Source organism: Haliotis rubra, unplaced genomic scaffold (assembly GCF_003918875.1).
Source record: "Haliotis rubra isolate DU_JTF1 unplaced genomic scaffold, ASM391887v1 Scf621, whole genome shotgun sequence".
Lineage (NCBI taxonomy): Eukaryota > Metazoa > Mollusca > Gastropoda > Lepetellida > Haliotidae > Haliotis > Haliotis rubra.
In genome coordinates this window covers 420,560-564,738 of record NW_025767326.1, presented here as the reverse complement: position 1 = coordinate 564,738, position 144,179 = coordinate 420,560, and the positions used below count along the sequence as shown (strand labels likewise).

Below are 144,179 nucleotides of genomic sequence, written 5' to 3'. Positions count from 1 at the left end.
GTACATCGACAACTATCACACGCGGTGTTGTCTGTGTTTGCCGAACAGGTCTGAACGACAAGTTCTGCGTAGGATATTCGTAAGGAGCGTTCCAAGGGACATAACTCTATGGGGTTCGCTTGAAATAATGATTGGTCGGTAGAGGGAGCGAGAGTCGTTTAATGCAACGTTGCAGTATGTCATTGAAACTTTTAAAATTAATATTGGAATCTAAATACGTAATTAGTTTTGGCACTGAGGGCTGATAGTTAGTATTATTGAGAGAAATGCATTATATATGTTTATAGAAGTGTGGTGTGATTTAGTGCCTTAAAACCAGTCAACAATATTGTATAAGTATCCTGGCAGCAACAGAATCGAGTATGGCCGGGGAAAATCAGTGGTTTCTATCATGAGAAAGTTTTCACGTAAGTTTTCACGTTTGATCAACACCAGCTCGTCAACATGATACAATTGATTTAATCTGACGCAATATGCCATTCTTAATATTCCTTCGTATGGTGTAAGTTCCGGTCAATTTCTTTTTCTGTTAACATTGGAATATCGCAAAATGATGACCCAAAAGTGACCCATTACACACACTAGGGCGGTGTGGTAGCCTAGTGGTTAAAGCGTTCGCTCGTCACGCTCAAGACCCGCTTTCAATTCCCCACATGGGTATAATGAGTGAAGCCCATTTCTAGTGTCCCCCCCGCAGTGATGTTGCTGGAATATTGCTAAAAGCGGCGTAAAACCAAACCCACTCACTCACTCATCACACACACTGGCAGTAGCAGCGAATGAGCGTTAATAAGGTGCCGACCACATTGTCCTGGCGGGTGAATAATCATATTGTTCTGTTCCAGTTCGAGCCTTAACTAATCTTGCCTTGAGGAAACCGACGGCAGAAAGCAGCTTCTACGGTGTCAACTCAAGTGGAGCAGTAGACGGCAATAACAATCCGGGCTGGGGCTCCATGTCCTGCTTTCAAGCCAAGGCTATTGATTCAGGCCCTTGGTGGCAAGTTGATCTACTTGGCTACTATGCCATAACAACAATAGTGGCCACAGCACGTACTGGGACTTGTTGCGGTGAGTCGAAAGATGGGTTTAACTTCCGTTCTGGTATTAAGGACCCACCATTAATATCGGGCTGTGATATGGGTTGTTGGATGGTATTTTGTGAGTGAGTGAGTGAGTGAGTGGAATGCTGAAATACTCAGAAATATAATTGGGACGAACTTGAATTGGAATCCAATTATGGTCATTGTTGTTCAATTTATTTTTATTTGGTGTTTGCAAAATTCTCGCACGTTGTATTTGATAAATGAAAAGTGAAATATGTACTATTAAGAAAACTAGAGGATACTTATTTTGGGGTGGATGCTTAGTAATGGATTTGGGTGGGATCACTGTGAATGGCAGAACACACTCACATGCTATTCATGGACAAATCACTCATAAGTACTACCGTGACAACATCCTGGGGGGAACACGTGGTGCCGTTTGCGCGCCGACATGGACGTCGGTTTGTGTTTTAGGATGGCAAAAGCACAAGCATACAAGACCTGTGTTACTACTGAGTACCAAGCAGGAGATTATAACTGTGTTATGATGGCTAGCGCTCACTTCAGAGTTGTCACATGGCTGGGATATTCTTTGACAGTCTAAGTAAACTTAGGCTCAGTATTATTCGTTACACTGCTATACTGAATCTAACAAAACCTAGTAGAAGGTCCCGTCAACTAACCTTTGAACGACCTATTACCGTCCAATAAAACGGCCGAACGGATTTAACCAATCAGACAACGACTGCTTGTTAGGGTTCGGCGGGACTTACAAAACGTTTTTTTTATTTTCTCTTCCCTGGTCGCTGACACAGATCTATCAATAAACGAAAATCAGCATAAAAACACAGATATGTGACCTGCAGTATATACGCTTATGGGTTTCTAATGACATGGTTACTATTTGCTTATAATTTCGCAAGATGACATCCTTGAATATTGACAAAAACGCTATTTTCAGCGACTGTTTACTCATTGCGTGTATCACCCGGAAGCGATCGTGCGGAAAATAGCATTCGGAATCGTTCGAGTTTTTGAGGTAAAGATTCAAACGGTATGTGCGAATGTTAACTTTCGCGATTTGGTAACCTGTGTTCTGATCGGTCAGTCCAAAAGATTAGCTGACGCGACCTTCTACTAGGTTTTGTTAGACTCAGTATAGCAGTGTAACGAATAATGCTGAGCCTAAGTTTACTTAGACTGATTGTTTGACGGCTCATATGTCACCATCAACAACCTCTCTCAGTTAATTGGGCAGATTAACGCGACATCAGTGAGTTGATAAATGACATGATGGACAGTAGGACGATTTGGGCAACTATCTGACAAAATCATTTGACATTCAACGACTAAAGCAAAACTCAGAACTCACATTTCCTGTTACACTGTTAAACTATGTATGTCATTGCAGATAAAATTAAACATCCATAATCTGACACTGTTATTGAATATCCTTTCCTTTGTTAATAATATTGAATGTATAACAGTGTCTATCTGATCTCGGGGAAATGTCAGTTCTAGCATCGCCATCAGATGAGATAAACCTCTGACCCCGCCGCAAATAATGTTTATGAATCATGGAAAAAAATAATGTTCATCTTTTGAAAGCAATCGTTACAGGTTTGTAGCTTCACACTCAGGAGTTTTTGGACTAGGTTTTTAATATTAGGTTTAAGACAATAATTTTAGGTGTATGCTGTGCACAGAATATCTTGACATCAAAGGAAAACAAAGAAAACAAGTCCCGTCGAAACTCTTTTAACAATGATAGCGTTCATGATATCAAGCTACCCTCAAAATGACGTTCACAACGTGGACAACAATTTGATTGAGGTCTTCAGTAAGGATCGTGGCCTCTTCTAGCGCCTCTTACAGACGCTCAAAGGTCTCCTCATGGATCTTAGATCCAAGTAAACACACAATTGCTCAAAAAGCAAGGTCTGTGATGGACTGACTTGCTGACGAACACGTCGACCCAGCTCCTATCAGATGTATTTGATAGGACTGAGGTCGGGGCTACGCGACGGCCAACCCAGAACTTGAATACCGGCATTTCGTAGAAAGGTCTGTGTAAGAATTGCTGTGTCTAGCGTTGTCTTGTTGCAGCGTCAGTCCAGGGCCATGTCCCTGTATAAATGGAAGCAGGACAAGTGGCAAAATCTTATCCCTGTACTGGACAGCATTTGCGTTCCTTCGAACGACAACAAGGGGAGAACTTCCGTGTGCGCAAAACTAACCCCATACCAGTACGCTTACGACACCAAATCTGTCCACGTTATGGACGCAGACTTGAGCGTGACGTTCACCTCGCCTGCGGTACACTCGGCCCACAGGCCTTCGTGTCTCTGCGCAGATTAAAGATTAAGAAAAATAATTTTTTGAGATGACCCCCGACTCGAGATGCTTCACAGTACAATACAGTATGATTGTACAGTTCCTCATCGGGGGTCAATTTTTTTATATTTTTTCAAACTCTTTAATCCTCGCAAAGACACGAGGGCCTGTGCTCGGGCCCTGCCTCAACAAATCTCAATGTTAAACGAGATTCGTCGCTAGAGACAACCAAATTCCAGTCTTTGATTGAACCTTATGTGTCTGGTGGTCCACACCAGTCGGTTGTGGAAATGAAGAGGCGTTAGAATTTGTACATTACAGGCTCTTCCGGCGTGAAGTCCAGCGGCACACAAGCGATTTCTGACAGTTTGTGCAGTTATCCTTCCACCAAACATCTCCCTACTTGTGGAAGTTGCAGTAACAAATCTGTTCCGAAGATGACGTAATCGTATTGGTTGGTCTTCCCGGAGTGACCTCACATATGACGCTCTTGGCCTCGGCCGGTCGGCAACAGTTCCGGTTTGATGCACTCTCATCCAACGATTACAAATTGTTAGTCGTGAGCAATCAAAGGCTCTTGCAACAGCGACCACAGACTGACCAGCATCAAATCTCCATATAGCACGTTGACGTTCTTAATTTGAAAGGCGTGGCATTTGCAAACAAAGATTAAACAGAAAAGTTTAATTTGTTTTTCCAGCTCACATTCAATGTGCGTGTTCAGTTGAAGCAAACATGCACCGAATGACCTCATGAATTTGCTTTTCACCGGTGCATTTCGTATTCTTTTATCGTTATAGGCTGCAAAGTCAAGGTCTGCACTTACAATGTCAAGGTTCACGAAATTAAAGCATCCACACTGTTTACTACTGTTTAATATACTTGTAAATTTATTTAATTAAAGTTCTTTAAACGGAAAAAAAGAAAAATGTCGAAATGCATCAGTGGCAAATTTTCAATTTTGCTGAGTATATTTTACGAACGTTTCTACATTTAAAACGAAACCATATGAGTCTGTCTTCATTTTATTTGTTTAACTCAGTGATGATTAGCTGGTTTGTTGTTAAACGCCGCACTCAAAAATATATATGATGATCTGTAAATAATCGAGTCTGGGTCAGATAATCAAGTGATCAACAGCATGAGCATCGATCTTCGCACATGGGATACGATGACATGTGTCAACCAAGTTAGCGAGGCTGACCACCCGATCCCGTTAGTCGCATTTTAAGGTGCGTGAATGAGTGAGTGAGTTTAGTTTTAGGCCGCACTCAGCAATATTCCAGCTATATGGCGGCAGTCTGTAAATAATCGAGCCTGGACTAGACAATCCAGTGATCAACAGCATGAGCATCGATCTGCGCAATTGGGTACCGATGACATGTGTCAACCAAGTCAGCGAGCCTGACCACCCGATCCCGTTAGTCGCCTCTTACGACAAGCATGGGTTACTGAAGATCAATATTCTAACCCGGACCATCACGGGTTCGCATTTTAAGGACATATTGATGAATATTATATAATTACTGATCGTTTATCGTATATATCACTAGACAACGTACGTTTGTGTTGATTCAGATCAGGGTGTCTCATGTGTCGAGCGAATGCACAGACCTTAACCTTGAAGTGGTGTCGAGTTAAACAAAAAAGTCATTCCCAAAGAACACATTTTCGAATAAATTGAATGTGCAATGTCCAAGGGAATAATTAAAATGTACGTCTTTCTCACAGTTTTGTCAGAGCAATGTCCAGGGGGAATAGTTATAATTTATATTGGAATAGTTAAAATTTACAACTATATTCTCCCATTTTTATTCCAGAAACACGCCTCCACGACTTCTATGTGGAAGTGTATGAACTTGATCCCATCACGCACCCTTCACAGCAGGCTCGGCTATGCTTAGATTACGAGGGCGTGGTCCTTGCAGGCGCACCAGTGACTCTGCCTTGTACCACGGTGTTCACGGGACGTTATGTCAAACTAAGACGTAAATTCAAGAACCCAGGTGACGACAGATTTACAATTTGCGAACTCGAAGTGTACGGGCCGGATTCATGCATAAGTATGTATGTTGCTATATTCGTGTATACAGTTCGTTGTTGTCACGTCCAGGCATCAAAAGCTATGTTCGTTGAAAGTTTCATTGGCATAAAAAATGATTTTTTAAATTAAATAATGTTTGGTGTTTAAAACTAAAACAACTGTTAGAAACAGGTGGTTATTCATTAAATATACATTAAGAATTCAGAATGAAATATCACTGTTATTTTTAAATATTGAACCAAAATACAGAACACAAAACTTGTACAAGTTGCCATGTAATTTGTGACTTAACTAGCAGCGTCCAAGTAAACTAACTTTTATCCGCATAACCCAACTTTTTAATCATTATCTTAAAAGTGATGTTATTGTATATAATGAGTCCCAAGAGAACCCTAATTACCTAACCCGTGAAGATCCGGGTTAGAATTGGTCTTCAGTAAACCATGCTTGTCGTAAGAGGCGACTAACGGGATCGGGTGTTCAGGCTCGCTGACTTGGTTGACACATGTCATCGTATCCCAGTTGCGTAGAACGATGCTCATGCTGTTTATCACTGGATTGTCTGGTCCACACTCGATTCTTTACAGACCGCCGCCATATTGCTTGAATATTGCTGAGTGCAGCGTTAAACAAACAACCAACCAACGTAATTATACCTTGAGCTAATCAACTAAAACATTGTGTGTGCCAAAGGGTACACATCTTCCAGTTAGCTCAAAAACCTCTTATAACATCAGTGTTACCCTGACAAATCGCGTTACCGTTATTGTAGCTAAAATGGATAAGATTTTAATAAAATAAAAACTAACAACGGTTTCGGTTTTAAAGCATGTACTGCTAACAAAAAACGACGGAGGTCACTGACCCACTTTTTACAAACATGGAACGTCATAGAACAAGACAGATGACGTCACTGTTGAGCGTGACGACCATGGAGTTTTCATTGCTGCATGTTGGTATTTATGTGAGTGATAATGGCCCGTCGTCAAGCAATTTGGGGGCATTATCAAGTGACAGTGGCCCGCTCATTTCTGATAACATACGAGCGGTTTCATGATAATTCCATCCATTTTAGCTATAAGATTGGTCAACCAACCCAAAATAGTTCACTAGACACTATGGTGACACTAAGGGAGTTAAAGTAGTGTAAAAATATTGTCCTTCTTCCAGTGAACCATAAGTCCATTGTTGATCAAAGTACATAATATTGTCTAGTGTTAAATAATTTTGATTGGCTTGAGTGTTTTAAATATTGGCTAGTATAACCCACAACCACTGACGACCAAAGGGATGGCGTAAATCCTGCTGGCAAATCATGTAGGAAGGCAAAAGCACTGAAAGTCCCCTTGATCCCCAGTACGGTGGTCAAACGTTGGTGGTTAGTGGTTTATAGCCTGGTTTTAATTGGTAAGAATGAATGTATTGAATTTGCTGTCTTCTTATCTTAATTATCATCAGGTTGATTTTATTTTAAAATTGTAATATACCTACTTATTTTACTGTCCTTTGTCGACAGATATTTTAAAATGATTTCTTTGTTTTCATTCGCTATAAGGCTGTAATATTGCCGACGCTATGTAAAATTTTAACTCACTCACTCGCTAGACACTAACACACGCCAACACTACCAACACTCCTACTAAATAACACCCAGACCTTCAAACTGACCTTCTTGGACAGATACAGTCACATACAGGACCGTATACAAAAAAAAACATATAACGTGAAAAAAACAAAATACAAAATATTACCAACGCAACCATCACGTACTTCCGATATTTTTAGCGAATTGTGTTGAACAAAAGTTCACAAACCATGTTATGTAAGTATAACATTTCTATATATTTCTGTGCCCGACTGTAATTTGGCGGAAAACCCGAAAATGAACAAAAGGTCCATTCAAAGTGCTTGGTATGACGGTATGTTAGGGCTAGTGACTACAAACCAAAAAACCCGGTAAACGTCTAAGACGTGATGTTGACTATTGACAATAGGTGTCCACATTTTTCTTCAGATAGCGGTTACCGCAGAACACCTCACAAACGGGCGGACTCAAACAATACTGTCACCCCTTTACTCGGAGCGACTGTTGAACGATGTGCTCTGTTATGTTCAGAGGACGACGACTGTTACAACTTTAATTTCAACCGTCAAAGTACAGACAACCCTTGCGAGATAATTCAGGAAGAGTCTACAGTCTACGAGGACAATGCAGACTGGGATCACTATTCTCTTTAGGCGTAGCCCCAGAATGATTTGGCCAAGCGGTCAGAGACGTAAGAATTTGAAATAGTTTCCTGCCTTAAGAAGCAAGGACCCGCTAGTCGTGTTTTAGACATTTCAGTTTCGTCTGACTGGGATCCGTTGTCTGTTAATTCCATACCCCCCACGTTTGTTTCATGTCCTCACACACAGCGCTGAACTGTTGGTGAAGAAATCTATTACATGCCTATGGGCAGCGGGAAAACCGTAGAAGCCATTCTGTAATTCTTAGTGATCAATGGGCAGTGGGGTAGCCCAGTGGTTATAGCGTTCGCTCGTCACGCTGAATACTTCCGGAAGGTCGTCAGTGTACCCAAGACACGAGGATATCATCAAACTACATTGTAAATCTATCACATTTCCATCCAGCTCCTGTGACATTGGTGGATTGGTCTACCTGTCCACTTTACGTTTCAGCATCACATGTATGAACTGCGTGCAATTCGTGCCATGTTTAGTTACTGTAAAAAATGGTAATAACAATAAATGGTAATAACAGTAGGTTATTTTGTTTCATGTATTGTCAAGGGGTTTGTATAGCAAGACATGGCACACATGCACTGTCATTTCTAGATAACCATGTTCACCTGCGCTATTGCTTTAAAACAAAAGGACGTCAATAAAATACATCCTGTCAGTTAATCTTTTTTCCATCTCCCGTTGGTCTTAAATAGTTGTTTTATCACTGTCAAATCACCGTTGGTTATTTCAGTGTTGGTATGGGACAAATGGAATATTACATACAGTTATGGGTGCTAGTGGGCGAGCTGGCTTGTGATCCAGCGTGGTTGAGTTGTCGGGATCGAGCCCACCTGTGACCGTGTGTAAAAACCTTGGAGTCAACTTTGTGTGCAGACTCTTTCAGTGTTGTCATAACCCCTAGTGTACAGTACACAACCCTGTGCACTTAAGAAGAACCCTTGAATCCGTTGGTATATGACCAGATGGTGGCCACATGGATACGCGCAAACACCTAGTTGCGGGTACAGCAACGTGCAGTGAACTTGGACAAACTACTGTGACAATGTGTCCCAGTCCACCCAGCTGTGAATTGGTACCTCGTAAGGATGGGAAGCCCATTAACTCGGTGCGCCTAGTGGCTGCAAGAGTTGCATCTTCCCCAGGGAGTTGGGATTGAAAATACGATGTGCCATTGAGAGTGACATCCAATGATCGAGGGAAAAATACCAGCGCCTCGAGCATACTAGTAGCGTGGATATGTGAACTATATACATATCCTATATATATCCAATAATAGTTGAAGAAGCTACTCGTACAACCAACATGTAGTAGTAATAATCTTCAGAAGAATAGGAGAGACAAAAGATAGGAGATAACAGAAAATGGGCGGGATGGTTTCAAACGGAATTTGTTCCTGAGGACAGTCAAGGCTAGGTATCCTTATGGTATCATTTTGAACGGACGTTCTTTATCTATACGCAAAATATATTAATGCTGTCTCGATCCTGATCTTGGCGTGCCCAAGATGGTTCACGTTTAACACCTGCATCAGTTGTCAGTTGAATGAAACTGCCTGGAAGTGATATGTGTGGATATGGCGGTAGATATTCCATGAGTTGTATCTCCATGAAATTAGAACCATGTCGAGAGAGTGGCGATAATTCCTTACCGTCAACACAGTACTTGACATTTGAGACTACCCTACCAGCTTCTGTGTATAAAAGAATATGTATGTACAAAACGCCAGTTTAAAAGAACATCCAGTTTTGAAAAGGGAAAATAGCTGTGAAATGTTATCAAGAAAAGGGAGAGCATGTTCCGATATACCTGGTAGCAGCTGCCAGTCACACCATCTGCCCTGAAAAACACACACACACACACACACGCACGCACGCACGCACGCGCGCGCGAATTCGAATAAATAACATAAACAATATTTCTTTATTACTTTTGTTATTTTACTAATAAAATGGTTTCCTTTATGTTTTCGCAGGAAACAACACCTTACGTTAACCATTAAACGAACTGATATATACTGAACTGCAAAAGAAACGCAAGTTACTATGTTCAAAACATACGTTCCAAATGAAATCCTTTTAGGACAACAAAGTATACCATTATAGAACCAAGCATTCGAAGATGGTTTTGCCGTTGTTGCCGCTTATTCTTGACCATATCGCCCAAACGCAATCATTTTCATGTTTTTCGTGTTTTTTTGCATGAAGTTTTTGTGTTTCACACAAAAATGCGTGCATTTCACTCCAATTTGAAGCTTTATAAGGCAGGTCATTCAAAAAACACCATAGAACACAAAATTGACTGTGACAACGCGGAGAAAACATGCCACGTCTAACTGAACAGCAACGAGGAATCGCCGTTGGAATGTTGCAGACCGGATCCACACCAACTGCAGTGGCCAGGCACTTCAGATGTCACGTGACAACAATCACAAGACTATCCGCAAGGTATCGTCAAACCGGTAATGTTCGAGACCGACCACGTTCAGGACGTCCCAGGGTAACAACGCCAGCGCAAGATCGTCACATCCGGGTTACTCATCTGCGTAATCGACAGCAACGAACAACACAGACGGCTGCAACCATTCAAGGGCCACAACGTCACATCTCTGCAGACACTGTTCGTCGTCGTCTGAGGGCAGCAGGGATCAGATGTCGCCGTCCTTACGTCGGACCGATTCTGACGCAACGTCACCGCCAAAATCGTTTACAGTGGGCGCGACAACACCAGCGTTGGCGACGTCAACAATGGCAACAAGTGTTGTTTTCTGATGAGTCCAGATTCAACTTGTCCCACGCCGATGGCCGATTACGTGTATGGAGACGACGTAATGAACGTTACGCTAACTGTTGTGTTGTGGAAGCTGACCGCTGGGGAGGTGGAAATCTCATGGTATGGGGTGGCTTCAGCTACCACCACAGAACACGTTTACACGTGTTTCGTCAACGTGTGACTGCTGTAGTCTGCAGAGACCAGGTCCTTCAACACCACGTTGTACCGCTATTCCAGGCCCAACCTCAGCTCCAGACGTTCCAGCAGGACAATGCTCGTCCTCACACTGCACGGGTCTCTATGGACTTCCTCAGAGGGAACAACATTGCTGTACTTGCCCTGGCCCTCTCTGTCCCCGGATATGGCACCAATCGAGCATGTGTGGGATGAAATTGGTAGACGGACACAGACAGCTGCTCAACCTCAAAACCTTAGAGATTTGGAAGCCAGATTGGTCAGGGGAATGTAATCAAATTCCCAAGCCTTCATTCAGACACTTGTTGACTCGATGAGACGTCGTTGTGCTGCCTGCATTGCAGCCAATGGTGGTCACACGCGCTACTGATTGACACACTGTTTCGTGACATATTTGGTGTGTGAGGGTGGAGTGATAACATATGCTTTTACAGTAAACTTGAGTGTTGTTTTCGCCAGAGATCACGACTCATTTCTTCAACAACCACTTGTCTGTCGTTTTTCGTAGTGTTAAGATTGTTTGTTCCATAGATTCAGAAATATTGACATTTCTAAATCAACTTGCGTTTCTTTTGCGGTTCAGTATATATTGTCTTTTAGTGAGTCATTTCGATTTAACTCTGAATTGAACAATATTCCAGTTGTCTCATTGTACGTCAACTGACGTCAGAGGTTTTGCTGTTGCTGGTAAACAGACGCTACAATAACAAAAACGGTATGATTCACGAATAATTCAAATCGGGTTATTAATTCTTTGAATGTTAGGGCTTACATGTGGGTACGTTTGTGTAGCAAATATATCCAGGTTTGGTACTTTGAAATGAAAGTGGTTAATTCAGATTGATTGATCCATTCAATGAGCGCAAGAGAATTTTACCCGGTGGAAAAGAGGCTTGGTCAACAAGACCACTTTAATTTGAATTGTTACGCATACTGAGCACATGTGCATGTTGTATCTGCAATTTGTTGTATCTGTAAATATGGGACTGACATGCATGCTAAATTTGTGTTGTTATTTCGTTATTGTTTCCATTTCTGTACGTTAGGTTACACTTTAGCAAATGTAGCTGGTTTTTGTGAGCAATTGCTATATGTGGGGTTCATCAGTGAGAATGTTAAATATATTTTTACAGACACGTATGGATGTGCTGTGTTTCTGAAGGGAACCCAGTGGCCAGAATGAATCAATTTTATCAGTTTTTATCATTTAAGTAAACGTAACATTAGGATCTCTTGTTTTCCAATTTGGAACGTAAAAGTTCTTCCAGAAATCGTTATGTACAGAAGTAAATTTTGAAATCAGTAAATGACCATGCAAGGTCGATCAGATTATTAAACAGACACAATGTTAACTTTGCAATCAAACCTAGCAATCAAATAAGACCGTAAATTGGTAGACACACGTATATCCAGAATTACTGTAGAATTTCTCTCCGTTATTAAAGTTCTTGATAATTTAGGTTGAGAGGATTTTGGAATTTTCAGATAGGTATTCGATACACACTTAGCAAATGAACACAATTCAAGTCGAAAAACGCATTTAATCGCTGCTTGTTGATAGGGAGGGCCAGAAACAAACCGTTTCTTTACGAAACGTCTCCAACGATTAAACCTGTCATATTAACAAGTGCGATAACTCTTTGCCTTTACTTGACCTTTACCAGCTGTTCAGTTGTGGGCCCGGTTGTTCAAAAGCCTGTTAAATTTTAACGGACCGTTAACTAGTCCTTAACGGTCCGTTAACGTTAACAGAGCAAAAGCCTGTTGCTCAAAGTGCCGTTAACCTTTAACGACCCGTTAAGCCCACGTTAACTTAACGGAAGGGGAGGGGGTACATTAGCTCACTAACATTACCATTAGCATCAGTTCTAGGTCTAGCTCCATGGTGACAACATGGCGTTTATTGTCCAGCCGAATGCAGCATTCATGAACATTAGACCACAAAGAAAACTTAAGGAATTCAGGAATTTTTCTGTTGAGTTTAATGAAATGGAATTACACCAAAGATACCGATTTCGAAGAGATTCCATTGACTACATAATATCTTTGGTTCGTGATGATGTGGAGAGAGACACAAAAAGGAACCATGCTCTCACTGTAGAGATGCAGGTGCTAGTCACCTTGAGGTTCTTGGCCAGCGGTAGTTTCCTACAGGTTGTGGGAGACACGGTTGGCCTTGATAAGAGTACAGTTTCGAGGACTGTTGATAGAGTGTGCGATGCTCTTGTTCGAAAGCGGCATCAGTTTATCAAGTGGCCAAGCGTACAAGAGAAAGACAAGATAAAGAAGGGCTTTTTTGAGATTGGAGGTTTCCCTAATGTCATCGGTTGCATTGATGGTACCCATGTCCGGATTCAGGCACCCACCCAAGATGAGCCTGCTTATGTCAACCGTAAGGGCTGGCACAGCATAAACGTGCAGGCTGTTTGTGACGATAAAGGTATGTAAACAACACCTTCACAGTTAAACTTACTTGCAATGTTTACTTGTTTCAAAGTGTGTCAAGTAAAGCCGATATATCACTTCAGTGTACATGATTGAAAACTGTCATCTGTTTAAAATGAAAACAGAATGTGAGAGTGAGCTCCCTTGGTATAGTCTGTATGATAAAAGTAGAGGTAATGCTTATACTCATTTATAGCATGACAAATATTTTTATAAGAATTGAGATTGGTTTTTCCAGAAATTCAGTAGGAATGAATTTACATTTTGCATGATTATTACTTCAAATCTATAAATTGAATTTAAGAAAAAAAAATTATATATATATATGGGGTTTTTTTAACAGGAAATATAACCAACTTGTGTGCCAGCTGGCCAGGCTCCACCCATGACAGCCATATATTTAGGACATCAAATCTGAGACAACACTTAGAAGCCAACCACACCAGAATTTCAGATGGGTTTGTCCTTGGAGATAGTGGATATGCATGCCGGTAAATTTTCATATCTTACATGAAAAAACTTACAGTTTAAATCTAATTTGCTTGAAAGCCTAAATTCAAGTTTTTGGCTAATAATTATTGCTCAACGAGTCAAATGTAGCTTTCCATACATGTAAATTATGATATGGTATTTTTCTAGTGAAGTGAAATATTTTTTTTATTTCAAATTAGTCAGCATTTCCAATGAATGCCTCCTTCATACTGATGTTGTGTTTGCAGACCCTACTTACTCACTCCCTACCTTCACCCACAAGGGAACCCTCAACAGCGGTATAACGACAGACTGTGTAGGACCAGAGTCACCATAGAGAGGACCTTTGGCCGATTAAAACGAAGGTTTCATGTTCTGCATTCTGAGGTATTAAGATATAATAATAATGCACTTGTATAGCACCTAATTTCCAATCGGTGGCTGCTTAGTGGTGCTTCACAAGGTTAAAAATAAGAATAAAATAACAGAGTTATTGGTTGAAGAGAAATTGCATTTCCTCACAATTGATTTAAAGTAAGGGCAGATAGCAGTTTAAAGGAAATGTAATATTTTCAGTAAGATATGTAAAATATCATATTTCTATGATAAAGTTTTCAATACATAAATAATGTCTGATTGCTTATTTGATTTTTAAATAGCAAATAATGTGATATGCTTTTTAACTTTGTTTTAGATCCGTATGAACCCAGGAAAGGTGTGCAAAATTATATTGACCTGCGCAATATTGCACAACATAGCTATCTTTCGGAGTGAGGTTCTTGATGTCGATGATGCCCATGTGAGACAGGACCAGCCACCCATTGACCACTACAGAGGACGGAATGACGGCAAGGCTATCAGGGATCATATAGCAAGTACTTTCTTTGCTAACTAGGTAAGTAGAAGGTTTTTTATAAATATAATCTGTATTAAACACCATGTTTAGGTCAGTTCAAGATTACCTGTGTATTAATTTACAGGGATATGTTAAAAATTTTGTAATAAACAAGCACAACTGAAACATTACATATGTATGAAACAAATATATTATTTTTTATAATATCTATATTTACTGAATCTAATTCAAAATAGCTTTGTCTTTAAGAAACAAAATCACAATGACATAAGACATGGTCAAAGTGAGATAATGGCAAAGGTGTGATGTAGGTGGATTGTCTCCCTTTGATTAAAACCAATAAAGAGACTCAGGAATTTTAACTTTTGATACTTGTTATAAAATTACACTGGCTAAGTTGATTCATAAATGAAAAAGAGTTCATTTTGAGCAAATGAATATTTTATTAAATGATATTGAGCACTATTATAATTTGATATGAGTGTTAATAGTTAATAGTAGTTTGTATATACAGATAGAGTAATATGGAAGAAAACAATTTAAGTAGATTTACCAGCTAATTCACTTAATCATTATCAACAAACTATTACATTAACAATGACATCATTAATTGTGACATTATTAATGCAGCATAGACATCAGAAGCTGTGTTGGATTAAGGTTAATGTCCAAATCATTCTGAGCCAACAGGCGATGAAGTAGTTCAATCTGTAGTTTCAACCTCTGCTTCTCTAATATCAGTTTTTCTTTTTTCAGACTCTGGTTCTCTCTCTCTCCTGCTAAGACCTGGTACTGCATATGGAGTACATCATCATTACTGTGCTTAGTCTTCCTGGATTTTCTCAGTCTGCCCTGGATCTTCTCTGTCTGCACTTCATCTTGCCTGCTTGATGGTGGAATTTTAGAACATTCAATTGGTGTATCCATGGGTGATGCTGGTAGTTTGACGCCAGATTCAGGATCAGTTGAAATAGTTTGCTGATTATTTGTAGAAAAAGATACTAATTCCATTGCTTCCATATCTTCAAGATTGACTGTTTCTGTAATTGACAAGTGTTACATTGCATCAGATTTAAATATACTAATATAGTGTAATGTGTCATACAACTCATTGTTTACAAATTAATACTTATAACGTTCAATTTAGTAACTGATTTTTTTAATCTGCAACATGATGTCTTGTTATTTTCATCATTAGTTTCTATATTTAGAATCAAGAATTTAAAAAGTAATTAAAAATTGTTAATCAGTTTCATATCATTATTATATTTTCTTTCATAAGAAATGAAGTTGTACAGAATAAATACATTATCTGTTATAGATTTGTATATTTAATGCTAATATAATGTCTTCATTCACAACTTTCATACATTTAATAAAATCTTTTATTCAGTTCAAGTGAATACATTCTTGTTTTGTGTGTTATCATGACTTAGTAGTCATTAGATATATTGCTACCTTTGAAGCTGTGAAATTACTGATTTTTTCATTTATGGTCATTCACAATCATAATGGATTTGTTATCCTAGTTGAAATTATAATGTAACATATGTATTTTCATTCTCCATGCATTAAAACATAACCTTGATGAAATACAAGACATATATTTATTTCTATTTTTCAAATAAATCTGTGCTATTAAATTGCACAGGAGCAGTGTCATGGATTGAGTGGATGCCCAATCTCTGTCTTGAGAAATTTTATTCACAACGGAAAGCCGGAATGTTAGTTTATATTTTTTGAAAAAAATCAGTATCTTAATTTAGATCATTCACATCACTATTGACGCAAAACAACTGCCAAAATTAAATAATAGCAATCGTAATGTTTAGTAAAATCAGTAACATCAGTCTACTAGTGACAGGCAATCTATAAATAGGATCACAACACTCCCTACGGAGCGATAAATAAGGCTCTTCCAAACACCACCGTCGACAACCCATACTAAATCACCGGATGTGGGGAGCGGCAACAGTTACGCCTATGGGATCTTACGATGACATCAACGTTATGTTTGGAGAAAACACTTGATAATTTTGTGTTTGATAGATGAAAACATCATTTATCACTCAAGGTTAGTAAAATAAAAACTTTAAATGACATTTCAGTCTACGAAATCACAGTCTCCCACATTAATGATGAAAATTACGTTTTTGTCTTACATCGTTGAAAACCGGGATATTTCATCATGCCTAACATTTTTTTATCATCTGCATACTATGAAATATTAATTCATTCAATTACATGTAGTACAAATGTGGTGGGATAGAAAATTATAGGTAATTAGTAGTATGTAAACTTTTCTGAAACAGGCTAGTAATTATAGTCTGAATGGATAACTGAGCTTCAAGGGTGGCGCTGATTGTCACTTCCTCTTCCTCTCAAAACATGTTAGCATGGACGCTACTGTTAAAATATTGGGAACAAGCTGTTAGTTTACCACAATATAGCATGAATTGGTAAGTTTAATACTTAGGAGTTGTTTGCGAGTTGTTTCTTATTAGTTTTATGACAGTTTTAAGCATATATCTTACACAATTTAGATCGATGGTAAGCGATGGTTAGATTAAATTTGACCACATAGTGGTACTAAACATCGAATTTGCACATTTTATGCCAGGAAAATCAAACTTTATTTCGCTAAAAATATTGTCAATTGAATGAATTCATCATTACATCAACATGTTCTTATGTTTAGGCCTCTTATTTCTTACCACATGGGCTTATTTCAGTCTCCATCCCTCCAGGAACGCCGCTGAAAGAGGCTGTATCCTTCATGGACTCTATGATGGTTGCCGTTGCCTGGCTCATCTCTAGGGGTGGCGGCCCTCCCCCCGTCTTCCTTTGCTGCATCTTGTAATTACTGAATGTCTTTTTTGCTTTTTGGGCCATGTTTCCCCATTTTTCCTTGACTTGATCGACAGTACGGAAGCAAACGCCTTTGTTGTTTACACAATCTGTTATTTTCTGCCAGATTGCAGCCTTGCCCTTGTTAGTGACCTCATTGCTGAATTTTTTATTAAGGATCTCAGCATTTTCTTGAAACATTGCCTGAATTGCATTCTCTTCTTCAGCACTGAAATTTTTTCTTCTTTTTCTTTTTTTACAGTCAGAGGTTACTGGGGTCATTTCAGGTGCTTCTTGTTGCGATGCCATTTTGACAGGGAATCATGGGACAGTATGCAAGGAATTGTGGGTAATGGTTAGGTCCTTAACAGGCTGTTAACCTCTAATCATACCATTAGTTAACGGCCTGTTAAAAACACCTTCCAGCAACCAAATTTTAACGTACTGTTAACTAACTTTTCGTTAGCTATTTAACGGGTCGTTAGTGTTTAACGGTACGTTAAAATAACGGTGCTTTGAACAACCGGGCCCACCTGATGAAGGACCTGGAATGGTCTCGAAACGTCGTGAGAGAAATTAAAAAAGAAGTTTAATCCATAAAAATATCTTGGACATCAATGTACAACTTCTAAATGCCACTGAAAGAAAACAATAAATTACCAAAAGGTGCAAAGTACATTTTATACCGACAAACAGAGACTAAGATCCGGGTTAGAACTGGTCTTCAGTAACCCATGCTTGTCGTAAGAGGCGGCTAACGGGATCGGGAGGTCAGGCTCGCTGACTTGGTTGACACATGTCATCGTATCCTAGTTGCGCAGATCGATGCTCATGCTGTTGATCATTGGTGTGTCTGGTCCAGACTCGATTATTTACAGACCGCCGCCATATAGCTGGTATATTGCTGAGTGTGGCTTTAAACAGCAAACAAACCTTAATTTCCGCTTATCCTCACATTGTAGGTACCTCACACCACCTTCTCAACAAGTTTTCGATTAGTAATGGGAGTCATTTGAAACAACCTGTTTCCAACTTAAAATGGTTAGAATTGGTCTTCAGCAACCCTTGCTTGTGAGAGGCGACTAACGGGATCGGGTGGTCAGGCTTCCTGACTAGGTTAATGCACGTCGATTTATTACCCAATTGTGTCAATCGATGTTTATGACCTCTGTCAGTGGTCAAGGTACGGTTATTTACAGACCGCTGTAATACATAGAATACTAAGAATACTAGAATACTAATACTGGAATAATACGAAGTACGGCGCTAATTACACACAAACAGGGAATCACACATCAACAGGGATCTGTCAATATTGTTCTAATGCGGGCATTCAAGTGTCAAGATTGCTTTGCAAAATAACATTAACTGTGTAAACACTGAAAGAAACGTCTCCTCAAGATTCCCATGGGCATTGATCTCAAACGTGAGGAGTTCTTTTCTCAAAACCAATAGCACCGGCAAAGATAGGCCGTTGACTATGAAACTCGACAGAAACAATGGACCAATGTGTAGATATGGTGATTGTCTTTATTTATTTTTAATAGTAACCGCAGGGACCATGATTGATTTTTGTCAAAATAAACCCAGACTAATAATCGCAAATTACACATTGAAAAATACAATCAATTGTATTGACGCAGGCTTGATAAATAACACAACAATGCTATATCATCACAGGTGAGCACGAAACTGATTCGATCCCTCATATTAGTACGATGTGTGCAGACCAATACAAATGATATTAACAATAATTATAAGCGCGTTTCTATTGCGCTAAACTCTATTCACTAGATGAGTGCTCATAGCGCTAACATTCAAAGCATAGCACATTATTACCCCGGATAAACCAAGCTGCCTGTTACGGGCTAGAAGGTTATAGTCACATGACTTATATCATCTGGGGCGGTGTAGCCTAGTGGTTGAAGGCGTTCGGTCGTTACGCTGAAAACCCGGATTCGACTCTCCACAAGGGTACAATGTGTGACGCCCATGTTTAGTGTCCCCTGTCGTAATATTGCTAAAAGCGGCGTAAAACCATACTTATTCAGTCACTCACCGCTTATCCCACCGGGTACCCATTTTCTGCTGGGTGAACAGAGGCAATTTTGAACAAACTCATTTGCCTAAGGTGAGACCACGCGTATCACATGTGCTTCGCTGTGGGGCAGAATTGAAGTCCAATAAACTCTAAGGAGTCAAGCTGTCAAACACGGTCACCCATAGAAGGACTCCCCGTGCTCAACGTTGTTTAACTTCAACGGATGTGTGACCTGTGCTCTATGCACAGGACCACACACCGCCACCACCATCATACGGCTGAAAATATTCTAATATTGCTACCTGTATTTAGATGATAAAGCTACTCTGTTTTCAATTTTGCGGTCCTTTATCGTTGATTTAAGACCGCTAAATTAAACATTTAGCGGTCTTAAATCAACGATAAAGGACCGCAAAATTGAAAACAGTGTTTTATTTCTGGAACTAGTATGCTTGTATTTGTAACAAGTAGCATACATAAATAAATAAAAACACAGTTTATACTGTGAGCAAGTACAATTATTTGATTTTTCTCAAGCGAATTATTAATCTCTCCTACTGTATGGCAATCGACTCGTCCAATTCAAGCCGTGAAGTCGCTAAGTTTACTCGCCGTTAACTTTATTCACGGAAATTTTTAATAACTGTTGATAACCACCCTACTATTCCCAATTTGGAAAAGACCTGACATGCCACGTTTTATGTGGGATACATGGACAGTGGAAGTGGAAGGACTGGGCATTACGGCCGGTTCGAAAGCGGTCAGGTTAGGACGTGTGGGCCGACGTGTGTTGTCGACGTCAACACACGTAGATCTGGACCCGGTTTGTATATATACTGCCGCTTTTGCGCTGCTGACGGATTTTCCAGCTTCGTAGTTTCTTCACTGGGATTAGGTTCAAGAAATTCTCCATCAAACCATTCGCTTTTTACTTAAAAAAACCCCACAGATGCTGCCGAGATAGAAATTGCCGATGTCCGACATGTTTGTTTACAAACGATAAGGTCAACGAGTTCGTTGTATTCATACGCGGTGAATCGGTCCCTTTAATTAGCGGTCTTAAACTGCCATTTAAGTACGGTTTTGATGAACTCTCAGCCAATCAGAATCGAGTATCACACAATGTCGTGCTAGAATCATACTTCCAGAATGCTAGTAGATATGTGTTGTAAACATGTTAGAACGTATATCTTTACCTAGTGAGTGATATCAGGTGCGACCACCAATTAGAGACAATATGCCCTTGGTACAAGGATTACAGAAATGATAATAACCAATTATGCTGATGTATGCTTGAAACTTTCACATTACCTGATCACAAATACGAAGAATACTATAAACGTCAGTATTGATCAAAGGGACAGAGGTCCAGGTTTGATTTCCCTCAAAATTTTGCCTCCCTTACCAATGCCGAGATCCGCTTCTGGTATAAATTGATCCCATGTCAACGCGACGTAGATCGCAGGAGAGTAACCTTTAGTGAAATGAACCAACGTCGATTACGGCACTGTCGAATATCAATTATCACATCGAGCCGAAAGTGGGATTAAAATACGAGCGGATCTTTGCGTTGTTAAGGGAGGTAACTATTACAAATTCGTACGGCTCAGACCGTTTGGCCAATCATGCTTCTATTACAGCTGAAGAGAATAATGATTCCAGTCTGCATTGTCCTCGTAGACTGTAGACTCCTCGTGGATGATCTCGCAAGAATTGACTGTACTTTGGTGGTTGAAGTTAAAGTTGTAACAGTCGTAGTCCTCAGAACATAACAGAGCACATCGTTCAAGAGTCGTTCCTAGTAAGGGAGAGTCAGCGTTGTTGGCGTTCATCCGTTTGTTAGGTGTCCGGCGGTACTCTGAATCTGAAAAACGATTTGGATCATGAGTGAGTGAATATTGATTTACAATGCACTGAAGAGTATTAAGGTGGTAAGCTGGTGCACAATAACACTGGCCACACAGTATAGTCCCCGATAGCAAACTGGTGTAACTAGAAACAAGTATTGGCCTCCAGGAATCCCCATGGGTGGGCAAAGGAAAAGTCTCATCATAAACACTCTTGATTTGTAGATCGTTATTTCGTCCATTGGTGATGTGCTTTGCAGCATTCAAGGTTCAGTGGGACTCTCGGAGGATGTCATGATAAACATGAGGTGGTCGTTTTCGGATTTGAAATATCGGTATTTCTATCGGGTGGACAGGTGACTTTCCTTTGCGTGTGTTTATGACAAGTGTCATCGTTTGGACAGGATACTGTGACCTTTTTGCAAATAATTGGATCAGTTTGCTACATCAATCAACTTATCATTGACTGACTTCGGCTTCTGTATACAAGATTGCTGTTGTTTGAATCTCATGGGACCAAATTTTCTTCTCGAGTCATCGTGTGTATTTATGAGACGAATTCGTGTAACCGGTATTCAAATGATGATAACTGTAACAGGGAATGGTCGGGGCTGACAGGTACTTCGAGTTATGCATAATGTTCGAGACACCGGCATTCGACTCATCGGGAATTGACTGTACCTGGTATCATCACTATTTGACAGATGTTGCTAAGCAACAGCCTTATTGTTACACGGAAAAGATAAAATTATTAGGCAGGAATATCGCAACAATCACAAGTTTTATCGTTTAATATGGCAATAGTCATGCTTGTAAGGTATGGATATAGAAAAAAGATGTACTTGTTCAGCATGATTTCTACATACCTCTTGATGCCTGGATATGGAAACGATTAATATGTAAATCATATTAATACATGAATATAGCAACACACATACCTGTTATGCATGAGTCCGGTCCGTACACTTCGAGTTCGCAAATTGTAAATCTGTCGTCCCCGGGATTCTTGAATTTACGTCTTAGTTTGACATAACGTCCCGTGAACACCGTGGTACAAGGCAGAGTCACTGGTGCGCCTGCAAGGACCACGCCCTCGTGATCTAAGCATAGCCGAGGCGGTTGTGAGGGGTACTTGATGGGGTCATGCTCATACACTTCCACAAAGAAGTCATGAAGACGTGTTTCTGGAAAAAAGGGGAGAAAGAACTAAATTTACACCAATGAAATCGGACATTTATCTGCAATAAATTGTGTCAACACGTTTTTGTGACCCAAACCTTTAAATAGCATACATAAGGCGCAGCTATACTACATACATAATTGAACAAGTGCCTCTTACGCCGAGTTCGGAGCAAACTTAAACATGACGCATTGAATGTCTGTTCAGTTTCTTTGATAACAGAAAGTAATGGCGTGTTTTGAACCTGTTTGTCAAAATAACTCTAAGACAACCCGTGAAGATCCGGGTCAGAATTGATCCTCAGGAACCCATACTTGCCGTAAGAGGCGACTAACTGGATCGGATGGTCAGGCTCGCTGACTTGGTTGATGTCACATGTCACATGTCACGGTGTATCAGTTGTGTAGATCGATGCTCATGATGGTGATCACTGGATAGTCTGGTCCAGACTCGATTATGTCCAGACCGCCGCCATATAGCTGGACTATTGGTGAGTGCGGCGTTAAGCAACAAACAAACAAAGGCAATCGACCAGAACACCAAATCCATGGATCAAAACCCAAACCTATCTCTTTACTCACCGCAACAAGTCCCAGTACGTGCTGTGGCCACTATTGTTGTGATGGCATAGTAGCCAAGTAGATCAACTTGCCACCAAGGGCCTGGATCATTTGCTGCGGCTTGAAAGCAGGACATGGAGCCCCAGCCCGGATTGTTGTTACCGTCTACTGCTCCACTTGAATTGACACCGTAGAAGCTGCTTTCTGTGGTCGGCTTCCTCAAAGCTAGATTAGTTGTAGCTTGAACTGAAAAATATTTTATATTTGGGTCAGTGTAGATTGGAAGCTTCTTGGTGACTTTCCTTGCTGAAACTTTGATGACGTAACGCTAGTGTTCTGAGCAAGAATTCATTGGCCATTCTGAATGTGTAAACTCGACGAAACTGCTGATCAGTTTGCAATACCACGGATAGATTACGTGTGTAACATAACAAGCGTTGACTCACAGGAGCTCGTTGATCCAGCTACCCGTGGAGGTCCGGGTTAGAATATTGATCTTCAGTTACCCATGCTCGTCGTAAGAGGCGACTAACAGGATCAGGTGGTCAGGCTAGCTGACTTGGTTGACACATGTCATCGGTTCCCAGTTGCGCAGATCGATGCTCCTGTTGTTGATCACTGGATTCTGGTCCAGATTCGATTATCTACAGACCGCGGCCATAAAGCTGGAATATTGCTGAGTGCGGTGTATGACTAAACTCACACACTCACTCACTGGTTGATCCAGCCTCCGTAATCAACACGTATAGATTCTCATGATTTCGTCCATGAATCGTTAATAATCTAGCCGGTAATCTACTGATGATACCGTCCGATGTTCAGTAGTAACTTGATATCTGTCACATATTTCACGGTTAAAGCTTCACTTGGTTTTCAGTCAATATGTTGCAGCCTACAAAGAAACATTACCGCTGCCTGTTATTAGTATTGTCATGGAATAATAGAACACATATGATCGGTATACGTAAGTCTTGTATGCATAATCTGCACTATAAAGCTACACTCTGCATTCGTAACATTAATCACTAGATTTTTGCTTTAATGGCCTACTCAAGCGTGACGTTGGGGTCAGGGATGTAAAACAACTGTGTCCATAGCTGAGGAAAACAAGGAGAACAACACATGAAAATCCCGACAGAGCATCTGCAATTAGTTTCTAGGGGTGTTTGCAGATGTTGTACGTTCCAGCTTTACACAAATATCAGAATCTTAATTTTGACTGAAACACGTTTTTACATATATTCTTCAATTACAGTTAAGAACTATACGGTTTTTGTCTATCTGATGCGTAAATACAGATTACTTTGAGAGCACTTTCTAAAACCCTACTAAAAGGACATTTCAAAAACATATTTACTTATTACCTATCGTATGTTCCTAATTTCGACATGGTATGATCAAACAATGTCATTAATTAATTGTTACCGCTTAAAGGACTATTTATTTTGGCTTGTGTATTTCTTATAGTATACTGTATTCGTGTCACAAATTACTTTTGAATACACATTGACAACGCCAGAGAAAAAACAATCTCGGGTATCATCCGAAACAGATTCCATCGCCATGACAATCGTTTACCGGACTGAGATATTTCGCACATTGTTTTATGCCGTAAACTGGAAGTAAGATCCATTTCGTAAAGTCAACTAAATATTTCAGGTCAACTGACATAAATCATAAGGCAAAATACAAGCAATAACAGAATGAAAATGATCGCACCATCATCTAACATATAGCATATGGTGCCAATAACATAAAATATTGTCTTCAACAAAATAAGCTGTTCTCGGAGCAGAGGTTTGATAGTACACTTACAATCTTAATGTTCAAACATGTCATAAGACGTCTCTATGAATAACTGACTGACTGAGTTTTGGTTTTACGCCGCTTTTAGCAATATTCCAGCAACATCGAGGCGGGGGACACCAGAAATGGGCTTCACACCTTGTACCCATGTGGGGATTCGAACCCGGGTCTTCGGCGTGACGAGCCAACGCTTAACCACTAGGCTACCCCACCGCCCCTTTCTATGAATAACACAAATTAAATGTGGTAAATAAACTAACAAGAACATGAACAATAAAATCCACCTACCACCACACACTATTGCTGCCAATACCAGAACTACCATTTTGGCACCAGATGCCTGGAAATGCTATCGCATTATGAGCTTTGTGTTGCTACCACAGTGCAATATTCATCTGAAGTGTCATTGATCGCTTTCTTCCACCCAGGATCAATACGCTTCATGTTTGGATACATATGTTGTTAATGCAGATATTATATCACGCAGAGGGTTTGACAGTCTAATAATTCAGGTCTGTTTTCTAAGTAAACAACAAGAGGATTCACATGCGGGACACTCATGTGTATTGATCCTCCAGAGATGGACTGTCATTACTTTTCAACATTAAAGACACCGGTCACTATGTAAATGCGAGACTCTCACCATGAATCAGTCACAATAACAGTTTTGTTGGGGGTTTTCGCCAAAAAGTGAGCGTACTCAAACGCAGGCAAAGAAAGGCATTTGTTCCCTTGGTGCAAGTCAGTTCACAAAATGTATTTGGAAGTCATTCTGATGACTGATGCGTCAAATTTTGAAATGGCTGCGTGGAACGTTTGAAATACGTACAATTTAACTTGTTAGATGTATATGGTAGATATGTTGTAAGTTGAGGGCGATTTGCTATTTTGATTGCACCACATGTTGTAAGTCGGGTTATTTGTTTGCTTGTATTTTTGGGGAAGGTTGTTTTGTCTTTTTGTTTGTTTTAATTGTTTTTTATTGTTTGTATGTTTGTTGTTGTTGTTTTTTTTTTTGGTTTGTTTTGTTGTTGTTGTTTTTTGTTTTGTTTTGTTTTGTGTGTTTGTTTTTGTTTTATTCTTTGTTTGTGTTTGTTATGTTTTGGGGTTTTTTTTGTGGGGGGTGGGGTTTTGGTGAAAATCGACGTAGAAATGAACGTAAATTGTAAGTGAGAGTTAATAATTTCTAGTTTTAGTAGTAGGACTATGACAAAATGTGAGCAGATTACAACCGGTCGTGACGTGTGACTCTAGATATTATAACTGACGATGTTCTGAGTGGGTGAGTGAGTATGGGTTTTGCGCTGCTTTTCGCAATATGCCAGTAATATCACGGCGGGGGAAACCAGAAATGGGCTTCACACATTGTAACCATGTTTGGAATCGAACCAGGGTCTTCAGCCATTAAGCTACCCCACCTCCCTTCCTCCCTTAGTCAAACACCAACTCACTGGATGAGGCATACTGCGTATGAGTCTGTCCCACTCCTCTTGCAGAGATAGGCCAAGTTCAGACAACGAGGTCAACATCCTTCTTATCATAGTCCAAACCTCGTTCGATTCTGGAGAGGTCTGGGCTCGTTGTTTTTGGCATTCTCTGGTGTTGTGCTGCGTAATGAATTTATATCTCCCAACAAGCTGTCACTTCAATGTTTAAACACTTAAAACCACAACCATATTATCCAGCATTTGAAGATAAAGTAGACCAAATGTGACAAGCCGCAAACAATTGTTAAAAGAAAAGGAAATGTATAGATTTTCTAGGAACACTAAATTAAAAAAGACATCTTGCTGTCGGAAGTTTAAATTTTACAAGAGGAATTTTACTGTAAAACTTACAGCGGCAAAGACGACGTTATTTAGAGTGTTACATCAGCACAGACACACGCAGAAGAAAATTGTTTCCGATGGCTGAAGTCAGCTGTTACAGGTGAGATGCAGTCTAGGCAGCACTCGTCACGTACACACATGGAGTGAGTGAGTAAGGGAGTGAGTTTAGTTTTACGCCGCACTCAGCAATATTCCAGCTATATGGCGGCGGTTTGTAAATTATCGAGTCTGGACCAGACAATCCAGTGATCAACAACATGAGCATCGATCTGCGCAATTGGGAACCGATGACATGTGTCAGCCAAGTCAGCGAGCCTGACCACCCGATCCCCATAGCCGCCTCTTACGACAAGCATAGTCGGCTTTTGCGGCAAGCATGGGTTGCTGAAGACCTATTCTACCCCGGATCTTCACGGGTAACACACATGGAATTTAACGTGCCCTTTCCGACACAATGCATATTACTCAGCCGTGTTTGATCGAAAGAGTGTTGGTTAAATTTGTATGAATTTTTAATTTGGAAAAATCTGCCCCAATTCACTGACTCTCTATATATACGTTTCCCTGGTGTAAGTACCCCTTATGCGGCTAACGCTCTTGCTGAGTCCACTTACACCGTTTGAACCTCGCGGAATAAGCGAGGCTGACTATTCTCCCGTTCACTACTCTGACAAATTTGCCAACACATTTAATGAATTTGGGGGTTCGTTAAAAGGAAGCAGAACAACTAACTACATACTAGTCATATTCATAACACATACACAAAAACTGATTGTCACAGAAGGTTGTAGACAGGATTTAAAACACAAATATACATGGATTGCCAGCACAAATACTCATAATCACCAATGTGCCTAGAGTCTTTATAAACAACTATTGCAAATACGCTACCTCTTGGCCGCCGTGGAATATTATTCCTTTATTCGTAAATACAGGAGAAATTATGAAATCTTATTGGTACCTTTAACTGGCATATAGAAGCTGTGAAATCAACGGACAACTGAGAAATGGATTTTATTTCAACTTACTACAATTGTGTACATATTCTCACACAAGTAAATATTCTAGTACATTCCTCCACACAAGTACTGTGAGCACGGTGGTGTAGTGGTTAGCTTGCTGGCCTCTCACGCCAAAGGCCCGGGTTCGAATCCCGGTGGAGACAGTAACATTTGTGACCTGGGTCTCATACTGTGTTGTGTCCCTCGGCAAGGCACTTCATCCACATTGCACTCAGGCCACCCAGCTGTTCAAATGGGTACCTGAAAAGGGGATGTACGGACCTATACGGTCGCGCTTAGCGCTTAGTAGCAGCTTTGAAAGTACAATTCCGTCAGGGTAATAATGTAACGCCAGAGAGCAACATCGTCTTGGATTCTAGGTGCAAAATAATTAGCATTATTATTATTATTATTATTATTTACTTTTGTTAGGTTGAGTCCCTCCTGACTACGAACCAATACTCGCAGAGACAGGCGCCTAATCGCCAGCACACAGTCAGTGATCTACACAACAAAATTTAGAAAGTACTGGAATCTGCGTTTTTCTGAACCTAACGGAGTACCAGTATCAATACTGTAAAAGTGTAATGCCAAATGTAACGTATGATACAGAATCTGACCACTTATAAGGCATTGTGTATCCCCATAGAAATAGATGATCATTGATCAAACATACATAAAAAAACATTTAATGTTTGTAGACGATAATTGCCGGTATTGGTTTCATCAAACACCACTCAAGTCTTCCTGTTCCCAGGATAAAAACCCATCAAGTATCAGTTTTAGACGTACGGTAATGATGTTGACACTCATTCTGTTTATTATTTACATCGATCATCAGATTACCGATGCCGTTGTTGTTGATGTAAGAAAAACACGAATTGAAACATTACAATCAAAGCACAGCATGAGATCCCATGTGGATTTTGAGAGAACTCTTCATGGATTGATCAGAAGGAAAATAGTCCTCCTTTGTTTACCTGTCAAACACTATGGATACTGGAGTGCCTGGATAAGCAGCATTGATATCTAATAGGGACTTAGTGCCCAATAGGGATCGATCCCTTGTAATTCATTATCTTCTATTGTTAACCACCGTCTTTCAGCATCTGGTTGTCCCACGGTGATAGGTCTTACAGTTGCTTGTTGTGGCAGGTATTGGCCATTGTGGTCACTACGTACTGATGAGAAAATCATTCCCCGTGCACGCATTCAGAACGCATGTACCACGCATTAATCAGAAGGCTATCATACTGACGAATGTGTTCTATTGTGTATTTACTGTCATAAATTCCATAAATATGTTTATTGATTGCAATGATGATATATGATTAATAAGTGAGATGTGGTAATCACAAGTGTTTCTCGGCAATAGGTACTTAATTCCAAATGATTCATAAGTCATATTTCCAAACCTCCAGACCTGAAGCCTTCCCGTCTAGAAAATGAGACTAAATGCTTTTCAGTGTCGAATGTCCAATGTTAAGTTACAACAATATTCTCCCATTTTCCCAGAAACACGATACCTGTGAATATCAAGGTAAGAATTGGTCTTCAGTAAACCATGCTTGTCGTAAAAGGTGACTAACGGGATCGGGTGGTCAGGTTGGGTGACTTGGTTGACCAAATATCCTAATTGCGTAGATCGATGCTCATGCTGCTGGTCACTGGATTGTCTGGTCCAGACTCAATTTGTTACAGGAATATTGCTGAGTGCGGCGTTAAACAACAAACCAACCAAGCAACCAAACCAGAAACACTTCTTCATGACTTTTGTGTGGAAGTGTTTGAAAATGACCGTTTCCAGCATCCATTATAGCCTGCTGAAGTAACCTTATATATGGAGGGTTGTGGTCCTAGCAGTCGCACCAGTGACCCTGCCTTCACCGCGGCATATCGAAAGAGAAACATGATTAATATTTCAGTTTGAAAACAGTCAAGGATCGTTTTGATCATGTCGATTGTTGTTTAATCACTGACGTTTTAAAAGAAATTGAATTGTTTGAAAGGTTTCGATAAAAATGTGTTGTAAATATATAAATAGCACAATCTCCAACAGCTGAAGATATGGTGTAAAACCAGCTAGGGTCAATGCAGGCAGCACAACCCCCGTAAGTCCCGTTGTCCTTAGTATGGTGCTGAACATCAGTAGCCTGTTATGTATTGTAATGTCAAAAGTTTTCTATTACTTTTGTATCGGTAATTTTCCGGTTATCTTCAATGTAGCTCTTCAACAGATTCCTATATTCTCGGTTTACAGTGAGTGAGTGAGTGAGTGAGTTTGGTTTTACGCCGCTGTTAGCAATATTCCAGCCATATCACGGCGGGGGACACCAGCAATGGGCTTAACACATTGTACCCATGTGTCGGTTTACAGCTGTATGTGTGATGAATGTATAACTTGTTTAGTCACTATATTGCTGAAATAGATGACACGAAATCTTAACTCTCTCACACTAGAAAGATAATACTTGTCATGCACCTTAATTCACTGCATCCCCTCAGCTATTGAGGATGTAAGGATGAGGTTGATTCATTGACTCATCGGGCATTTATCTAACGGGGTGGAGACAATGTGTCAATCGTTCACCTCAATCAAACATATGGCGCAAGTCAAAGGTTTACTCCCATAAGAACTACATCCCATTTGAACTCCATCCCAAAATAACTACAGGGACTAATTAGGGGTTAATTATCTGAGTAGAGGCACCCCCATGGCATGTAATGAGCACAGCCCATCAGCTCTCCCAGAAGAACTACAGACCAGTAACTATGTTGTTGTAAAGGAGAAGAGAGAAGGGTATGCTGTAGTTAGTGAATGTTCTTGTATTCATATGACAGAAAAAAAAAAAGCCAAACTTAGTATATTAGAGTAAAGGTAAAGGTATATTGGTGAAAAGGTGAAATACAAACGAAATAGTTTTTAAGTTAAAATAGTATTGGTTTAAACATATTTTTATTCTTGAAAGAATCTGGTTTGGTAAACAAGCAAAGGTTTGCATTTGTGAATACCTCACCAGTACAAATATAACACAATAAAGCAGTAATAGTCCCAAGAGTCCCATGAAAACAAAAGAAACAAATACAGAGATGGACATTCTTCCATTTGTTTGTACCTACAATCCTAATAACTGTACACTTATGCCCATTATAAAATCTTCCAGTTTTGTATAAAAGTGATGTTATGAAAAGAGTCAGTGTAACAAAATGTCAAACACCTTAATGTGGAACTTGTTCAATCATAACTGAAGACTGCAAATTTACATTTTGTGAAGGCAAACTATTTACTGTCAAAACCACCATGAACTGCCGCAGCAAAAATGTTATATATGTTTTATTTGTTTTCTGTTGGGCAAATCCATTAAGCAGACGCAGGTGACAGCATGTAGTTAATCTGTGGACTTGACCATAACATGTGTTGTTTTAAGCTGTAGTTCTTATGGGAAGTAGTTCTTATGGGAGGACACCGTTCCAAAAAGGAATTAGAATAGTTTTATACCTTCGCAATTAATAGTAATAAGGGCACCTAGGTAGTGCTGAACTCCACGCCGTACGGGCATGCTCTTAGCGCATAAAACAAAATTTCCTCTATTATCCCAGATACCCTGCCTGTGTGGCGCTAGGTCATTATAAGACTTATACCATTGAGTACCCATTCTCTGCTGGATGAACAGAGGCAATATTGAACAAATTAACTTGCATGAAGTGATTCAATCGACACAAAGACGTGTATAATAAAATATGTATATTTGTGTACAGATGACAAAGTATAACACCTGAATCACAGTACAGTTTCTCATGACAACCTGTCACCCCAAGCTGGATCCTACTGTTCCTATGTGAAATGAAGCCATGTCACCAAGGTGAAGGCCATGACGCCACAATAAATTTGTAATAATTTGTCTGAAATGACACTGGTCAACTGTATTTATTACACTAAATTCATTGGTTATTTCAGCCTACAAACTGAAGAAAACTGAACAATGATTTGGATAATGATAGATTTTCACCCGGAGTGAAAACATGAGTAACACGGCTTCGGTGTTTTAAATATTTATCGATTTGTATGAAAATCAGAAATCAATGTCTTTTCATTAAAGGTTTTTGTACATAATAAATTCATATGAAATCCGGAGAAGCAGATTATATTTCTGACACAACACTCGAGTAGGAATGTGTTATGAGAATAGATAATGACGTTACATTAAAGGTTATAAACATAACTGAATTGATGTGAAATCTTTGGAATAAGATCATTGTTTCAAACACCAAATTCTTTCTCTGTATATCTATTCTACACTGTATAACATACAAACAAACTGTATAAAGTCTGGTCACATACAAAGCTTGTTTAACATTACATTTGTAATATACTGACCAGCAATAAAAACTCAGAATTCATGAAAATTATACTTTTTTAGCATAAGTTTGGACATGATACTGGACACAATTGTTTTGATTTCTTGAATTCCGTTTCTTTTGCTGGTCAGTATATAAAGATCACGATAACAGGATAACAATGGTTCATACTTTCCTCTTTACAGTTTGTTTCAGGGAGCATCAATTGGACCTCGAAGAGGTTGGTGGATTTTATAAAATGAATACAGCTGTATGTGTGATGAATGTATAACTTGTTTAGTCACTATATTGCTGAAATAGATGACACGAAATCTTAACTCTCTCACACTAGAAAGATAATACTTGTCATGCACCTTAATTCACTGCATCCCCTCAGCTATTGAGGATGTAAGGATGAGGTTGATTCATTGACTCATCGGGCATTTATCTAACGGGTGGAGACAATGTGTCAATCGTTCACCTCAATCAAACATATCGCGCAAGTCAAAGGTTTACTCCCATAAGAACTACATCCCATTTGAACTCCATCCCAAAATAACTACAGGGACTAATTAGGGGTTAATTATCTGAGTAGAGGCACCCCCATGGCATGTAATGAGCACAGCCCATCAGCTCTCCCAGAACTACAGACCAGTAACTATGTTGTTGTAAAGGAGAAGAGAGAAGGGTATGCTGTAGTTAGTGAATGTTCTTGTATTCATATGACAGAAAAAAACAAGCCAAACTTAGTATATTAGAGTAAAGGTAAAGGTATATTGGTGAAAAGGTGAAATACAAACGAAATAGTTTTTAAGTTAAAATAGTATTGGTTTAAACATATTTTTATTCTTGAAAGAATCTGGTTTGGTAAACAAGCAAAGGTTTGCATTTGTGAATACCTCACCAGTACAAATATAACACAATAAAGCAGTAATAGTCCCAAGAGTCCCATGAAAACAAAAAGAGAAACAAATACAGAGATGGACATTCTTCCATTTGTTTGTACCTCACAATCCTAATAACTGTACACTTATGCCCATTATAAAATCTTCCAGTTTTGTATAAAAGTGATGTTATGAAAAGAGTCAGTGTAACAAAATGTCAAACACCTTAATGTGGAACTTGTTCAATCATAACTGAAGACTGCAAATTTACATTTTGTGAAGGCAAACTATTTACTGTCAAAACCACCATGAACTGCCGCAGCAAAAATGTTATGTATGTTTTATTTGTTTTCTGTTGGGCAAATCCATTAGGCAGATGCAGGTGACAGCATGTAGTTAATCTGAGCACTGAACCATAACATGTGTTGTTTTAAGCTGTAGTTCTTATGGGATGTAGTTCTTATGGGAGGACACCGTTCCAATAAGGAATTAGAATGGACAGAAGTTTTATACCTTCGCAATTAATAGTAATAAGGGCACCTAGGTAGTGTTGAACTCCACGCCGGCGCATAAAACAAAATCTCCTCTATTATCCCAGATACCCTGCCTGTGTGGCGTTAGGTCATTATATGACTTAAACCATTGAGTACCCATTCTCTGCTGGATGAACAGAGGCAATATTGAACAAACTAACTTGCATGAAGTGATTCAATCGACACAAAGACGTGTATAATAAAATATGTATATTTGTGTACAGATGACAAAGTATAACACCTGAATCACAGTACAGTTTCTCATGACAACCTGTCACCCCAAGCTGGATCCTACTGTTCCTATGTGAAATGAAGCCATATCACCAAGGTGAAGGCCATGACGCCACAATAAATTTGTAATAATTTGTCTGAAATGACACTGGTCAGCTGTATTTATTACACTAAATTCATTGGTTATTTCAGCCTACAAACTGAAGAAAACTGAACAATGATTTGGATAATGATAGATTTTCACCCCGAGTGAAAACATGAGTAACACGGCTTCGGTGTTTTAAATATTTATCGATTTGTATGAAAATCAGAAATCAATGTCTTTTCATTAAAGGTTTTGTACATAATAAATTCATATGAAATCCGGAGAAGCAGATTATATTTCTGACACAACACTAGAGTAGGAATGTGTTATGAGAATAGATAATGACGTTACATTAAAGGTTATAAACATAACTGATGATGTGGAATCTTTGGAATAAGATCATTGTTTCAAACACCAAATTCTTTCTCTGTATATCTATTCACACTGTATAACATACAAACAAACTGTATAAAGTCTGGTCACATACAAAGCTTATTTAACATTACATTTGTAATATACTGACCAGCAATAAAAACTCAGAATTCATGAAAATTATACTTTTTTAGCATAAGTTTGGACATGATACTGGACACAATTGTTTTGATTTCTTGAATTCCGTTTCTTTTGCTGGTCAGTATATAAAGATCACGATAACAGGATAACAATGGTTCATACTTTCCTCTTTACAGTTTGTTTCAGGGAGCATCAATTGGACCTCGAAGAGGTTGGTGGATTTTATAAAATGAATACTTTGTTCAATAATATGCCCCAAATGAATAGATTATTCGTCCTTATGTAAAATGGTGACAGTGAAAACATTGGTGGTGCTTAGGAAATATCTTTTGTTGGTTACGACTCCGACAAAAATACCTTCTCGCATACACGTACAGACACCGCCTTCAATACACATTAAATGAATGCTCCCTCAAACATGTACAATGTATATGAACGATGTTGAACGAAAGTTATTTATCTTTTGACTAATTGATTATTAATAAACTTTCAATCAATTGCTAAATACATCACCGACCGAAACATTTGGTTGTGTCTCAACACGAAGTAACATTAAGAAATGACCTAAATACTACTGTTTGTTCTATCCAACTGGCATTCCGCAATATTCCAGCAATGACCTAAATACTGTCTGTTCTTTTCACCACTGCATCCTGCAATATTCCAGCAATGACCTAAATACTACCGTTTGTTTCATTAACGATGCATCCCGCAATATTCCAGCAATGACCTAAATACTACTGTTTGTTTCATTAACGATGCATCCCGCAATATTCCAGCAATGACCTAAATACTACTGTTTGTTTCATTAACGATGCATCCCGCAATATTCCAGCAATGACCTAAATACTACTGGTTTTTTTCATTAACGATGCATCCCGCAATATTCCAGCAATGGCCTAAATACTACTGTTTATTCTATCAACGATGCATCCCGCAATATTCCAGCAATGACCTAAATACTACTGTTTGTTTCATTAACGATGCATCCCGCATTATTCCAGCAATGGCCTAAATACTACTGTTTGTTTCATTAACGATGCATCCGGCATTATTCCAGCAATGGCCTAAATACTACTGTTTGTTTCATTAACGATGCATCCCGCAATATTCCAGCAATGACCTAAATACTACTGTTTGTTTCATTAACGATGCATCCCGCAATATTCCAGCAATGGCCTAAATACTACTGTTTATTCTATCAACGATGCATCCCACAATATTCCAGCAATGACCTAAATACTACTGTTTGTTTCATTAACGATGCATCCCGCAATATTCAAGCAATGGCCTACATACTACTGTTTGTTCTATATTACAGCTATATGACTGCGGCCTATGAACAATCTTTCACACCGCATTTCACCAGACAAAAACTGGTTCAGTTGTAGGAATTATTTATTCATGAATAATATGGCCACGATGGTGACCAGAATGCCTACACTTGAAGTCATCATATTGGCTGCTGATGTTGGTTTTGGACATTCCTTCTCGCCTTCGGCCTTAGGCTTTTCAGTTGGAGTGTTGATCATTGGCGTCGTTGGTTTGAAGAATCCGTTGTCTTGGATCAGACTACGGTAGTACACTGACGAAGATTTAGGATGACGTGCACGGCTAGGGTCGCTGAAGTTGACGTAGTAGAGGCCGTAGGCAGCTGTGTAGCCGAAGTTCCACTCGAAGCTGTCGATGAGGGAGTAGACCATGTAGCCACGGACGTCAACGTCATCGAGCTGTATTGCTGGAACACGCAACAATTCACAAAACGTATTTAAATTTTCAATGAATTTACATTATGTGGAAGTTGGGTTTAGATGGTGTTTAGGATGTGCGAAGATGGCTAATGTCATGCTTTGCTTGTTTGTTGTCAACGCTGCACTCAGCAATTTGCCAGTTCCCTTGCGGCGGTCTGTACATAATCGAGTCTGGAAAGACAGTCCAGTGATCAACAACATGAGCATTGATCTACCCAATTGGATACGATGACATGTGTCAACCAAGTCAACGAGTCTGAACACCCGAACAGCTAATAGCATTTGTTCAGACCCAAAACATGCTGAGATCGAAACATGTTTCGTGTGTGTTTTTTGTCAACAGTGAATCGTGGCATGGTCGTATCGTGTACCATCTTTATTGTAATAACACAACAAAATTATATGAATTATGCAATGCATTAATATCAAGATCGACCTACGGGTTAAGCTGAGACCAGATGTAATTTCTACCAAGCAATCATTTCGTTCAGTATTTCATGAGTGGGTGAGTGAGTTTATTTTTACGCCGCCTTTAGCAATATTCTAGCAATATTGTGGCGGGGTACACCAGAAATGGGTTTCACATATTGTGCCAATGTGGGGACTGGAACCCGGATCTTCGAGGTGACGAGCGGGCGCCTTAACCACTTGGCTACTCCACCGTCCCCAAAGTGTTTTATAAGTGAGTACTATGATTACAACATGTGCTAAGCAGACATATGTCGAGAACATATTGGGCATCATTTTTTTTCATATGTTTCACGTAGCCACGAGGTTATGAACATGGGTCAGTCGGTCGGGGAAAAAAATTAAAAAGAAAACATTATTTGAAGAATGTCCTTAATTCTCATTTATTGCAATACTTATTACAATTTCTCGCGTTCCTTGGACTTGTGGCAGCGACTGATAAACTTATTATATGACAAAGCGATACGTTTAGGTTCGAGTCGGCGGTGTTGGAATGAAAAGAAAGGTGTTTTTTTTTTTTTTTTTTTTTTTGTTTTTGTTTTGTTGTTTGTTTTTGTTTTGTTTTTGTTTTTGTTTTTGGGGGGGGCAATCATCACAAGTCATGTGAATCTGTTCACCCAGCATGGACGAGTTGCGTGGATATATGCGCTATATAAATATTCTATAATATTATCTACATTGTCATATATTAAAAGCTAAAGTGCTTGAAAGTGAGTGATACTTTTTGTACTTGCTAGTCCTATCTTCTCACAAACTAAGCCCCCAAAATATGTGTTACGTTTCTGATATCAGCAATCTCAAAATGAGTTTTATATAAATATATTTAGGGATTCTTTCTTTTCAATATGCTGCGCATACAAAGTATCTCACGGTAAGGGCCGGTGGTGAAGTGGAGTGGTTAAAGCCTTCGCTCGTCACGCTGAAGACCCGGGTTCGATTCCCCACATGGGTACAATGTGTGAAGCCCATTTCTGGTGTCCCCGCTGTGATATTGCTGGAATATTGCTAAATGCGGCGAAAAACTAAACTCACTCATCTTATTTCGCAGGCCAAGTCGTACTACTTTTCAATCTCGTGGTCCCGAATCTTACCGAAAGGAACGTCAGAAGTCGAAGTTACCTTTCAATACTTCATTAGTGTGGGACTTGATGTACTGCACTCTGTCCGTATCTTGAATTGTCCCTGGCTTGTCCCCCACGCCGTTACTGGTAACGTAGACAGGGATGTTGCCATACCGCTGTCTGAACCGTCTCAGTATCATCCTCAGTCCCTTGGGGTTCACATCAGTCGAAGGGGAACCAGTTCTGTATACAATATGAATTCGTGTGAGTAGCTGAACGTTATGGATGCACGATGTCAACGTTTTGGCAGAGATGCAAGTGACTGTGGTCAATAGCTGCTGTTGAATTTAAAGAAAGACATACGTCCTGACAAGACAACACCTGGACTGAGAGGTATGCTTTTCAGTCAACATGGATTAATGCATACTGGGGATGGGGGTGGGGGATGGGTCATTATGAACAGATATTTTGTCCAGACTGGGAAAGGAACATTTTTTTTTCATTTATTTATTAATCTATTTATTTATTAATTTTATTCATTTATTTATATATTTTTATTATTATTATTATATTTTTATATATTTTTCTTTTTTTTTTGGGGGGAGGGATGGGCGTGGGGCTCGAGTTATTCCCCAAAAGATGATTAATATTAAGTTGAGATTTAAATTAAAATTAAACTTGAAATTAAAATTATTCGGTTCAACTTTGCACAGATGAAATGTGCAAAAATACATATCGGGTAGCTGCCTTTTCCTTCCAAAAATATATCTATCTATCCCTACAACTAATATAAGTTCACTTACTCGGTGACAGCCCTGTCATCAAGGATAGATGGCGAGGCGGAGACGTTGTGACGTCGCTCCTGGACAAAGCTGGATGAGAGGTAGCTGATGCCAAAGAAGTCCGCCGAACCTGAAAAATGATGTACACAGATTGTATCATGTAATATTAACTCGAAAGAGGACTTCAGATCGAATTTTTTTTATTTAACAAGATGGCTGTCAAGAAGTCACGGCGCCTCAGCAGCCATACTGACGTGGCGAACGGTTGAATATAAAATGAAGCACAGATGAGGGAATGCGAATTCAGAACATATACTAAGCAGCAAAAGAAACGTCAGTTTGGAATTTTCCTTCGCAGAAACGGATAACTATAAACTCATTTAATGTTTTGTTTGTATATTTTTTAACAACATCTTCAACTTTACCTGAGCAAAGACATTCCTTCCCGAGGGAAAACATCCTTACTTCTTAATAATGCCCGAGGGTCATGCTTTATCCAACTTATAAACCGACCGAAGATATACTTTAGATATGATTTCAATATTTGGTATTTACTGTTGAAATCAACTGGGATGAGACTGGCAGCCGACACCTTGCCTTGCACGCGCAATGCACGTGCTCTGCACGCGCGCTGCCCGCACAACCCGTCTTGGGAGGATCACACGGTTCATGCTGACAAACAATCTCATTCTTCACAGCGATCCTTCGTAGCCTAGTGGATAAAACCACCAAGCTAGTAAGCGAAGGGTTGCGGGTTCGAAACCAGATATCGGCACTATATGTTGGAAGTTTTCAATAATGTCATATTTTACGATCGCATTCAGTGATAGCAGGACAAAGTTATATCAATTTTCAAAACAAGTAATAATTCAAAGTCAAGGGTTATTCCTCAGAAAATCCCTGGGATGCGGGCAATTCTGTAGAACATCCATGGCGAATGTGCCTGTAGAGGTTTACTCTGTAAAAGAGTGACGTCACCGTCGGTTTATAACTCGGGTTTATGCCCTCTGTGGCACTCGGCAAATTAATGGATCTGGGTCAAGATAACCTGTGTGGTACGCAGTGTGTTTCTTATGTCCATGTGTGCAGCCGTAACGTAAGTTTAAAGATTAAAGGGGTTTTTTTTAAAATCAAAAACAAAAAAGAGCGTTGTTAAAACGACCGTAGTTAGACTTACGCCGATAAATCAGTATTTCGATCTTGTTTCAACTTCATTATATTAGTGATGGCAGTCACATGGATTTGTCACATTACATCCCATTTTAAGTGATTTTCCCAATATCATTATATATTAATTAAAAATAATTGCTTATTAATGTAGCGCCTTTTCTCGTCATTGAAAGTCTGCTCAAAGTAAGTGAGTGAGTGAGTATGGCTTAACGCCGCTTTTAGCAATATTCCAGCAATATCTCGGAGGCGGACACCAGTTTAATGACTTCACACATTGTACCTATGTGGGGAATTGAACCCGGGTCTCCAGCGTGACGAGCGAACGCTTTAACCACTAGGCTAACCCACCGCCTCTCTGCTCAAAGGCGCTTTTGAGGAAAGACAGCTTGGTCACACAAGTCCTGTTTTAACGTAAACATCTAAAAAGGTGTAGAGTGCATTATTATATTAAGAGATTAATATTGAATCAGCAGATTTTGTATTCTCCCTGTATGCCTATTGTAATGTGTGTCCCTTCACCTCTGATCATGTTCTTCTCCGGCTCTGTAAATACCGGGAGACGGGATTGGTTCAGATTCTGTTCCCTGCTTCTGAGGGACACCGCTCTCTTCATGACGTCAGGGTATTCCCCGTCCAACAGCACTGGGTCAACGAACCAATCACAGTCGAAGGCAAACTTCCGGTCTTGAGCGGCCCAATCACCAGGATCCCTTTCCGTCTTTGGTATTGCCCAAGGATAGAACACTGCAAGTCCTACTTTTCCTAGAAAGTAGCAACACCTACATGTATACAGTGCTAAATTTTGACAGGAGGACGTTAGTGAGTCAAAGGTGCACCTTGGCATCGCGTCAATTGCATAAGAGTGGGTAAGTTTAGTTTTACGCCGCACTCAGCAATATTCAAGCTATATGGCGGCGGTCTGTAAGTAATCGAGTCTGGACTAGACAATCCATTGATCAACAGCATTAGCATCGATCTACACAATTGGGAATCGATGACATGTGTCAACAAAGTCAGCGAGCCTGACCACCCGATCCCGTTAGTCGCCTCTTACGACAAGCATGGGTTACTGAAGATCAATATTCTAACCCGGATCTCCACGGGTCCAATTGTAGAAGAAGAAGGAAGAAAAAGGTAATTACAGTGACGGAGACTGACTGAGTGTTGGTTTTACGCCGCTTTTAGCAATATTCCAGCAACATCACGGCGGGGGACACCAGAAATGGGCTTCACACATTGTACCCATGTGGGGATTCGAACCCGGGTCCTCGGCGTGACGAGCCAACGCTTTAACCACTAGGCTACCCCACCGCCCCTACAGTGACGGAGAAGATATACATGTGTATCATGTAATTCTAATGTATGCTTGTAAGAGAAGACAACAGGATCGGGTGGTCAGGCTCGCTGACATGGTTGACACATGTCATCCCAATTGAGTAAATCGGTGGTTATGCTGTTGATCACTGGATTGTCTGGTCCAGACTCGATTATTTACAGATCGCCGTCATAAAGCGGGATAATTGCGGAGTGCGGCGCAAAACAACAAACAAACATGTTACTGACACAATGCTTCGCTGGATCATTAAACTTCTAGATTGACGCAAACGAGTATTGTCGAGTTGTTTTACCATTTTGAATGTCCTTAAATTCATTCTGGTAGATTCTGTATGATGTAGCATGCGCCTTGATCATGTTGTGAGCGGCCTTGTAACCTTGATCTTTGACCCCGGGAGCATGCAGACCCAGCTCGTATCCCATCAGAGCTAAGACATTAGGTTCATTTTGGGTAACCCATGTTTTCACCTAAAACAGAACCTCAATTGTCATTACGAACAGGGGAGTAAATAACCACGCACAAATTGAACTGATTAACTGATACAAACACATGAACTACCACGGACGATATATACATGTATGTATTAATGACATTCAGTTGCAAATATTGAGATCATAAAAAAAAGACATTTAATTCAAGGTTTCAACATTACACACATAAACTCAAATAATGAGTGATCTTGCGGCGCCGTTAGAAATACACCTACAGTATCACGGCGCGGAACTTAACAAATGGGTTTTACAAACTGTTCTTGTATCAGATTCGAACCTGAACTATAACATGACTAGTGAACACTTTAACCGCTAAGCTACGCATAGCACCTACTTGTGGGTATTACATACTTCAGCATATTTTCTTATGAAACATGTCAACATATACTGAGGGAAAAAAATAAGGGATCACATGACAGCACTAGTGTTCCTATAGTTTTTGCCAGGTTTCTCTACAAGCTGTGCGATACAAAGCTTGTGAAGAAACCTTGGAACAAACTTAGGGATAACTTGTGCTTTCATGTCATCTCTTATTTTCCCCCTCAGTATATATATAATTATTGTAGAATGTGTAATATGTAAGAGAATGTATCACGCTGTGATGGAATATAGGTCATTATAAACCAACAGTGACGTCACTCTGTTGTTCTTAGGGGACACCTTTTCTCGTAATATCCCTCAAATCTGATACAATCTCGCTTCCTCGGGCAATTATCTTAATAACTCCCCTGTGCCCCGGGGATTATCTTAATAACGTTCCTCTGCCCGGGGAATTCTGAGGAACAGCCCTTGACTTTGACTTATTACTTGTTTTGAAGATTGATATGACTTTGTCTTGCCATCACTGAGTGCGATCTTAAAATATGACATTATTGACAATTTCCAACATGTAGTACCGACACCCGGTGTCGAACCCTCAACCCTTCGCTTACCAGCTTGGCGGTTTTATCCACTAGGCTACGGTGAATCGCTGTGAAGAATGACATTGTTTGTCGGTATGAACCGTGTGTTCCTCGCATGATGCGTAGTGCGGGCAGGGCACAGGTAGCGCGTGCGGAGCACGTGCATTGCGAGGCGTCGGCTGCCAGTCTCATCCCAGTTGATTTCAACAGTAAATACCAAATATTGAAATTATATCTAAAGTATATCTTCGGTCGGTTTATAGTGCTTCCGGCCCTTGAGCATTTCCCGCGGGAAGCGGGCTTACTTTTCAATAATGCCCGCGGGTCATGGTATATCCTACACGTATTACCTTATCCCCGAAGTTCTGAAAGCATATTCTGGAGTAGTTCCCGAAGGCTTCCACTATTTTGTCATCCAGCCAACCGTCTGTAATGGCCGCCGGCGTGTCCCACTGGTGTAGGGACACAATTGGTTCAATCTGAGCATCAGCCAGAGCCAACAGCAGCTCGTTGTAATAGTTGATACCATCTTGGTTAATTTCTTCTGACGTTCCTTTCGGTAAGATTCGGGACCACGAGAGTGAAAAGTAGTACGACTTGGCCTGCGAAGTAAGATGTGTGAGTGAGTGAGTGAGTTTTATGCCACTTTTAGCAATATTCCAGCGCTATCACGGTGGTGAACACCAGAAACAGGCTTCACACATTGTACCCATGTGGGGAATCGAACCCGGGTCTTCGGCGTGACGGGTCATTAGGCTACCCAAACGCCCCTGAAGTAACTTAGATGGTCAGCTGGTGGTACACACCTCTCTTGGACAGTTCACCAATATAAAAGCGGAAAGCACCAGAAACTAGCGTGGACAGAAGGACCCAGTTTTTTGGCACGATGAGTGAAGGATTTAAAAAATAACCCTTAAGCTACCCGACGGCAACAGTTGTGTACATCGTCAGTGCATAAGAAAACCCAGTCCTGACTATCCTCAGAAACATATTCCATCTGTTACAATATATTTAGTGAGTGAGTATGGTTTTGCGCCGCTTTTAGCAATATTTCAGCAATATCACGGCTGGGGACACCAGGAATGGCCTTCACATATTGTACCCGTGTTGATATTTGAACCCAGGTCTTCTGCGCGACGTGCGGACGGTTTAACCACTAGGTACACCAACGCCCCACAATATATTCAGCACTATGACTACGGTTATAACGAACTAAAAGGGACCAGTACTATCAACTACCGTTATAACGAAATGAAAGGGACCAGCACTATAACTACCGTTATGACGAACTCAAAGGGACCAGTACTATAACTACCGTTATAACGAACTCAAAGGGACCAGTACTATAACTACCGTTATGACGAACTGAAAGGGACCAGTACTATCAACTACCGTTATGGCGAACTGAAAGGGACCAGTACTATCAACTACCGTTATAACGAACACAAAGGGACCACTACTATCAACTACCGTTATAACGAACTCAAAGGGATCAGCACTATAACTACCGTTATAACGAACTCAAAGGGACCAGTATTATCAACTACCGTTATAATGAATTCAAAGGGACCGGCATTATCAACTACCGTTATAATGAATTCAAAGGGACCAGTATTATCAACTACCGTTATAACGAACTCAAAGGGACCGGTATTATCAACTATCGTTATAACGAATTCAAAGGGACCAGTACTATCAACTACCGTTATAACGAAATGAAAGGGACCAGCACTATAACTACCGTTATAACGAACTAAAAGGGACCACTACTATCAACTACCGTTATAACGAACTCAAAGGGACCAGCACTATAACTACCGTTATGACGAACTCAAAGGGACCACTACTATCAACTACCGTTATAACGAACACAAAGGGACGAGTATTATCAACTACCGTTATAACGAACTCAAAGGGACCAGTACTATCAACTACCGTTATAACGAACTCAAAGGGACCAGTACTATAACTACCGTTATAACGAACTCAAAGGGACCAGTACTATCAACTACCGTTATAACGAACTCAAAGGGACCAGTACTATCAACTACCGTTATAACGAACTCAAAGGGACCAGTACTATAACTACCGTTATAACGAACTCAAAGGGACCAGTACTATCAACTACCGTTATAACGAACACAAAGGGACGAGTATTATCAACTACCGTTATAACGAACTGAAAAGGACCAGTACTATCAACTACCGTTATAACGAACTCAAAGGGACCAGCACTATAACTACCGTTATAACGAACTCAAAGGGACCAGTACTATCAACTACCGTTATAACGAACTGAAAAGGACCAGTACTATCAACTACCGTTATAACGAACTCAATGGAACCAGTACTATCAACTACCGTTATAACGAACTCAAAGGGACCAGTACTATCAACTACCGTTATAACGAACTCAAAGGGACCAGTACTATCAACTACCGTTATAACGAACTGAAAAGGACCAGTACTATCAACTACCGTTATAACGAACTCAATGGAACCAGTACTATCAACTACCGTTATAACGAACTCAAAGGGACCAGTACTATAACTACCGTTATAACGAACTCAAAGGGACCAGTACTATCAACTACCGTTATAACGAACACAAAGGGACCAGTATTATCAACTACCGTTATAACGAACTCAAAGGGACCAGTATTATCAACTACCGTTATAACGAACTGAAAGGGACCGGTATTATCAACTACCGTTATAACGAATTCAAAGGGACCAGTACTATCAACTACCGCCATAACGAATTCAAAGGGATCAGCACTATAACTACCGTTGTAACGAACTCAATGGAACCAGTACTATCAACTACCGTTATAACGAACTCAATGGAACCAGAACTACCAACTACGGTTATAACGAGGGACCCTCAATATTCGTTTGTTATAACTACTTCGTTTGTGCTACTTATTTGGACTAAAATATACAGCACGTTCTCCGACCCAAAAACAGTTTGTTATATCCGTCATTTCGTCATAAGCACGTTCGTTATAAACGTAGTTACTATACTTGAGTTGCAAGAATTCGAGTTTGAACAAAGTCCTCGCTTCACAAAGAGATTGTGACGCTACGAATATTCCATGCTTTAACACAGGGTTAAGAAAGTTGAAGGTTAATGGTATTCTCACCCCCATGTTCTTGAGCGCACCAACATCCTCGAGATAATGTGTGAAAGACATGGCTGCCTTATCTGCTGTCTGGTTAAACAGGGTCCTTCCAGGCGTCCTCAGGTATACGTCCCAGCTGCTGGGTCCTCGTCCTGTGAATATCAGGAGGACATGGTGGATGTGGTATCAGACATCACATACTGAATTCTCTGCATATTACACTTTCATGTTTGGTGAGTTAGGAATATTAAATAGAGACGTATAATGTGTATTATAATGTTTGAAAAATATAAAAGCTATTTTTTAATGCCTAGGGGTTGACACTCTACAAACATAATCATGCTTACATGAAAAAAGTATTTTCAACGGTCACTATTATGATTGCAATAACTAAAACGATACATATGTCATTGGTATATATGTTCCGTGCCAAAGACAATGTAAGCTTGAGTAGATGGTTTGTATTCAAGAAAAAAGCTATTGCGAGAAAATATAATATATGCTAGTCGTGTAACTGCCATTTCCTTGTACTTCATAAACTTGGACATCAGTGAAATAAGATACGTTTGATAGGAGGCTGGAACGTGAGGATATACCTTCCGTATCAACAGCGCCTTCTATCTGATAAGCGGTTGTAGCCGCTCCCCATTCAAAGTCAGCAGGGAAGTCTTCAAGGAGGACGTCGTTCTCGTATAGCATTGGTTTTCTGTTAGGGTCCGTCAACGCGCCTGGCTTGAAACCATTGTCTTCAAAGACCTTCAAATGCATGGTTAAACGATAAACCAAGGAGGGGATTAATCTACGTTCTGCCATGTTTCAAAATGGCGAGTCTGACACTAAATTTTTCAGAAGGAATCGTCAGCTGAATATTATGTGGGTTTGTTTTGTAAAGCCATGAATAGCGGCCACATTGTAGTTCCGACATTCGTGGGTATTGTTGGTTAATTTTGATTAACCTGTGGTGAGATTGTGTCTGTCGTGCTCGGCGAAATGGATTGAGCGGACAATCTCGGAGATTGATATGACTGCGTGTCATCCCATTCCACTTTTGTGTAGAATATCAGGTATTATTGTTGAACATTGACTTCTTTGATTGGCATTCTAGAAGTTGGGTAGATGAAGAATGAGAACTATTTTTATGCATATACAACTTCTTTATTCTATATAGGCGACGTTTCACCATAGATTCTAATGTCGTTGTCAAGCAAGTGGTACATGGGAAGTATATTTGGTGATATAATAATAAAATTAAAAAATAAATAATATATACATGAAATGTTTGTACAATAGACTGGGGATGAGGCGAAAATGAGTTGTTTATACAATAGAAGAGGTTGATAACACTGGACAGCAAGCAGCCCCCTTCACCATCAGCCTCCCGTTCATTGGACCAACTAGCCATCACACCCGACGAATCCTCAAACAGCAAGACAACACTGATGTCATCTTCCAAAGAGGCAACACTATACAGAACCTCCTGCAGGCCACAGGCAGACGCACCCCGGCAAAGAAGCCAGATCCCGCAGGTGTCGTCTACCAGATAGAATGCGACTGCGGCGAACCCTATATTGGTGAAACATCAAGACCAGTCACCATTAGGATCAAAGAACACCAGGCCTCAGTAAGAAACAAAGGCTCTAAATACGCCATAACCGACCATCTTAAAGCCAACCCAAACCACAACATCAGTTGGAGCACCACCAAAGACATCGAGAGGAACCAGCCTGATTTCAAAACCCGAAAACTACTTGATGCTGTCCACATAAAGATGTGGAAGTCGCGGTAACTGAGCGGGTTAGGCGGCTGACTTTGTGTGCTGGCGATTAGATGCCTGACTCTGAGGGTGTGAGTTCGAATCCCGGATCGGGCTCAACTCCAAAAAGTACTAGAATTTGTACTTTAGTAAGAAAGTGTAATCCCAAATATAACATATGTTATAAAGAAGATTTGCCCAGCCATCAACAGAGATGAAGGGTATTTCATGACCAAGGACTATCATCACTTACTCAGTTAATTTCATGTAAACTTACTCAACCATTGTACATTATCCATTATCTTACCTCACACATAAATGTCGCTTTCTGATTGGCTGAGTGCTCTTCTATTATTTTCAATGTACCCCGCTTACAAGCGAGTAACATTTCAATGTACCCCGCTGTCAATAGCAACTCATTTGGTACTTCGTGGTAGTAATTCTTTATCTCGAATAACGTTGAATCACGTATGATGTACGGAAAGTACCGATGTTTTGCGAATGCAAATCGATGGAAGGGAGATAACTCTTAATCTGTTTTTCTTGTCAGCAAATTCTAGCGATGGCTACAAAAAGAGATTCGTACCCGTGCTTCAAACAATTCAAAATTAACATTAAGGTGTTCGGTAAAATAAATATGTTGTTCACTGGTCCCTCGGGGCCTATGGGTTGATGTACCCTCGATGGTTTTTTTTATGTTTCCCTCGCCCTTCGGGCTCAGGGAACATAAACAAACATCTAGAGTACATCAACCCATATCCCCCTCGTGACCAGTGAACAACTTATATTGTGTAACACTGTACCTTATCCATTGTGCAAACATCACTTCACTACTGGCTTCCCAACAGTCCCTTTATCACCTATGTAAACAGCCTATGTACATCATTCCCTACTGGCTGCCCATCAATATCCTTAATCTCTTATGTATACAACCAAGTACATGTTCTTTATTGGCTTCCTGTGTTATCAACCTCTTCTATTGTATAAACTACTCATTTTCGCCTCATCCCTCATCTATTGTACAAACATCTCATGTATATATATCACCCAAATTACTTCCCATGTACCACTTGCTTGACAACGACATTAGAATCTATGTCGAAACGACGCCTATATAGAATAAAGAAGTTGTATATCCATAAAAGTAGTCCCCATTCTTCATTATTGGTGAACATTATTTAATGGCGATGAGCCATGTAACTATTCAGCTATCCTATACATACGTGTCGTAGGAAGGCCGCAGATGCTTTTGGTTTTCTTGTCCTCTCTGGACTGTTAAAGTCAACATAGTGTGTTCCGAATCTTTCCGAGTAGCCACGATCCCACTCGAAGTTGTCTAGTAGTGACCATGCTGTATATCCCTTCACGTTCACCTTGTCATAGTCGATAGCTGTGAACAGATCGTGCTTATTAAATATCAGTGACTGAGTTTAGCTTTACGTCGCATTCAGCAATAGTCCAGCTATATGGCGGCGGTCTGTAAATAATCGAGTCTGGACCAGACAATCCAGTGATCACAACACCATCGATCTACGCAATTGGGATACGATGACATGTGTCAACCAAGTCAGCGAACCTGACCACAGGATCCCGTTAGTCGCCTTTTACGACAAGCATGAGTTGCTGAAGATCAATTCTAACCCGAATCTTCACGGGTCAAATATCAATGAGTGTATTAAGACTAATGCAGCGTTGACCAGTATTAGCATATCCCGACGTGTCAGCTCAATGTGGTAGGAAGCCCGAAGTTATGCAGATATTAGACGTTTACCACCTCATATATTTTTCTGAAAAACCTAGAAACATAATTCCAACCCACAACAACTGATTTTGATGTATCCAAGGGACGTAACTCTGTATAGCTAATTGCGGCGCCTCAGACACCAGTGTTCCCTGGTTAAGACTTGGAAACAAATATTTATTTGTTTTAAAGCAAAATGGGACAGTGCACAAACTATAACATGGTGTTATGATAAACATCACAGATAATGTACGAATATCAAATAATATGTATATTTAGTATTAATTTATATTAATGAAATGCTTACTAAAAGTGTTAAAGAGGATCGGTTGGTTTTATGCCGCTTTGGAAAGTATTTCAATCAGTGCGAATTTCACTGCGTCAGATGGATTTCATACCACATTGTTTGTGATACCTCGAACCATCACCATGACGACTCTGGGTTCGAACACTTTATAATAGGTGTATAACATCACGAAGGCAGGAAACTGAACAGCGAAATACTGCTGCTGTAACCACCCCATCACTTCTGCTCTTTTGTACTGAAATACTGTACTCGTCCCAACTAAGAAATATGGGAAATTAACTAAAATGACAGGTATTTTAGCACTATTCGAAAAACTTTGCTCGCAAGTGTTTCCTTCTAATCTAAATCAGATCTTCCGGTTTGTGAGGTCGCTCTGGTGTGATAATGGAGAATGTCTTCAGGCCTCTGTTTAGAAAGCCAGAAACTGCGTAGAAAGTTACAAGATGTTGATGAAATCCATTATTAGGGATTCTTATCACACGTGGTCAAAAACCTAGGGTGTGACTGGGCTTCCTAGGCCCAGTATAACCAGGCAAAAAGGGTAGCAGGACAAGGGCTAAAGGCACAATGTCTCACATTTTCGACAATATTTGACATATAATTGAAACTTCGAGGCGAACAGCTTCCAAACACACTTGCCATATATGGAATGTAAACGATTGCGGTACATCGAAAACTTTGTATTTTAATATTGTATATTGTATTCTAAATACGCACACTTTCTTTTTCTTTTTTTTCTTTTGGGGTGGGGGTGGGGGTTTAATATATTATATGGTAGCTTCCCTGATAGTTAGTATTATTCACAGAGGCGTGTCACGCTTAGAAACATTACAAAAACATATAGGTATATAGACCCTACCCTAGTACTATATAAAAGGAAAGGGATATAACGACGGAACCACCCCCTCCTCGATCAAAGTTAGATTTCAACACGTAAACTATTTGTAAGGCCCCGTCGAGGCCCACGGATCGAAAGCGACATATTGTCCCTACAAAATGAGCTATAAATTGTCACAATCGGATCATTATTTCAAAAGTTATACGCCACGACTCACCGAAAACAGCTACCTCCGCATTTCCAAGGCATTTTCTCCAAAACCATCGGCAATCATACTCACTTGTCAGCCATAGATGGCCTTGACATTTAAGTGGTTTTGGAGAAAATGCCTGCTTACTGTCGAGGAAATGATTTCTAGATGTTGCAATAAGTTTTAGACCCGTGGAATACTAGCTGTATTCGAGAGAAATACCTTATGTCCGTTTAGAGAAATGTCGCTCATTTGGTGTGACATATATCTGATAATAATTACATGGGTGTCAGACAATTTCCATTTTTTGTACAGCCGTCCATTTTTGTTCGAATTTCGGTCATTTATGCTCCGACCGCCTCCGTGGTGTAGTGGTTAAAACGTCCGCCCGGAGAGCGGAAGGTCGTGGGTTCGATCCCCGACCGCGTCATACCAAAAGATGTTAAAATATGGTACTTGTTGGTCCCTGCCTGGCGCTCGGCATTAATGGGTACAACAAGGACTGGTCGGCTTGGAGTCAGTATAATGTGTCTGAGTGGGGTATTCATGCTTCACTGCGGCATGGTATCTCAGTGGGCTAGCACTATAAAACCAGCTTCAGTCTGGGCAGGGAGACTGTATAAATAGAGTATCCCTGGTCTGGGCTAGTACAAGCAGCCGCAAATACACATACACACGCATGCACGTCGTCATATGAGCGAAATATTCTCAAGCACGACGTTCCATTTCAATGTCAAATGTTCTCATTTCACTTTTATTGTATAAATTGTTTTCGTCACGATATGGCTAAGATATTGCCGACGTGACGTTAAATATTAACTCACTCACTCACTCAAGCACGACGTTAAACCCAATTTCACCTCACCTCCTCTCACCTTATTTATGCTCCATACCTGGAAAGTTCTTAGTTCGATCCGTGTTTATTCCATGTTGGAGCATAACGAATATTTCTAATCATATTCGACGGCCCAAGTTTTGAAAACCGTTTATATATTCAGTGATGTATATGGTTTGTGTACACCTACCTTTAAGTACTTCGTTGATGTAGTACCTGTAGAAGTATACCCTGTGTTGGTCATTGAGGGTACCGTTGTTGTCAGACAGGCCGTTCTCGGTGATGTAGATGGGGACATCGCCGTAGTTGTTCCTGACCCAGTTGAGAATCTTCCTGACCCCCCAGGGAACCACGTATAGCCATGATGACCCGGACCTTCAACATGCATGGGATGCAGTGAGAAACTAGAAATTAGCGTGTTAATCGTCATGACAACGACATGCTGATTGATTGATTGTTGTTTAACGCCACACTCAGCAATATTCTAGCTATATGGCGGTGGTCTGTAAATAAATAGTGCCTTGACCAGACAATCCAGTGATCAACAGCATGAGCACTGATGGTTTATTTGTTTTACTGTTTGTTGTTTTACGCCGCACTCAGCAATATTCCAGCTATATGGCGGCAGTCTGTAAATAATCGAGTCTGGGTAGGATAATCCAGTGATCATCAGCATAAGCATCGATCTACACGATTGGGAAACGATGACATACGGTGGGTATAAGTGAGTTGTTCAATTGATTGAACACATGGTTTAATTGTTTTATTGTTGGTTGTTTAACGCCGCACTCAGCAATATTCCAGCTATATGGCGGCAGTCTGTAAATAATCGAGTCTGGGTAGGATAATCTAGTAATCATCAGCATAAGCATCGATCCCGTTAGTCACGTCTTACGACAAGCATGGGTTACCGAAGACCAATTCGAACCAGGATCTTCACGGCTGTGTACATGCGGAAGATGACGGATGAAGAACAGTAAACTACAGTTATAACGAACTCAAAGAGACCACTGAGTTTACTTATTACCGTAGATCGTTGTCCAAGGGCCCGGAACTGTAACAGTGCGTTATATCCACAGTTTGTTATAAGCGTGTTTGATATAAACGATGTTTATCGCATTACTCACTTTAACCATTTAGGGTCAGGTTCATCCTTTATGCCTCGATCATTGAAGTAGTTGGGCTCTTTACGTCCAGCCAGATCTTCATCTTGCATCTGCACCAACTGTGTGGTGTAGTGGTTCATCCCGAAGAAATCGTGAGTTCCTAGAGTGAAAAAAGTTACATATGAATGCTGAGCTATCACTTTATGGTAGGATGTCAGTATGTTGAAGACATTGTTGTGGCTTTGAATATCTGTCTTTTAATTCAAGTTGTCTGAATAGTGGGCGCCAGCTGTAAGGCAGGACATGCTTAACCCTTTCGCGAACACCTGGTGTCATCATTGACTTTGACTGATCTGTTTGACCTTTTCACTTAATGGATTCTACTTCTGAAGAAAGTCAAGATTCGGTATACGTTTGCACTGACATTGTTTAAGGAACGAATCATACGTATGTTATGCTTGATCACGTAAGAACCGTGAAGATCCGGGGTAGAATGAGCCTTCAGTAACCCATGCTTGTCGAAAGAGGCGACTAACGGGATCGGGTGGTCAGGCTCGCTGACTTGGTTGACACATGTCATCGATTCCCATTTGCGCAGATCGATGCTCATGCTGTTGATCACTGGATTGTCTGGTCCAGATTCGATTATTTACAGACCGCCGCCATATAGCTGGAATATTGCTGAGTGCGGCGTAAAACTAAACTCACTCACATACTTGATCACGTAAGGTAACCGCAAGGTTTAGAGGACGTGATCCACGTTATGCTTGCGCCATGTGGGGTTATCTCAAGGTTTAGAGAGCGAGACCTGCGTATGTTATGATTGCACCATGTGAGGTGATCTGAAGGTTTAGAGAACAAGGCTTATGTGTATTATGCTTGCACCACGTCAGGTTATCTCATGGTTTGGAATACGAGGTCTACGTATTTTCTGCTTGCACCACGTGACTTGATCTCATAGTTTGGAATACGAGGATTACGTATGCAATTCTTGCACCACGTAAAGTTATCTCAACGTTGAGAGACAAAACCCTCCCCTAGGCATTTTAGCAGGGCGGGGCGCCCTGCCCTTTTATTTTGTGACCTGCCCTTTTTCTAAGGCACCCTACCCTTCTGACAAGTTGTTGCAAAATTCCTGTCCAGGAAGAACAGAGGAATATGAAACTGTGCTCTGTCAGCCTGTTCTTCAAAAGACTTCTATACAAAATACGATAATTGATATGAACACTTGTTTGTTTTTAGTTTTTATTTTATGTTGAAGTTAAGTGAAATAACTGTGCCCTTTAAGCCTTTGAGAATCATATGCATGGATAACCTGATACATGGAAATCTGTCACTGCATGCCCCTTTTGAAATAGGGGTGCCCCTTTGAAATGTGTTCGTCCTGCCCTTTTGGATCCTAGGGGAAATACTGACTGAATATCATGCATACGAAGCCTTTGTAACATATGCGTGTACAACGTGGAGTGGTACCGATGTCCTGATCCACCAGTTTAACCCAGTGAGACAATCTGTATAATGAACTGTTTTGTGGGATAGTGGCATGGCTCAATGGCTATCCTGTATTGTTTAAGATTTGGGTCGGCTTCTCCCTATGTGTACAACGTGTGAAGCCCAGCCCAAATACCCCACTCCACCCTGCACCGGTCGCCATTTGAATGGAATATTGATGGAAGCTGTATACTGTACACACTCACTCAGATTCACTGCCAACAATCACTAACCTGCAATTCTCTTCTTCTGTGCCTCTGTGAATTCCGGCAGTCTCGATCTATTAAGTCCCTGTGCCTTACTAACGGACTCTAGTCTGTTTTTCATCACTTCTGGGTAGTCTCCGTTGACGTACACAGGATGTGCGAACCAACCCAGGAACATCTGAACTGCCCATTCTGACGCCTTAATGTCAGAGGGCTTCATGGGATCCTTTGGCTCCGCCCAGTCTATGTTCAGGGTGAGGCTTATTTGACCTGAATGTAAATTATCAAAATATAATTTATTTAATATGTATTGAAAATCTTAAAATGATAACTGATCTTATCCCTTAACACTATTAACAATATGCATCCATTATGATTCAGAAAAAAATGTCATTCCTATTAGTAAAAAATATCAGTAAACTATTTAAATATTAAAACTACTAAAATTAACTATTCTTTATCATAATAATCATCAATGAGAAATATTTATATTGGTAAAAAACTCACGGGCGAAAGAAACGTCACCAAAATGATTTTTTAATCTTTTATCGTACACTAAGTGATTATTCATGCCTGTAGTTCACACTTTCATCATTCAGAATGTTGTAAATCCATTAACTTTCCACATATGATTGTTAAATTTCCGAAATCTGAGTTTGTTTTTTTGTTACATGTTAAAAAAGCGAGGTGACGTTTCTTTCGCCCGTGCGTTTATTTTCTAACGTTTTTAATAATATCAAACAAGCACAATTTGACTGATCAATAGTTATCATTCAAAACAAATTCTTACACTGTGTCTTGAACATGTAAGTTTAATAAACTTCCAAGGAGTTCTTACTTATATGTTATCATACAACGTTATTGGGTGGGCTGACTCGCTGACTTAGTTGACACATGTCATCGTATGCCAATTGAGCAGATCGATGCTCATGATGTTGATCACTGGATTGAATGGTCCAATTATATACAGACCGACGCCATATAGCTGGAATATTGCTGAGTGCAGTGTTAAAAAACAAATAAACAAACAAAATCACCACAGCATACCGTGTTGTGTCTTCCTGTAAGTATCATTGTACAGGTGATAGGCCTCGGCATGGGACAAGAGAACATTGTGTGCCCCCAAGTAGGGCTCAACCCCAAGGCTAGTGTGCCCTGGAGCATGGTCTCCTGTCCCCAGACCCTTCACTAAGAACACCCAAGGCTCGTTGAATGTTATCCAAAGTTTCACCTGTGAATGGAAACAGCAGCCTACATGTACTCACAAACACATGATGTAACCTAAACAACTGTTTTTTCATTGATCTGATTTGTGAAGGAAGGAACTTAAATATTGTTTAAAACTTAATTATGATACAGATATTGTAACTTTGATAAGAGATGATTTGGAATGAGATTGTAACCTACACACATGAACAAACAGTTTGTTCATTGATCCGATTTGTATATACTTATTAAGTTTAGGTTTAAACAAAATAACACATCTGAGATACCTTGTTAGTCAATAATGTGTCACAAGTGAACCTTCTGTTAATGCCGTCGATTTTATATGTGACAATATTTCTTCAGCTAAGATACTAAATAACTACCAATAAACAGGCACACAAGACTTCACCTTGCATGGCGCATAGCAAAGGTAACGATTTCACTTATCTAATTCTTCGTACTTTGGCAATGAAATAATATGCAATATAAGTCATAATAAAAGTACGGCATTTGCATTTTCATGTTGTTTATTAAAGAATAATGCCAATATTCAAATACATAAAAGTTACAAAACCCTTCCACATTCATAAGAAGTCTATGTTAAAGGTAGAGTAAAATACCGACCATATCTTGACAATAACATGTTTATGAATCCCGTTCAAACAGTGATGGTAGCATGTGCCCGCGACAGGGTGAGCGTATCATTCCCCGCCAGGAGCACACATTATATACCTAATGTTAAAGCTATATAGTTCATTGTTCATTTGGGAACGCGTGGAACAAGTCAAAATTGGGAATTGCAACAGACATAATCTTTGACACTGATGAGGGAAATTTTGAAATATTCCCTCAACATATGCATATCTACCATAATACTTTTTGAAAGCTTTACTGAGGCCTTGAACGCTGTCACCTTATTCGAACAATTTCAGAGATGTATGACGCTAGTTGATATCTTGGTAAAAATGAGTATACTCGATTGTACCTCTAAGTTCTGCTGTGTAAACATCAAGGGCTGGGGCTGTTGGAATATTGCTCGATAAAATGGAAAGTTGACACATTCGCATTGTGCTTACCTTATTTCCATATTCTCTAAAGCACACGTCAGCGTAGTCTTTGAAATGTCCAATAATGGACTCGTTAGTCCATCCTCCTTTGTCCTGGAGAGCCTTTGGAAGGTCCCAGTGGTACAAGGTGACCATTGGTTCAATGCCTGCAGCAAGGAGAGCGTCGAGGAGCCGATGGTAGTACTGGATACCATCTGGATTCATAGATTCTTTGGTGCCATTTGGGAATATTCTTGGCCACGCGATGGAAAGACGATAGTGATTGACCTGTGAAGATAATAATTTGCAGTGATTTATTTACTAAACAAACAATGTCTAAAGATATTAAAAAGCACAACTGTTACGCGAAAAAGTGGACTTTAACCCGAAATTGTAATGCCTTATAAGTGTTACTTTTTAAGACCGTTCATGAAAAAAGACTTGAAGGAAGGAATATAGAAACTTTAACAAAATGGTTTTGTCCGAGTTTGTTATAATTTATTAAAATCAGAAAAAATATAGAAATTGTGACAAAACAGTGTTATCTGATGTTACTTTAACAATGTGAAAATTAAAAAAAACACTATCGCCAATCTTCTTAAAAAATTATGAATATAACAAATGAAATCTACATTTTAAATAAGCGGAAGAGACTTCGCGTTAGACGCCCCTCAAAGAGTAAAGGGGCGGTGGGGTAGCCGAGTGGTTAAAGCGTTTGCTCGTCACCCAGGTTCGATTCCCCACATGGGTACAATGTGTTAAGCCCATTTCTGGTGTTTCCCGCCGTTATATTGCTGGAATATTGCTAAAAGCGTCGTAAAACCAAACTCACTCACTCACTCAAAGACTAAGCTAACACGCCACGAAGGAACTGAAATACTGTTTTCGACGTAATTTTTTTCTACTGATATTGTCACGTTTGTAAGTATATTGTTCTTTAGTCGAAAATGTTAACGAGAACAACGGAAAGCTTGTTACCCCCATGTTTTTTCAAGAGTCTGACGTCCTCGGGGTATTTGTGGTAGCTGTCGCAGGCCACGGCGCCAGTGTCGTTGTGGAACACGTGGAAGTTGTCCCAGATACTTTCTCCTCGTCCTGTTCCAACACAACAATCGGACAATCACTACAGATACTTTGTATCAGTATTCACCGTACTCAGATAAAGCCGTACACAGAACTGAGGGCCCATGGGGTCGCCTAGTGGTATAATCATACCCGTATCACAAAGTCAGAAGGTGCTGGGTATGTGCGCTATGAGAACAGAAATCTATATAGTTAGGGATTCATTCCTCCTTATGCTGTGCCTCCATATATTGCCACATCAAGGGGCCGGTGGGGTAGCCAAAACCTGGGTTCGATTCCCCACCTGGATGCAATGTGTCAAGCCTATTTCAGGCGTCCCCCGCAGTGATATTGCTAGAATATTGCTAAAATCGGTGGTAGACTCACTCATTCACTCTCACTCACTCACCCACCCGCCCACTCAGTCAATCAATAACTCACTCAATTAATCAATCACTCACTCTTCCTCAGAAAATACCACATTGATGACAAGTTCAGATCTGAACATCCATACCAGGCTACAACCTATATTGTCATAATTTTTTAAAAATATTGCACTTTATTAACTTTGATTTAAAAAGGCATTATTTTAATAATACATGGTTACCTCTAAGGATAATGTTCATAGTTTTATATCAGACATAAATCAAATGTACCTCTCTTTCTCTGTAACACTTCCAGATCAGTATATCGTATACCTTTAATTAACATGTATATGATACGTACCTGATGTAATCCGTATATCACTAAGTATACTATCACAGATGATGAAACTATACTTGCTGTATAATTAGATCTACACTGTACGTCACAGAAACCACAACTATACCTGCTATGATGCTAAGTCTGCATCACTATTTATTCATCTGTGCCTGCAAAACATGGCCTGAAAGGTCTTTGAACGACATTCAGAAATGATATACATAAAGGCAAGAACTTATCTTTGTCAACTTCTTTATTTTCAGGAACAAGGGGGCGGTGGGGTAGCTCAGTTGTTAAAGCGTCCGCTCGTCACGCCGAGACTCGGGTTTGATTTCCCACATGGGTAGAATGTGTGAAGACCATTTCTGGTGTCCCCACCATTATATTGCTAGAATATTGCTAAAAGCGGCGTGAAACCATATTCACTCACTCACTCAGGAGCACGACATTTCGGAGTATATTCTTACTCCTTCGTTTACCTGATGATGACCCCGAAACGTCGTGAACCTCAAAATAAAGAATTTGACATCCATCAAAGTCTTGCCTTTATGAAACTGACCGGTACCACTAACCATCCTCTTTGAGAGCTCCTTCAACCTGGAAAGCTGCTGACGCAGCACTCCACAGGAAGTCCTTGGGGAAGGTCCCATAGTGAAACTCCCCCTCCCCCTGCACGGCAGATCCCCTACCCCCGGGCCTGGAGTATCCGGGCTTGTACCCATTGTCCTGAACCAGTCCAGCGTACCAGTAAGCTGAAGCTTTGGGAGTACGTGGTAACGTCGGATCGCTGAAGTTGACTTGATGTAGCCCGAACTTCTCGCTGAATCCGGTCAGCCACTCGAGATTGTCCATCAATGACCATGCGGTGTAGCCCTTTACATTACATTTATCTAACTTTATTGCTGCAAACGTCAGCTTTGTGTGATTATAGATTTTGATTACATTAACTCTTAGCGGAAAGGCATGCGGTATAGATCACTATAAACGGGCAAACGTTGTGTTTAATTTTGTCATTCGGTTTTGCCTGGAAGAGAGGAAATCGTCATGCCGATTGCCGCCAATCAAAACATCGTCACAGGCCGCCTTGAAGCTGGGCAGTCTGCAGTTGCCCGACATTTCAACGTTCATCAGAGCACCATATCTCGACAGATTCGGTGGAGACAATGTCATGGTGTGGGGTGGTTTATCCAGCACACAAAGATCTGACTTAGTGGTGGTTCAGGGGAATTTGACAGCAAATCGGTACATCAACGAAGTCCTTGCACGTCACATGCGTCTGATTATGGACTGACAGAGGTAGGTGTTCCAGCATGACAACGCTACTTCACATACAGCATGCATCACGGTCCGCTACCTTGCCAGTTCTGTCGTCAATGTCTTGCCATGGTCTTCACGATCACCAGATCTAAACCCGATAGAACACCTATGGGATGAACTCGATCGACGTTTATGTCAACGTGAAAACAAAAAATAAACACGCCTCAGAGACTTCCACAACTGGCCATCGCATTGCAGGAAGAGTGGGGAAGAATTATCGTCCACTTATCCAGTCTGTGCCGATGCGGTGCCGAGCAGTAATTGCTGCCAATGGTGCTATACAAAGTACTGACTTTGACGCCATCTGTTTCATTCAAGTAAACAGAAACACAGCAATAAAGGCTGCTGTTATTTTGGCGAACTCTTTGTCTACAGACGTGTGAATCCTCACATTTGTACCATTGAACTTACATAAAACAATTGCTCTTAACCTAACGCAATATATTTAATTCTTCTTCAAATGGCGTATAGTAGTAGTCGTAGGACGATTTTAATGCTCTTTAAATCATAGCATGACTCAAGTTGAGATGTGGACTGCTGAGCCAAGTATTACCTTTCAGTATTTCGTTGTTAGTATCGATACATGTATATATTATGAGAATCCCCTTCTGAGTTCAATGATCCATCCTTATCAACGATCTGATCAACTGTATTTAATCAGCGATTGCTGTCGGGCCATTTTAACGTTCTGTAAATCATGACATGAGCCACGGTGAGATGTGGACAGCTGGGTTTGATTTTACTTTCCAATACTTCGTTGATGTAACAACGATAGATATTATTGGGATCCCCGTCTCTGTACGATGACTTAACCAACCGAATCACTGAACTGATCTACTGTATTTAATTAGTAACTGTTTTAATACGATGTTAACGTTCTGTAAGTTAGGTCAAGATCCAAGATGAGCTGTGGACTACTGAACTAACTAGTACCTTTTGAACAGTACTTCGCCCGTGTAGATATGATGAGAATCACCGTCTCAGATCTACTGAACTAAGAATTACCTTTCAGTACTTCGTTGATGTAATAACGATAAAAACGAATGCGATGATTATCGTGCAATGTCCCATTCCGGTCGGAGATGCCATTCTCGGTGATGTAGACGTCCACATTGTTGTAGTTGTACTTGATCCAATTCAGCATTTTCCTTATCGACCAGGGTGTTACGGTCAGCCAGATGGATCCAGATCTATTAACGCAAAATGCATATTTTTTATTCCCGAAGGTATTACAATCCGACGGTATCCTCCAAAAACTTCCACATCCAAAAACTTCCACAGCTTATAACAATAACATTTCTGGTTGACTGTACCGACTTTAGCATACTGATTACCTCAGTCTGTAATGGTTTAACCCATTAATCAGAAATGAATGCAAACAATCACATAGTAATAATATATCTATTTTATTAGGGCAGGGTTATTAACAAAATTATAAATACACAATTTTTTAGTTACATATCACATTGAAATAACAGTCTATGTAGAACATTTATATAGAACTTATGTCCTATAATGTCCAAGATTTCATCAACACATCTGACAGTCATAACCATAAATAATGTATGTTTCAGATTTATTAACTAACTGCACATTTTTCTTCTAAACTTCTTGTCCAAACTTCTCTGCTGATGCAATATACCAATCAAATAAACCACAGTAGTTTACATAAACACATAAAAATTAAAAAACAAAAACAGTCAGGTGATATATGATAATCTGTTGTTTCAATTCAGTGCACTTCCTTGGCTATCACGGCCATAAGACTTATTCAGAGCTACAGACAGACTGGCTATCACTGTATCACGCCTATAAGACTTATTCAGAGCTACAGACAGACTGGGGTCACCGTAGATAGACCAAGAAGTCGACGTCCACGCATCACAATGCAGCAGAAAGTTTTCAGAAGAAATGTACACATGGCAACAAACTATACCATTATCATTACTATCATGTTTTACAGGTTAAGATTTTTTTAACTATTGCCGGGAGAGCCACATCAATTTTGGCTATCTGTTTCTGAAATATGTGGTTCTCCCGGCCTGTAACCATCCTATTACTTAAAAAAGGGAAATGAGGAGTTGGTTTTTTAACAATGTGTTGTGGTATTGGAATGTGGAAGTTTTGAGATACATATATATCCCAATCCGTCAATTGGATCCAGATCTGACGCAAAATAGTAATACATATGTTTCCTTTTTTTATTTCCAAGGGAAATACTATCCGCAAGTTGGATCCCAGTCTGTCTCAAAGTCCCTGAACCACATTGTTTTCCCTACTGCCTGGCGTTCCCTGCAATGCTAAAGCCCTTAAATGAAGAAAGTCTAGATTTCCCCAGGTTCAGAAATCTCCCATCTCACTTGGGCTCCTTTACAATATTTAAATGGGTTTTTTTTTTACTATCAAAAGTATATATATTCAGTGACTAAGCGTTAGTCTAGTTTGATCCAGGTCTGTTGTGTAATAACGAAAAATATATTTATTCCTATTCCCCAGGGTGTTACTTAGTGTCAGTTGGATAAAGAGCTGATAAGTAATAACAAACAAACTTTCTTGAAAGCTTTAAGATTTCTATTTTACAAACATTTTCCTAAACGACACTGTCATATGGTATGCGGTCATAATTGTTTCCTGAACAATCAACTTTTAACCAAGATTCTAAACAATCGTTTTTCTTGAAAATGAACTTCTGATATGAGACCTTTTTGGCAAACGCCTACTCCAACATTTTAGGGATATTTTTTATGACTTTTTAAAAAGTCATAGTCTCCAAGAATCCGCATGTGTAAAACAGTACAATAGTATTTTGTATTGAGTTGTTGTTTTCTATACAGTAACGCTCAAAGTTACTCTCATGAAGTAACGGGTAGTATCATATGTACCAATGGTGGTATGTGATCTTGTGCATAGAGCGCAGGACAAATCAGGTGAAGTTGAGCAACGTTTATCACGGACAGTCCTTGACATGTGTCTATTAACCTTCCAGCGCCTCACAGGCTTCGCAGATTCAATGTCGCTGTTGAATTTCCTGCGGGTTCTACCATATACCGCATTTCCTATTCTTAAATATTCTGCTCTATGTAGGTTCACAGATAACCTGTAGTCTAAGCTACTGCAGTTGTGGGTAAGAATCCCTTCATTTGCCAACATCACACTCGAGTCCTTGTGTGCAACATCCCGGCGCTTATGTATCGGAGAAAACACGTCCCCGAGGTTTTGGTAGAGAATGTAAAACCGAGGGTTGCCCTCCTCCCAAGGTTTTACATTCTCTACCAAAACCGACGGGAAGTGTTTTCCCTAACATATAAACCGTCAATGATGGATAATTACAATGTAGATGATCATTTAATGAAGCTACATAACAATAACTGAAGCGCAAGTAAAATCAATGTAATGACAGTAACTATAAATAGATAATTTAACACCAATATATACGTCGGCTCGGTGGCCGTGAGGTAGAGTGTCTGCTTATTAATCTGATAGATGCGGTTGTAATCCTGCTTGGCAAAACAATTGCGCTTTGAAACTGATCTTGGACGATATTTTTCAATTGATTTCAAGCACACATATATCATTTGAATGTTGATATTCATATGGAGTTAGGAAAAAATGATGACAAAAAGTAAAACCTGGGAAGAGGTCTTACTTATAAAAAGTAAAACCTGAGAGCAAACAAAAACCTCAAATGCGGTTATTCCGGGAAAGGAAGAGATGCTTAATATATAGTGAGTAGCACACTTCAGGTTTATATAAACGTTGAAGACCTTTCATAACTTTGACGTTATCAAGCTGCCACTTATATAACTGGACCACCGGTCAAGAAGAGTTAAACACTCACTCACGCACCCAAACAACCACTCACTCACTCACCGATTTTATATGCAACCAGTGTAAAAACCTTATAGCGAATCCAGAACCAGAATAAAAGTTATCAAAGAAAATCCTCGTGTTATCAGTGACTTTCATAGCATCGACACAATACGTCAGTAACTTGATTGTCTGGTCGACTCGACCATTTACTGACCGCCGCGATATAGCTAAACAATTGTTGAACAACGAACAAACACACAAACATTCCACGTTCCATCAGAAACTTCCATGTCAGTCGTGTCTGAGATTACCTACCCTAGCCAGTTAGGATCCGCATAGGTTTCCACTTCCTTATCATTGTCATATGTGGGTGTGTCGCCGACAGGTTGTGGGTCGTCGCGAGCAATAAGAGAGTTGTAGTAATTTACCCCGAGAAAATCGTGAGATCCTGTTGACAAACATCAAAGTTTCAGTGAGTAAATGAATGAGTTAGTAATACTATGGTTTTACGCGACGTTTTGCAGTATTCCACTAATATCACAGCGGGGTACACCAGAAATGGACTTCACATATTGTACCCATGTAGGGAATCGAACCCGGGTCTTCGGCGTGACGGGCTAACTCTTTAACCACTAGGCTACCCGACCGCCCCCTACATGGACGCATTCACATGACGTTGATCTGATTGTATTACATTAAATCGGAGAGTATGATTAAGATAAGGACATAAACAACTCAAAGCAAGGTTTGATAACAACAAGGGGAGGCATTTTAGTAAACAAGTGGTTGAAGCGTTCGATCGTCCACATTTAAGTCTCGGGTTTGATTCCATCAAGGGTGAAAGGTGTAAAAGACAAGTCGCATTCACCCATCCACTCACGGATATCATGCTTAGCTATTTTAATGAAAGTTCTTTTTCACATACATTTTTGTATTGATGGTTCTGGTGGCCTAAAGCAAAATGGCCTCATCTGTTGTTTGACGACATCTGATTACCCACATGGGTACAATGTGTTAAGGCCATTTCTGGCGTCCCCTGCCGTGATATTGCTGGAATATTGCTAAACGCCATACTCACTCACTCATTTTGACGACATCTACGCTTTATTCACATCGTCGGTGTAGTCCCAGCTAACAAGTTCACGTTGTCACAACGTTGTCACAGCGTTATGCTTTCGTTGTTACAACGGTATTCTGTGGACTCCCATTTACGTTGTCACAATGTTGTTACTGCGTTATGCTTTCGTTGTTACAACGGTATTCTGTGGACTCCCATTTACGTTGTCACAACGTTGTCACAGCGTTATGCTTTCGTTGTTACAACGGTATTCTGTGGACTCCCATTTACGTTGTCACAACGTTGTCACAGCGTTATGCTTTCGTTGTTAAAACGGTATTCTGTGGACTCCCATTTACGTTGTCACAACTTTGTGATACGTCATTTTAATGTCGCCACAAGGTTAAAGTTATTTAATACTAACGTATTTTACGTTGTCGTAACTTTATATGTAACATTAATAGTTGAATAGTTTTCCCAGTAGTGAACAGTACATGAGAAACATTGATCGTGTGTTTTCTGAAGCTGTAGCTGAATAGTGACGACAGAATTTCAAAGTGAAAACTTTTACAGAAAACTATCGTGATAAGTTATAAGAAACGTTGTTATAACGTTTTGAGGAGCCCAAAGCATAACGTTTCCTCAGCGTATATTCGGAACATTGTTATTACGTTGTGACATAACGTTATAAAATGGCGTAATGCTAACGTTGTGACGTTGTGTCATGGCGTTACCAATCTACAACCTTCCCACAACGTTGCGGAAACGTTGAGTGATAGTTGGGTTTTGTATTCTTTATGAACGATCCGATTGGCATATACTGCTCAAAAGACGTTAAGGGTGACCGGCCTCTTTCAAATTATTATTAGATGAACTATTAAATAGCAATCAGTAAAAATCGTATAGAATCAAACTTCTATCGATTATAAAGTATGTTCCAATAATTGATTACTCAACGATAATGGACGCAGGAAAGACATGAAAGTAAAAATAACAGTTTGAAAATGCAAATAAAGCCTACAAAATCATTTCCACATCCATAAGAAATATCTCCCTGAAGCAGAGTAGATTGTACAATTCCACTTCTATCATGATTATGTGTTTATAAATTACTATCAAACAGTGATGATGCCAGGTGTTCCTCAAAAGGTGAGCGTCTCCTGCTCCACCAGTGGCACGAGTCATAAACACATGCAAAGGCTAGTCAATTGTTGACCTGAAAACAGTTCGGAAACGTATGGTACAAGTTAAAATATGGACATTATTCGTGTTACTAATGAGTGAAATTAAAAATTTTCTCCACATGTTCAAATGCGTAAGCGAGTGAGTTTAGTTTTAAGCCGCACCCAGCAATATTCCAGCTACATGGCAGCGTTCTGTAAATAATCGAGTCTGGACCAGACAATCCAGTGATCAACAGCATAGTCATCGATCTGCGCAATTGGGATCCGATGTCATGTGTCAACCAAGTCAGCAAGCCTGACCACCCGATCCCTGTTCAAATGAATAACACACACGTAAACAATGTCCTTTGTAATAATTTTTAAGTTCATGAATTTCACCTTTCAATTTTTGTTTTTCCGAATCAGAAAAGTTACGTAATCTGTCCGAGGCCAGCCCGATTCCTTGTTTTTCCGAGCAACCCTTTCCTTCATCACAGGAGGCCAGTCCCCGTCCACATATATTGGATGGCTGAACATCCCGTCGTAGAACTCAATTGCCCTTTCTGCTGCATCTACATCAGAGATGTCCAGAGGATCTCGGGGCTCGTTCCAGATAAAGTTGATGGTTATCCCGACTTCCCCTTAAATGAGGAACACACACGGACCATGACAGCGTCATTTTGTTTGGATAAATAATGCAAACTCTTTCGAATTCAATAGGAGTCAGTGTTCCATATAGAACAGTATCATGTGATACGTGAAACATAAATGCTCATTTGTATAGGTGCGCTCGTATAGTACAGTATAGACTTTCTTATGTTGATCTGTAACCAGACAAACTGATGATTTGGCTCATAGCTTTGGACACCGGAATAATAAAGTTGTTTAACAAACGATCATTATTTTATTGTCACTTTTCGCTACTTTTTACGAGGGGCGACCACTTGATGGTAAAACAGCTAGGTAATCAACAAGCGTCTGTTGTGAAATTGAAATTCACACGTGCAAACCCGTACCACCAGTTCTACCAGCAAGTGGGTGTCCAAAATTATGAGACAAATCATCAGAGTTGCTCTGTCGATTTTATGTGCCAAATTTGGTTTTGTTGCATTTATTAGATTCTTTGTTTGCGAGCAATTGTCTCAAATGACTGACTGACCGACTGAGTTTAGTTTTACGCCGCTTTTAGCAATATTCCAGCAACATCACGGCGGGGGACACCAGAAATGGGCTTCACACATGGTCTCAAATGAAATCAAAAGGACTGTAGCTTACTTAACAGAAGAACCCGTCTTCTGTAATGGCTATATATCTAGCTCTCGGTTTACGGAGCACGATGCAATATCCCTACTCCATGGTTGCCCGAGGTAATAGTGTAAATATCACACGAATTGCAACCACTGCAGGATTATTGTTTTAACAAATATATCATTATAAATATACGTGTTACATATTACCCTATCCTTCTTACCTTTCTGTGATGCTCTGTACGTGTTATTGTACAGGTGGTACACCTCCGCATGGGCTAAGAGAAGGTTCCTTGCTACGATATATATGTTCTGCGTCATGTTGTGCTTTTGAGGAGCAAACGTTCCGTTACCGTAACCCAATATGGAGATTATAGGTGGCTCGTTGAAAGTGATCCAGAAGGACACCTTGGAAGTTTAAAAAACACGAAATGAACCGCCATAAAATATATCTCTCAATAAAAGCAAATACAATTTGAAAATGTTCCCCAAATGCTTTAAAATGAATTATCAGGTTTTACCAAAAAATGTATCTATTTTGAACTAATACTGTATGTTAGATTTTGGTTTGCTTGGTTTTTTTACCGCCGGACTCAACAATGTTTCAGCTGTATGACGGCGGTCTGTAAGTAATCGAGTCTGGACCAAACAATCCAGTGACACAATTGGGATACGATGACATGTGTCAACATAGTCGGCGAGCCTGCCCACCCGATCCCGTTAGTCGCTTCTTACGACAAGCATGAGTTGCCGAAGACCAATTCTAACCCTGATCTTCACGGATCCTGTGTATTAGAGAATTAAATCCTTTTTTTTTATTATCAAAGAAAGGACTGAAACCAGCAATCAAATAATCCAGGAATATTAAATGGTTGGTCTATTATTCACCAAATGCCGCGAACACCTGGAGTAATGATGTTTTTGTAATCCGTACATATGATATTTCACCACTCTTTTACATTTTACCTTTTACCTGGAATCAGTTTCCACTGATAATCGAGATTGATTATTATCGTACTTGCGCGAATTGTCCAAGAACTGGACAAGTGAGTGTTTTTTGTTTTGATGCCGCTTTAACAGCAATATTCCTCTAATGTAAAAGCGGGGGACATCATTGTACCCATGTGGGGAATCGAACCCGGGTCTTCGGGGTGACGAGCAAACACTTTAACCAAAAGGCTACCCCGCCGCCCCGGTTGAACATGTGACCTTCCTCTTAAAAAATTATAACGCTATTTTCCTCATAGTCTAGATCAAAGGAATAGTTTTACGTAGGGAAACAACTCTACATGTTATTATCAAATATTGAATGAGTGACGTGACTGAGTGAGTGAGTTTAGTTTTACGCAGCTTTCAGCAATAATCCAGCAATATCACGGCGGTGGACACCAGAAACGTTCTTCACAAATTGTACCCATGTGGGAAATCGAACCCGGGTCTTTGGCGTGACTAACGAATGTTTTAACCACTGGGCTACCCCACACACCCCGACATGAAATGGTTCTGCGTTTCTATAAAATGACGATTGCCAGTACTGTAGTTCTACCTACGTTATTTCCAAACTCCTGGAAACATAGGTCAGCGTAGTCCCTATACCAGTTCACAATGTTTTCATTGAGGAATCCTCCCTTGTCCTCCAGCGCCTGTGGTAGGTCCCAGTGGAAGATGGTGACCATTGGTTTGATGCCGTTGTGGAGCAGTTCAGCGATGAGTTTGTGGTAGTAATCGATGCCTTGCTGGTTCTTTCCTCCAGAGAGTGTACCGTTGGGAAGAATTCGGGTCCAGGAGATTGAGAAACGGTAGTGGGATACCTTCAATGAGAAATCGTCATCAGGATAACACTATATGGGTGATCAACCTCTTTATTGGACTGAAAGCGATGTTTCTGAGTTGGTTCTAACAGCGTTATCAAGCAAGGAAGGGATGAACGGAATAAGGATTGAGAGGCATATATAGAAGTGTGGCGAAGTGTACTGGGATACCTTTAAGGCGAAATCGTCAGTTAATTGCTGTTCCTTATCATCTTCTTCTCCAATTGAGGGATGACTCCCTTAAAGAAATCTGAGTCCAGGCAATAATTTAGTGATAGACTGAATTATGAACGGTGTATGTATACCACTAGAATCATTTGAGACTATAGAGTATTGTAACATCTTTATTTCGATGTTTGAGCAGGATAATATATGGATGAACATCTTCTTTATTGCAGTGAGAGCGATGTTTCGGTGTAGGTTCCAACACCGTTATCAAGCAACGTCAGAGACAACAGAATTAAGTTCGAGGGGCATATATTGAAATGTATTTATACAGTACAATGGGTATTAGGACTGCATTGACTTGGGGAAGTCAGTTAACTACACATTGGCCAAGATCAGATAGAAACGCTAACAGGTGCAACCTGCAGTATATTACAACTGATTGGACGTTCCAACGTTTTGCCAACTGAACCAGAATAAAACCTCACGTTCCGTCATGTATCATCTTCATATTTTCAGGTAGTTTCTAAACATTCGTGACCAGACAATCCAGTCATCAACATCATGAACATCAATCTACGCAAATACGATACGATGACATATGTCAACCAAGTCAGCGAGCCTGAACACCCGATCCTGTTAGACACTTAAGACACGCTGAAGACCAGTTGTAATCCTTGTATCACAATAAACGCATTTATCGTGGACCATAATGGGGTAACGGTTGGGCCTGTCGTCCATGACGTTGCAACTCGCTGTGCTGATTTTTGCCCTTTGGGCGTTGTAAAACGCAAACTATTTAGAGAAATATACAGCTGCCAACGAAACGGCCCAAATTTGTGTTTCCATATCACTTGTTCATTAAAACAGCGTTTGCATGGATGCCCTTTCAACTTATGGATCGATATTCAGCATAATGCTGGTAAATTCTATTTTGAATTCGATTTCCGTGTATATAGCGAAACGGCTCACACGATCGTTTTGAGACACGTTCTTGAAACTCTATCCTGGTGGCAAATACTATCATATTGCTCAAACATAGCTAAACAGTGCAAGTCTAGATCGTCTTCAGTTACGCGGCCCGTCAAAGGAAGCCATTGGAAATTCTCAGATGGCGGTGAAAAGTTGTTGAAAGTTGAGAGTGGATAGTTGAAAGTTGAACATTATTGGCTGATAGTTGAAGATCTGTTTGATTGGCATTTAGAAGTTGGTGACTAATAAGAGAGTAAGATTCTTTATGGATAACAACTTCTTTTATTATATATGATGCGACGTTTAGGTATGGAGTCTTATACCGTTGTCAAGCAAGAGTGAAGTAATGCAGCACAGAACAGACTTATATACATCAACAGGGATTAAGTAATAGCAACATGGAGGTATGAATCAAGGGGATTACCAACAACAACCAGGCACGGTGGTAATAATGTAGTGACAATAGGAGGAAGCCAATGGACCTAGAGGTAGAAACAAATATACATGGCTGATGAGATTAATTAGCAATGATGGCTGGAGTGCTCTAATCTGTTGTTTTTACCAGTTCATCGTATGCAGAAGGGATGAGATATCCCTGGTCTCTGTTAATTGAGGGCTTGTGTCTCCAGATTTGAACTGCTTCTGCAAGTTTCCTTTTGGTGAAGTCCTGGTGATTTTTCGATAATATCTCTACATTGCCCCAAATTATGTTGTGATTGGGACAGTTGCTGATGTGGTCTGATAGTGCTGATTTTCTGTCTGATTTAGTGGTAGATGATAAGTGTTCTTTGATTCTGATATTTATGGGCCGGGAGGTTTCGCCTACTTAGGCCCCGCCACAGTCACAGTTGATTTTATACACAACACCTTTGGGTTGATGTTGTTGTTTAGAGGTGTTCCTGCCATTAGCTTTCAGTAGGGTTTTCAGGGGTGTAGAGCTGGTAAAGTAGGTTCCGATGCCTGCTTGTCGCTTCAGGAGACGGCTGATGTAGTGGGAGGTCCTACCTATGAAGTGGAGAGAGATACGAATAGGTGCTGGACGAGCCATCAACCTCTCCTCCACCTGTCACACTACAGAAACACAGCACCTCCGCCATGTTTTCACCAAGTTCAACCACTACCCGTCAAAGCTAGTCGTTGAAATTATCAGCTCCACACTCCACATAACAAGAAAACCGGCAAACAAACCTGAACCAGCACCTATTCGTATCTCCCTCCCTTTCATAGGGAAGACCTCCCACCACATCAAAGAACACTTATCATCTAAAACTAAATCAGACCACATCATCAACTGTCCCAATCACAACATAATTTGGGACAATGTAGAGATATTATCGAAAAATCACCAGGACATCACCCAAAGAAAACTTGCAGAAGCAGTTCATATCCGGAGACACAAGCCCTCAATCAACAGACACCAGGGATATATCATCCCTTCTGCATACAATGAACTGATAAAAACAACAGAGGAGAGGTTGATGGCTCGTCCAGCAATACCGCCCGGTATCTAATCTTTCCTTTACCTCGAAGATACTAGAGAAAGCTGTTGCACAACAGCTAACTCAACATCTGGATACCCACGGATTGTCTTGCAAATTTCAATCAGCATACAAAAGATCACACAGCACCGAGACGGCCCTGGTGCGAGTTGTGAACGATTTGCGCTCAGTGGTTGACCGTGGTGACCTAGGGATGCTTGTGCTGTTGGATTTATCCGCAGCTTTCAATACAATCGACAATGAGATCTTGACGTAGACTTGAGATGCAGTATGGCCTGTCAGGATGTGTCCGTGATTGGTTCTCCTCCTACCTGTCAGATCGGTGCCAGAGTGTCATCAAAAACACACAATCATCAAGGATTGATCTATGTTGTGGCGTGCCCCAGGGTTCTGTGTTGGGACCAGTACTGTTCACGTTATACACTGAACCACTGGGAGAGCTTCTCAATAGCCATGAAGTACCACATCATTTTTATGCAGACGACTCCCAGTTGATCAACAGTATTTCTCCTGGTGTTGAACATTCATCTCTTGCAAAAATGGCAACTTGCATAACTGATGTCAAAACATGGATGACAGCCAACATGCTGAAGTTGAATGAGAACAAAACGGAAGCCATGTTCATTGGACCAAGACAGAGACTCCAGAAACTAGATGTGACTGACATCCCAATATGTGACATCACAGTCCCACATTCCAGATCCGTGAAGCATTTGGGAGTATATCTTCAATCAGATCTTTCGATGGACAGACAAGTCTCAGAGCTCTGTAGAGTCTGCAACTACCATCTGCGGAACATAGGCAGTATACGTCATCTCCTCACTCAAGACACTGCAGCAACTCTAGCGAGATCCTTCATCCTGTCTCGACTGGATTATTGCAACAGTCTCCTTGCTGATTCTACACAGTCAAACATTAACCGCCTCCAGAGAATCCAAAATAAAACTGCTCGTATGGTTACCAGGTCACCCCGGTCCGCTGACATAAACAACATCTTAAGATCGCTGCACTGGTTGCCCATCCGTGCTCATGTTGTTTTTAAACTCCTGTGCCTAGTCTACCAGTGTGTTCATGGAACTGCTCCTGAGTACCTGTGTGAACTCCTGACAGTACCAACCAGCTAGATGTCTCCGGTCCAGTTCAAAGCAACTCCTTGACATTCCCAGATTTCAGCTAAAAACATTCGGCGGCAGATCTTTCAGTGTGACAGCAGCTGTCAAATGGAATCAGCTACCTGACTCTTTAAAACACTCTGACTCTCTTCCATCATTCAAAGCCCTCCTAAAGACCTATCTCTTCAACAACTATCTCTGACTCTGGACTTGCTTTGCTAAAGCGCTTTGAGCTTGCATTGATGTGTGGAAAAGCGCTATACAAATGGAACTATTATTAGAGCACTCCAGCCATCATTGCTAATTAATCTCATCAGCCATGTATATTTTGTTTCTGCCTCTAGGACCATTGGCTTCCTCCTATTGTCACTACATTATTACCACCGTGCCTGGTTGTTGTTGGTAATCCCCTTGATTCATACCTCCATGTTGTTATTACTTAATCCCTGTTGATGTATATAAGTCTGTTCTGTGCTGCATTACTTCACTCTTGCTTGACAACGGTATAAGACTCCATACCTAAACGTCGCATCATATATAATAAAAGAAGTTGTTATCCATAAAGAATCTTACTTTCTTATTGATAGTTGAAGGTAACTGTTGATAATTGGAAGCTGATCACGGATAGTTGAACGTTGAAAAGGGAAGCTGATATTCGGTCATTGTTTGTTGAAAGATCATAATTGAAAGCTAATAATTGAAAGTTGAAAAAGATACCTACGTGCAGGTTTTTGAGTAGCTGCACATCTTCCTTATACTTGTGGTAGCTGTCACAGGCAACGTTCCCAGTATCTCCGTTTTCCACGTCGTGTGTGGTGCGTACCAGTGTGTCCCAGATACTCTCACCTTTGCCTGCAATTAAACAGAGACAATGCTTCATAATTAAGCTATGTTTGGACCTTATAACTGGAGGTTGTATCAAACTGAGAAAGTTTAATATGTGATCAAGTTGGCTGTCAACCGCAACATTGCAGTAAGAGTGCCTCCGACCGCCTCCGTGGTATAGTGTTTAGAGCGTCCGCCCGGAGAGCGGAACGTCGCGGGTTCGATCCCCGACCGCGTCATACCAAAAGACGTTAAAATATGATACCTGCTGGTTCCTGTCTGGCGCTCGGCATTAATGGGTACAACAAGGAGTGTGAGTGGGGTATTCATGCCTCACTGTGGCATGGTATCTCAGTGGGCTAGCACTATAAAACCAGCTTATGTCTGGGCTAGTACAAGCAGCCGCACATACACACGCATGCACGTCGTCATATGAGCGAAATATTCTCAAGCACGACGTTAAACCCAATTTCACCCCACCTCACCTCACCCCACCTCACTACCACGTCCCCAAGTTAAACAGTATATAAATAACTAAACTTTAACTAACTAGCCTTCACAAAATGACCCCTTGTTCATTAAAACATTGATTGCATGGATGTCATTGCAACTAGAAACTCTTGGATCCATAGTCAGCACATTGTTGAAATTTAAGCCTTACATTTTGAATTCAAATTTATACATCGCTAGGGGCGGTGGGGTAGCCCAGTGGTTAAATCATTTGCTCGTCACGCCGAAGACGAGGGTTCGATTCCCCACACGGGTACAATGTGTGAAGCCCATTTCTGGTGTCCCCCACCATGATTCTGCTGGAATATTGCTAAAAGCGGCGTAAAACCATACTCACTCACTCCACATCAATATACAAAGCGAAACGGCTCATACGAACGTTTCGATGCACGCTCTTGAAGCTTTTTCCTGATTTGGATCAAATTTAATAGAACATTTAAATTACCAAAACAAAGTTTCATTTGAAGAATATGTATTGTTTGGAATATATAAGAAAGTTAGCGTTGGCCTTGTTATTGATTCGAGGCTGTGGGGTAGCCTTATGGTTAAAAGCGTCCGCTCGTCACACTGACGACCCGGGTTCGATTCCCCACATGGGTACAATGTGTGAAGCCCGTTTCTGGTGTTCACCGCCATGATATTGCTGGAATATTGCTAACAGCTACGTAAACCCATACTCACTCTATCGTTATTGATTCATCCTGACAAAACACTGGCCTACTTGATGAGCATGTGCGGTTTTATGCCGTTTTAGCAATATCGCATCCCTCTCACAGCGGGGAACACCATATTGATTATTATGTACTTATGATATACATGTGAACTGACGGTATACGATATACTGATTTGGAAGTGTTACACAGTGAGAGAGGTACCTCTGATTATTGTCTAATATAAAACTATGAACATTACCTAAACAGAAAAAATGTTAATTTACGACAATATAGGTTTCAGCGCGGTATCGATGTTGACTGATCAGGTTTTAACTTGTCATCTATGTAATATTTCTTGAGGGAGAGTGAGGGAGTTTAGTTTTACGCCGCTTTTAGCAATATTCCCGCAATATCACGGCGGGGAACACCAGAAATAGGTTTCACACATTGTACCATATGGGGATTCGAACCTGGGTCATCAGCGTGACGCTTTAACCATTGTGCTACTCAATTATCATCAGGGTTTCATCAAGCCAAAGCAACAATATCTTTTTCGTTTTAAAACAACAAAATATGAAAAACGTGTTCAACCATGTAAATGTGAATTATATAGTTTTAAAATCAACATAATCAAGAAGAATCTGGGAATCGAACAACACAATCATAATTTTCTAGCATGCACCATAAACGCAGATAATTCAAAGCAGCCATCTTGAAAAGTCAATCTAAAAATATAGATTTTTCTGCTGGGGCGGATACCGCTTTTTGAGAAAGGTGTGTGTGTGCGTGCGTGTGTGCATGCGTGTGCGTGCGCGCACTCTGAAGAAAGGGGGGGGAGGTGCACACTTCGTTTTATAAACTTTCAGGACAAAAGGGGTGGGTGCGCACCCGTGCACACACACACATACACGCACACACACACCTCTGGATTCGCCTTTGATTACAACCTGCTAGATATAATACGGAAAACTGGAAATGTTTATGATACCGTCAGCATTCCATCCTCCTTCTATTTGATAAGCAGCAGTAGCTGCAGCCCACGCAAAGTCTTCTGGGAAGGTGTCGTACAGAATGTCGCTATCGTTTTCCATGGGAACAAAACCTGAAGCCACGCCGCCGCGCCCGCTGTACCCTGGGAGGATGCCGTTATCAGACACAATTTGTTTGTAGTAACGAGACGACACGCGAGGTTTGCGAGGCCTCGCAGGGTCCGAGAAGTCGACGGAAAACAATCCACCTTTAAGGCCATAGCCATGTGACCATTCAAAGCAATCCATCAAAGGTCGAGCGATGTAACCGCGGATGTTGCAGTTGTCCGACTGCTGGGCTGAGAAATAATTGAAAACAGAAAGAGGAAAAGAATAATAAATTTTCATCACACGAAATAATGTATTAAACTTATAAATTTAATGAAGTCGCCAAACATAATAATAAACGGGACTTTATGTAGGCTGGCTCAATGGGCGATTTTCGGCCTACATCTGCATCAAATAAAAATATAAACTTCATAGATTTAAATTTACATTTCCAAATTCCTTAGAATTTACGAAATTGAAAACATTATAATACAATAGTCCAACAGTAAAAGTATCCCACTCTTTCTCCCAGTTAGTCCCCAATGGAACTTAATTTGGAGCCCTCTATAAATCCCGGATAAATATCATCTAAAGAAGCGAAAAGTCGCTTGAGCCAGAATAAATTTGGATTAATGTCTTAGTTGGCCGCTAAAACTTCTATGGAATCTTCTTAACTGAAAAGAGATAAGTCCTCCGAAAGTAGAAAATAGAAACAAATTATGATCCAGGAACCAGTTTCACAAAGCGCTCGTAGCTAAACTACGGGAGTTACGATGACCTTAGCGCTACGCTCGCTTTGTGAAATGGGGCACAGGGCCTAGATTTTCGAAGCTCTCTTAGCGCTAAGATAGTCGGAAGCGCCATTCATTAACATTGACTTACGACTATCTTTGCGCTAAGAGAGCTTCGAAAATCTAGGCCCTGAACCATAGTGTGGATGCTACATTCACATGGGATTAAAGATTGTTTTGTACACTGTTCGTTTGCTTGTCTTGGTATAACGATTGCGTATCAGTACGCTGGTTCACTCGTGTTACCTGTCCAGTCTTAACACATAGTGAATGAGAATGGAGTTTTACCGCTTTTAGCTCGCCTCACTTACTGAATACAACCTGTTAACAGGTATTCATGTATTAATTGTTTGCTTAGATGTTTGAACATTGATACAGCCTGAAGACCGTAGTTCGTTATACGATTTTCGACCAAAATATACACGTGTTCGGAGTTTAAAAACAGTTCTATATAAGCGTGTTTGTCATAAACATAATTTACTGCATGTGTATCCGCCAGTTCGATATAAAAGTATTCGTCAGAAGCGTAATTTACAGTATGTGTATCCACCAGTTCGATATAAACGTGTTCAACACAAACGTAATTTACTGCCTGTGTATCCGCCAGTTCGATATAAAAGTATTCGTCAGAAACGTAATTTACAGTATGTGTATCCGCCAGTTCGATATAAACGTGTTCACCATAAACGTAATTTACTGCATGTGTATCCGCCAGTTCGATATAAAAGCGTTCGTCAGAAACGTAATTTACACTATGTATATCCGTCATTTCGACATAAGCGAGTTCGTTATAACCGTAGTTAACTCTATGTTCAACCACCCTATGCCTCACCCTTCAAGACTTGATTAACATGCCACTTGAAGAAGTCAATGCGGTGAGTGTCCCGCAGTGTGGCATTCTCTGTGGCAATCCCACCAGTCACATATATCCCCACTGAGGTGGTGTTCTTGACGTAATTCAGGAATGACCTCACCGAGTCCCTATAGGGTTGAAAAATATGTTGTTATCTTAGAGTCGCCGATGTGTCCTAATTGCAAATTGTTAAAACGTAATTTTAAACTGCATTCTTGTTGTCTTAAGAACATGAATGTGTCTATAATTGCAAATTGTTAACATTCAACTATGTTCTTGTTATCGTAAAAACGGCCATGTATCCATGATTGCAAATTGTTAAAAAGAAATATGAAACTAAATTTTATGGATTTACAAGCCTGACCAGAGCTATTCTGGGATCTCAGCCATGAATTTATTGTTTCACTGACTGACTGACTGAGTTTAGTTTTACGCCGCTTTTAGCCATATTCCAGCAATATCACGGCGGAAGACACCAAAAATGGGCTTCACACATTGTGCCCATGTGGGGAATCGAACCCGGGTCTTCGGCGTGACGAGCCAACGCTTTAACCACTTGGCTATCCAACCGCCCTATTGTTTCAAAGAAGTTACAGATCAAATGAACATTAAGTACAACAATATGAGTTGTACTACATAACTGACTGTTCTTGTACACACGCACAGGAGACCCTCAAAACCCCTGAGTGAATGAGTTTAGCTTTACGCCGCTGTTAGCAATATTCCAGCAATATCACGGCGGGGCTTCACACACTGTACCCTTTGATGGGAATCGAACAAGGGCCTTTGTTGTAACGAGGCGAACACTTTAACCATTAGGCTACCACTTCCATCGCCCCTCGTGCTTTATTTACTTACTGGCATCGTACAATGGGCTTCCTATGACGATGGAAAGGGTTTTTGTTTAGAATACCCTCTCCCTGGTATGTACATAGGTAATTTAGATTCCTGTAAATTTAGAAGGCAAATAGTGGACAAGAAAGTATGATAAGTAAAAGAGATAGAGCTTATACAGAATAATATCGATATGCTATACAAATCGTTTTGTCGTACATTGGGCTTTCTAAGACGATGGAAAGGGTTGCATAGATTACTTGACAGCAGATAGGAATGTTGTGCCATACTGCACTGATGAAGGATATATGGCAACTGACAAAGGAAATATGATGAATACATGTATATCAATGTTAAAAGTAACCTACTCTGGCCAATAATCAAGCTTGACCACTCGCAAGTCTTGGTCATCCATGTAGTTCGGAGGGTCACTTGGTCGTGGTTTATGACTCACATTGAAGACACCGTTGACTGTGACCACCAGGAAATCTGTTGTTTCTGTAAGTACAGAAGGACCCGTGTCATTACATACTAGCCACATAAAGAAACTGTGCACACAGAAAATGCCTTCATAATTGGAATACAACACAGCAAAGACTAAATGATGTGGACACGTTATAAGCTGAAGTATCTGACCACAAGAAAATGTCAAAAGAACATGAACAATATCCGTAACGATGACGTCATAAGTTCAAAATCGAGAAGGGGGTCACACGACGAAGTCACAAAGTCAATAACGGGTATGACCACCGTGTGCGTGAAACACAGCAGTGCATCGAAGACGCATAGAGGCTAGCAAAAGAGCATTGAAGGACTGGGGAATGGTCTGGGGCGTGGTCACTGCTGTCTGGAACCTGTATCTGAGATGAGTCACCCGAATCCATCTGTCCTGTCTTGGCGTCGTTACGTCGGGAACGCTCAGAACGTGGGTGGTCGGCGACGTCATTACTGTTTCGATAAAGCCTGACCCATGCAGATATCGTGTTACGATGGCACTGGAAATGTGCTGCCACCTGTTGTTGGCTCATTCCTGCTCGAACCATTCCAATGGCTTCATGACATTGAGCAGATGTTAATCTTGGCATGATGTGCATGTGACTTCTCATGTGAATTGGTGAACGTTTGAATGACCAAAGATCAAGCTTTCGACAGTGACAGCAATTTCAGAGTTTCACATGTTGTGTGCAGCTGTACGGGCTGCACGTGCAGTAACACATTGCAAGGCCTTAGGCCACCGTCAATGACGTCACGTCGCCTTGCACGTGCATGAGCATTTGATTGTCTCCAATACTTGCTATGTTCACAAATGTATTTATGTATAAATACGCTGTGTGCCTATATTTATATTTTCTGTGTGCACAGTTTCGTTATGTGGCCAGTATACAAATGTCTTTGACTTTAAACTAATAAATCTATCTAATAGATCAATTATTTTAAACAAGAAATGGTTTGGATATTTCAGATAATACTTAGACAGACGTAGAACATATAGATTAAAGTACTCACTAAACATTAGCAATAAGGAAGCTTTTAAATCAATAATGTTCATTTAAGATAAGCCATCAGCAAAATATACTCAGCAGCAAAAAAACGTCAGTACGAATTCAAAATTAGATAGGCACTGTAATCAAATCATTACAGAAATTGACAAAATAAGCGGATCAAAAACATGGTTTGTGTACAATATTGTGACACATCAATGAATAACTCAGCACAAATTCAAGACATTACGTGAACGTTTGCAGTCCATTCAGACTCTTAACTTCAGTATCTAGTGTGACCACCACGAGCGGCAATAACTGCAGCACAGCGTCTATGCATGGAGTGAACCAACCGATTGATGAAGGCCATTGTCACCTGGAACCACACTCTGAGAAAGGTCTGGCGCAAGAAATCGGCTGTGTTCGGCCTTAGTATGACATGATTCAGTCTCCTCTGAATTTCATCCCAAAGATGTTCAATTGGGTTTAAATCGGGACTAGGGGCTGGCCACTGCATAATGCTGACACCGTTCTGCTGTAGGAAGTCCCGTGTAGCTCTGGCAGTATGGGCCCGGGCGTTATCATGCTGGAAAATGTTGCTCCGGTGACGTGCGAAATGTGGTATGACGTGGGGTCTGAGAGCTTGGTCGATGTAGCGCACCGCTGTGATGCCGCCTCCTCTCCCTGGACCAAGGGTCTGGAACACCACAGGACCCACTATCTGGTTCAGGCCTATTCCACCCCATACCATGATGCTTGCACCTCCCCATGAGTCTCTTTCCATAACACATTGGTCTGAGTAACGCTGGCCACGTCGTCGCCATATTCTTGTTCTGCCATCTGCAGTTGATACGCAGTACCGACTCTCATCTGTGAACAGAACAGTTCTCCATTGCCTGTATCGCCAGTTTTGGTGTTGTAGGGCAAACTGTAGACGTTCACGCCGATGACGATGGGTGAGGATAGGTCCACGGTAAGGTCTACGGCAATGGAGGTTCCCGCTGTTAAGACGTCGGCGTACTGTATCAGTACTGATTGGTCTTCCGTGTGTTCCCACTGTCTGGCGTGCTGTTTCGGATGCCTGCATGAAGGGATTCTGTACATGCTGTCGCACAACATGGCGGTCTTGTCGTCTTGTGGTCACCCTTGGTCAGCCAGTACGGGGGCGATCATTTGTGGTGTTGGTGGCCCGGAAACGTTACTGCAGCCTGTAGATGGTCCGAACGTTGACCTGGAAGTGATTGGCAATGGCTTGTGCAGTGTGGCCAGCTTCAAGTCTTCCTAGCGCCTGGTCCCTCTGAGCTGTCGTGAGTCGCGGCATCCTGCTGACGTTGTAACGTGAATGTTTCAACCAGGTTTGGGGTGCATTTTATAGGGCTGGTCCTTGTGAACAGCACGTGCAGCATGAGTTGCATGAAAAACATTGAGAACATTGTACCATCTCCGAGATCAGGTTGCGTTTTTGAGACCATTTCCTGGGTTCCATTCTGAGTTTGGGAAGGAATGTCTATGCTCAGGTAAAGTTGGAGATGTTGTCAAAAATATACAATCAAAACATTAACTGAATTTACAGTTATCCGTTTCTGCGAAGGAAAATTGCAAACTGACGTTTCTTTTGGTGCCTTGTATATTTGACTACAATATTTCTTCATTTATTATTATACCACCTATACCTTTTTCCGTTTCATCCATCCAACCAATTATTCATTCATTCACCATGGTAAACGGCATTAGAACAACACTTATTAAAGATAATATGTGTATTAGTGGTGTGGCGATTCATCGATACGTATCGATCCATGGGCCGCCGATACAGTGAATCGATACAAAGTTTTACACTGTCGCATTTCCTGATACGATACTTCCAATGGGCCACGATACATCGATGTTAGATTTAGAATATTGCCGAATCGAGATATCTGTTAAGATATACTGTTTTTAAAATCAGCACAAATTTCATTCTATTATGTGACAGCAGTAACTTCATCCAGCAAAATGCAGTCTGAGATATTAAAGGTGTTTTCGATCTATGCTTTCTGTTTATAGCAGTATTGTGTTTTATTTGTTTTGTACTTGTTTTTGTAAAAAAAGTGACTAATATGACTTTTTTCAAATTAAACTTTCCTTCATTTAAACATTGTTTTTTGTTTTGATCCTAAGATGTTTTATAGTTGGTGTTAGAATTAGCATCGTGATACGTATAGTATCGCCACCCGATATCGGGATTCGTATCGTATCGCAGCTTTAATGCACAATACTTTGGCAATAGATCGTGACTAAAACTTTAGTATCGTGATGTATTGTATCGCAGGTTGTATGCCAATACCAATACTAATGTGAATACGGGTGGGTTTTTTAAATTGATGTTGTTATTAACAACACATCACTTTATTTCACCAGATTCTCCCCGTACGGCTGTTCCGTTTTATTCCTTCCTTCCTTCATTCATTCATTTTCCAGTTAAGACATGGCAAATCATCACGGATACACTAGGACTTACGGTTGGATGAAGCTGGATAATCCTGTATCTGGGGAAGTCTGGATGGCACCCCGTATGATTGACTCTTCATCTCAACCTGACTCGTCATGTTATCAGGGTAGCTACCCGTGGTCAAGGGTGACAGGAACCACCCGAGGTCAAACTGAAGCGCTCTGTCACTGGCACCGACGTCATCAGGATTCCTCGGATCCTGGGGCTGGTATAAGTTGGTTGTTAACGATATACCCAGCTGACCTGCGTTGGGAAAAATGAATTATTGGCTTACAGTGAAACCTTGTTAATCTGGTACCTGTTATACCGGCAATCCGTTTTATGAGTAATAACAATGATAATGTGCCTATTCATATAGTGTTTAAATCTAACGACACAGTGTAAGTCGTAATATGGTGTGTCCGTTAAACGTGCAAAACAGATCACACGTTCGTTCAATGATACATCAACGGCAATACGGTCATGGGGTGGGTAGCCTAGTGGTTAAAGCGTTCGTACCGCCTAAGACCCAGGTTCGATTCCAAACATGGGTACATTCCGATAGACAGTTCCATGTTACTGATGGTTTGCTTGAGACTCAAGAAGAAACACTGACAGTGTCCTATTTTACCTCCTGAAGGCTTAGCTGTGAACGCATCAAGTGCTTTTCTGTGAGCCCGGAGCAAGTTATTGGCAGCGATGTAGGGGTTCCACCCTGGTTCATATCTTCCTGGGGGTGCCGTGCCCTCCCCGTAACCTCGCCACGCTACGCCCCTGGGGTCATGCATTGATATCCAGTACTTCACCTGCAATGTTCAATTTAAAAATACATTTGTACATCACAGAGTTAACCATTTGCTTGGATTTACACTTTCTCGGTAAAGCACAAATCCTAGTACTTTTTTATACTTTTGTTGAGTCCCATCCAGGATTCGAACCCACACTGTCAGAGTCAGGCACCTAATCGCAAGCACACAGTCAAGTGGAAGCGGATTACATTGCTGACTAGAATCTGTACTTTACGGAGGAAGTGTTATCCCAATTTAGCATATGTTACATTTCACTACTTTCTAAATGACATTGTGTATTCACATCATAGATTTTAAAAAAAATACAGAATCATATTGGGAGAATGTCGTTTATAAGAGTCTTTTTTCCTTATTTCGGACAAATAATTCACATAAAATTGTTGGCCAAGCTGTATGAGTGAAATGGAAATAAAACTATTTGTAGTACAGTGTTACCTGCGTTCCAAATTCTGTGAAACATTGCTCCGCGTATTTTCCAAAGACGTCGATGATGTCCTCATTCAACCACCCTCCTCGTCTCTCTAGAAACTCCGGGAGGTCGTAGTAGTACAACGTCACGTAGGGCTCGATGCCGCTGCTGCGTAGGGCCTTGAAGATGTTGTTGTAGTAGGTGACGCCCTGTGGGTTTACACTTGTTCTGTTGAGCATGACGCGAGACCAGGACAATGACATGTGGTACGACTTCACCTGGTAAAGAAACATAATATATATTTTGTAGTGACCATCTAGTGATCAATCCTTTGACTTTTTATATATAGGAGAAATCACGCCCACGAGGTTTTGGTAGAGAATGTAAAACCGAGGGAGGAGGGAAATCCCAAGGGGATTTAGGGGCTCGGTGGCCGTGAGGTAGAGCGTCAGCTTAATCACCTGACAGATGCGGTTCTAATCCTGCTTGGGAAAACATTTGCACTTTGAAACTGATCTTGGACGATATTTTTCAATTGATTTCAAACACCCATATATTATTTGAATGTTGATGTTCAAAAAGAGTTAGAAAAAAATAAAATCTGGGAAGAGATCCTACTTACTAAAAGTAAAACCTGGGAAGAGGTCTTACTTAGAAAAAGTAAAACCTGAGAGCAACCAAAAACCTCAAAATGCGGTTATTCCGGGAAAGGAAGAGATGCTTAATATATAGTGAGTAGCACACTTCAGGTTTATATTGGATGTTTAACAGCCCCACCCTGCATGACATTGATCTGTAAATAACAGGGTCTAATCGACAGTTCTTTGTGTGTGTGCGTGTTCGTGTGTGTGTGCGTGCATAGTTTCGTGCGTGATGTGTGTAACGTGTGTGTCTGTTTTAGCTTTGTGGTTAAAGCGTTTGTTCATCACGACGGAAAAAACTCATGTTCGATTCCCAACATGGGTACAATGTGTGAAACCGATTTCTAGTGTCCCCCGCCGTGATATTGCTGGAGTATTGCTAATAGCAGCATAAAACTAGACTCACCCCCTTAACCGTAGTTCGTAAAACTCATTTCGTTTAAAGCATACATCAAGTAGCCAAAAGAACAACCAGTTCGTTATAACGGTGTTTGTTTAAACTTAGTTAACTGTATGTTTGAACAAACAGAGAAACGATTACCCCCATCTCGCTGAGCATGTTGATGTCCTCGCTGTAATTGCTGTAGCTGTTTGCTGCAATGTCGCCCGTGTCTCCTTGGTCTGTTTTGCCGGGCGTGTGAGAGAATACATCCCACACACTGGGACTGCGACCTGTGTGAGGAACAAGTGAGGTTTAGAGTGAGGTTCACTAACAAAGATTCTCAGTGGCTGCACAGCGAGTGAGTGTGTTTAGTTTTACGCCACTCTCAGCAATATTCCAGCCATATGGCGGCGGTCTTTAAATAATCGAGTGTGGACCAGACAATCAGGTGATCAACAGTATGGGCATCGATCTACGCAATTGGGATACGATAACATGTGTCAACTAAGTCAGCGAGCCTGACAACCCGATCCCGTTAGTCGCCTCTTACGACAAGCATGGTTGCTGAACCCTGATCTTCACGGGTTCGGCTGAACAGAAGCATGAGGAAGCGTTTGCCCAATCACAGATTTATCAAACAATTGTCGATTAGGGCGTAAAACTCTCAACACAAGAAGGTAAAGTCGCTTTCAAAACCGTTGAGCTTCCAGTTTTTAAAGTGTTTTTCTTTCAAATTTTTAACATCTTTTTTATTTAAAACAATATATTTACCTTCAGACATGCAATGTAATTATGTCTTAGATGTTTATTTTAGTTGTCTATTTTTTAGGAAAATGAATTTTAATGTGTAGCTGTTGATTTCAATGTCCCATGCTAATGTACAATTTTTTATCTATTTATTTTTTTATTTATTTATTTATTATTATTATTATTATTTTTAATAAGGGGAAGGGAATTTGATTTCAAGAGGAAACATCTATCACGTCTCGAGATTATGTGGACAACGTGTTATTAGAAGAAGCCACGATGAATACTTTACACTTACATTCTCTTGTGATGTACCTTCTGAAACTTATAGAATAATGAACAGATTTTTAATCACAGGATTAGGCTCTTATTCAAGTTCAGCGAATGTATTTTGAGAACTATCTATTGCTGCAATATACGAATGGCTTTTAACAACAAATACAAACATTCGCCAGGGTGCAACTTTCCTTTTACAACATTTACTTGCATCCCTGTAAATGATTGTGTCTCCTCAAATCGTTCCCTTGATGTGTTTAAATAAGTATTGACCTTAACTGTACCATGGAAATATATCAACTGGTATTTTTAAAGACGATAATTTTATGGATGTCTAATTCTACATTTTCAGGAACGTTTCGGAGAGTATACTTACTCCCTCATCATCTGATGAAGGAGTAAGTGTAATATATTCCGAAACGTTGTGTGTATCGTTGTTGTGTTCATGAGTTGATGAAGGAGTAAGTGTAATATATTGTTGTTGTGTTCATCATCATCTGAAGAAGGAGTGAGTGTATACTCCAAAACGTTGTGTTTCTTCTCGTTGTTTGGTTCATGAACTGATGAAGGAGTAAGTGTAATATATTCCGAAACGTTGTGTATATCGTTGTTGTGTTCATCATCTGATGTAGGAGTAAGTGTATTATTATATATTCGAAACGTTGTGTGTATCGTTGTTCTGGTCATGAGCTGATGAAGGAGTAAGTGTGATATATTCCGAAACGTTGTGTGTATCGTTGTTGTGTTCATCATCTGATGAAGGAGTAGTGTATACTTCGAAACGTTGTGTGTATCGTTGTTGTGTTCATGATCTTGATGAAGGAGTAAGTGTGATATATTCGAAACGTTGTTGTATATCGTTGTTCTGTTCATGAGCTGATGAAGGAGTAAGTGTATACTTCGAAACGTTGTGTGTATCGTTGTTGTGTTCATCATCTGATGAAGGAGTGAGTGTATACTGCGAAACGTTGTGTATATCGTTGTTGTGTTCATCATCTGATGAAGGAGTGAGTGTATACTCGAAACGTTGTGTATATCGTTGTTGTGTTCATCATCTGATGAAGGAATAAGTGTAATTTATCATCCAAATCTGTGTTCTACAGGAGATATCGCTTGTTGTGAGATCAAACGATATCTCCCAGGAGATATCGTTTTGATCAGTAGATTTTGTACAATGCCCTGACAATGCTATGACGTCATGTGTTCATAACGTCACAATGCTATGACATGGCTGCAAGTCTAATGGCACAACCATGTTCAGAGATGTACATCGTTTTCATTGAAAATTAATGAAGAGTGATTTTGAATGATAAATAGAATCTCACCCTCGTGTCTTCTGATATCTATTATATCAACACTCGTTGATAAAGAAAAAAATATCCTCGGCAAGCCTCGGATATTTGTAACTGTATCAACTCGTGTTGATATAATACATATCAGAAGACAAGGAGTGAGTTCTCTATATTCGAAACGTTGTGTGTATCGTTGTTGTGTTCATCATCTGATGAAGGAGTGAGTGTAGACTGCGAAACGTTGTGTATGCATCGTTGTTGTGTTCATGAGCTGATGAAGGGTAAGAATATACTGCGAAACGTTGTGTGTATCGTTGTTGTGTTCATCATCTGAGAAGAAGTAAAGTGTAATATTCCGAAACGTTGTGTGTATCGTTGTTGTGTTATCATCATCTGATGAAGTAAGTGTAATATATTCCGAAACGTTGTGTGTATATCGTTGTTGTGTTCATCATCTGATGAAGGAGTAAGTGTAATATATTCGAAACGTTGTGTGTATCGTTGTTGTGTTCATCATCTGATGAAGGAGGAGTGAGTGTATACTGCGAAACGTTGTGTGTATCGTTGTTGTGTTCATGAGTTGATGAAGGAGTAAAGTGTAATATACTGCCGAAACGTTGTGTGTATCGTTGTTGTGTTCATCATCTGATGAAGGAGTGAGTGTATACTGCGAAACGTTGTGTGTATCGTTGTTGTGTTCATCATCTGATGAAGGAGTAAGTGTAATATATTCCGAAACGTTGTGTATATCGTTGTTGTGTTCATCATCTGATGAAGGAGTAAGTGTAATGTATTCCGAAACGTTGTGTGTATCGTTGTTGTGTTCATCATCTGATGAAGGAGTAAGTGTAATATATTCCGAAACGTTGTGTGTATCGTTGTTGTGTTCATCATCTGATGAAGGAGTGAGTGTATACTTCGAAACGTTGTGTGTATCGTTGTTGTGTTCATCATCTGATGAAGGAGTAAGTGTAATATATTCCGAAACGTTGTGTGTATCGTTGTTGTGTTCATCATCTGATGAAGGAGTAAGTGTATACTGCGAAACGTTGTGTATATCGTTGTTGTGTTCATGAGTTGATGAAGGAGTGAGTGTATACTGCGAAACGTTGTGTGTATCGTTGTTGTGTTCATCATCTGAAGAAGGAGTAAGTGTATACTGCGAAACGTTGTGTATATCGTTGTTGTGTTCATGAGTTGATGAAGAAGTAAGTTTAACTCATTCCGAAACGTTGTGTATATTGCTCTGAGACGTTGTGTTATGTATCGTTGCTGTGCTCATGATCTGATGAAGGAGTAAGTGTATACTGCGAAACGTTGTGTATATCGTTGTTCTGTTCATGAGCTGATGAAGGAGTAAGTGTATACTCCGAAACGTTGTGTGTATCGTTGTTCTGTTCATCATCTGATGAAGGAGTAAGTGTATACTCCGAAACGTTGTGTATATCGTTGTTCTGTTCATGAGCTGATGAAGGAGTAAGTGTATACTGCGAAACGTTGTGTATATCGTTGTTCTGTTCATGAGCTGATGAAGAAGTGAATACATACTCCGAGGCGTTGTGTTCGTCATAATAAAAACGTTGACATCCATACAACACTCTCTTCCTGATGTGTATCACATCTAAATGCAATTCAAAGGCCACGTGTTTTTAAGAAGTTCATTAGTTCACTGTTTATTAGTCGTGAGTTAAGTGAGTGAGTGAGTGAGTTGGGATTTACAAAATATCAGGAAGTGTTGGCTTCATGAGTTTCATGTGAGCGATCCTGTGGTGACACCGACGAGCTGTTGAGATGCAGACACACAGAGCAGGACCGCTGGTTTCTTCAAAGGGAACTGCCGACTCAGGGATGACAGCCCCACCCGATCATGGCTCCAGGAGATTGCAAACATATTACAGACACATTTCCATATGCGAGCAACTTAGAACAAGATCACTTGTGATTTACTAACTGATAAGACATATTTCAAGCAGTTTGACATTATGTGCGTTTATCTGCTTCGCGACAACGGCCTTCGAATTGTTGTTGACCTCTGTCCAGAAATCAGTCCCGAATGAAGCATAATGGACACCACACCCACAGTGATCCCAGCTTTTCGGGACCACCTTTGTCCGGAAAGTACTTATTATTCTAATACGTCCATTATATATTCAGCTGGACATTTCTGGGTCTAGTTATGTAACAAACGGTACAACTCTGTATCTGGAATTAAATGGACATCATTGCGGTTATTGCGTTTAGAGTTGGTTGGTTGGATGGTTTGCTGTTTAACTAATTGAGTAGATCGATGCTCATGATGTTGATCACTGGATTGTCTGGCCCAGATTCGATTATTTACAGACCGCCGCCATGTAGCTGGAACGTTGCTGAGTGCGGCGTAAAACAACAAACAAACACATACAGGTTACTGATTATACATGTTTTTGTTACATTTTGTTACAAAATAAGGTCGATACATGTCACACAGTGCACCTTCAACAATAAATAAGAAGATTTTTAAATGTTTACTCTCTTTATCTGACAAGTCTAGAACAATAAATCTTTGAATTTCGTTTCAACTTTCAAGTTCCATGTTGACACTTATCGGTTGGCGTACAAAGTCCGTAGAGCGATCTGTGATAATGTGTTTTGTCATTGTGCCTAAGCAGTCAGTTCTACTGAAACGGGACAACGTCAACATGACCTACATTCTTTCGGGACGTTGTTAGGTTGAAGACGCAACCCCAACTACCTGTTGGTTGGCTTGCTGTGGGACGAACAGCTGTCTTTGACATGTGAACTGTTAAAGAGCGGGTCACCTGACTGTCTGGTACTCCTGCACTTGTTGCTAAGGTCTTATCTAGTTTCGTTCTCCTCGTCACGTACTGAATGTATCAAACATTTAGATGAATATGTGTTGATTAATATATTTTTAATTTTTCTAAAGCATTGGAACCTTGGAAGTCCAGTACCCTGGGAATGCGGACTTCTGGATGATGTTGTCAGAACAGTCCGTACCATGACACATTAATCATGGTACTCCCATTCAATCATGATACTCTCCGTGGTGGCGTGTGGTCCTGTGCGTAGAGCTCAGGTCACAAATCAGTTGAAGTTAAAGTAACGTTGTGCGCGGAGAGTGCTTGGATGGGTGACCATGTTTGGCAACCTGACTCCTGAAAATATCTAGGACTTCAGTCCTGCCCCACAACGAAGCACATGTGATAAATGTGGTCTCATCTTGCTTAGCAAAATGTGTTTGTTCAAAATTGCCTTTGTTCACCCAGCAGAAAGTGGGTACCCGGTGGGATAAGTCATGTGACTAATAACCTATCGCCTCACTGTCAGGGTTGGGCTATCCGGGATAATAATAGTCAGATTGTTAGCGCTATGAGCACCTAGTGAATGGAGCTTGGCGTATTATAAATGCACTTATCATTATATCTGGTTATTTATTTTTAACAAAAATGTAGATTTTATTACATATTATTTTGGATGTATATAACTTTGAATGCTAAATATGGGTGCTATCATAATGTATTAGAAATTGGATACTTGTACCTTGCCTTATAGATAGATCTAAAGAAGCAGATTACTTGGAGGATTGCCATTTGTCAAAGGTTTTCCGTGGTATCAAAGAGTCGATTGAACGCACTGGTGGGTTCGATGTGCACATGTTCCCGCGTGTTTTGACGTCCAACAGCTGCACTGATATCTTGCTCAGCGTGATGTACGACCATAGCTACAGAGGTGCCATTGACGTATTTACAGCACTGTTCATAACTGACATTTTTTAGGACAAGACTCGTACCATCGATCCCCTATGGTAGTTGGGTACGAGTAGTTTTACGCCGCTTTTAGCAATATTCCAGCAATATCACGGCGGGGGACACCAGAAATGGGCGTCACTCATTGTACCCATGTGGGGATTCGAACCCGGGTCTTCGGCTTGACGAGCCAACGCTTTAACCACTAGACTACCCCACCGCCCCTATTGCGTTTAGAGTTGGTTGGTTGGATGGTTTGTTGTTTAACTAATTGAGTAGGCCCAATTGTCTGGCCCAGATTCGATTATTTACAGACCGCCGCCATGAAGCTGGAGTTTTGCTGAGTGCGGCGTAAAACAAAAACAAAACACATGCAGGTTACTGATTATGCATGTTTTTGTTACATTTTGTTACAAAATAAGGTCGATACATTTCACACAGTGCACCTTCAACAATGACTAAAATAAATAAGACGATTTTTCAATGTTTAATCTGTTTATCTGACAAGTCTAGAACAATAAATCTTTGAATTTCGTTTCAACTTTCAAGTTCCATGTTGACACTTTTCGGTTGGCGTACAAAGTCCGTAGAGCGATCTGTGATAATGTGTTTTGTCATTGTGCCTAAGCAGTCAGTTCTACTGAAACGGGACAACGTCAACATGACCTACATTCTTTCGGGACGTTGTTAGGTTGAAGACGCAACCCCAACTACCTGTTGGTTGGCTTGCTATAGGACGAACAGCTGTCTTTGACATGTGAACTGTTAAAGAGCGGGTCTGGTACTCCTGCACTTGTTGCTAAGGTCTTATCTAGTTTCGTTCTCCTCGTCACGTACTGAATGTATCAAAAATTTAGATGAATATGTGTTGATTAATATATTTTTAATTTTTCTAAAGCATTGGAACCTTGGAAGTCCAGTACCCTGGGAATGCGGACTTCTGGATGATGTTGTCAGAACAGTCCGTACCATGACTCATTAATCATGGTACTCCCATTCAATCATGATACTCTCCGTGGTGGCATGTGGTCCTGTGCGTAGAGCTCAGGTCACAAATCAGTTGAAGTTAAGTAACGTTGTGCGCGGAGAGTGCTTGGATGGGTGACCATGTTTGGCAACCTGACTCCTGAAAATATCTAGGACTTCAGTCCTGCCCCACAACGAAGCACATGTGATAAATGTGGTCTCATCTTAGGCAAAATGTGTTTGTTCAAAATTGCCTTTGTTCACCCAGCAGAAAGTGGGTACCCGGTGGGATAAGTCATGTGACTAATAACCTATCGCCTCACTGGCAGGTTGGGCTATCTGGGATAATAATAGTCAGATTGTTAGCGCTATGAGCACCTAGTGAATGGAGCTTGGCGTATTATAAATGCACTTATCATTATATCTGGTTATTTATTTTTAACAAAAATGTATTTTATTACATATTATTTTGGATGTATATAACTTTGAATGCTAAATATGGGTGCTATCATAATGTATTTGAAATTGGATACATGCACCTTGCCTTATAGATAGCTCTAAAGAAGTAGATTACTTGGAGGATTGCCATTTGTCAAGGTGTCCGTGGTATCAAAGAGTCGATTGAACGTGGGTTCGATGTGCACATGTTCCCGCGTGTTTGACAACCAACAGCTGCACTGATATCTTGCTCAGCGTGATGTACGACCATAGCTACAGAGGTGCCATTGACGTATTTACAGCACTGTTCATAACTGACATTTTTTTAGGACAAGACTCGTACCATCGATCCCCCTATGGTAGCTGGGTACAGTACGACGGTGGTGTTGGCGGTGGTGATGGTGGTGGTGAGGTGAGGTGAAAGGGGGTTGAACGTCGCACTTAAGAATATTTCGCTCATATGGCGACGTGCATGCGTGTATGTGTGGCTGCTTGTACTAGCCCAGACTTCAGCTGGTTTTATAGTGCTAGCTCACTGAGATACCATGCCGCAGTGAAGCATGAACACCCCACTCAGACACATTATACTGACTCCGAGCCGCCCAGCCCTTGTTGTACCCATTAATGCCGACCAACAAGTGAGTGAGTGAGTGAGTGAGCTTTTACGCCGCTTTTAGCCATATTCCAGCAATATCACGGCGGGGGACATCAGAAATGGGCTTCACACATTGTACCCATGTGGGGAATCGAACTCGGGCCTTCGGCGTGACGAGCGAACGGTTTAACCACTTGGCTACCCCACCACCCCATGCTAAATTAAGCGCGTTGCGACCACCTTAGTGTTGACATCGTTTTGTGGAACGGTCTGCAAATGATAGTGGAAACTATGTTAAGTAAACTACGTTTTTAACGAACACGCTTATAACGAACTGACGGATGTAACGAACAAGGGTTTGTTCCAGGCAATGTTCTGTGGGGCTATTCCAAATGCGTTCGATCAACTGTAAAATGTTAAAAACATTTAACGCCTTTTGGTATGACGCGTCCGGGGGTCGAACACTCGACCTTCTGTTCTCCGGGCGAAACAACTGACAACTAACAAGTACACCACGGAGGCGGTTCTGGTGATGGTGGTGGTAGTAGTAGTAGTAGTAGTAGTAGTAGTAGTAGTAAGTGTAGTAGTAGTAGTAGTAGTAGTAGTAGTGGTAGTAGTAAATGAGTGAAACAGCATGAGCATCGATCTACGCAATTGGCATACGATGACAAGTGTCAACCAAGTCAGCGAGTCTGACCACCCGATCCCGTCAGTCGCCTCTTGCGACAAGCATGGGTTACTGAAGATCAGTTCAACCCAGATCTTCACGGGTAATGGTGTTAGTAAAAAAGTAGTATCAACAGCAACATTTGTAGTATTGGTACTACTAGTAGAACAAGATACCCCTGCTTCACCCTGTGAGTGATTTTAGTTTTAGCAAATCTCCAGCAATATCGCGGCGATTCAAGCAAAACCACGTTACCTTTCTCAAATTCCTCACAATCAAATAACCATTTAAACGCTTCACATTTAACCACAAGACAAGTGTCCTTTTAAACCCCGCGATATTTGAAAAATATTTTCAAAGTACATTTTAACTGACCTGTCTCGATTCAATGATAAATCAGTTGGGATATTTGGAAAGATCTTCACTTACCGTCTTTCCGCCACGCCCCTTCTATCTGACCTGCCGACGTCCCTGCTCCCCACACAAAATCGTCTGAAAACCGTCAAAAAATAACCATTGTCCTCTGTGGGGGAGAGAGACACGGCAAAACCTGTACTGAAGAGGATGAGGATGTGTAGTAGCATCTTCAAATCAACCTCACTTCCTGGTCAGAAGTTGCCTACATCTGCCGTACACAGGGACAGGGGTCCTTGCAAGCTGGGATCTGCCCGGCGTCTCAAGCAAATCCTACTGCGTCCTGATAACACTCCCTATTACTGGTGGTGTAGCGGGATATGTCGCAATCGCTTGAGCATTTAGAAACGAATACCCAGCAGCTTCAGAATGGTATATATCTGTCAGGCAGATATGGTGTACATTATTTATTATTATGTTTGTTTGTTGTTAGCAATATTCCAGCTATATGGCGGCGGTCTGTAAATAGTCGAGTCTGGACCAGACAATCCAGTAATCAACAGCATGAACATATTGTTTAGGAACGATTTCAGTTAACAAATGGACCCCAGTATTTGGTTATTAAAATGTGGATATTTGGACCGAAGATCCAGGTCCAGTTTTTCCTACATAGGTACAATTTATGAAGCCCTTTCAGAAGTTCCCCGTCTTGGTATTACAGGAAAATCACTAAATACTGCAGGAAACTATATCCACTCACTCACTCACTTTACGATGATTAATTTATTGATCATTAAAAGTTTAATAGGTGTTTACACCTTGCCCATCAAGAGGTTTGCTGAGTTTCTAAAATTTCTTAAAGTAGCAATTACATTCTGAATTTCATGACGCACGATATTCCTTGAACATACGAGTCAGCCTATAATAGTTCAATATTGAGGGCTGTAAGAGATTCCACCATTGCCTTAAGTTGAATAACAATTATGATTTGCAATGTAATAAATAATAAGCCACATTATCCAGCTGATTACACATTGTACAATTCGGAGAAATATTTTTTATCAATAATATTAAGACATACTCCAAGACGAAGTCTTGCTTAAAGAAACATAGAGATGGCGTCCAAAATAAAGGAAGAAGCCCATCTCTGTTGCCATTTTGTTTGAGTATGGCTTTTACTGGCCGTGCATAGTTCTGCAGAAGGTAAGAATGTATCATCATCCTGTTCTTCAAAGTCTACTCCTTAGAGAGAAGGACTTAATCACCTTTATACTCGACATTTTTAATGAATTAAGTAACGATCTTTTAGACGTTGAATTGTTGTGGACACCTGCTCATGTTGAACTACTCGGAAATGGAAGGCTCATAAATTGGGAAAAGCTGCTCTCACTTTACGTCCATTTTGTTTATTTTGCTCTCCATGTTCAAGTGTTGATAACGGGCGCTGATTGGTATAAATTGTGTCGGTTTAAGGCATTTCGTTTGCACCAACAGCAAACAAGAAAACACTTCAGAGGATTTGAACGTTTGCATTTGAGACCCACGTAGCCTGTATATATATCAAAGTATATATTAGTCAGAGGGTCTGATCGTCCAACTCAGATTAAAGAGCCCACGCCGTTGGGAAACCCAGGTATTCCATCGCTGCAGGGTGTATTGTCACTGATGATTAATCGATCTCCACCCAGGTCCTGATGGCCTTATATCATGCAATGGGTGAAGTGGACGTATGAGAATACTTACCGAAAAGTTCCAGTCATGCCAACCAGGAATATGTGGGTCAAGGAGAGCCTAGACCATAGATACCCAAACACGCCGTCTTGAGTGAGTGAGTGAGTGAGTGAGTGAGTTTTACGCTGCACTCAGCAATATTCCAGCTATATGGCGGCAGTCTGTAAACAATCGAGTCTGGACCAGACAATCCAGTGATCAACAACATGAGCATCGATCTGCGCAATTGGGAACCGATGACATGTGTCAACCAAGCCAGCGAGCCTGACCACCCGATCCCGTTAGTCGCCTCACGCCGTCTTGAAGTTCATGCTTTGTGTCGGATATTGTTTGTTGTTTAACGCCACACACGGACTTACTGCATGCTTGTTTATTTGTTTGGTCGCGTACCGATCTGTCGAATTTCTGATTTCAGAGTAGTAAAATGCATTCGACGGATCGGCACTGTGATCTTAGCTATTAATTAGTTATCAAAACATTGGATCATACCAAAAGGAAGACGCAAGGGGTGTTGGATGGTCTGACTCTCTATTCTTTTTTACTTTTGTACAAAATTGAAATTGATGCATTAAACAAAATGCATTCATAAGGAGAAATATATAGTTCGTGATGTTCTAACAGGGTTTTTAGCCCAATACAAGCCGACCCCACGGCTTAATTAATAAACTTAGACTCTCCCAGTGTGTTAACACAGTCTGAAATTCGACCGATTAGCACAGAACCACTCAAGCACGATTCGACGGGTCGGCACTGCTGGCTGTTCAAAATTCGACGGATTAGGCCGTAATCTGTTTGTTTGTGTGTTGCTATATGGCGGCGGTCTGTAAAAAGTCGAGTCTGGACCAGCCAATCCAGTGATCAGCATCATGAGCATCAGTCCACGCAATTTGGATACGGTGTGTCAACCACGTCAGCCTTGACCACCCGATCCCGTTAGTCGCCTCTCATGACAAGCATTGGTTGCTGCAGACTATTCTAACGGTGATTTTCACGGGTCTCAAATCAGTTGTTGATTACCGATCATATTATTAAACTAAGGGGCAAAAGAAAGACTACCGAGTAAAACTGAGCTTGACCACACTTTACTGGATGTAACACTGGTCCCAGGACACAAACGATCTTAGAGAAACTATGTTCGTAGTAGGGCTTCCACGGGTACTCGAGTACTCGAGGACGAGTCGGGTTTAGCTGGACTCGAGTCCATTTTCTAGGACTCGAGGACTCGAAAAGGGGAGATAACTCAAATTATTGGGTTACATTGACAGACTGTCTGCCATGTGCTGAGCATGAGCGGCCGTTAACGTCTAATATTAAGATAAGATATAACTTTATTATCCCGGAGGAAATTCTCATACATCCAAACTGTCTCAAAATGAATATGTACACAATTCACAAAAATATACACAATAATTACATGCATAAAACGAAAGCTATTTACACAATAAAACTGACATGATATAATTCAATTAACCACATAGGTAAAGAGGCTGAATAATTCTAGTTGTTATCACATGATGATAATTCAAAATATTTGTTGCATTCACGAATACTTGGTGGTATGAAAGACTGAGGTCTGTTTGTTTTGAGGGAAGGTAATCGACAGCAGCGTCCAGAAAGAAGTACTTCAAAATGGTGAGATAAAATATGTTAACTATCAAATCTAATTTTAGTTGCCTTTTTGACAATCTGGCGCTCATAGATAAAGGGAATATACTCGAAATATTGTTGGCAGTATTAACAATTTTGAAAAGTTTGTTTTTGTTGCGATCAGACAGACCCCCATACCAACATAGAAAATTGTAGGTCAACACACTTTGAATAAAGGTTTGATGAAAACTGTCATTACGGTTTTGTCAATGCCTTGACGATAATAAGGTTCAGAATCAGAAATTAGGCCAGTAACAGTGGCGTCATATGCGAATTTCACAGTAAACAAGTCATTTAATGACAAGTAACAGTCATTGGTATACAAAACGAAGAGTACGGATGAAAGAACACACAGTCCTGTGGAGCTCCAGTAGAGGTTGAGAGGAAAGAGGATTGATAGCCATTGACACTGACATACTGAGTTCTATGTACCCTGAATTCTTTAACCCATCTGATAATGTTTTTATTAACGCCTAGATAAAGTAGTTTACTCCTCATAAGGTGTGGCTGTATGGTATTAGTTGTTAAAGTCTGCAGATGAGAGTAATTATTCAGGGGCGGATACAGCTTTTTGAGAAAGGGGGGGTGCACACTATTGAGAAAAGGGAGGGTGCACACTTCATTTTCACCAGAGTTTCAATGGTCATTTAATAAACTTTCAGGACAAAAGGGGGGGTGCGCACCCCTGCACCCCCCATCTGGATCCGCCTGTGTTATTATACATCGTTTGAGATTTCACTTCCTAAAATGATTAGGTAACTATCTTAACAGACATGGAGAACGATAAAAAATCAAATGTATGGGCGTATCTTGATCTGGATAGTGAAAAGAGAAAAATAACCAAATGCCGCCTGTGCGGTATATCACTGCGTTATGCAGGCAGTATAACCAGTACGATGAAAAAAACAACATTTGGCAAGTAAACATCCAAATACTGATTCTGACCAATAGGAAATGTTAGTCACACGACGATGTGAAGTCGGAAAGAAGTAAGTGTTCACGTGTGTGGTCGGAACACATGTCATGTCGGTTACGCTATCGTTTGTTTGAAAGGTATGAATTTCGAGTACTCGGGTCCGAGTCGAGTCTCACCCCTCGAGTACTCGAGTCCAAGAAAATGGACTCGTTGAAGCCCTATGTTCGTAGGACTATGTTAAGTGCGTTACGACCACCTTAGCTCTAAGATGGCTTTGTGGAACTGGGCCTAGATTTTCGAAACTCTATTAGCGCAAAGAAAGTCGTAAGTGCCATGCATTAACATTAACTTACGACTATCTTAGCGCTAAGAGAGCTTCGAAAAGCTAGGCCTAGGCCTTGGTTTGCAAATGATAGTCGAAACCATATACAGTGAACTACGTTCGGATGTAACGAACTAGGGTTTTTTTCCAGGCAACGTTCTGTGTGGTAATTCAAAATGAGTTTGATCAACTATAGATTGCAAAATAGTGGTTAAAATTTTTAAAATGCATCACTAAAAATCATTGAGGCGTCCTTGAAGTAAGGAGTCCGTTAACAAGGTCGAGTACAACGTGGATTCTCTGGAAAGCCACTTTGAGTTCCTTAAAATCCCCAGGTTACCAGTAACGCCCTTAAACCTTGAACGTCATGACGACTAAACGTGAACGGGGCACACATGGATTGTAGAAACAGAAATAGTTCTCCGACCTGGTGTTTAGCCCTTGCCAATGACCTGAATTTTGATAACACGCCACCCATAGTTTGAGAGTTGGGACGCCAGGTAAGTGTCATCTGTTAGCTTGTACATAGTAGATGAATAATATTTAACAAGTTGTAGTTTCAACAAAATCTGTAAACCCACTCTACTGTCATCGGAAAGCCTGGATCATCACTGGATTGTCTGGCCAAGATTTGATTGCACTCAGGCTGCACTCGAACTGCAGGGTTAGTGATGTGCGGAGTTCGGCAACAAACAAGCGCTTACTTTTCTGCAAATTGTGCTGGTGGTGGGTGCCGCCGGTTGAGAATGACATCCCCGTGAATATCCGGATTAGAATTTGTTTTCATCAACCCGTGCTTATCGTACGAGACGATTAACGAGATCGGGTGGTCAGGCTCGTTGACGAGGTTGACTCATGTCATTCTATCCGAATTGTGTAGAACGATGCTCATGCTGTTGATCACTGGATTGTCTGGTCCAGACTCGATTATTCAAAGACCGTTGTTATGTAGCCTGAACATTGCTGAGTGCGGCGTTTCACAACAATCAATCAATTAATCAATATTTGTTTGCTGTTTATCACCACCTGTTTCATTTATATACCAGACCTCTGTAACCAACTGTAACTGGACCAGACACCCGATCCTGTTAATCGCCCCTACATTCTTGGATTCGAATATTTACACACCGCTGCCCTATTGCTTGAATATCGCTGAATGTGGCGTTAAACAACAAACCATCAATCCAAGAGGATGCCATGTTTATCCTTTTAATGAACACCTGGTGTCATCTGTGATCCGTCTGTCATTTTAGGGGTAGCCTAGTGGTTAAAGCGTTCGCTCGTCACGCCGAAGACCCGGCTTCGATTCCCCACATGGGTACAATGTGTGAAGCAATGTTCTGTTGTCCCTCCGTGATATTGTTGGAATACTGGTAAAAGCGGCGTAAAATCAAACTCACTCACCCCATGTCATTTTGACCGTCTTTTACCCAATAATCTGTTTTGATAGGTAGTGACTGACGTTGTATGAAGGCGATTTTATTTTCGAACCCATGGGGATCTGGAAGAAGGTTCAATTCATCAGGTATTCGAGACAACCGGTTAAGTACATTTTTGAAACAGTAGTTGCATGTATAAGGGTTAATTACAGATCATTCAGTCATCTTTATTTCACTGCACATTTCAGCGTTGATAAGAATTATATTGTATTCTCGCAAACACAAGATGCTCAAGATTTAGTCGGAATTGTATTATCGAGTCTGCTTTTAGCAGAGAATGTTTATGGATGTGGGAAAGGTATTGTCGTTTTGACACGTTTCTACACCAGGGCCTAGACTTTCGAATCTCTCTTAGTGCTAAGATAGTCGTAAGTTAATGTTAATGTATAGCACTTACGACTATCTTTGCGCTAAGAGAGCTTCGAAAATCTAAGCCCTGATCATTCAGATCCCCGAAATAGTTCGGACGTGTCACTGTGTAGAAATACCTTTCTTCATGCATGCTTTTGGTATTCTCAACCAAATTATAGAAACCGTGCCATTCTGCTTTCAGATGTTTGTTTGTTTGTTTAACACCGCACTCAGCAATATTCCAGCTATATTGCGGTGGTAAATAATCGAGTCTGGATCAGACAATCAAGTGATCAACAGCATGAGCATCGATCTACGGAACAGGGATACGATGACATGTGACAACCAAGTCAGCGAGCCTGACCACCCGATCCGGTTAGTCGCCTCTTACGACTAGCATGGGTTGCTGAATATCAATTCTAACCCGGATCTTTACGGGTTCTGGTTTGAGAAACGGATACAACATTGACGTTTACTGGTACTTATCAGAATGGCGTTTAGGGGTGGGTATTGCAGAGAATTTTCATATTGCGATATATTGCGATGCGAAAGCATGTATTGCGATATGTATTACAATATATTGCATGAAGTATTTTTAACAAAAAACTACCTATAATCGAGTTAATGCTTGATTTATAGAGCAAAAGAACACAACAAAATCACTATGCTTGATTAAGCTTTAATAACAACTTTTAATCATGATAAATTAAAAATGTTAACAATATTTGGCACAAATGAAACAAGGAAATATCCGAAGATTTCCGAGTGTTGCGAAGATTTCCGAATGCAAGTCAAAATACCGGTTTTCGATCAGCGTATCGCAATACGTATCGTTTTCACGTCTGAACCGGTAAATACCGGTAAACCGGTTATATTGCGCAGCCCTAATGGCATTTATTTAGTTGCGTTTGTCTACACCCGCTCAACAGGTGCGATCAGCTACCTCGGAAGTCTATGGCGTATATCATGACATAATGACGTCCCATTATGTCTGTCTCACGAATCTGAGACATATATGGAAAGAGTGGAACAACAAGTTACTCATAACTTTTGTATTTCACAAGGTCGGTAAATATGTATGTTTCAAAATCTGCTCTTGGTATTTAGTAATCCATGCCAGAGCATTTCAACGCTTAAAACCAACGTCTAACGACGTCGGTTTCAAATGGAATTTTCAAGCATCAAATACTATAAGGACCGCAAGTATAGAAAACGCCCAGCATTTATCTCCGTATTATCAACGCCCTGCAACTGAGACGGTGACTTTCAGTTTCTACTTTGAGGCTGGTATTCGTGTACACACACTAGCTATTACCAGGACGATCAAGACCGCTGAGTTTACTTTGTGGAGGTCGGGCATGACAACTAAGATAGCAAGGTGGAAACATGCCTACGTTGACGTGCAGTTCAGTCCGCGCTGTAATAGATTATTGGTGTTGAGCTTGAGAGAATCCCTTCACGTATCCTTAATTCCTACAGCACTTGCAATGCGAGTGTTACAGTCAAATATATCTAAAATTATGTTTTAAAAAGTAAAACACAACGTTTATGTTCCAGCATGCTTATGGCTGGAGTGAGTGAGTGGGTATGGTTTTACGCCGGTTTTTAGCAATATTCCAGCAATATCACAGTGGGGGACATAACCAATGAGCTGTACACATTGTACCCATGTTGGGAATCGAACCCTGGTCTTCGGCGACGAGAGGACGGTTTAGCCACTAGGCAACCCACCGCCCCTTGTGGCTTGAACGCTGAATTATATATTTAAGAGAATTATAAAGATTTGTGTCAGCTAAAATCATGTTTGATTTGAATTGATTTGATTCAACACTTCAGATGTATTATAACGCCAAATCGGAATCATATTATATGATGGTATAAAACAATATTAACATTCTTCAATAATACCATTGTTTATTTTCATTTCAAAACATCAAAATAATAGCGATACCGTGACGTAAAAATATCTCTTTGTCATCAATCAAAGAATACTTTTGTAACTATAATTCATATATTTATATATTTATACAAATTATTATATTTTTATAATGTTTATTATTTTAACAAATCTCAAAATACATAAGTGCTGACGGTCATCTTTGAATGTCAGTGAGCTCGGCGAAAATGTTCACAATTTCAAAAGTAATATGTTTCATTTCATAAAAAATGTATTCATGAAGATCTATTTTTACCCCAGTTTTCATACAACCCGTTGACTTCTGTGTATAATAACCCAGCCAAGGTAGTCTCTTACAGGAATGGGTGAGAGACACAATCCAATTTTTCAGCGATCTTACTATGTATCAATAACATAATAACATAAAACAAACCTTGGTATTCTTTCTTGTGCAACCCAAACACCCCACCCCACCCAGTTTAATAACATGATCGGTAATCAACAGTTGGTTTAAGGCCCGTGAAGAACCCGGCTGTCATTGGTCTTCAGTACCCAAGCTCGTCGTAATATGAGACTAACGGGATTGGGTTGTCAGACTCCTTGTGGCACATATTCCATTTGGGTAGATGTACTTGAATAAGTACCTTGTAAAATCATGCATCACTATATATTAGTGTTGGGAATTGGTTAAAATCTCATAATTGATGATTGGTTCATTACATCCGATCAATCATCGAAAATAATTGGTTTGCGTCATTTATCAAATGTTCCTGTTATCTTTGTTAATGCACACACACAAAATAAAGAAAAAACGTACTAATTTTGGTCTTTTGCAAATTGCACAAAATCCATTGTCAAATTTCGCATATTTAAAGGATGATTAGTATGTTAGGAACACAGATTTCCTGGATTCTTTAAGATAAATTCAATCATGACTTGGAACGAGCTTGTAGTGCTTATGAAATGTAAATTTAATGGCACAGACAAAACCAACCTTGTGTAAAATATTGTTGATGCAAACAAGTGTTCCAAAATTGGTTGTGTTCGATTATGAGAAAACACAATCGATTGCTTGGTCGTTTAGGCACTGCGACCAATCTTCGATTATTTCAATTCATCGGACCACCACTACTATATATGGACTGTTCTATCTTCCATGCCTCGAATCTCCACCTTAGAGCTCTTGTATAAGTACCTTCTAAATTTATGCATCACTGCATATGGCCTCATATATATTCCATGCCTTGATACACTTGTATAACTACAAGTCTATGTATCACCGTATATGGACTGCTATACCTTCCATGCGTTGATGTACTTGTAAAACTATGGAATATGACTTGGTATATCCTCCATGCCTCCAATCTCCCCCATGCTGTACTTGTATAAATACTTTGTAATGTATCACTGTATATGGACCATGTTGTACACAGGGCTGGTGGCCCACACCACTGTACCGATATAAAGAACTGAATAAGCGTAGATCGATGTTCATGCTTTTGATCACTGGATTGTCTGATCCAGACTCGATTATTCACAGACCGCCGCCATGTAGCTGGAATATTGCTGTGTGTGGCGTTAACCAACAGCAAGTTGATTTGATTTGTGTGTGTAAGTATGCCTGTGTCTATGTGTATCATCCTTTGTAAAATGTGCATTGAATTTTAAACGCCCAGAAATACTTTCATGAGAATTTCCGGTTTCAGAATGAAGAGGATAATATCTGTTATTATCTTGTCGGTTCTGCATCTCGTCCAAGGCAAGGTTTCAGATGATACCTTCCTTCTTGGAAAATTCCCAGATGACTTTGCGCTGGGCGTAGCTACTTCCGCCTACCAGATAGAGGGCGCCTGGAATGCAGACGGTAAGGATAAATAAACAAATAACAACACCATATGAGCTTTTTCTCATGGACAGCTTTTCATAGCTGATTCCATACATAAATGATGGACCCGGACAATATTCACATTGTACATGCTACACCATACAAATCATCATCACACAACCCCGAAACCAACCATTCTTACATCTGTTACGTTTCATAAGCCTTTGTTAACCATTAGGTAAAGGAGAGAGCATATGGGACGTGTACAGTCACGTGAAAGGGAACATCGCCGACGGTAGCAACGGTGACATCGCCGGTGACGACTACCATAAGTACAAGGAAGACGTGCAGTTGTTGCGGGAGCTGGGGGTGAGTGAAGCTGTTTGTGTTTGAACATGATCCAGTAGGGTAACCTGTTCACCTTTACGTGAACACCTGGTGTCATTACGACGTGATAGTGGTTCACAATGAAACGTCAGAATCGTAATGGTGGTAGAAGTATCATCTTCCTATGATAGTTGGGTACAGAAGTAGTAGCATCAGTAGCAACATTTTTCGTGGTAGTAGTAGTAGTAGTGGTAGCAGTAGTAGAGTAGTAGAAGTAGTAGACTACTAGTGGTAGTAGTAGTGGTAGTAGTAGTAGTAGAGTAGTAGAAAGTAGTAGACTACAAGTGGTAGTAGTAGTAGTGGTAGTAGTAGTGGTAGTAGTAGTAGTAGTAGTAGTAGCAGCAGTAATAGTAGTAGTAGTAGTGGTAGTAGTAGTAGTAGAGTAGTAGAAAGTAGTAGACTACTAGTGGTAGTAGTAGAGTAGTAGAAAGTAGTGGACTACTAGTGGTAGTAGTAGTAGTAGTAGTAGTAGTAGTAGTGTAGTAGTAGTAGTAGAAGTAGTAGACTACTAGTAGTAGTAGAAGTGGCAGTAGTAGAAGTAGCCTCAGCAGCAGCAGGAGTAGTAGCAGTAGTAGTAGAGTTGTGGTAGAAATAGTTTTTTTGAAGCCATAAGTGTACTTTGTATTTATTTATGACAAAACATGTTTAGGTTTAGTACAATCTATCGATGGAGCCATATATGTGTAAGCGAAGCCTCAAGATGTTCCAGATTGCATGAAACGTGGTGATACAGGAATATTGCTGATAGCGGCGTAAAACAGTACTCATTAGTTCGTTCATGTCATGCAGGTGTCTCATTACCGTTTCTCCATTGCGTGGACTCGTGTCATGCCTGATGGAACCAACAACAACATCAACGAGAAAGGCATCCAACACTACCTCGATGTCCTGAATGAACTGAAGAAGTACAATATCACTCCGCTGGTGACACTTTACCACTGGGACCTTCCACAAGGTTTGATGGATTACGGCGGTTGGCAAAATAGTTCCCTCATACAGCATTTCAACAACTATGCTGACCTGTGCTACAAACGGTTTGGTCATTTGGTAAGTTGCAGAGAAGTGTTTATCATTGTGCATTGCTTTCTTTACTGGGTGCGAACCCAGGATTTATTGAACGCCATGAGCAAATAAACGTCCCTGTCAACCTCATGAAATGACAGCCACTCCTTTACAATTTTTACCGTAGGTGTATATCAGACTTGAAACTTGAAACAAAGTTTGATACTATTGAAGATCCGGATCGGAATTGTTCTTCGCTCTTCACCACCCATGCTTGTCGTTTAATAATATGATTGGTAATCACCAGCTAGTTTAAGACCCGTGAAGAACCCAGCTAGAATTGGCCTTCAGTAACCCTTGTTTACTGTTTTACTAACACCATTACCCTTGAAGATCTGGGTTGAACTGATCTTCTGTAACCCATGCTTGTCGCAAGAGGCGGCTAACGGGATCGGGTGGTCAGGCTCACTGACTTGGTTGACACATGTCATCGGTTCCCAATTGTGCAGATGGATGCCTGGTCCACACTCGATTATTAACAGAGGGCGCTGCCATATCGCTGGAATATTGGTGTTAAACACCAAACGACGCGACGTTATGTATCTTCTCCTCAAAGAAATAGGGGACATTCGAAAATTACAGACAATTACAGATTTTCTGAATGCAGATTATTTCTAGTCGTATGGTCAGTAACTAACGCAAGTGAACAGCCATTTCATTATTTATTTGGGCTCGATTTTGTTTGGTCGGTTTTCTGGTTAATCTACACTTGACAATGTTCTTGGCCCTTCACGAGACCAATCAGTAACATTGTGTCTGTCCAGAAACCATTACCAAACTCTGTATATCACAGGCTGAGAGTAAACTGTCGCAATCCCATTGTTGGTGTCCCCCCAGGTGATGGTGCTGGAATATTACTAAAAGCGGTTAAACCGCCAACTCACTCACTCACAGACCGAGACTTACTGATCATCTGGCTACCAGTTTGAAACATGCCAACCTCCCTAGGCGTTGTATACGACGCATGTCCTACCTGATCACAACTTGGGCATTAAGGCAAAGTTTACAGAGCTTACGCGGATAATGAAACGCAGCAGTGCTAACCCCAATCGCACGACTTTTCACCGAGGTGCAAGAATGAACCCAGTCCTTGTACACGGAGCAATTGCAAATACAGTGGTTCAGATACTTGGGGGTAATATTTTGGATTCTCTGTCAGTCGTTTGAAAGAGCCCATCTTTCTTCTGACAATGATATTTTGGGATCCCCATTTATGTGAGGGCAGTGGGGATAGCCTAGTGGTTAAAGCGTTCGCTCGTCACGGCCCGGGTTCTATTTTCCACATAGGTACAATGCGTGAAGCACATTTCTGATGTCGACCACCGTTATATTGTTGGAATATTGCTAAAAGCGGCGTGAAACTAAATTCCCACACTCATTTACGGTCATAAGGAACTACGGTCATAAGGAAGTGCAAGTGGTGATGCACTCTCAAAACATTCATTATTATCATATCAACATTGACTCTAATATATTTAGCAATTTTTCAATCGTGAATTTAAAATGAGGATCCCTTACGTTTTTTCAGAGCATATAATAAACACAGCAGTAATAATGATTTGTTGTTAATCCTCGGCTGTCTTCAACGTGGTATGTCTACAACCCATTTGTATATTTCACGCAAGGTCAAACACTGGATCACGTTCAACGAGCCCTTCGTGGTGTCCTGGATAGGCTACGAAAATGGCGGCATGGCACCCGGCATCAAGGACAACACGATCGTATACAAGGTGGCCCACAACATCATCAAGGCCCACGTGGAGGCTTACCATACTTACAACGACACATACAGGGCCACACAGCACGGTAAGCAGCCCCGCAACATGTATATCACCAGAAAGGTTACAGCAGCATGCACAGTTACTGGCAAACATTCTGGTGTCCCCAGCTGTGAAATTGCTGGAATACTGCTAAAGCGGCGTAAAACTGAATTCACTCACTCAGTACAGTCAAACACCTTTGTGTCGAAGATTAATGGAGATTCGTCAATACTTCGAGTTATCGGAGATTGTCACTATCGAAAAATGATAAATTAAGACGGAAAATGCATTGGCCTACTTTTGACTTCGAGACTACATAGATCCACGGGTTCGACTGTATAGTGTTGTACCCTTAAGCATTTCAGATGGACCACGTTCAACGTGTATCTTCGGAAGTAACTCAAAGATCGTTCTTTTTGAACCAATTTCACTGTTATAGCGAACGTTGCTGTATCGTAATTACGGTTGTCCCGAAGTCAGTTTGATACCTGCATATCTCGGTATACTGACTGACTGAGTATGGTTTTACGCCGTTTTTAGCAATATTCCAGCAACATCACGGCGGATATCTCGGTATAAACAGAAGTGAACTTTGCATCTTATCATAAATGAAAGACTCTGAGGTGTTGTCTCAGTGTCGCCCTGCAGAAATATTAAAACTTGTATCTGTTGAATTTCTCAAATTTCTTTGTGATTTCGAGAATTGATTTTCAGGAATAACACTTACGTATTCATAAAGATGACATCTGTTGCAGGCAAGGTGGGAATGACTATTGACACTGAGTGGAAGCAGGCTAAGACTGACAGCCAGGCCGACAAAGATGCTGCCAAGCTAGTGATGGATTTCCGTCTCGGGTGGTTCGCCAACCCCATTGTGTTCGGAGACTACCCAGCCATCATGAGGACGACGGTGGACAAGAAGAGCAAGCTGCAAGGCTTCAGCACGTCCAGGTTGCCCACGTTTACTGACGATGAGAAGAAGAGAAATAAGGGTATGATTCATGCCATTTGACTTTGGGAGCTGTTGTTGTTATAGAGTGCATTCGTTTGAAGAAGGAAAATCTCTCATTTTTGGGGTACATTATGTGAATGTGCTTGAAATTGTATTGACAGTAATTACTTTTGATGGTTGCTGTGAGAGGTTTGAGTTGATTATTGTTCAACTATTATGATATAGTTGGATAATCTTTCATTTTTGCATGATACGTAACATGAATGAGCATTTTATTATTATTATTTTTGTTTAAATAATTATTTTTGGTAATTGTTGTGATGGAGTTTAGTTGAGTATCCTCAATTATTCAAGATATCAGAGCGAATGTTGGTCTTCTTGTAGCTTGAGATGTAATGAGAGAAGCATTAGCCAGTTCCCCTTACATACCTAAGAATAAGATTCGAGAAACTTCTACAATATTCTCTGCCAGATGATTCTGGAAACAGCTCCTTGTAGCACTTTCCACATCTTTCTGTCTAAATCTAGTACAGATCTATATATAACACACTACTGACATTCATTAATCATCCACATATAGTATACACGTATTATACAAAGCATTACACGTTTTTACACAATGAATATCCGTGCCACATAAGAATCTGTATCTAGATCAACTCAATATGCATGCTTGTGAGTATCAGCACAGTGGCAAACGTCTGCTGAATTGGATCAGATTCCACACTAAATTTCCACGATATTAATCTAATATGGTAACAAATGGTGTTTTAATCGCCCTCATTTCCAGGTGCCTCGGACTTCCTTGGCATCAACCACTACACAACACAGCTGATCACATCCAAACCCGACAACGACCTCACGCCCGGATACTTCAGAGACCAGGATGTTGAATTCACATTTAATCCACAATGGCCAGGGTTCGAGATTTATTTATTTTTTATTTCCAATACTTTGATTATTTTAAGTACTTTGACAGAATCTGAATGTTTCGTTTCTTGCTGTGTAACGCCGCCTATGTCAGCTTTGTTAGCAGCTCTGTGAATATTGGTGTCCGGACAAGACAATCCAGTGATTGACATTATGAGCACAGATCTACGCTATTTGAATACGATAAATTCGAACCTTGTTGGGAAAAGATGGTGGCTGGAGTTTTCTCGTCAGTTATCCCCTTTGCCTCGAGAAACCATCTCCACCGAAACGTCGTACTGGGGGAACTAAAGACTTAATATCCATAAGGCAGCATTGTCTTAACTGATACTACAGCTTATTTATTTCTGAAAGATTCGAGATTATTTTCATTTGGGATGGTGAAACCTCTCAATGGCTAATAAAAATCCGGGTTACAGGGGTTCGAAATCACTGAGTTTGGATACCGCCGCTTATTCCAACAATATTACGGCGGAGGGCACCAGAAAAGCGCTTCACACACAGCACTTATGTGGGCAACCGAACTCGGTTGTTCGGCGTGACGAGCAAACGCTTTAACCACTAGGCTACCCCTGCGCCCCTCACGTCTTGAACGTGACAACGTAACAGGTGCATCTATTTTGATTCCCACGGTCTAAGGTCAGCGTTCGAAATAATCGCCGGCCCGGAGGCCCAGTGACGGTTGTTATTATATCGGGCTGACAGTTTCAAATATTTGCAGGCCCTATTTGTGGCCTTCAGTAAATTATCTGTCTTTTTTTCAACTAGAGTCTTTCTCATAATTTGTGTTCTTTATTAACGTTTGGGAATCATCCATGATCCACCACGTTACAATAACTTACAGTTTCTCTTCCTGGTGTTTCAGTGCTTTGCGCAAAGGAATGTCAACACCAGTCTTCAACAAATAAAACCTCTTTGCGAGATAGGCGTCGCTACTTGTAGCGGAAAATAGCGATTTTGTAGAAGCAGTGTGAAACTGTGTACAGTGTAGTCTATTTTGTTTTTATTGGTTTGACTGTAACAACATTGGCCTAAGATTTCATTTAGAGCCTGTAGATTTTAAAGCCTGCAGGCGGCAGCAGACCCTGATGGCCAACTGGCAAATTGAAATATTGAAAACACTGCCCGAGGTATGTATTTATACGTCAAGGGAAGGTATAATACATTTTATTTTGAATGAATGAATTTTGTTTTAAGTAACGACCAGAAGACAGCTTGGCGAATGGTACCTTGGGGCATTCGGCGATTGCTGAACTACGTCAAAGACACCTACAACAACATCGACGTCTACATCACCGAGAACGGCAAAGGGGACTGTGGATCTATGGAAGACCAGGCCCGCATCGACTACATCAGGGACTACTGCAACAACGTCCTCAAAGGTGAGCGAGTGAGTTGAGTTGGGTTTAAAAGGGAGAAGTGGCAGAAGGGTTCATAAAGTGCATGGCCTTGACTATCAGTTGTCTATTTTAGTGGAGGTGGCAGTGGCTGGGTGGGTTAGATCTCACAGATGGAACTCGAGAATCTGTCCTTTACTGATAAGGTGTAATCTCAAATATAGTGCAGTTGCATAATGGCGTCCTACAGGTCAGCATGGCTCACAGAAATGAACACCTTAATAGGGATAATTCAGCGGAATGATTTGTTTTAGCAGGCGCTCTCCTGGAAAATTGATTAAACAGAGTCGCCAATTGCTAGGATGGTGAGGACTTATGATCTCTCACGGCCAATTCTCATTCGTAACTACTCGTGTCATTCCGGCAAGCCGGATGGCGTCTCGTACCCCTCTCGTGGCCATGTTTACGACTGGGCTCTGTCTAAGCGCAAACGGGCATGGAGATGAAAATAGTCTAGTACGATTACCAAGGAAAGATAACTCTGAATTTCCAAACATAACTCCTAGAATATCTCCTTCCCGTGGGCCAAACAGCAATACAGTCATTCCCTTTGTAAATATGTTTCAGTGTTTAAAGTTTCTGATCCTTTAGCTAAATGTTTATGATTAAATTGTGCTTTGCATAGTTTAGCGAAGTTTCAAATTTCAACGGTGCCGCCATGTTCATAGTTCGAAATGCGTTTTACTACGCGCGATTTGATTGGTTTGCCACGATTCTTGGCAATAATGGCGTACGATAGGGGTACGAGTCTTCTTGTAGGTCACGGAAAGAGGCGAGTAGTTACGAATGGGCCAATTCTATGACTGCAAAATATTCAAGATAAGGAAAAGCTGTAATATTTATATTATCACTAACAAAGCACTATCGAGGGGCTGCAGGAGACTCGTACTCCTCTTCGTGGCATTGTTCTCTACCGGCCTTGTCTAAGCACAAACAGACACGGATATGAAAATATAGTCTTTGACTTTTTCCAAGGAGAGATAACTCTGAATTTCCAAACATTCCTACTCCTAGAAATGTATAATACAACAGGAAAGTCACTTTAAGTAAATTTTCTTACGTCGTTAACAAATATCAGTAACAAGAAAATTTTATAATCACGGAAATATCAATGAAAATTTATAATCGCAAAGGAACTATTTGACCTCACTAACATTTTACTACGCGCGATTTATTTGGTTTGCCACGATCCTTGGCAATAATGGCGTACAATACAGGTACGAGTCTTCTTAAATAGGCGAGTAGTTACGAATGCCACACACACCACATAAAATTTACATATGACGTCACTAAAATAATGAAAGTTTGTTTAAATCGGCTATAAATCACTCTCACACATTACCTCCCTTTTATCAGCGATCGATGACGGGGTCCACGTCAAGGGTTATTTTGTGTGGACGCTGATAGACACGTTTGAATGGAGTGGAGGCTACCAGACCAAGATGGGCTTCTACTACGTGGACTTCAGCCGCCCAGACAGACCGAGGTACCCCCGGAGGTCAGTGAAGCTGTACCAGATGATAAACAAGGAGAGGGGGTTCACCAAGGACATCCAGAACTACAGAGCATGTACGATGATCGTTTTGTTTCTTTGTTTTCTGTATAAAATTTATATTGACAACCAGCTTTTATATCTATTCTATGCGTGTCCTAGTCTTGTAAGATTATGAAATTCGCTATGAAGAGGTGCGTCTCATGGGTTACCCCAAGAAATACAGAACAACAGAGCATGTACGAGGATGCGTTTTAATAATATATTTTGTATTCTGAACTATTCATAACCATGACTTTAGCATTTAATCCACGAGACACTTATTCCTGTATGCTTCTTAAATTTGCTGTGAAGGGTTGCGTCCCCTGGCACGCCGGAACAATATGTTTGTGGTTTTGAATCCAGGTTCGCCTGGGTTATCTTTCTTGTTTTGTCAGTGCAATACGGGGTCACTTCCACATACATATTCACAATTTTATTATATTTATTTAACCAGATCCAGCTGACCGAGACACATTTGTCTATGACCACTTCCCTGACAACTTCCTGTGGGGCGTCTCTACATCTTCTTACCAAATAGAGGGAGGCTGGAATGAAGACGGTAGTGTATTTTATCTTATTTGCTCGGGTAGGTGGGGTAGTGGTTACATCGTTCGCTCGTAAGGAAATGAACCTGGGTTAGTTTCCACACATGACCACTATGTGTGAAGCGCCTTGAGCATGTACTGGTTGCGTGAATGTGTGCGCTATATACATATCCTATGAGTGAGTGAGTGAGTTATTATTTAACGTCACATCGGCAATATTTCAGCCATATCGTGACGAATACAATTTATACAATAAAAAGTGAAATGAGAACATTTGACATTGAATATGGAATATATGTACGTTATAAAAACCTGTCGACGAAGGACAGTAAAACAACTAGAATATCACAATTACAACTAAAGCTAGTCTGGAGAGTTAAAACTGATAGCACTATTTGGACAATACAATATAAAAACTGGCTATAGATCGCAAACACCAGAAGGTAGATCACCATACCAGGGACACATATCCTATGATGATGATGATGATGATGATGATGATGATGAAGAAGAAGAAGCTCATTTCTTGTGTCTCCCGCGTGAATCATACTCACTTACTCAATCACTTATTTGTTTATCTTGATACCATATCAGCTTCAGGTAAATAAAAGTAGATGTACACACATGAAGTGTAAAATGTTGCGTTTGGTTTTAGGAAAGGGGGAGAGTATATGGGACAGATTCGTGCACATCAAAGGCAACATTGCCAATGACGATACTGGAGACGTTGCCTGCGACAGCTACCACAAATATAAAGATGACGTTCGCATGCTGAAAGAGTTAGGTGTAAGTATTAGCGTCACACTTTCAGTGACCTTGGAATAATATATAACAAGAGATTCCGCGTATTTGATTGGCTCAACAACATTTTATTCGTTTGTTTCCGTAACACACACCACGCCCACTACCAGACCTCTGTTTGCTGACGGTTTGATAACACAATGAGCGGGTGATTCATTAATCATTAATTTCGTATAGCTGTCAAGATTGTCATATTTCGTGTTGATTAAATGAGCAGCCGGTTAGGTCATTACTGCTGATGTTTATATCTATGAGAATTCAAAGTGTGTTTGCATGTATGGAGATATGAACGCCAATACACTACGTCGTGCCTCCTAGTTCACGCTTATACTTCCTTAAACGAAAAATCATTTTATACTCAGTTCTTAAGTGAAGAGGCTACTAACGGGATCGGGTGGTCAGGCTCGCTGATCTGGTTGACACATGTCATCGTATCCCAGTTGCGTAGATCGATGCTCATGCTGTTGATCACTGGATTAATGTCTGGTCCAGACTCGATTATTTACAGACCGCCGCCATATAGCTGGAATATTGCTGTGTGCGACGTTAAACAACAAACAACAACAATTCTTAAATGATCGTAATTACGTCCACGTAACTCTCAGTGATGTCGAGCATTGCTCAACGAGGTGTGTGAAGTATGTAGACACAACGCAGGAGTTTATCAATTGATAGTAATTGCGGCCTCGACAACATACGAGTCATTACGTTCTATTTGACTGGAGCGAGTGAGTGTTTACCGCCAAACTGCAAGTTTCCAGTATTTCCAATTCTGCACTATAGTCTGTTTGCAGTGAAAACGTACCGGTGAATTTCACTTTAAACAAAAATGTAAATCGAATACAGTGAAATTAAGATTGCGAATCCTCATAATTCTACCTTGCCAATTTAAAAATTAAATCTTAGATTTTTATTCAACTTAGGAAAAAAGTTGTTTAACAAACGATCATTGTTTCAAATCGCTTATATTGGTTTGTATTACAAGGGGGTAAGCGCAGTAGTTGGAACAGTGAAACAAATGCACGTGCGGTACGTGATGAGCGTTAACTTAGACCAACCCTCCTTGTTCTCGGTGTTTCATTTAATGTGCATACCCCCTTGTAATACAAACCAATAATACCGATTTGAAACTATGATCGTATGTTAAACAACTTTTATCCTAAGTTGAATAAAAATCTGAGATTTAAATTTTGAAATGGCAAGAGTAAAATTTATGAGGTATTCGCAATCTTAATTTCACTGATATTATGGCTGATTTACAGCGGATATAGTTTAAATCTGAAATTGCCAACTACGTTTGTCACAGCAAGGCCAAAGTGTACTACGATGACATCGCGCAGTAGTCATTACGTGGAGCTGTGACGGGGTTGTAGCCTAGTGATTAAAGCGTTCGCTCGTCACGTCGAAGACACGGGTTCGATTCTCACATTTGCACAATGTGTGAAGCCTATTTCTGGTATCCACCGAAATGATATTGCTGGAAAATTGCTAAAAGGGGCGTGAAACTAAATTCACTCACTCACTAGAATGAGTAACTTTTTAGCGCCAGTCGTGAAGATTCCCAACATATATCAGAGTACAGTACACTACCGTTATAAGAAACTCAAAGGTACCGTTAACTTTCTTAGTTTAAAAATAACCGTAGTTCGTTATACGAATATACAGCTCGACACCGTGACCACAAAGATAGTCCGTTCTATCCGCCAGTTCGTTATAAACGTCGTTACCTGTATGTAAATATTCACGTGTGGACTAGGAAAGCAGTGACTGAAAGAATGAGCAATAATTCTTTCCATCGTAGTACTGTATGTCACCGAATGAGCCGTGTCACCGAAAAGTACTATCCGATCGACGCTGTAGACGGCTGCATAAGCCACTGAGGACATTTTCGGACCGAAATATTCTTAGGGGGATAACCCAGATATCCTTAAAGACGACTCTTTTGAATTAACAGACGGGACACGCCTTTTTGTCAGCAGTCTAAGTATACTTAGGCTCAGTATTATTCGTTACACTGCTATACTGAGTCTATCAAACCCTAGTAGAAGGTCGCGTCAGCTAACCTTTTGGCCTGACCAATCAGAACACAGCTTACCAAATCGCAAAAGTTAACATTCGCACATACCGTTTGAACCTTTACCTTAAAAACTCGAACGATTCCATTCGTGACCAACTCGTGTTATTCCGGGACATGCCGAGGTTACGGAAAGAGGCGAGTTGTGACGAATGGAACGATTCCGAATGCTATTTTTCGCACGATCGCTTCCGAGTGGTACACATGGAGGACGCAATGATTAAACAATCGCTGAAAATAGCGTTTTTGTCAATATTCAAGGATGGCAACTTGCGGAAGTATAAGCTAATAGTAACCATGTCATTACAAACCCCCCTAAGCATATACTGCAAGTCAAATATCTGTGTTTTATGTGGACTTTCGTTTGTTGATAAATCAGTGTCACCAGGGATACTCTACAACATATAGTCTCCCTGGTGTCACCGATCAGGGAATTTTTTTTCCAAAAACCCTTTTGTAAGTCGTTGTCTGATTGGATAAATCCGTTCGGACGTCTCGAGTTTGATTGGACGATCATAGGTCGCTCAAAGGTTAGCTGACCCGACCTTCAACTAGGGTTTGTTAGATTCAGTATAGCAGTGTAACCAATACTGAGTCTAACTTTACTTAGACTGTTTTGTCAGGTTTTGCTCATGAAGATGAAAATCATGTTGAACTCCTAAAAAAAATATTGTTTCTTGACACTCAGTCACATAAAACCAGCCAGGGCTTCCAATTAACTGCATTCAGTGCATCATTGCAAGATTGACGTTGTCATAGTGAAATGAAACTTTACATTACCATAACCAGGGCTCCAGTGAAGGGCCGTATCGGCGTATGTACGGATAGAAAAATATGCACGATACGGAAGGAAATGATTAGAAAACGTAGCAGATACGCACCACGACAATGGTGTACGGGCCCAGAATCATTTACAGACGTATTTATCTGAAAAAAGTTCTGTTTTATTTTTTTATTGACCTGTTTTACACAAGACTAGCAATGTTGTGGTGCATATATGAAACGAAACACAAGATTACTGATACTCCATTAAATTCCATTCAGTACTCTAAATGTACTCTTAAGTTTAGTACTCTAAATGTACTGTAACTTTTTTCCGTACTCCTGTATTGAAAAAATCAGGAGTATGTACTCCTCATGTTGAACAATTATCTGGAGCCCTGCATAACAGACTGAAATTTTGTTGTTTATTCTCTGTTACAGGTGAATTTTTACCGGTTTTCTATTTCATGGAGTCGAATTTTGCCTGACGGGACACCAAAATCATTAAACAGCAAAGGCCTTGCGTACTACGACAACCTTATTAATGAGCTCTTGGCCAACAACATCATGCCATTTGTTACTCTCTACCACTGGGACCTGCCACAAGCACTCCAGGACAAGGGTGGCTGGATGAACGAGGCTAGCGTTGATTGGTTCACTGAGTACAGCCGGGTCATGTTCCACTACTTCGGGGACAAGGTACGTATCAAATTTCATCCGGGGTCTCAGGCGGATGCCCTATTCAGAGTTGTGTCCCTTAGACGATCCGGAAACGGTGACTGTGGGGTTCGAACTAAAGATTAACCCCGATTGTGCTTCTAGGTTGGTCAGCACCATGCCAACGTCAGTTTTAGCAAATTGTATGTCTTAGACCTGATCAGTTCGGACATCCCTCCCACATGACGCTGAAACTAATATAACTGAAATACTGTTACAAGAAGCTGTAGATCAGTGAAGATCCGGGTTAGAATTGGTCTTCAGCAACCCATGCTTGTCGTAAGAGGCGACCTACAGGACCCCGTGGTCAGACTCGCTGACTTAGTTTTGACACATGTCAAAAAAAACATTTTTAAAAAAATGTCAACGTATCCCAGTTGCGTAGATCAATGCACATGATGCTGATCACTGATCACTTTACAGACCGCCACCATATAGCTGGGATATTGCTGAGTGCGGCGTACAACAACATACAAACATAGTAAAAATTAAGTACTACAGTTCGCTCTACCACCATGTGTAGTGTAATAAAGCAGACTTTCGCCCTGAACTATTATAGTTAAAGTACGAGGACACTTGCCAAAGATGCCAAATTTAATACTTTCTAAGGATAATTACGATTAATTTAAGAATCCTCGCACAGGGCTAACTGGCGCGCTGTTCTATTGATGTGTCTGCCCCCCTACGTTAAGACGAACGTTACCAGAAAAAAACAAATGATAACAGTTTGATGACGGTTTACGTTCGGATTAAATATCTTCTCTGAATTATTTTAATTGCATCTGTCATTAACGTAAACCATATGGGGCAATATGAACGTCGCATTTCTACTACCAACATAAGTTTAGATCAGTACATCCAGATGAAGCTGAGTAGTCAAGCGACATTCCACGATTGCATTGTGGGAATGTAAACATTGCGAACGTTACCGTGTCGCTGAAAACTTGTGAGACGAATTGTAACAGTAGTCGAGTAGTTTACTGTAGGAGGCCGTACGAGGTGATGACAACTGAGGATGCATGATGACAACTAACATGACGTCGTCGCTTACATTGTGACGTCATGTAAAATGGTTCGATTACGAGGGGGCACACTAGAATGGCGCAGTGACGGGATAACGTCTTTTAATTGTTACGTCATCAAAAAACTATACCTTTATTGTCTGAATATGTTGGTTTTTTTTCGATTGTTCTAACCGCTAGGCATCTTAGAATAGTCAGATACATGTTGCTGCAAAAATGCAGTAACTTTGAAGTCCATTTCCTTACCAAAAACCTCATCCCATGACGCCGTGAATTAATTAAGAATATGAAATCATGTCGGAAGTATTATTAAAGTACCTCGTCCATCTGGGGCGGTGGGGTAGCCTAGTTGTTAAAGCGTTGGCTCGTCACGCCGAAGATCCGGGTTCGATTCCCCACATGGGTACTATGTGTTAAGCCCATTTCTGGTGTCCCCCGCCGTGATATTGCTGGAATATTGCTAAAAGCGGCGTCAAACCAAACTCACTCACTCACTCTCGTCCATCTGCCCGCGTTGTGTATATATATATATAATATTTTCACAAATTGTTCTGCTGAACGCTCGGCTATACAGGTGAAGCACTGGATCACGTTTAATGAAGTCTACTCCATCTCCTGGCTGGGGGATGGCCTGGGGATATTTGCTCCTGGTATCAAGGATCCCGGTGTTGCAGTGTACCAGGTGGCCCACAACATCATCAAGGCTCACGTGAAGACCTACAGGTTGTATGACAAGGTCTTCAGACCAAGACAGCATGGTGAGTGTTTGCTTATGTGTGTGTATTTTTAAATATTTCTTTGGTCTTATAACGGATACCTCAACAGCATTCCAGTTATTTCACAGAGCTATGTAAACAGTCGAGTCACTGATTGATATCATGAGCACCAAATCCACGCAATTGGGATACGATGACGTGCAAGCAGACAAGTCACCCAGCGTTGCCACCCTGCCCATTTAGTTACTTTTTACCATGTTGTTCGAGACATATAAGTATCCGGAATGAGACAAGCATAGGTGTTTGGGGACAGCGGGGGAAATACAAAGACTGACGATATATATATATATATATATATATACGCACAAAATGTCCAAAATAGTACAGGTGTTCAGTCATAAATATTACATAGATAAATAAAAACAGAATGCCTTTTTCTCCAACATGTTTCGTTCTTTACTCTTCTGATGGGGTAGCCTAGTGGTTAAAGCGTTCGCTCGTCTCACCGAAGACCCGGGTTCGATTCCCTATATGGGTACAATATGTGAAGCTCATTTCTGGTGTCCCCCGCCATGATTTGGCTGGAATATTGCCAAAATCGGTGTTGACCTAAACTCACTCACTCACTACATCCGAACACCCATCACATGCATGAACGCCGGGCAAATTGTTTGGTTCCATTATTACCAATTCTGCACTGGGTCAGCTCCTCGTTGTCTCATAATCAATGGATATTGGTGAATCTTCATAAATACCAGTTACTACCAGTTATACAGAACAACGCCCATACATGGCAAAAGTGTCATTCCAAGATAAAGGTTAATCGTGATGTTCCCGGTTGCTTAGCAGCCCTGCGCCAATGCTTTCGTTTTGTGTACCTGGGACTTTTGATAGTTGATATATTGCACGACCCCAGACGCTCCATGCTGATGCCCTTATCTTCAAGGGTCCATGGCTATTGAGGGAACATGTGTCCACAGGTGGTCCTAATAGGTGATTACGTGGACAGGGCGGTCGGTGGGCTCGGTTATCGTACTCAGGCGAACCCCTGAAGGTCCGCTTAGAATTCCTCTTCAGCCACCCATGCTCGTTGTAAGAGACGACTAACGATATCGGGTGGTCAGGGTCGATGACTTAGTTAATACATGTCATCGTATCCCAGTTGCGTAGATCTATGCTCATGTTGTTCATCCAGATTATTTTACAGAACATTCATGAGTGCTGCGTTACACAATATCGTCATCATTATATCAATCACTGGATTGTCTGGTCCAGATTCGGATATATACAGATCAGACAGCTTATGTATCGCTCACTGCGGCGTTAAGCAAACAAAATAAAATAACTAGAGTTATATTTCCGCAGATATAGCTATTGTTCTTTGAGTCAAAACATATCTTCAGATCTCTATTCATGTAAACTGCGTCGCTGTACTTCATTATCCAGGTTTTGTTGGTATTTCGCTGGACATTGAGTGGAAGGAGCCTTTGACCTCAAGCTCGGCTGATTTGGAGGCCTCACACAGGGCTTTTCAGTTCAAACTGGGCTGGTTGGCTAACGCCATCTTTGGCAACGGCGACTACCCGGAAGTGATGAAGCGCTACATCGACCGCCGATCTCGCCAGGAGGGGCGTAGACATTCCCGACTTCCGGTCTTCAGTGCTGAGGAGAAGAAAAACAACAAAGGTAGATATGACAAAGAGAGGAACAGCCAGGTGTACGTGAAGCACGTGCACAAGTACCGACAAGGTTATTGATTCATCGCCTGTGCAGTGCCGTCTCCATCTTTTCTCGCACACTTGGTTGTTCCTCGCTTCCCCTCCCTCGTAACAAATAGTGAACTGTGTAAATATTTTAATGATAGTTTGTTAAACAACTTTTTTATTTTTAGAACCTACATTATGCAAAAACCTCACAGAGTTGGTCTGATGATTTGATTATGATCAGCATTTCAATGAGTATTGTATGTTTATTACTTTTCAAGTTAGATTGCAACTCATCGGTCCGCTATGGAGCCAAACGGACTATAGTCCAGACTAATGTCGATTTTGAAAGCAACTGAGATACTGTTAAGGAGTTTCAACATCTTTTCACAAGTGTCGTCTTTTAATCAGCTAAATGTCCTACAGAAAATAGTACCCACACGCACGCACGCGAACACACACACGTGCGTGTATACAATACTATTAGAACCCATTCCAGTTCACCCCACCTCTCATATATCAAAGTTCGCTCACCCTCATCAGAGAGGGGGCGGTGGGGTAGCCTAGTGGTTAAAGCGTTCGCGCGTCACGCCAGAAGACCCGGGTTCGATTTCCCACATGGGTACAATGTGTTAAGGCCAACTCTGGTTTCCCCTGCTATGATATTGCTGAGGTATTGCTAAAAGCGGCACAAAGCCCAAATCACTCTCTCATGGGCGAGATGCATCTGAGACTTGTACCCTACCGGTCTTCTCATTACCCACTATTTATCTCTACGATCTGAAGTCGGATACCACATCGTCTGTTTGCCATACCGTGACAGGGTCCTACGACTTCATGGGTATCAACCACTACACCACCGACCTGATATCCAACAACCCATCTCCCAGCACCACAGCCGACTACGGGGAGGATCCGGAAGTAGAGTTCAGGAAGGACATGTGCTGGCCCAAGTAAGTGAATATATAACAAAGGAGAGACGCACGTTTCAGTGGACAGTCTAACTGCATCCCTGGGTTATTCAGCTTTTACTTGACAAATCATGTTGAAGACGTTATACTAATTGAATACTTTCATGTTGCTTCTTGAGGTGCTTTTGTATTTTTAAGAGTGACAATAGTGTTACCTTATTCCTCACAAGGTCGGTGGCAGTGCCAGAGAGTAATGCGGTATTGTTCTGTTTTCTGTAGAACGACTGCTGATTGGCTGAGAATTAATCCATGGGGCATCAGGAACGTGCTGAAATTCGTCAAGAATTACTATGGCGACTTTCCCATCTTCATCACTGAGAGTGGCTCTGCCGACACTGGCGGCTTGGTGGACGACCAGAGGATCCAGTACTACAAGTCCTACACCAACGAAATCCTCAAAGGTAAGGCTGTTCTCCTTGGTGCTAAAGCTGGTGAACGCTTATACACAACCTTTAGTTAAAGAAAACTATCGAGCTATACACAAAAGCTGGATGACGTAAAGTAACACCTGACATAAATAGGAATATTTCTATTGTAACTTCTTGTATGGACTTATGTCATAAATACCCAGGACAATAGAAATAGCAAAGTCATTGGGACCTCGTTGTTGGATTCATTGTTGGTTGGTAATACTTCATCTCGGCATTGTTACAAGCTCATTGTAAATCTGTAAAACGTCATCTGAGCATTGTTACAAGCTCATTGTAAGTCTGTAAAACTTTATCTCAGCATTGTTACCAAGTTATTAGTAAGTCTGTTAAACATTATCTGAGCACCGTTTCTTAGTTCATAGTAAGTCGGTTCAACTTCATCTGAGCATTGCTACCAAGTTCATAATAAGTGTGTTACACTTCATTTTAGCATTGTTACCAAGTTCATTGTACGTTTGTAAAACCTAATCCTAGCAAAGTTACCAAGTTCATTGTAAGTCTGTAAAACCTAATCCCAGCAAAGTTACCAAGTTCATTGTAAGTCTGTAAAAACTAAAACCAGCAAAGTTACCAAGTTCATTGTAAGTCTGTAAAACCTAATCCCAGCAAAGTTACCAAGTTCATTGTAAGTCTGTAAAACCTAATCCCAGCAAAGTTACCAAGTACATTACCAGTCTGTATAATCTAATCCCCGCAAAGTTACCAAGTTCATTGTAAGTCTGTAAAACCTAATCCCAGCAAAGTTACCAAGTTCATTGTAAGTCTGTAAAACCTAATCCCAGCAAAGTTACCAAGTACATTGTAAGTCTGTAATACTTCTTCATCTAAGCAGTGTTGTTATATTTCATCTGATCGCTATGTTTACGGTGTTTTAGTACACGGTAAATATGATGGATAAGGGGCATCAATAGAAATAGGAAGCCAATACACAGTAACATTTCTCATCCCTTCCAGCCATCCTGTGGGACAAGGTAAATGTCGCTGGATACACGGCCTGGGCGTTGATGGACAACTTCGAGTGGGCCAGCGGATACACTCAAAAGTTCGGTATATATTCAGTAAACTTTACGGACCCGGCAAGAACCCGGACGCCGAAGAAATCAGCATCATACATTAAGAACCTGATCAAGGAAAACGGTTATGTAAAGAACTGAAAACTTTCAATAAATCAATTTCCCTCTGTATGAAACAAGAATAAAGAAACAAAAATAAATATTTACATGGTATAAAGTAACCCGGACACTGCCTGATGCAATCGTCTTGGTTAACAAATATCGCCTTTGGCCATTTAATCAGAAATACTCATTAACATCTCGTAAGTATAGTGGTGTTCAACTGTTAAACCCAGTGTGACACTTTGACCTCAGATAACGCGACCACTAGGCACGCAAGATGGTCTGCAAAATATAGGGTCTTGGGCCCAAACGCAACTGTTTGGCTCCCCATTTTGGAGAACAAGAGTTGCATCATGAAGCACAACCTGAAACCTTTTCTATCTTAAACATAGGTTTTTGACAAGTAAGATCAAACAGATGTTTGAAAATACGAAAGCGGGGATAAAAATCAAATAATTTATATATTATTATTATTATTATTTGTTTGTTGTTAAACGCTGCAGTCAACAATATTCCAGCTGAATGGCAGCGGTCTGTAAATATTCGAGTCTGGACCAGACATTCCAGTGATCAGCAGCATGACCTTCGATCTACGCAGTTGGGAACCGATGACATGTGTCAACCAAGTCAGCGAGCCTGACCACACGATCCCGTTATTTGTCTCTTACAAGCATGAGTTGGTGAAGACCAATTCTAACCCGGGTCTTCACGGCTTTATTTATTATGACCTTAGCCAGGTTTCCAATGCACGTGCTTGTAATACAGTAAAATATATGTTTCATCATATAATGAGAAATGTATTTACACGTATGTCTGAACTCAATACAAACTGAAATCAGAAGAAATATCGTTCCATAACAACAAAGTCAGAACGAATGAATATCCTCAGAAATATACCCGAGAGAACCAGAGAGGCGCCCGTAAAGTGTCAATGTCTCGTCAGTGTATATCTCTATACTTTCAGATATCAGTTTCCGACGTATTGCAAATATTTATCAGAAACAGTATGAATATACGTCTTCGAATGGCATTTTGAAGTGATTCACATGCCAGGGAAACTTTATGGATGTCAGCTTCCATAATGTCAACTATAAGGAACACATCGTCTCTGAATATATTCTTACTCCTTCAACAGGTTTATGGTTGGCAAGTTATGCATTTTGAGGAAGACAACGGTTCCAAGTGTATTCTTACTCCGTCATCGCATGATGAAGGATTATATTCCGAAACTTTGTGTTCCTTAATTCAAAGATGTCAACATCCATGAATTTTCTCTTTTGATATGAGCTCTCGAGTATAGTCATCATTAATTTTATTCATTTATTAAGTTTTTATGAAAAAAATACTAATAGTCCATTTATCGTGCGCATTGCTCCATGCACAATGCATGCTCGAAGCGTCCAATCTATCTGATTATTACCCCGGATAACCCGCTCAGCTGCCTGTTAGGCGCTAGAAGGTTATGGTTATGACTGTATCCCACCGGGTACCCATTTTCTGCAAGGTAAACAGAGGCAATTTTGAACAAACTCACTTGCCTAAGGTGAGACCACATGTAGCAAATGTTCTTTGTTGTGGGACAGGACTGAAGTCCTAGAAACTGTCAGGAGTCAAGCTGCCAAACAAGGTCACCCATCCAAAGACTCTCCGCGCCCAACTTTCCTTAACTTCACCTGATTTGTGACCTGAGCTCTATGCACAGGACCACATGCCACCACAAAGTTTTTCTTGGTTTCCATTTTGTAAAGTATCTCTGCCACTATATACATCCCAATACCGGTCACCAACAGGGCAAACATGGTGTACAGTTTGACATAAACACATAAGATGCTGCTCAGAGCGAACGTTAACGTCGAGCCAAGGGATATCCAAGTGTGGACGTTAGCAAATGCCGGTTCCTTCTTGTCTGGGAAGTACAGAGCAACCAATGCTGAAAATAGAAATGGTGCAATACAGTGGAAATCCGCTTATCCAGACACCTGGACAATTTACTTGTTTGCTTTTTCGTTCGTTCGTTCGTTCGCTAATTCGTTTGTTTGTTTAGCAATATTCAAACTATATGGCGGCTGTCGGACAATATGTACGGGTGACGACATATATACTGCATAAAATGATACAACTTTCGGATAACCCGGATAATCCGCACAGCTAATTTCAATTACCAACGTAATAATTACATACTATTGTATCCCACTTACTTGACCGCGATCACGCTAGACAATGTTTGTGTTGTAATTCATCACCCATCACCACAAGCGGGTATCATGTGATCTCAGAGCTTATTTAATGTGTGTGTGAGTGTGTGTGTGTGTGTGTGTGTGTGTGTAATGTGTGTGTGTGTGTGTGTGTGTGTGTGTGTGTGTGTGTGTTTAGCCAAGTGGGTAAAGCGTTGGCTCGTCACGCCGAAGACCCGGGTTCGATTCCCCACATGGGTACAATGTGTGAAGCCCATTTCTGGTGTCCCCGCCGTGATGTTGCTGGAATATTGCTAAAAGCGGCGTAAAACCAAACTCGCTCGCTATTTAATCCGGTCATTTCACGCACTTTAACTTTATTTCTTTTCACCGGTACATGTTTTACAATAAATGGATAGTTCATAGTTAACGTTCAATACACATAGTATCTAATCAGTAGCTGATAGTTATGGCTTTTACAAGAGATCTATTGTTCAGGTAAATAGGCAATGACATATTGACCAATATATCATGAACTTGGTGTAATCACAAGTTAAGGATGAGATATATCTGTCTATATGGTATGCATTGGTTATACCTCTTTGGATATATTGTAGATGTGGTGGTCGTTTCGATAGTTTGCATTTATAAATATTGGATTTAGTTGTATTTTTGATCAGATTTACAGCATTTCGCTTTTCATAAAAGCCAAATAGGATATGTTGTTTGGTGAAATCTAGTTTCATTCGATCTAATCTTCCTGTTCTCTCCAGATATGGCTAACTTTTGTGCATTCGTAAAAGAGGTGTGTTATTGATTCAATGTCAGTTTTGCATAATTGACATTTATTATTGTTCGTATATTTCATTTTATGTAGAAGGTCGTTCGTGGATATTATTCTGTAAATGATGCTGTGTTGAAACCATTGTAGTTTGCTGTTTGCATGTGTGCAGAAGGGTATATAATGTATGGTTTTCCATTCTTGTTCTGTCAGGGTACATCTGAGATTGTTCTCCCATTTCCGAATGTGTTCACTTGTCTTAATGTCAAAAAGGTTTGTGTTTAACGTCTCGTAGAATATTCTACAGCCGTTTTTCGTTTCACATACATCTTTGATGAAATATGGCAGAATTGGTGTTTGGAGTTTTGATTTAAGTTTAATGCGTTTGCTTTTAACATAAGACTCAACTGATTTGATTATGCCATGATATTCAAGGAAGATTGTTTTTATCTGATATTTCCTCTGAAGGGAAGAATGGTTGAGATAATTTCCGTCATTATCAACTAGGTCATTAATTAGTGGATACCTTTATCAGAGTAGTGTTTATAGAAAAAGGTGCTTCCTCCTATTCTAATGTTCTTTTTGTGTCATACGGTTTGGGAAAGGATATCGTGTTCGTTTTTGGCATTTTCACCTTTAGAGTTTAGGTATAATAACTCCCAGCATTTCAGGACATTCCTCCAGGAGTTTGTTCCTCGATTTGTTAGTTTACATGTGAGGTTATCTTCATTATTTATGAGGTGGTCGAGAGATGATCGCGTGGTATTGATAAGAAATAATTCAAGGGTTTTTTAATTAGATCATGCGTTCAATAGTCGCCTAATCCATGATATTTTTTTAGAAGATATTATCTGCCTTATGTTTGGAGATCGTGGTCCTCCTTCATCATATGATTTTTCTACTAATTTCATCGGGTTTGTTTTTCCATATAAATCCGAAGCAGAGTGATTCGATTTCTTTGATACTAGTTTATCGTTAGGATCTGGAAGCGACGCGAATAGATGGTTGAGTTTTGGAAAGATTAAGCTTTATGATGTAGAATTTCTTCCTAATGGAGTTAGATCACGTTGCAACCATATATTCATGATTGACTTAATGCCTTTGGGGGCCGGTGGGGTAGCCTAGTGGTTAAAGCGTGGGCTAGTCACGCCGAAGACCTGGGTTCGAATCCCCACATGGGTACAATGTGTGAAGCCCATTTCTGGTGTCCCCCGCCGTGATGTTGCTGGAATATTGCTAAAAGCGGTGTAAAACCAAACTCAGTCAGTCAGTAATGCCTTTTAGTTTGTCCTTATAGATTTTTTCGACCAGGTTGTGTGTAAAGGTGATGCCTAAAAGGGTGAACATTTTCTTTTCCCAGTCTAATTTCCCTTGTTGACATATTATTGCATCTGATGAGCGTTGTGAGCCTTTTCAAAATAGTTGTGTTTTACTCCTGATTATTTTAAGGCCTGAGAAAGCTGCGTACATATCTAGTGTGCTTAGCGCACTCTGGCTTAATTTCCATTTAGAATCAGCGTTGTATCGTCAGCAAACTGTGATATGAGGTATTCTGTGTTTTCGATTTGTATTCCTTTATTTCAAGCACTTCTTATAAATATATTCATAGTATATCTACACGCATGTTTTAGTCAATAGACTTCCCTTTCATCTATAAGAAAGAAAATAAGTAAAAATCAGTAAGACTGTTATATTGATTATTGACCTACTATCTACAGTTGGGTAGTGTAAACTGAATACTTACCTATTACTTGTGGCAGGAAAATACTATCAGCTATTGCCCAGCCAAGAGGCAACAGGATTATATATTTTGTATCCGTCTCGTTTGGCGTCCAGAGATAGAGTGTGGTAAAGACAGCAGCATGTATCAGCGCCGCAGTCGCAAATAACACATGGCGTCCAGTGTACTTAGCTACTCGACTTGACACGATGGTTCCAAATGAATTTACAGCCCCGTAGGCCGCCATGACAAAGCCTACCATGTGGATCCCAATGGGGCAGCTGATGTACGACTGTAATAATTGACACGTAATATGCATTGGCATGTAGAGTATGTTACTGAAATTCCAATTGGCTAAAGAAAACAATGCACCGAACATTAATATTGGCATGTAATATGTAACAGTTAGTGAATTTCAGTTAACCCATTGTACACTTATCACCGTCAGATGAAAACAATGCAATAATAATCGACATCGACATGTCACACAAAAAACCTGCACAAAATGAAATATATGTTGGAATATGTGCACCCATACATACGTAAACACAGTGATTATAAAATTGAATTCAACACATATACATGTGCTACCCTTTGTGATATCAGTAGTTTCGGCTATTGCACGTGCAACACATTTGTTCATGTGCATGTCAATAAAGTTTTGTTGACTTGGGAAGCTTAATTGTTGAATGTTCTGTCGTTCATAATTTAAACGCTAATTAATTGCACACCATACCACGACTCGCGACTGCACAATGTCATGGCACTATTGGGATGGTCCGGGTTAGAATGAATCTTCAGTAACCCATGCTTGTCGTAAGAGGCGACTAACGGGATTGGGTGGTCAGGCTCGATGACTTGGTTGACACATGTCATCGGTTCCCAATTGCGCAGATCGATGCTCATGCTGTTGATCACTGGATTGTCTGGTCCAGACTCGATTATTTACAGACCGCCGCCATATAGCTGGATTGTTAATGAGTGCGGTGTAAAAGTAAACTCACTCACTCACTATCATGGTTATTTCACTTTGGCCCGTGGGGAAGGTCGCAGATTGTCCACTCTGTTCGTGTGACTACGGAACCAGGGACCTTCCAATTTCCAGGCTGATAATCTGTCCACTTGACCTAATTGTGGCCCTATCATAAAAGCGGTTAATAATGTTGGCTGATTACTTGTTCTTTAACGCTGCTCTCAGCAATAGTCAAGCTATGGCAGCGGTCTGGAAATACTCGAGTCTGGACCAGACAATCTACTGATCAACATCATGAGTATCGATCTACGCAAATAGGATACGATGACATGTGTCAACTAAGCTTGACCGATCCCGTTAGTCGCCTTTTACGACAAGCATGGGTTGCTGAAGATCAATTCCAACCCTAATCGTCCCCGGTGGTTTAACATAGGAATTATTCCTTCATAATCGGCAAATATTTACCTACTCACCCTTGTGTAATCTCCAAAGAAGAAGGACCCAACAACAGCAATGAACAGCAGCATAGGAACAAGAAAGATGAACTTCGTTGTGAACACAGTCACAAAGAAGGAAGACAGCGAGTCTTTCAAACTGGCTTCCGAAATCCAGGCACTCTTTGGTAAAGGTGAGAGAAAACACACGGTGATGACAAGAGGCTAGTATATCACATGCCACAAAGACGCCAAGCATTATATGAACCACTCCCTCATCCGGAGTCATAATGGTAGTTCCGTTAGTGGACAATGGACAATAGGCAGCTCCACAAACGCCCTTTGTTGTCACATTGTCATACGTTCCTTGTGTCAGCACCAACGATGATACCAAATTTCCCGGAATCTGTGTGGTTTGAAAAATTGCGTAGAACAGACCAGTTAATTTACTGAGAACAACGTAGGTTTCTTTAGACGTCCTTTCGGCTAGAGAATAAGAACAAACTGTGACGTACGTGCTCTGGCTGGTCCATAAGAAGCCAGAGATCCCTCCAAGAAGAAGTGACGCTGGAATCAGGGTGTAGAAAGTTGGGTAGAAGTTGGAAACGGTGTAGATGAGGTGACACACCCAGGATAGAATAATACATTTCTTGACGCCAAAATACCGTATTACAGTTGGTGCGAACATACCTGAGAACACGAAAGCACCATACACTGCACTGATGGAGAAAACACCAAGGTCATGTTTCTCGTTGAGGCTGCTTTGAAGGTTCTGAAGGGCGTTGAACGCTGTGAATGCCGAGAGAAAAGCCGTAGCCAAAATCAAGCAGTTCCAAGTCTCTTTGCCGTGTATCGTTGTGTCGTTCCTATCTTCCTCGCATTCAGACGTCATAGTTTCTTTAAGTCCTAACTAACAACAATGAGTTCATCATAATAACAAACAGTTTAATAACAAACAGTTTAATAACAAAATGTTTTACTAATGTTGTTTTTATTCGTGTACTTTTTTGCTTCAAAGCTGCACTGCCATAATGATTGCAAAATGTCATTTGAATATACCTACAATAAAGGATATTTAAATTTATAAGAATGATAATTGTTTAATGAGGAAACAGTACCATATTCATTTGTCAGGATCGTGTCTATACAACAAACTGAAACCGCAGTAAATACCCGTGTACTTGTTTGCTACATATATGTTTATGTCAGTCTGCATTGACACCCGCAATGTTCTCCGTCAACTGGGGCGGTGGGGTAGCCTAGTGGTTAGAGCATTCTCTCGTCGAAGCTAAGACCCAGGTTCTATTCCCCACATGGGTACAATGTCTGAAGCCCATTTCTGGTATCCCCCGCCGTGATATTGCTTGAATGTTACTGAAAGAGGCGTAAAACTAAACTCACTCACTCACCGTCATCCACATGAGATGAAATCAAGTGCAAGGCTTACTAAACCCGAAATGGACACATTCGTTTCTCATACGCAACAATCAAATCTGAATCGGGTTTAGAATACGTTCCAACAACCGCTGCTCGGTGAACTGGTTGATTGTTGGCGGACGGCAAAAGACATTGCTCTCAATATCAACCACTGGTATGGCTGATACATAAGTGATTAGTTAGATGGAGTTGAACATTACAGAGTTTTAATTACATAGTCATAAAAAGAGGATCTAACGTGTGGATGAGTAACCCTTGCCATATTGGCCTTTTCGTTTTAAGGGTTGATTTAGGGTTTGTTTTATACTCACTGGTTGCGTTCATGCAGCTGGTGTATACCTTATAGAGTGGCGCGATTATAAACCTTTCTGCATCGATTGTATTAGTCTTATCGAAAGGACGCAGCACAGCCTTCAGTTACCTCTAACAGTGTTGATAGCATATGCATGTACATGTACGGCCTACATAACGTCCATGTCCTTCTCAGATAATACATGTCATGACATTTAAAACGGGCAGGTTACGGCTCCGTAATGAATGTAAACTGAGTATTTTCAAAGCCAGATATTGTTTCCTAATTCAGGGAATACCAGTTTACCTTAGTGTGTAAGTGAACTGAATACATCTTCATAGTTATTTTGCTCATCATACAACATGGAATATTTTTCGGCGGACTATCAAGACGTGTTTTTCCCGATTCATATTCATGGATCAGTGAAGATCAGAGTTAACATTCCTTGACAAGTGAAGATCAGAGTTAACATCCCTGGACCAGTGAAGATCGGAGTTAACATTCCTTGACAAGTGAAGATCAGAGTTAACATTCCTGGACCAGTGAAGATCAGAGTTAACATTCCTTGACAAGTGAAGATCAGAGTTAACATTCCTGGACCAGTGAAGATCAGAGTTAACATTCCTTGACAAGTGAAGATCAGAGTTAACATTCCTTGACAAGTGAAGATCAGAGTTGACATTCCTGGACCAGTGAATATCGGAGTTGACATTCCTTGACAAGTGAAGTTCAGAGTTAACATTTATGGACAAGTGAAGATCAGAGTTAACATTCCTGGACAAGTGAAGATCAGAGTTAACATTCCTGGACCAGTGAAGATCGGAGTTAACATTCCTGGACAAGTGAAGATCGGAGTTAACATTCCTGGACCAGTGAAGATCGGAGTTAACATTCCTGGACCAGTGAAGATCGGAGTTAACATTCCTGGACCAGTGAAGATCAGAGTTAACATTCCTGGGCCAGTGAAGATCGGAGTTAACATTCCTGGACCAGTGAAGATCGGAGTTCTTTGTACTTCACATCATGTCTGTACCATACGCAAAACATGTGATCCAATCTCTGAGTCTAAATAAGCACAAGAGGTTTGAGGAATCGTATTATGCTGGTACTGCCACACCAGCATTGAAGGGAAGTGGGACAGCCATGTGGTTAAAGCGTTCACTCCTCACGCCGATTCCCCACATGGGTAGAAAGAGTGAAGCCCATTTCTGGTGACCACGCCCTAATATTGCTGGACTATTGCTAAAAGCGGTATACTCGCCATACTCACTCACTCATTCTTGTGTTAACCCTTTTATTGCAGTCCTCTCATATGATAATATTGTTACTTTATTCCCCTGAAGGTCAGGGGTCCTACTTGGGAGTAATATGGTATTGTCCTGTTATCTATAGAACGGATGCTGATTGGTTGGGTATTAACCCATGGGGCATCATGAACATGGTGGAATTCATCAAACATTAATATGATGTAAAGTAACACCTGACCTAAAAATAGAATCTGTCCTGCACATGGCAATATTGCGGCTTCCACAATATCAGTGTGACCTTAATCCAGTCGAGATGATATGGGGTATTCTAAAAGGCGACGTTACAAGATCAAATGCCACGTTCAGATTACGTGGCGTTGAGGCCTTGGTGACCGACTCGCTGGTTCAAATCACTGTTGACATGTGGCAACACTGTGTAACTAAGGTTGTCAATGAAATTGAAGCAGGTTACTGGTCTCGTGATGGTCTCCAACAGGCAAATGTCGCACTGATTGTTATTTCCATCAGCTCTGACTTTGATGCCACTGATAACGAAGTCATGGATCATTCAGAATAGATTTTGAGACGCTCCCCTCCGCACCTGTCTATTCCCGTTGCTGCTGTGCGCCCCTCCGCGCCAACAATCAACAATCATATTTATAATTATGATAGTTTGTTAAACAACTTTTTCTGTGATGCATGACAATTTCTAATAAATGAAAAGGTGTTTGGGTATAGGTTATTCATGAACATCTTGCCTCGTAATATTTATTAACTACATAGTTTTACTAAAAAGCCCCGACAAACTGCTTTCAAAACTTATATCTCATATATAATTAATTTACTCCCTTTGTCTACGTGTCCGTTTCTCTGTCCCTGTGCGTGTGTGAATAAGATACAAAGTAATATATTTACTTGGCTTAAAGTGACACTCCGTTAGCCAGTACTCTGCCTGATGCAACCGTCTTGGTTAACAAATATCGCCTTTGCCCAGCACGGTGGTGTTTGGCTATTTTAGCCCAGTGTGACACTTTCACCTCAGTCACAAGGCACGCAAGATGGTCTGCAAAATAACGTGTCTTGGGCCCAAATGCAACTCTTCGGCTCCTCCTATCGGAGAACAAGAGTTACATCTTAAAGCGCAGCCTGAAGACTATTCCATCTCAAACATATTATGTTTTTGACAAATGAGATTAGACGGGATGTTTGAAAATACGAAGGCCGGGAGAAAAATGGTATAATTTATTCATTATTATCAATATATGCTTGTTTGTTGTTTAGCAATATTCAAGCTGAATGGCGACGGTCTGTAAATATTCGAGTCTGGACCAAACAATCCAGTGATCAGCAGCATGAGCATCGATCTGCGCAATTTGGATACGATGATATGTGTCAACCAAGTCAACGAACCTGACCACCTGATCCTGTTAGTTGCCTCTTAGAAGCATGAGTTGCGGAAGACCAATTCTGACCTGGATCTTAACAGATTTATTCACTATGGCCGAAGCCAGGTTTCACAGTACACGTGTTTGTAATACAGTTAAATATATGTTTCATCATGTAGTTACACGCACCACTATTTCTCTTTATCACCACCATTAAACGCAACGCATTGGATGCACGTGCACAACGCTGTAGCCTATACACGTGCACGGGGTGTCATTCATGATTTTGACGGTTTTCAAGAAGGTCGATAAATCACTGTAGACCATTAATTTTGACAATCATCTTGCATCACACAGTTGTTAGTGTTTGTTTCCAGCCTGGGTTTGGTTTGAAATTGAAAATCGTATACATGCAAATTTCACGTCATACACAATCATCTTTCAAGAGCGATTACTGTACAAACAACTATGGTCATAAGGATTTGAAAGTGGTGATGCACTCTCAAAACATTCATTATAATCATGTCAACATTCACATTGGCCCATTTTGTTCAATTGTATATTAAACATGAAGTCCCCCTACTTTCTTAAAGAGTATATTTACACCCATCCTCGATAATCTCCAAGGTAATTTACGATCACTCTCCACTATACCCTGGATGCGGCTTGGCCCGATAATTATATTACCTCCCTTTGCTGGCTCCGCATTCTCACAGTAGCTAATCAGCTAAGCCGCCGTTACATCCGAGCTTGCCAGTGTCAACAGAGATAGCGGACGCCGTCGCGAAGGTTTGTTCGCAGTGCCACTCAGATTTTTGGGGAAATCATACAGACAAATTGACAAAAACTTTAAAATAATATATGAAAGAACTCCTTCTACCTCTTTCAGAGTACCTCTTCATCAATTGTGTTGCTAAGTTTAAACGGTTAGATACTTTAAGAAGCGAAAGTGAGCTGTGACCCGTTCGCTCAACTTCCCAGCGTAGACATCTGATTGGATAAAAAGCCAGCAAAGGGGGGTAATAAAATCATCGGGTCAAGCCGTGGATGCATCCAGGGTACAGTGGAGAGTGATCGTAACGTATACCCTGGAGATTATCGAGGATGATTTACACTAAAAACACTTTGCAGCGAACAAAAGAAGCGCCCGTAAAATGTCAGAGTCTCGTCAGGACATCTCTATACTTTAAGACATCCAACAATATTTATCTGAAACTAAATGAATATACACCTTCGAATGGAATTTGGAAGTCATTCACATGAAAGGGAAGATGCATGGATGGCAACCTCTGTACTATAAGGAACACATCATTTCAGAGTATATTGTTACTCCTCCATCGGGTGATTTATGGTTGACAAAAACCGTCTTTTGAGGACGACCAACGTTTCCAGGTATATTCTTACTCCTTTATCAGGTGATGCATGGTTCGCAAAACTGTATTTTGAGGAAAACAACGATTACAAGTGTATTCTTTCTTACTCCTTCATCAAGTGATGAAGATATAAAAGAAGATAACATCCATGACTTTTTCCTGTTAATATGAGTATACTATTCATCCATTTTATTCGTTTATTCTCGTGTTTTTCTTTGTTTCCATTTTGTAAAGTATCTCTGCCACTATATACATCCCAATACCGGTCACCAACAGGGCGAACATGGTGTACAGTTTGACATAAACACATAAGATGCTGCTCAGAGCGAACGTCAACGTCGAGCCAAGGGCTAACCATGTGTGGGCGTTAGCAAACGCCGGTTCCTTCTTTTCTGGGAAATACAGAGCAACCAATGCTGAAAATAGAAATGGTGCAATACAGTGGAAACCCGCTTATCCGGACACCTTGCCTGACGGACAATATGTTTGTTTGTTTGTTTAACACCACACACAGCAATATTCCAGCTATATGGCCGCGGTCATATATAATATGTACCGGTGACAACATATACTCTGTATAAGATGCCTTATTTATTGGATAGCCCTTCCGGATCCGCACAGAGAATTTCAGTTACCAAATACACACTTTAGTGTCCCACTTACTTGACCGCGACCACACCTGGCGATGTTTGTTTTGTAATTCATCACACAGTTCCAACAACAAAAGGCCTGATATCATGTGATCGCAGTGTTTATTTAATACTGTTATTGCACGTACTTCTTATAAATATATTCACAGTATATCTACAATTATGTTTTAATCAATAGGCCTCCCTTTCATCTTTCAGAACGAAAATAACTAAAAATCAGTAAGACTGTTAAATTGATTATCATTTCTTATTATTGTTTATATTCAGGTGGTTGTAAACTGAATACTTACATATTATCTGTGGCAGGAAAATACTATCAGCAATTGCCCAGCCAAGAGGCAACAGGATTATATATTTTGTATCCGTCTCGTTTGGCGTCCAGAGGTATAGTGTAGTAAAGACAGCAGCATGTATCAGCGCCGCCGTCGCAATTAACACATGGCGTCCAGTGTACTTAGCTACTCGACTTGACACGAAGGTTCCAAATGCATTTACAGCCCCGTAGGCCGCCATGACAAACCCGACCATGTGGATCCCAATGGGGCAGCTGATGTACGACTGTGATGGAAGGAAACAATGCAATAATTGAGACGTAATCAATTACAGTTAATTTTCGTTAATCTGGATAGTACAGTTAGCACTGGCAGAAGAACATAATGCGAGAACAAATGATAGGTAATATGTGACAGTGAAAATCCGTTACTATTGGCTTAAGAAAACAATGCAATAAAAATTGGCATGTTATATGGTAGTGAAACTTCGTTGATCTGGATAGGACAGTTACCATTGGCGATTCTATGTTTCGTGGCATTATTGGTTTCGGTATGGGCAAATGCAACGTCTTGGTGCATGTTGTTGCGGTATAGAAACTACTGAGAAAAAAGGCGTGTAAGTGTCCCTTTAAACCAGCAAAATAAAAACATGAAAATTTGTCTGGCCAACTCACATACTTTTGAAAGTATGTTCTGTCTGTAGAAACATAGTCCAAAAGATTGATCTCAGGATTGTGATTGAACCATTGATCTTTTAGATTTTTAGTGGCCAGTGCACACTATGACCAAACCCTGAACTTTCCTGAAGTGACTCCCTGATAGCAAACAGCAACAAATGCACACCGCATCCCAATCTTTCTCTGTCTCAAAACAATAACTCTTGCTTATAATCTTCAAAGTTTGATTACCTCTCTAAACCTCTCTGCGACTCCAGGTGATAGGCACTAGACTTAACATGCTCAATGCCCAACTGTTACATAGCGTGTTGAAAAACCTTATACATAAAATTAGAGCTCTGATCAGACAGAACAACATCTGGCAAAGCAACTAAAGTGAAAAATTTAATCAAAGCCTTGGCAATCACAGGAGCGACAATCCTACAAAGAGGAATTGCCTCACGAAATCTGGTAGAAGCACACATTATAGTGAGAAGATACTGATTACCAGATTTAATCTTAGGTAGTGGAGCAACACAATCAATAATAACTCTACGGAAGAGATTCCTCAAAAGCCGGTATAGGAATTTTCTGATTTGGTTTTCCCCACAATTTGGCATGCATGACCGGTCTTGCAAAATTCAGCGAAATGTGCCACAATTTTCTCACAAGTTTTGTTTACACGCAAATAACCTGCCATGGGACTTTCATGTGCCAATGAAAGGACATGATTTTCAAATAGTTTTAGTACCACATTTTGGTGATACAATTAATATTGATTCTCCATGGGAACGTCTAGCGACCTACAGTTATTCATCAGAGGACCATCCTTGAAGTAATAACAAACTGGAACCTTGTTAACCTCCTTAAAAGAAGCAGCCTTACTAGCCAATTTCTGCAACTCAACATCCTCACCCTGTGCCGTAATAAGCTGCTCTCTAGAAAGAATGTGATCAACACCTGACAAATTATCAGACTTATCAAAAAAACTTGAAGAGTTATTTGACCCTTTGAAGATAAGTCATCAGCCTCTACCTCATAAAGAGAATGATCCATAAAGGTACCTGACAAATCATAAATGGAACCAATTGTCAAAGATGTCTTGGAAGAAATGCCTTTCAACATCAAACAAGTTTCTGCCCGGAAAATCATACTCCAACTTTTCTGCACTAACTCAACTCTCCAGAGTAACAGTGACAATAGGATCTGCACCAACTTTAGCCCCCATAAGATCATTACTGATCAACAAATCGAACCAGAACTAGGAGAGAGTCAAGAACACCAATATTCACCTCACTAGAAATCAGATCTGAAGTCAGATTCACAAAATGGAGAGGTGCAGAAGAATTACCACCTATACCCTGAAGCAAAACATCTGAGTTTTCTGAAGACTCATCAGAAATAGGCAAAATATCCTTCAAAATTGAAGAGATTGATGAGCTCCAGTATCAATCAAAATAAGACCGGGCCATGGGGTAGAATTATCTCTCATAGTAAGCGACACAGTGAGTTTCCTCTCCCCTGGCAAACTCTACAAGGAGCCTCGTTTTCCCTTTTATGAACCTGTATTTCTGATGATAAGCTTCCAGCACTTCATCCTATCGACAAGGCCGAATATACATGAACATTTCACTATTTTCAAAATGTATTTTATCTGATGATAAGCTTTTGCCAAAAGAGCACTAATTTCTTTGTCATAAATTTATTAGAACGGTCGTTTTTTCTTTTCTAATTTCAAGATCATTTTAATCTAGCCTGTTTAGGTCTTCTTTTTCTATGCTTCTATCGACAAGGGGGTTTTATATTTGCCGAATATACACCGATAAATCTGATCAAAACAGTTTGCAGTAGTAGTCTCAACTAACTTGTTTGCAAAAATATAGAAATTTGTATCATCGTCAAATGTCAAATGAATTCTAACCATCCCTTATATTAGAAATTACCTGTTAAACCAGCAAAATAAATACACAGACAGTTCTATTCAATTGTGTATTCAAACAAAAGTGAATAACAGCATGATTTATATAATACCTATTGGATCACAAATCTAAAATATTGGGTCACAAATCTAGAAATTAACTCAGTTTCCACAGATGCTTATTGAAAATTGTTGACAGCTGTTGAAGTTCAAAGATGGGACCAGTTGAGCAAAACTCCAGACAAATGAGTGTAAATCGAAAGTCCACTCTCCCTAACATACAGGTGCATGCCAACTACAACCATACACACAAGCCGACGGAAGCAAACCAGGCAAACTCCCCTGTCCACTCAACAGGTGTAACTACACAGCCCAAGTTCAAGGTGTGAGTTCAAATCCATACCCAGCACTTTAAACTTTTGTGACCCACAACAACTAAAAGTCAATCAATGTGATATTCTAATTGGCAAAAACACATCCTAATAATAATGTGCATATCGAGAAACTTTACCACATTTCGATTCTTAACTTAATGTCATCAACATTAAACATGCTGTTCTGTCGTCTTCATATTATCGCAATATCTACCTATTAAAATTTACATGGAAACAATCATTGATATTACATTTTCTAATTTAGAAATAAAATAAACCATCCACAATTTTCATTTTGAAACTAGTAATATATGTTACAGTGAAAATCCATTTATCAGAATGGAATAGTTGCCAGTGACTTAACAACATACATACAAGTAATCTATTAAAGCGGCATTCCATTAACACTTTCAGGATAACTATAATATGGTTACGGAGCTATATGCGTCGAATCCTTTGGCATTCCCAGATAAACGGCGTTTCGCTGTAGCTTACTCCACTACGATGACGTCACGCTGTTTTGAGTTCACTTGTATCTGAACAAGCAATTCACTTGCGGCTCTGAACGACCTTTTAACAGCATACTACATTCTACAGAACGTATATGCCAACCATAACATAATGTTATTCTACTTCTGTAACAGACTCTATGTGATTTCTTTGTTAAATGTGGTTTATGATAGGAAAAAGGTCCATACTGCGCTAACTTCCATGCAACAAAGTATCCCAAGGCAAAGACAGCACACACCATAAACTCACGTACAAAAGAAAGTACACACCTAGTGCTTTGGGGTCATTTTCCCCAAAACAATTTAAAATGTGTTTTCATTGTCACTTATAAGTGGCAAATATTGTGTACATTTTGCCAATAATAATATGCAATTGAAATTAACGGAAATGTGTTTTGTAATAGGCATCCAATGGAAGATTCGGATGCGAAAAACTGGGGACATGTTTACCCTTTTCGCGAACACCTGGTGTCATTGCTGATTTTTAGAGATCCAGTCATATATTTTCACATGTCATCTATTTCCGGAGGATAGTTTGTTTTCTTTTGAACTGGCTTTTATATTATCAGACGTGGCAATCTATTTTTTGACGCATGTATAATGTGAATTTTACGCCGTGATAGTTCAAAGTAGAATATGAAATTACATGATTTTTTAGATATGACTGCTGTAATAGATAAGTGTATATCTATTGTTAGTTGGCTATGAACTAAAAGATCTAAAATCACTCTGTAGTGCATTTTAATGTATTTTGCCTGATATACTTATGAGGGAGAATAGTCCGGTATTTCACTTTCGCCCGTGGAGTAGATCACCACTATGGAAAAAATTTACCACTGAAATGAAGTTATGGGCAGTTTGCTGATATGACTTACGAAACACGGATACTCCCAATTCCAGGCTGAGGTTCTATCAACTTGACCTAATGGGGTTCTATCATGACTGATAAAAGCAATTTAATAATATTCATTGATTGTTTGTTGATTAATGCCGCACGCAACAATATTCCAGCTATATGGTGGCGGTTTTTAAATAATTGAGTCTGGATTAGACAATCCAGTGATCAACATCTTTAGCATCGATCTACGCATCTACGTGTCAACTAAGTCAGCGAGCCCGTTAGTCACCTCTTACAAGAAGCATGTGCTGCTTAAGATCATTTCTAACCGTGATCTTCAACGGTGGTTTGACATGGGAGTTATTTCTTCTCCATTGGAAAATAATGACTGTACTCACCCTTGTGTAATCTCCAAAGAGGAATGATACCGCCACAGCGATGTACAGCAGCATAGGAACAAGAAAGATGAATTTCGTAGTAAACACAGTCACAAAGAAGGAAGACAGCGAGTCTTTCAAACTGGCTTCCGAAATCCAGGCACTCTTTGGTAAGGGTGAGAGAAAACATACGGTGATGACAAGAGCTAGTATATCACATGCCACAAAAACGCCAAGCATTATATGAACCACTCTCTCATCCGGAGTCAGAATGGTAGTTCCGTTAGTGGACAATGGACAATAGCCAGCTCCACAGACAGCCTGTGTTGTCACATTGCCATACGTTCCTTGTGTCAGGACCAACGATGACAACAAATTTCCCGGAATCTGTGTGGCTTGAAAAATTGCGTAGAACAGACCATTTAATTTACTGAGAACGACGTAGGTTTCTTGAGACGTCCTTTTGGCCAGAGAATAAGAACACACAGTGATGTACGTGCTCTGGCTGGTCCATAAGAAGCCAGAGATCCCTCCAAGAAGAAGTGACGCTGGAATCAGGGTGTAGAAAGTTGGGTAGAAGTTGGAAACGGTGTAGATGAGGTGACACACCCAGGATAGAATAATACATTTCTTGACGCCAAAATACCGTATAACAGTCGGTGCCAACATACCTGAGAACACGAACGCACCATACACTGCACTGATGGAGAAAACACCAAGGTCATGTTTCTCGTTGAGGCTGCTTTGAAGGTTCTGAAGGGCGTTGAACGCTGTTAATGCCGAGAGAAAAGCCGTAGCCAAAATCAAGCAGTTCCTGGTTTCTTTGCCTTGTATCGTTGTGTCGTTCCTATCTTCCTCGCATTCAGACGTCATAGTTTCTTTAATTCCTAACTAACAACAATGAGTTCATCATAATAACAAACAGTTTAATAACAAAATGTTTTACTAATGTTGTTTTGATTCGTCTACTTTTTGCTTCAAAGCTGCACTGCCATAATGATTGCAAAATGTCATTTGAATATACCTACAATAAAGGATATTTAAATTTATAAGAATGATAATTGTTTAATGAGGAAACAGTACCATATTCATTTGTCAGGATCGTGTCTATACAACAAACTGAAACCGCAGTAAATACCCGTGTACTTGTTTGCTACATATATGTTTATGTCAGTCTGCATTGACACCCGCAATGTTCTCCGTCAACTGGGGCGGTGGGGTAGCCTAGTGGTTAGATCATTCTCTCGTCGAAGCTAAGACCCAGGTTCTATTCCCCACATGGGTACAATGTCTGAAGCCCATTTCTGGTATCCCCCGCCGTGATATTACTTGAATGTTACTGAAAGAGGCTTAAAACTAAACTCACTCACTCACCGTCATCCATTTGAGATGAAATCAAGTGCTAGGCTTACTAAACCCGAAATGGACACATTCGTTTCTCATACGCAACAATCAAATCTGAATCGGGTTTAGAATACGTTCCAACAACCGCTGCTCGGTGAACTGGTTGATTGTTGGCGGACGGCAAACGACATTGCTCTCAATATCAACCACTGGTATGGCTGATACATAAGTGATTAGTTAGATGGAGTTGAACATTACAGAGTTTTAATTACATAGTCATAAAACGTCTAACGTGGATGAGTAACCCTTGCCATATTGGCCTTTTCGTTTTAAGGGTTGATTTAGGGTTTGTTTTATACTCACTGGTTGCGTTCATGCAGCTGGTGTATACCTTATAGAGTGGCGCGATTATAAACCTTTCTGCATCGATTGTATTAGTCTTATCGAAAGGACGCAGCACAGCCTTCAGTTACCTCTAACAGTGTTGATAGCATATGCATGTACATGTACGGCCTACATAACGTCCATGTCCTTCTCAGATAATACATGTCATGACATTTAAAACGGGCAGGTTACGGCTCCGTAATGAATGTAAACTGAGTATTTTCAAAGCCAGATATTGTTTCCTAATTCAGGGAACCAGTTTACCTTAGTGTGTAAGTGAACTGAAAACATCTTCATAGTTATTTTGCTCATCATACAACATGGAATATTTTTCGGCGGACTATCAAGACGTGTTTTTCCCTATTCATATTTCATGGATCAGTGAAGATCAGAGTTAACATTCCTGGACAAGTGAAGATCAGAGTTAACATTCCTGGACCAGTGAAGATCAGAGTTCGCATTCCTGGACCAGTGAAGATCGGAGTTCGCATTCCTGGACCAGTGAAGATCAGAATTAACATTCCTTGACAAGTGAAGATCAGAGTTCTTTGTACTTCACATCATGTCTGTACCATACGCAAAACATGTGATCCAATGTGAGCCTAAATACGCACAAGAGGTTTGAGGAATCGTATTATACTGGTACCGCCACACCAGCATTGAAGGGAAGTGGGACAGCCATGTGGTTAAAGCGTTCACTCCTCACGCCGATTCCCCACATGGGTAGAAAGAGTGAAGCCCATTTCTGGTGACCCCGCCCTAATATTGCTGGACTATTGCTAAAAGCGGTATACTCGCCATACTCACTCACTCATTCTTGTGTTAACCCTTTTATTGCAGTCCTCTCATATGATAATATTGTTACTTTATGCAACTGAAGGTCAGGGGTCCTACTTGGGAGTAATACGGTATTGTTCTGTTATCTATAGAACGGATGCTGATTGGCTGGGTATTAACCCCTGGGGCATCATGAACATGGTGGAATTCATCAAACATTACTATGATGTAAAGTAACACCTGACCTAAAAATAGAATCTGTCCTGCACATGGCAATATTGCGGCTTCCACAATAGCAGTGTGACCTTAATCCAGTCGAGATGATATGGGGTATTCTAAAAGGCAATGTTACAAGATCAAATGCCACGTTCAGATTACGTGACCTACCCGCTGGTTCAAATCACTGTTGATATGTGGCGACACTGTGTAACTAAGGTTGTCAATGAAATTGAAGCAGGTTACTGGTCTCGTGATGGTTTCCAACAGGCAACTGTCGCACCAATTGTTATTTCCATCAGCTCTGACTTTGATGCCACTGATAACGAAGTCATGGATCATTCAGAATAGATTTTGAAACGCTCCCCTCCGCACCTGTCTATTCCCGTTGCTGCTGTGCGCCCCTCCGCGCCAACAATCAACAATCATATTTATAATTATGATAGTTTGTTAAACAACTTTTTCTGTGATGCATGACAATTTCTAATAAATGAAAAGGTGTTTGGGTATAGGTTATTCATGAACATCTTGCCTCGTAATATGTATTAACTACATAGTTTTACTAAAAAGCCCCGACTAACTGCTTTCGAAACTTATATCTCATATATAATTATTTTACTCCCTTTGTCTACGTGTCCGATTCCCTGTCCCTGTGCGTGTGTGAATAAGATACAAAGTAATATATACTGAGTCAAAAAAGAAACTTCACAAAATGTAATTTGAAAAATAATGAATAATTTTTCTCTGATGATACAGCTATGTATCCGAAATGGGATCCCTATCTTTCGACTCTAGAAAAACGTTAGCAAAACCCACTCAAACCCATCCGTTCGTCGTGCAAATGACGTTAGTGCCAAATCAGGTTTTGCACGTGCAGTCGATCACGTGTTTGCATTGGCCTCAAGAATTGAAAAAACACTTTTAAACCACAGTTCTAACGGTACTTGAAATGCCACGATTGTCAAATGTGCAACGTGAACGTGCCGTTGGCATGTTGCAAGCGGGAAGATCAGTTATTGACGTCGCAAGAGCAATGGGATGCAGCCGTCGTACTGTGTATGACTTGCGAGGTCGTCTACAACAAACTGGCACCACTTCTGATCGCCCAAGGTCGGGTCGTCCACGTGTGACGTCACGAGCAGAAGACCGTCAAATTGTCCTACGTCACCTACGTGACAGATTTCTGCCGGCTACACGAACCAGGGCTGAGATGTTTAGAGGTCGACTGTCCTCACAGACCATTCGAAATCGGTTGCGGGCTCTCCATTCTCGACGTCCATATCGTGGGGCAATATTGACGCCGTTTCATCAACGTCAACGTCTGCTGTGGGCCCAACGTCACCTCCGATGGATCCAGAGAAACTGGAATCGAGTCGTCTTTAGCGATGAATCCAGGTTTACCCTCAGATTCGCGGACGGCAGACATAGAGTCTGGAGACGACGTCGTGAACGGTATGCCAAATGTTGTGTACAGGAAGTCGACAGATTCGGGGCCGGAAGTTGCATGGTGTGGGGTGCTTTCTGTGGGAACAACCGTTCCCGACTTCTGGTCATCCGTGGAAACCTCACAGCTGCTGCTTACCGCGACCAGGTGCTCACCCCTGAACTCGTTCCTTTCATGGCGGCTCATGGCCCAGGTCTACACTTCCAGCATGATAATGCTCGGCCGCATACCGCGATGTTGACACGAAATTTCCTTCAAAACGCTAGAATCAACGTCATGGACTGGCCATCGAGGTCCCCTGACCTTAATCCAATAGAGCACGTTTGGGATGCACTTGGGAGAAGGCTTCGTGGTCTTAGGAACCAACCTCAGAATTTGCAGGAACTTGTCGCTGCCTTGCAAGAGCAAAGGCGCAGAATCCCCAACCATGTGTTCACAAGCATCAGGCAGTCGATGAGGAGACGGTGTTTGGCAGTGGTGAATGCGCGGGGCGGCCATACACGATATTGAACTGAGAAATTTCGCATTTTTATTCTTGTGACTTGACATTCTGTATACCCATGTTTTGGAACGGCGGTGTAGCCTAATGGAACTGATTATGGCACTGTCAGTGTATCGAGTACATCACACAGATCTCAGCAATGAAATAATAACAATTTAACCATCTTGACATCTCTTGTTCGTTTATAGTGCCCTGAAGAAAGAATGTGAAGTTTCTTTTTTGACTCAGTATATTTACTTGGCTTAAAGTGACACTCCGTTAGCCAGTACTCTGCCTGATGCAACCGTCTTGGTTAACAAATATCGCCTTTGCCCAGCACGTTGGTATTTGGCTGTTTTGGCCCAGTGTGACACTTTCACCTCAGTCACTAGGCACGCAAGATTGTCTGCAATATAACGTGTCTTGGGCCCAAATGCAACTCTTCAGCTCCTCCTATCGGAGAACAAGAGTTACATCCTAAATC

The 144,179-nt window shown here is 40.6% G+C and overlaps 5 protein-coding genes across 5 annotated transcripts; 2 read left to right on the top strand and 3 right to left on the bottom strand.

The window, feature by feature from the left end:
- Window positions 1–12,302: 12,302 nt before the first annotated feature.
- LOC124256261 (putative nuclease HARBI1) lies at window positions 12,303–16,001 on the top strand. Its single transcript, XM_046690228.1, has 5 exons — window positions 12,303–13,071; window positions 13,420–13,567; window positions 13,796–13,934; window positions 14,242–14,442; window positions 15,160–16,001. Exons 1-4 carry the CDS (start codon window positions 12,525–12,527, stop codon window positions 14,440–14,442), a joined length of 1,035 nt encoding a protein of 344 aa, XP_046546184.1. The 5' UTR covers window positions 12,303–12,524; the 3' UTR covers window positions 15,160–16,001.
- Window positions 15,025–17,559, bottom strand: LOC124256257 (myb/SANT-like DNA-binding domain-containing protein 4). The gene is made up of 2 exons (XM_046690222.1): window positions 17,118–17,559; window positions 15,025–15,443 (listed from the first exon to the last, which is right to left on the bottom strand). The coding sequence occupies exons 1-2, from the start codon at window positions 17,557–17,559 to the stop codon at window positions 15,025–15,027; spliced, it is 861 nt and encodes a 286-aa protein (XP_046546178.1).
- Window positions 17,560–35,478: 17,919 nt separating this feature from the next.
- LOC124256256 (lactase-phlorizin hydrolase-like) lies at window positions 35,479–92,795 on the bottom strand. The gene is given in 31 exon segments (XM_046690221.1): window positions 35,479–35,836; window positions 37,437–37,621; window positions 38,182–38,290; window positions 39,850–40,092; window positions 40,959–41,133; window positions 42,410–42,661; window positions 45,203–45,333; window positions 45,778–45,937; window positions 48,158–48,324; window positions 51,036–51,220; window positions 51,973–52,111; window positions 53,676–53,918; window positions 54,696–54,879; window positions 55,931–56,188; window positions 56,865–56,995; window positions 58,237–58,566; window positions 59,987–60,171; window positions 63,107–63,239; window positions 64,962–65,008; window positions 65,415–65,652; window positions 66,483–66,666; window positions 67,809–68,069; window positions 72,539–72,669; window positions 74,794–75,132; window positions 76,505–76,653; window positions 77,728–77,857; window positions 81,341–81,574; window positions 81,942–82,116; window positions 82,555–82,806; window positions 83,711–83,841; window positions 92,708–92,795. Coding segments are annotated over 31 exon segments (5,913 nt in total). The 3' UTR covers window positions 35,479–35,492.
- A 4,836-nt stretch (window positions 92,796–97,631) lies between these two features.
- LOC124256267 (lactase-phlorizin hydrolase-like) lies at window positions 97,632–122,086 on the top strand. The gene is made up of 17 exons (XM_046690235.1): window positions 97,632–97,748; window positions 102,642–102,799; window positions 102,999–103,129; window positions 103,937–104,194; window positions 105,835–106,015; window positions 106,725–106,961; window positions 107,712–107,841; window positions 109,049–109,233; window positions 110,605–110,817; window positions 111,237–111,341; window positions 111,983–112,113; window positions 115,406–115,663; window positions 117,278–117,461; window positions 118,866–119,105; window positions 119,946–120,075; window positions 120,313–120,494; window positions 121,479–122,086. Exons 2-17 carry the CDS (start codon window positions 102,643–102,645, stop codon window positions 121,676–121,678), a joined length of 2,922 nt encoding a protein of 973 aa, XP_046546191.1. The 5' UTR covers window positions 97,632–97,748; window position 102,642; the 3' UTR covers window positions 121,679–122,086.
- An 11,552-nt stretch (window positions 122,087–133,638) lies between these two features.
- On the bottom strand, window positions 133,639–139,130 carry LOC124256265 (protein unc-93 homolog A-like). The gene is made up of 3 exons (XM_046690232.1): window positions 139,071–139,130; window positions 134,396–134,663; window positions 133,639–133,871 (listed from the first exon to the last, which is right to left on the bottom strand). Exons 1-3 carry the CDS (start codon window positions 139,122–139,124, stop codon window positions 133,645–133,647), a joined length of 549 nt encoding a protein of 182 aa, XP_046546188.1. The 5' UTR covers window positions 139,125–139,130; the 3' UTR covers window positions 133,639–133,644.
- Window positions 139,131–144,179: the final 5,049 nt, after the last annotated feature.

Coding starts and splice junctions, on each gene's coding strand:
- LOC124256265 (XM_046690232.1), bottom strand. CDS start 139,124: ATGCTGCTGTACATCGCTGTGGCGGTATCATTCCTCTTTGGAGATTAC. Junction 134,664..139,070: donor TCTTTGGAGATTACACAAGG/GTGAGTACAGTC, acceptor CTTCCATCACAG/TCGTACATCAGCTGCCCCAT. Junction 133,872..134,395: donor TTTCCTGCCACAGATAATAT/GTAAGTATTCAG, acceptor TTCTATTTTCAG/CATTGGTTGCTCTGTATTTC.
- LOC124256267 (XM_046690235.1), top strand. CDS start 102,643: ATGAAGAGGATAATATCTGTTATTATCTTGTCGGTTCTGCATCTCGTC. Junction 106,962..107,711: donor TGAGAAGAAGAGAAATAAGG/GTATGATTCATG, acceptor CCTCATTTCCAG/GTGCCTCGGACTTCCTTGGC. Junction 120,076..120,312: donor AAGGACATGTGCTGGCCCAA/GTAAGTGAATAT, acceptor TGTTTTCTGTAG/AACGACTGCTGATTGGCTGA.
- LOC124256257 (XM_046690222.1), bottom strand. CDS start 17,559: ATGGCATCGCAACAAGAAGCACCTGAAATGACCCCAGTAACCTCTGAC. Junction 15,444..17,117: donor GACTGAAATAAGCCCATGTG/GTAAGAAATAAG, acceptor TGTCAATTACAG/AAACAGTCAATCTTGAAGAT.
- LOC124256261 (XM_046690228.1), top strand. CDS start 12,525: ATGGCGTTTATTGTCCAGCCGAATGCAGCATTCATGAACATTAGACCA. Junction 13,072..13,419: donor GGCTGTTTGTGACGATAAAG/GTATGTAAACAA, acceptor TTTTTTTAACAG/GAAATATAACCAACTTGTGT. Junction 13,568..13,795: donor GATAGTGGATATGCATGCCG/GTAAATTTTCAT, acceptor TTGTGTTTGCAG/ACCCTACTTACTCACTCCCT.